This window comes from Podarcis liolepis (assembly GCF_965112155.1).
Source record: "Podarcis liolepis genome assembly, chromosome: 4".
In the NCBI taxonomy this organism is placed as follows: Eukaryota; Metazoa; Chordata; class Lepidosauria; order Squamata; family Lacertidae; genus Podarcis; species Podarcis liolepis.
In genome coordinates this window covers 48,988,079-49,104,990 of record NC_139558.1, presented here as the reverse complement: position 1 = coordinate 49,104,990, position 116,912 = coordinate 48,988,079, and the positions used below count along the sequence as shown (strand labels likewise).

Genomic DNA, 116,912 nt, shown 5'->3' with positions numbered 1-116,912 from the left:
GACCAGCAGAGCACAGCACTACTGCTTGAAAGGTTTACACCAATATAGTTACATGTTAGTGCTGGAGAAGGTGCAGTCACCAGTAGCTTAATGGTAGAGCATCTGCTTTGCATGCAGAAGTCCCCAGGTTCAATCCCTGGCGTCTCCAGGAAAGACTGGAAATCCTGGAGAGCATTTGCTAGCAAGTGACAACACTGAGCTAAATACCGTATTTTTTGCTCTATAAGACTCACTTTTTCCTTCCTAAAAAGTAAGGGGAAATGTGTGTGCGTCTTATGGAGCGAATGCAGGCTGCGCAGCTATCCCAGAAGCCAGAACAGCAAGAGGGATTGCTGCTTTCACTGCACAGCGATCCCTCTTGCTGTTCTGGCTTCTGAGATTCAGAATTTGTTTGTTTTGTTTTCCTCCTCCAAAAACTAGGTGCGTCTTGTGGTCTAGTGCATCTTATAGAGGGAAAAATACGGTAGATCAATGGTCTGACTCAGTATAAGGCAGCTTCCTATGTTGCCCCCAAATGTGTTTTTATTCACTTGTTTTTTGTCACCCTGAGCACCTTGGAGTGGGTGGGCGGGATACAAATTTAATAAATAAACTGTTGGGTCATCTGCTTGCTGCAGGAGCCTGGGATATGCTTTACCTCAGCTGTGTTCGTAAGAGTTTAGAATGGAATTGGTTTATTCAGAAAAAGGAGGCAAACTGGAAGCATCCGGGAAACAAGTATCTAAAGAGTTACATTGATTGCTTCATGATAAATGTCCTGTCTCTATAAGCCAAGTTTACCTTAGCTCAGGGAATGTGATCCAATCAGACCAACATTACAAAAAAGTGCCCCCTCTCAATGAGGGCGGTCCTATTAGTCAAGAGTCTACATTTATCTACACTGGCTAAAGGATTGCATATGCATTTGGGCTCCACAAAGGAAAGGAAGAAGAGTATCCTGACAAGGCAGGAATCCACCACACCCTGCCAAGTAGTATCCTGGCTACACTAGTCCATAGGAAAAGGCATGGGGGCACATATTCAGTCTGAAACAGGTTTTGAAGCTTTTGTTTAAAGAGGTATATAAACTCTGGGCTTCAAAGCCCATGTTGTTCTATTGCAGCAGTTCCATCCCGACTATGGTCTGTCCCATTAGCAGCTGTGGAACTGTAGTCCTGGCACTGGGTGGAGAATGCCTCAGGTTGTTTGTTGTGGCTTGTGGCTGAGGTTTCTGGTTGGGGTGGCTGAGGTTTCTGTGCAATAAATACAATCGCCTGTGTGTGAGGTAATTAATAATAATAAAAAGGCTGGATTCAGCAAGAGTCATAAAATTACACAGCAGAGTCATAAAATTACAAAATTGTGCAGCACAGTGAAGCATGAGGAGCACAGGTTGCAGACACTTTAAATATCCCATTTAGTCTGCTTACAGTGCTTCCCTTCTCCATTCCTCTTGCAATGAACAGACCATAGCATTCATAAATTTAAATGCTTTGCTTAAAAGCTCCAGCAAAAAGCAGCAGCAAGAAGAACATAGGCAGAAATATTGGGTTTGCAAAATACGGAAAAATTCTTCTGAACACATGGTCTTAACTTGAATCAGTCGAGCCAAGACATATTGCCTGGTTGGCGCCACATGGTGGAACAGAATGAAGAAAGGTTCACTTCCTCCTTCACTAAATATGAGGGGTGTGACTTAATTGAGTCTAGCAATACAGTTCAGTGATCTTAACCCCTTCATGCATTAATTAGCCCTAAGCTTGCTAGTGATATTTGACTGCAATTTCCCAGAGTTTCTGGGTTGTGGAGTATCCTGGGGTCAGGATACACAGGCGGCGTCCATTTTAGGTGCATCCAACTGATGCACAATTGCCAATGTGCAGGTCCTTTTTGGCCCAGAAGAAGGCGGGATGGGGGGAGACAGGGGCAAGGAGCCTCTCCTTGGCAAATGCATGTTCCTCTCACAGTCATCAGTTATGCATGATTCTGATGAGTGCATATCCTCCAATATTTCTCTGATGGAAATAGGGACATCCAGTGTGGTGTAGTGGTTAAGAGCGGTAGTCTCGTAATCTGGTGAACCGGGTTCGATTCCCCGCTCCTCCACATGCAGCTGCTGGGTGACCTTGGGCTCATCACACTTCTTTGAAGTCTCTCAGCCCCACTCACCTCACAGAGTGTTTGTTGTGGGGGAGGAAGGGAAAGGAGAATGTTAGCCACTTTGAGACTCCTTAGGGTAGTGATAAAGTGGGGTATCAAATCCAAACTCTTCTTCTTCAGTGCTATTTTTCTAGAAAAACAGGTGCTGAAATTCACCTCAGGAATCGAAGGTTTGTTTATGATTAATATAGTATTGTAAATCCTCCAATATTCCTTAAAGAGCCTAGAAATTTCAACAGGATCCCTATGGGGGGTGTCTATCTGCACATATCAAATGAATCATGGCGGCAACACAGCATGAAAGGCCAGTCTTTCCTCCCAAAATGACTATCAAGGTCTCATCATGGATACAGATGGGTACCTGCATCAAAAGTGCCATGTGTGTGGCTCTTTGTGTACAAATCCCAGAAGGGTAGCAGAAACAACAACAAAAAGTCCTATGGCACATTAAAGATTAACAAAGAACTTGAAGGTGCCACAAGATCCTTTGTTGTATTTGCATACTGTGCCCTTTCTCACACAACTGTCTATAGGATGCATTCAGATCATTTTTCTGCCATGTGTGCGTGGAGTTTTGTTTTGCTTTTTAAGGTGTTTAGGTGTTGCAAACTCCCTCTTCCTCTTAGCAGCTGAAGTTTCGGTCTCTGGTGAAGTCACTGATAATCCCAATAGTTCTCCAAGTGCCTACAAGAGCACATAGCAAAAACAAAGCAGCAGACACCAGATTAATGTCGCATAAGAAGAAGCGGGGGCGGGGGGGGGCGCATTCCACTGGGAAAACTCACAAGATTCCTGCTTCCAACAGACAGGTATTAGTTCTTCTTTTTCATCTCCCAATAAATGTGGTGTTATAAGAAGTAACCTTTATGAAAGGAGAGAAGCCCTTCACGTTCCTTGGTCTTTAAACTGCCAGTGCATTGCAGCCCTCGCTTAAACCTCCAGGGAAGGTGCTATGAAATCAATGCTGTCATTAAAGTGTTTGGGAGGTCCAGAAGGAAATAAAGAAGGGAAAAACAAGGGAACTTAAAAACAAACCCTAAGGATGAATTGGGTAAACGCTATATTTGGAACATTTGCTGAGATTTCCATAAGGTTGCCATGGAATATGCATGCATTAAAAATGCATCTTAAAAGAACAGATCTCTTTGGCAAATGCATGCATTGCTCTTATAGCTTCCCTTGCAGTTTTAGTTTATAAATTTTAAAATATGCCACCCCAATGAGATCATTTTTTTTAGCCACTTTGTCTTCTCCAGTACCTACTTTAAAAATGGCTTTTTGGCTACCACCCAATGATTTCTCTGCTTTCCTTTCACCCAGCTGAATCTTCTTACATTTTTTTTAAAAGAGGAAATGTATACAGTACATCTGAATATTTTGCATACTTTCCCATGCATTTAGAAAATGATGGTATAGCACTATTTTAACCAAAATGAAAAAATTCTAACACTTCCTTTCCCTCCCACAAATAATTTTAGTTTGCATTTGTTTGATGTAGAATTATGATCCTAAATTAGAATGGTCTATGCACCCATGTAGCATTGTAAAAACCGTCAATGAAGAGTTGTAAGAGGGGAAGTCCAGCCAGATGGGCGGGGTATAACTATCAAGTTGTTATTATTATTATTATTATTATTATTATTATTATTATTATTATTATTATTGCCAATGCAAGTCCTACTCAGAGTAGACCCACTGAAATTTATAGGCATGTTAGTCATGCTCATTGATTTCAATGGATTTACTCTGAGTAGGACCCTATTGCATTACAGGATGTCCTTGTGCAGGTTTCTAGTAGTGGGATCTGTTAGTTGAATCTGTCTCATACTTTATGCATTTTGACATTGATTGACATAACAATTGACCTGGCATGTTTCTGTTAGAGAAAAAATAAAAACAAGCAGAAATTATTGTATAACTTCTGCATACAAAGAACCTGGGTAGCTGCCTTATCCTGAGTCAAAACACTGTTCCATCAAGCTCAGCAGAGTCTCAAATTACTTGCAGAAGCTCTTCTGACATCAACCCCAAACATTCTTACTCTCTCAGGCATTTGGAGAGAACCAGCGAGACTTTTAAAAAAAATTGCAGGGTTTTATACTGTTCTGTGCTTCTTTAAAATATACTTTTAATTGTTGGTTTAACTGACATGTATTTTTGCAACTGATGTTAATTTTATGATGTTCTGGAAACTACCCAGGGATTACTGTGATTATTTATTTATCTATGCATACACCACACTTTTATTAAGCCTGTGAACAACTTACATTATTGCAGGATCAATAAAACATCAGTAAGAAAATATCAATAAAAAGTGCTGGACAATCTACACATCTAGATAATAGAATACATGGTACCAGGGATCTTTATGCAAAGACATCTCATTTCCCACTGGAAGCTGAAATGGAGGGGTTCCTGGGGCCTTTTTTTGGAAAGTCCCTCCTTGTTCAAGGAGGCTACTGACAGGACAGGCAGGGGTCAAGAAGGGAAATCTGTTGAAATGGTATGTGGCAGAGCTGGCCCAGCTATAGGGCAGGATGAGACCACTGCTTCGGGCAGCAGATGCCTCCGTGGGTGCCCCACCATTGGCACTGATTTTGGTCCAGTAGCAGATGCAGCAGCGGCAGGAGTAGGTAGATGGTGGCGGCAGGGCAAAGCAGCCCCTTCCGTTTTGCCAACAAGCTGCCCTGGTATGTGATATTGTTCCTTTCTTGGCAAACCTTCATAAAGGAACTCCTGACAGCCACTGCCAGGAGGCTGTTATGTACATGCTGGATAGATCATTCCTGGAAGGGACACAAGGCATACAATTGGCCTCTGTATTGTTGGTGCATGTTGTTCTCCTCTGAATTGCCTGCAATCAATTGCAGAGATGCAAAGAACTGCAAGCTCTCAGGAGAGATCAAATGCCATTTGATAAGTTGCAAGGGATTTGGCGACATCTTGACGCCAGGTGATAAATTTGTATGTTACTAGAACTGCAAGCTCCTTGGCCCTGGCTTCGCAAGTTCTCCCTTCTTCCTGTTCTCATGATGGCAATTCAGCCATGGCATACGTAATATTAGCAGGGCTGCTGCCATGGTAGACCTATCAGAAGCACAAATCTGCTCTGAACATGGTCCGAGCTCATTTCCAAGGCCACACCTACACAGCAGCAGAACCAAGACTTCGTGTTTCTTTCTCTGTGCTGCCTTGCTGTTCTCTTATCTCATTTCATTTCACTGCCCTGCGTGTTTGTGTGAGTGAACACCACTGGACACACTGCGAGTCTCTTGTTTGTAAAAAAATAAAATAAAAAATAAATGTTGTTGTTGTTACTACAATTATACCATTTTTGTTTGATGACTGGGAGATTGAGAATTCAAGTAATTTTTTAAAATGCTAATCTGTCAATTCTACAACAACTAACCCTCATGAACAGCTGATGGACGTCACAGGGTAATTATGCTGAGAGGAAAGGAGAGATGTGCTGGGACGTATATTTCTTTTTGACCAGTATGAGCTGGAAACTTGGTAATACAGGTGCATAGTAGGAAGTTGGTTTAAAGGCTGATGCTCTGAAACAAGAATGTCATATAAAAATACTGTATTGGCCTGAATATAAGCCTCACTTTCCCCCAAATTCCGAGCGTGAAACGTTAAAGTGCAGCTTATATTCGCAACCTTACTAAAATTGGCTTGGAGCAGGCTCGTTCCCAGATGTTGCTTGGTTTCGGCTGGACCGGCTCCCAAGATGGCAGTGTGGCGAGGGGGTCCCTGAGAGGGAGTCAGAAGGCGGCGAGGAGCAGGGAGGGAGGGAGGAGCGTGGATGAGAGAGCGAGAAGGTCTGCTAGGAGGAGGAACAGGAGATGCAGCCGGTCTGCTGCGACTGGCACTAGCCCACCGAGGTGCCTGGCTTTAGCCCACCGAGGGGCATGTGAGTCCCAACTGCCGCTGCCACTCTCTGCCCGTACCACCTGAGAAGGGGTGTGTGCTCATACTTATAGCTTGATTGGACCTAGGGACATTTATTGTGTATGTGTACAAACTGCCATTGGGCGGATAGATTGCAGAACTCGATTGTAGTGATTGTAAGGTGTGCAAATGATAGTGACCAAATCACAAACTCCATGATTAGGTGTGATATAGCTCACCAAAAATCTGCCACAGAGCCTAGGTTCCTGTGTTTTTTGTGAAACCTAGACTGGAGCTGTTCTAGGGAACTGGAACACGTAAGACACTGAGCCTGGATCAAGACACATCAAAGAAGCATTTCATAAAAGTATTCTAAACTTTGTATGAGAAATCGGGTTGGCAAAAACAGAACTCCACAGCGCCACCTGGTGTCACAGTGTTAGACAGCATATAAAGCGCTTTTACTTTGCCAATGTAGCCGAGTCCTGATTCCCGCCCCGCCCCCCGCCTTAGCAATACAATAATAATTATTTGTTGCTGTTAAATCAACTTTCATCTTTTTTTTCTTTTTTCCCCTTGGCATTTTGGTAAAAAAAAGTGATTCCATGTGATTTGCCCCCCCCCCCCGCCTGCCTTCAAAAGCCGTCCGCGATAGCGGGAAGCGCTTCCCTGCTATCCCGGACTGCTTTTAAAATGCTGGTGGTGGGGAGCAAAGCCTTTCGGCCCCCGCCGGCCTTCCTGGACCTCTTCTGAAGGCCGGAGGGGGGGAAAGGCTTTGCTCCCCACCACCAGCATTTAAAAGAGGTCCCCGGAGATTTCCCTATGGGCTTTCTTCTTGCGAAGCAAGCCCATAGGGAAATTCGTCTTGCGAAGCGCCTCCAAAACAGAAAACCCTTTCGTCTTGCGGGTTTTCCGTCTTGCAAGGCATTTGTCTTGCGGGGTACCACTGTATCACATAGCTGACTAAGGGTTTAGGCTGAAGTTATTAAATACAAACAAATTCTATGTTGGGGAGGCAAGCACACTCTTGTACATGCTCATGCTATTTATTCATTTCTGAGGCTCATGATTCTTAATTGTGTCTCCTCCTATACAACTTAAAATACTTAGGTTGTGTCACATTTTGATTGGGCACAATATTGGCAGCACATTTTCCTTCTCAGTAATACAACTGGCAAGAGCCTTGTCTTATACCTTTTAAAAAAACAAAACCAGCCCACCAGAATATGGCTCATTGTATGATACTGAGTACACAACTCTGACACACTTTTAATCAAAGAGGTAGCCAGCTAGCCATGGCTTACACCAGAAATAAGACAGCAGTCCAGCAGCAGTTTAAAGCTAGCAAGTGTAACAATATGCTTTTGTGGGTTACTAAGAATGACGCATCTAGTGAAGTGGAGTCTAGCCCAAGACAGTTCATGCCACGGTATTTTTAAGAGACTAGTACTGTTTGTTTTGTTATAATGTTCAAGCAGCACTATGATCTGCTTGACAATGTCATCGTGAGGATAAGAAGATTGTAAAACACATTGGTTAACTTAAAATGCTGTTACAAAAAGTAGAATGGTGCAGGTAATGGTTCAGATAATGGTTCAGAGCCTACATGCAGGCAAGCCTGTCCTATCACACAGCCACATATTGGATTGCCAAAGGCCAACATGTAAGGTCCAATGTCTGTAAACATGACCAGATTCTATTCATCTTTTGTTCTTTAGGCTGCTGTGAGCGCATGTCAGGACACTAATACAGTGGTGCCTCGCAAGACGAAAATAATTCGTTCCGCGAGTCTTTTCGTCTTGCGATGTTTTTCGTCTTGCGAAGCACAGTCCGTCGCAACTGCGCCTCTTCAAGCGGCTTTAAAAAAAAAGCGCAAGACGTTTTCATCTTGTGAAGCAAGCCCATAGGGAAATTCGTCTAGCGAAGCAACGCAAAACCGAAAAACCCTTTCGTCTAGCAAGTTTTCCGTCTTGCGAGGCGTTCGTCTTGCAGGGCACCACTGTACAGTCGTACCTTGTTTTGCGGCCGGGATCCGTTCCAGAGCCCCGGCTGCTAGCTGAAAAGGACGCAGGGCAAAATGCCACATCTGTGCATGGAACGGTTTGTGCTTCCATGCATGCGCAAGCAACAAACCTAGAAGTAACCCATTCCGGTACTTCCGGGTTTAACGTGGACGTTCACCAGAATGGACGCTAGACAAGGCGGACGGTCATGGAGGTATTACTGTACCCATTAAAAATCTCCACTCCTGCAAATGGTGGTCTAAGAACAAGGCACTCCCCCACGACACACGGGTAAGCATGGAAGGGGAGACCATGCCTCAAAGTATGGCACCTGCACTTACTCCAACTCCCCCAAGGAAAGAAAGACGTGGAAAGCACTCAAGGCCACAGAGTATCTCCCACCAGAATAGGGACAAAATGTGCATTGGCTTAACATCACTACCTTATCTGCGAGGCCGCAGGAGTATTCCTTGTACAAGGGGATATAGGGTAAATCTGTACTGTGCAAAAACAGAGGCCCTGGTGGCCGCTATAACCCCACTGCAAACAAACTTCCGCTACATCCCAGGGAAAGCAACGAGGAGCACAATAGCAGACTCGTCTTTGGGTATTGCCACTGCTGGCCAAACAGTAAGGACTCTCATGCATGCAGGATATGAACCAGGGCATAAGGAACAGAACTGAAACTACAGAGCAACTCCCTACTGTAGAAAAGATGAGCAACGTTGCAAATGGCTACCTTGTGTTCTACAACTGGTGCAGTTGGAATGGAGACCCTGGGAGCTTTTCATTGGGAGATGAAGGACAAAGATGAGATATGCAGACTGTAAGAATCCCTAGGTGATATGACACTCTTCCCCATATTCACTCACGTAACAGCGCCACCTGCCCGCAATGAGCATCTAGTCATCACTGTTCTCATGTTTCTCTTGTCGCTCCACAAGCATCCAGGCAGCTGTTCTCTACCTTTTTCCCTGCCAAGGACTCAAGGCAGCTTACAGATAAAAATGGTGGCCCTGCAAAAACAAATTAGACATGAGCTTGCAGTATCTCCAAATCTGGGAGAGTTGTGTACTGCCATTAACCAAATGAAAAACAAAAAAGTCTTCGAACTTGATGGGATACCTGCCAAAGTCTTCAAAGTGAACAGAATTGAACTTACTACACACAAGCTCATCTGAAAAATATGGGCGAGAGAAGAGATCCCAGCAGACTTTAGGGATGCCAAAATTATCAATCTTTTTTTTAAAAAAAGGTGATAGAATGTATCATGCAAATATTGAGGCATCTCTTTATTAACAAATTATTGAAGGATCTTAGCAAACCTTCTCCTAACTATATCTGAGGGCACCCTTCCTGAATCCCAAAATGGTTTTTGAACTTCTAGGAGGGGACAGAGGGTATGATTTTCACTGCTCGGCAGTTTCAAGAAAAATGCAGAGAGCAAGCCCAACCCCTGTATATGGTGTTTATTGACCTAAGGCCTTCGACACTGTAAATCATAATGGAATGTCCTCTCCCTTGAAAACGTCCTCAAGGAATGTCCTCGCCTTGAAAAATACACACAAGAGACTGCAGGTGGGTGGTGGAACCAAAAGGGTTAATACCTAAGAGGGTCTGTAGAGCTGGAAGCATCTTTCAGATATTTGGGGCCTATGTTGTTTAGGGTTTATAATAAAATTGCATGTTAAAGTTGCATGCTTTGGCAGACTTGCCAAAACAAAAACGTCTGTTGCAGGTGCTGAAAACAACATGGTGATGGCACTTGCCTAATATTAATTGGCAGGGCGTTTCAGAGTGTAGGTGCAGAATGGTTATTATGTGGCACGTAGAAGTGCCAGCTGCACAGATCGAAGCCGTCAAATGGGCGTAGATGGGGTAAGGCGATCCTTCAAGCAAACTGGTCCCAAGCTGTTGAAGGCTTTATATACTAATAATAACACCTTGAATTTGACCTAGTAACAAACCAGCAGCCAGTACAGATCTCTGAGCAGAGGTGTAATATGCTGACAGGGTCTCACTCCTGTTACCAGTCGTGCAGCATTCTGCACTAACTGCAGTTTCCAGACCAAGCACAAGGGAAGCCTTACATAGAGTTCATTGACGAAATCAAATCTTTAACGGTGCCTGGACTACTACTGTACTGTGGTCAAGTCCAGCAATGGCTGTAGCTGTTGTACCAGCCAAACTGACAAAAGACATTTCTAGTTCTTACATTCAGACATTACTGAAATATTTGTCACTGCAGATTTGCTTCAAGTATCTGTCATATCATGAGAAACCATCAACCTGCCTGTATAAGGCCCACTGTTAGAATCACATCCATAACTTGAAGTTGCACTACTTTCTTGCTTTTTCCAAAGCCTCTAGTTAATGGATTAGTTACCTTTTTACCCAGGCCCTTAGAATAATTTGTTTTCCTGGCGGGTGGTATTTTTATTCTTTTCTCCCTTCAGTCCCACAGCTCCAACGCATACACCAATGTGGCTTAATCTGTAGCAGCAGAGTTGTCAGGGGTTTAGGAGCAGAGGCAAGGGCAAGGGAGGAAACAGAGAGCGAAGGGGAGGAGGCAGAAGAAAAGATGAGTGATGACGACGACCCGAGATCTCCTAGTCTTTCCAGTGAATCAGAGGATTCACAGAAAGGAGCACCAGTGGCCAGGGCAAGGGGGGAGTCTAGGGGGGCACCCCAGGAAGATAGAGCCAGAGGGGACTCAGGGGGGAGCAGCTGGAAATCGGGACCAACGTCACCGCCAGGGAGCAGGGAAGAGGATGGGAGCCAGGGGGGAAGCGCTGGCAGCTCACCACAGGAGGGAGGGCATGAGTCAGGAGTGGCCACACCTCCATCGGGGAGCGAAGAAACGGTTAAGAGGAAAGTGGAAGGTTGGGCGCGCGCGCCAAGTTCAAATGCAGAGGAAGGCGGCGCAGTAAGCAGCCCCGAAAGGGAGCCAGGTCCTAAAGCCCGGCGCAAGGAGGCAGGAGGGTCCGGGTCAGCGTCAGAAGAATCCCGGAAGGAAGAAACCCCGGGGGGTAGAGGGACCCAGAGGAGGACAGTCAGGCGGAAAAGGTGGAGCAAGGCTAGGATATTAAGTTGGTGCACACGGGGCGGAGACTCAGACGGAGCTTCGCCGATCTAGCTACTAGACGTAGAGTTGCGCGCAGCAGCGTGAGAATGGAAACTGTAATTCAATAAAGACTTTTACTTAATGATCGCTGGCTAGCGTGATCCTCTGTGAGCTAGGATCTTCAAGCAGCTCTGACAAGAGTGATAGACTCTGTTGCAAGCTCTGTGTGTATTATTGTCAGCTGTGCCTCCAGTGACAAAAGCTGGTTCCCAAAGCGTCTGCAGACTGTATGCTTGCTCCTTCAAGGGGAGTACAACCGTCTCCAGGACAGGCAACTGGCTAATTTCTCAGACACGGGTGTTACATATGTAAAAGACAATCAGAAACTGGAGGTGTACAGTGGTTGTGTACACACTCCCATTTACTCCCATGTGCTCCTGTTGCTGGTTTGGGAAGTGGTGTACACACATACCAGCTTCAATCCAAATAAAGAAACAGAACAACCTAGTTGTATTTTAAGCCAATAACATGCCTTGCATCCAAACAAAGCATTGAATTGGATATTAGTTTAGATGCTGCTTTTTAAAAAGGCAACAATATCTGAAATGGTTCATATAGTTTCCATTGGATCTAAAAAAGAATTCAGTACATATCAGAAGTCTGCTACCTGCCAATGCAATTCATCCAATAAAAAGGTATTATTAGAATGAAGCACAAAGACTCCTTTGTAAATGAATGACAGTTTTATTATGCACACAGCTAAAAACAAAAGTAGAGAGGTCCCCTCACACTTTAAAACTTTTTGGTTAACCTAAACTGTTCATCACCATCTGTAAAAGAGTAGATTGGGATAAAAACTTGTGTTATTTGGCTGTTATTATGCATGTATTGCCTAAACACCAGCTTCTGGGCTAGGATATTTCATTATTTATCTGCAAACTGTTGTTGTATGCTGAAATAATTTAATAAAAATAAAAAACACTATAAAAAGGTATTATTTGGAACATTTTGGATATTGCCTGTCCTAGGGATCAACAGACAGTATTTCTCCAAAATTGGAAACTAACAAGGGATGTTGTAGACCTTGGGTCTGAGTTGAAAGGTGTCAGCAGAGCAGCTTCTTAGTTTAAAAATGGGGTTCTTTACCTATGTTTCAGGGGATCTGCACCCAAAAAATACTTTTTTCTCCCAATGCTGTAAATAAATTTTGTATGCATATTTTGTGTTTAGTGTTTGTGCATATATGTGTTTGTGTATATTTTTTCTGGGGAGGGGGGTCCATAGCTTTCATCAAGTTCTCAGAAGAGCCCATGACCCAAACATGGTTAAGAGCCACTGGTTTAAAAGAAACATGGCAGCATTACCTAATCTCAGCAAGCAAGGATATTTTAGTTTGCCTGAATGAAAGCCTCCCAATTCTCTAATGGCCTAACCCCGACTCGTTTTTCAGGATGGCTCCGATGCCTTCCAACATGCCTCCTGCCAAGCAGGAAATCAGCAAATGTGAAGCTTTTCTCGCCCATTGTATCTGCGCTGACAGCTTCACCTGCCGAACTGCTGCTTGTCGTGACGCAGCTTTTAAATGCCAACACAGCCCCGGCGGGCGGGGAGGGGAGAGTGAGAGAGAGAAAGGGGAAAAAGCCCTGACAAGAGCACAAGCTCCATTGCCGCTGAAAGGAAGGCGGCGCGCGTTACATAACCTGGTGCGGCCGCGCAAAGGGAGCAGCAGTGCAGCTGGAATCAAGCCGGCGCTTTATCCGCTGCAGGGACAGCGCAGATTCGAAAGGGAGGGCGACAAATTTCAGGGGCAATCTTATTAAGCCAACTTGCTGCGGAAGGAGCCCAGTGGATTTTTTTTTAAAAGACAATTTTCAAGTCAATTACAAAACAGCAAGAACCGCCTATGAATCATAACATACCAGAAAGTGGGGTGGGGGCGTTAAGTCCCATTTAACTTATTGCGATTTTCTTCGGGGTAAATATACACGGGGGATGTTTCGCCGACAGCCCGCCATTTCCAGGGCACGGGCAGCAGCAGCGGCTCTCCAACGCCTTTCCCACGAACTCTCGTCATGGGTGACGGAAAGGAGAAGCGGTAGCGGCGGGCGCTTCGCTGCCATTTTGCGCATCCTTGCGCTTTTTTATGGCAGGGGAGACGGAGAAGCCGCATCCTGCACTGAACCGAACGGGGAGGCTCGGAGCGCGTCACGTGCCCCAGAGCCTTTTCCGCGGAGTTCAAGTACCCGGATGCCGGAACTACATTACCCGTCAGGCCCCTGACGCCTCTACGCCTGCCGCTCGCCGTCCAGGCCGGAAGGACTTGGTGGCGCCGTGACCTCCGGAGCTTCCTTCTTTCCGAGCCAAGCCCCGGCTGAGGTAAGACACGAAACTGGCCTCGGGAGCGTATCCGTGTCCATCGGGGCCGCGGCGGCACCCCGCCGGCCATCTATGGCCGGCATCGACCTCCGCTTCCCATGGCCGGTTTCGCGGCGGGGAACATTTCGCGCTTCTTTTCGTGCGGCTCCCATGAACGATTCGCTTCCCGCTGCCGGGCGAGCCTGGATTTTCCTTTGGCTGCCGAGGCCACGAGCAGCGGAGGATGGGCTCCGACGGGAGACCGAGCTCGAGGGGAACAGGCGGAGGGGGATATTTCTGTCCTCGTGATTTTGTGTTTTAAAAAATGTCTGTAACGGCAGCCATTCAGGGCGATCTCTCAGAACAGAATAGAATAACACAGAGGATTCTTAAGATATATGAAACTCCTGCTGTCACAAATATTTTTCTTCTACTCCGTTTTAGTCAAAGGCCCTGTTGCATTTTTTAAATAAGCTAACTTTCATATTGCAAGTCTTTAAGCTTGAGGTCCATATACCAAGAATAACTTTGTGCAGAAAGCAGTACTGTATGAGTTGCAAACATTATCATTGAAAAACTTTCAAAAGAACATAAAAACACTGGGGTATGTGTTTGTGTGTGTTTAACCTGTACTGTGCTGTGTGAGACCATGACTATAGAGGAGAAAGTAATTTCCCATACAAAAAAGCTGCATCTCAAACTTTGGCATTTGAGAGGGCTTTGAGAAACCATAAATAGTGCATTAGATTGATAGGAACGCTGTGTGTGAGATCTAGAAATACAGTTAAAATACTTGTGATATAGAAAACAAGCACACTAGATACTGAAAGTGTTTTAAACTGAAAGATGGGTGGGATAGAGACCCATACTGTACTAAAGAATCTACACTAGAGACAGCTGCATTTTCTAAATAAGCATCCTAATAACTATTTATTTTCAGGTTCACAATGGGCCGTGTAATCAGAGGTCAAAGAAAAGGTGCGGGGTCAGTGTTCAGAGCCCATGTGAAGCACAGGAAAGGCGCAGCAAAGCTGAGAGCTGTAGACTTTGCTGAAAGGCATGGCTATATCAAAGGCATTGTAAAGGCAAGTACCAAGTTGTTTGGATGATCTGTTTCTATTCTTGTAACTTACGTTTTAAGAAATCATAATCCCTTTTTCCCTAATAAGAGTAGTTATTAGCAGTTTATACAGTCAAGAGAACTAGTGCAGCCAGTATTATTTTGTTATGCATACTTTTGTGAAATTCTAAAGTACAAAATTTCTGAAACGATTTGATGTTTTTAAGATTGACACAGTATGTATTAATACGATGCATGTTTATATTTGTATTTTATCATTTTGATGAATCTGGTAGTATGTTGAATGTGGGTTATGTAAATATTAACATCTACATGAAACCACTGTCAGCAGTATGCAAATCATACTGTCTTGTTTCCATTTAATAATACCATGGAGGCTATTGAAGTCAGTGTCTGGAGGCAGTCTAGGGGGCAGTGAGAACAAACAAGTTGAGGTTGAGACCCAGACAAGACTTGAGGTACTGACTGTTGGTAAGGAAATAAACTGCATCATGACATGGTTTATAACTTACCTTGGATGGGGAATTCTGCAGTGGCCCCCATATCTCCAAAACTCAGTCAGTAACCTGTGCTCTGACAGGCTCCAACATTGCAGGTCTTAAGAAAAATCCTAAAGTCACACTATATTTTCTTAACGGTTTTGTTGTGCTGATGGTTGATAACAATAGAAAAATGAGATGGTAGGGAAGAAGGTAAGTGCATACCAATAAGGTAGTTCTGAAAAATATTTAAGCTTGCTTGAGAGCAAGACAACAATAGGCTTCCATTTAAAAGGCAATGGCAGAGTTGAAAAGCACTGAGGCTAAGGGACAAAACTTCTGATTGATTTAGGGGAGGATTGCCTTTATTCCAACTTTGCTTAACCTCAGCCATTCCCAAATGGAAAATATGTGGAAATGAGGCAGCTCATAAGTTATTACCTAGTAGGGCTAAGCTGTTATCTCAAATGCCTGGCCTTTTGATCTGGAAAGTGCATGTAATTCACTGAGTATATTGGCAGTGTTGCTAACTATCTGAAATTATAAGATTCTTAAACTGTATTTATATTTCAATAGGATATAATTCACGATCCTGGTCGAGGAGCTCCTCTTGCCAAGGTTGTTTTCCGTGATCCGTACAGGTTTAAGAAACGCACAGAATTGTTCATTGCAGCCGAGGGCATTCATACTGGGCAGTTTGTTTACTGTGGCAAGAAAGGTGAGTAAAGACAATAAACAGTTGTGCATATTTTTGGAAATAGTTAGGTAACTTGAAAATGTAGATTTCAAGAGAGGTGGCACATTAGAGTGATACTGCAGCTCTAAAAAATGTTTTTCATGTGTACAAATCTTTTAGCTCAGCTCAACATTGGCAATGTCCTGCCCGTTGGTACTATGCCAGAAGGCACTATTGTCTGCTGTCTTGAAGAGAAGCCAGGTGATCGTGGTAAACTGGCCCGTGCTTCTGGGAACTATGCCACAGTTATCTCCCACAATCCTGAAACCAAAAAAACCAGAGTGAAGCTGCCTTCTGGGTCCAAGAAGGTGATCTCCTCTGCAAACAGAGCAGTTGTTGGTAAGTGTTGCCTTATATATATGCTAGGTTTTATGCCTTATAAGCTGAAGTGTTTGTAGTTTAAGGACACTGCAGTACTTGCAGAATCTGGATTGTAGAGGTGTTCTGGCGCTTCCAACTAATAACACTTCGAAAAAGGGCTTAACATGGAGGAGGTTTTCTGCAAAACTCAACCGAATTGGCTATTTACTACAACAGCAATCCATGATATCACCATTTTACTAACTTTCTTATACTAATTTAAGGCCTGTAGTGAAAGAGAAGAACATGACCATGACTGATTATTTGGAGCTTAAGATTTTCCAACTGTCTAGTCAAGCAAATTCATTGGGGAGTCTTTTATGTTCTTTATTGAATAATTGTGACTTTGAGTTGGCAGCTGGGTGTCTTAAAAGAGAATTTTTTAAAGCATATATTATTTTGCATTGAGTCTGACCTCTTTAGTCTCTGTTGACAGCAGAAGGGCATTGTTGATAGACAAATGGGCATATTGCATTGCAAGAATGAGAAGGTGATTAAGCCCCTGACATTGTTGCATTCTTATTGGTGTCTTGGTATTTGTCACTATAGCTGCTTGTAAGCACTTAAGAAATTAGAATCCAGTCTTTAAAAATGACATTGCACAAAATGTGTTCTGTGTCATTATTTAATACTGTGTTGCCACAGCAGTGGTCACCAACCTCTTATTTTTTTCCCTCTTTTTTTGCCCTGGGCACATTTGGAATTTAAAAAAAAAAGGTTTACTGCAAATTATCCAAATATACAATAATGAAGAAATATACAGAAACGGGAAAGTGTATAACTAATAACAATCATAACAGCATAAATATAATACAGCTACAGGTAATCACATAATATTCCACTTTTAGCTTTTCTTTGTGGATTACACAAATTTGGAATTTTGAGAGTGCCATGGACATTACTTCCTCTGGTCGCTTTTTTCCTGCCCACCCAAAAAGCGAACATAGACAAACTTCCACTTTTCCAGGTGGTCTGGATAAAATCATTCAGCAGAATTAAAACAGATCCTCTTGAATCTGCATGGTTTTACATGGTCTCCCCCCCCCCCCAAGCATTGTCAAATTTTAGCTTAAAAAGGTAGACTTCACAGAATCATTGCTTGCCAGCACCGGGAAATCATTGATCCATTGCATGAATCATGATTTTTACATAGTACGACAACAAAATCACAGAATACATCTGTGATCTGGTTATGTGTGGATAGATAATGGTTTTGATGGAGTCCCTATAAACAATGGGGTTCTGTGTTTTGAATCCATGTTTCTGCACCATGGTGACACTAGAAAGTACTAGATGTGACGTTCATTCAATGGAGACTGATGCAGTATGTGATAATATGGTGGTAAGAGAACCTGTAGGAAAAACTTTTAATTTCAAGACATTTACATTTACTCAGGTTTCTTAATTCATTGTCTTCGGACTTCACTTTTCAGTCTTATTTTTCTTCCTCCAGGCTAGATTGCTTCACTTTCCCTACTTACCCTCACAAGTCACTCTGCTTCTGATCAGGGGCCAACCTGAGCCTTAGAATGCACATAGTGCTGAAAGAGTGAGTGGGAAAGGTCCTACCACTTCTTCCTTTAGCCTTGATGTGGGAGGTGGTGGCTGTGTTCTGAGATCTATGGGTATAAGACAGTATACAAATAATAATTGCCACCCCTGCCACCTTATAACAGAGTCTAAGAGACTTGTGGGCAGCCTCAAGGGCACACATTAGCATCCTCAGTGCTGCAGTCTTATTTAGAAGTCTGATCACAGTACTAAATATGGAAGGTTCAAATATTTTTACCAAAGTGAACTGTGAGACAATATGAAAGCATTTCCCAGAAGCAAAGCAAATGGAAAGTTTCGAATGAAATAATTTGGTAAACATTGTCTATTGCTACTATTAGTGCTGAGCACTTGGAAGGCCTACAAAGAGCATAACTAACCATGTTTAATGGGAACAGTTAAAGCGCTAATACTGTTTTTGGAAAATAATAACAGGGGAAATCTCTTGCAAAAAATCTTCCAGGTATTGTTGCTGGTGGTGGTCGTATTGACAAACCTATCTTGAAAGCTGGACGGGCTTACCACAAATACAAGGCAAAGAGAAACTGCTGGCCACGTGTCCGTGGTGTAGCTATGAACGTAAGTCTTTCTTGCACCTGCTTCCTCTGGTTACTTAACCTGCTACCTTGATACACTGATGGTGGTTCGCAGTTTTAAGAAGTAATCTATTTTAGTGACATTAGACAAGGAAAATGGAATGGAGAGGGAGAAGAAATGTGATCAGACCTGGCTAGTGACTGCTTCATAGTATGGAGAATACAGTTCCACAAGGATAGGAACCAACAGGTAGCTGGTTCCAACAAAGATAGGGGATTGGACTGGTTCCTCCTGCAGATGAAGCCAGATAAAATGGCTGCTAATGGAGATAGTGCTAATATGCCCTAAGTGTCCATCCACGTTTTCTTTACAACCAATACATTAATGAAGCAAGCTAAGTTTTAAGGCTTGTAATTCAATATATATATCTGTAGTGGTGCTGTCCCCATAACAAATGTTTAAAAAAATCAGCATTCAGTTCAAAGGTAAAACAAGCTAAGTTGTTAAATCAAAGCAGAATGTAACACCTTCACTTTGTAGCATTTCCTGAAGGTCATCAAATCACGCCTTTTATCTAAGCAAACTATGCAGATGGAGCTTAGTGATAAACTTTGTTGCTGGTATCTCTCTCCCCCCCTTTTTTTTTTGTATTGGAAATAATTTCCTGCCTTATTTTTTACTCTGGTTGCTGCTTTTCTTTCATAGCCTGTTGAACATCCCTTTGGTGGTGGTAACCATCAGCACATTGGTAAGCCTTCAACCATCCGGAGAGATGCTCCAGCTGGTCGCAAGGTTGGTCTCATTGCGGCCCGTCGTACTGGCAGACTGCGTGGAACAAAGACCGTGCAGGAGAAGGAGAACTAAATACTCAGTTCAATATATTCATAAAGAAATAAATGCCACCTTTTGTTCAAAACTGGTACAATGTGTGTGAGAGGCATTTTCTTTTTAGTTTTAACAGTTTGTCTAAACATTTTATAGATGTGTAAATGGTCCTGAAATTTTAATCACCTTACAAAGGAACTGTTTTAGATTGTGTATGAAGTTGTCCAGATAGCTCAAGTATCTGGTATACCAGTTTGAGAACAGGAAGCAGGACTTTGGGCCTTTCGTCTGATCCAGCAGGTCTTTGTGCTCTTTCATCAAGCTTCAGGAAGGCAAGATCTCAAACTTGGTTCTTAGTACACAATGCAACATTCTTCCACTTTGTTATATAGCAAAGACATGTCAAATGGGAGTAGAAAGAGTGTGATATGCTTAGATTAATGGCAAAATAGAATCCTTTAAACAGTTCTATAATGCTGAACAAAATGTTAGGTATGTTTAAGGCACTTATAATCTGCTTGTGTAATAGGACCTTCCTCTCCCCTTTACTCCCTGGCACACTATAAATTTCTCCAGAGGGTTGGGGGTACACACAAGTGGAAGAAGTCCTGTTCCATGAGCAGAACGGTTTGCAGTGTTGTATACAAAAGCCCAGTTTTGTCTTAAAGAAGCCTGTTTAATAAGGACCAAAACTATGCAGCTGCACCCAAGGGTCTTTTGGCAAACTTGGGAGGAGGGTGTCTCTCCCTCCAAAAGCCGTTTGACATGGTCAGCTGTTCAAGGAAAGAGGGATAGTCAAAGCAGCCCATATCCAAATAGTGGAGAGATGTTTTGATGGTACATCAGTTTCCCTAGAATGTCATTTTGGGCTGCTTGGAACATGGCTCAAAGGACTGCATCCAGAGTTAAGGCTACTGCTTATACAATATATTTTCCAGCTTCCCCACCTTTTTTCTTGTGACAGCTCTCACAGCAGCAGCACAACATGAGAAAGATTGCTACAGCAGGTGCAAGTAGAAGTTCCTGCTTTCCATTTAATGGAAAGACTGAAGTGAACTCCTGTTCTGTAGTCTGCTTTGCCCCATACCATGTAAATAGCATAAGGATTTACCGGTGCCCTAAGTACATTGTGCAAATATAGAGAAAACAAGTTTCAATGTTTAGTAGATGCAATAGTTTTCAGAGGACCACAGATAGTAAAAGCGACGCTGTGGGAGCATACATTTTCTAGACACTTAACAGACTTCTTGCTTTGCATGATGTTATCACGAGCATGCTGTATTTTGCTGATAAACGAGGTGGAGGGAAGACGGCTTTCACAAAAGGAAGTTGAAGCACGTAAGAAATATACACAAGTGCTGCTAACTGGAAAACAGAAATTGGAATATTTTTGAAGCTGAGCTAATGACATGTACTCTTAATGATGTCACAGGCAGCAGTTTTCTCATTTCCTTTCAAGAACTATATAGCGTAACAAACCTTTAGAATACACGTAGAGAGCACACTATCTGAAAATAACAGGCTGCTGTCTTACGTATGTGTGGAGCAAAGCTGTGTGAGCACAAATTGCTTTAAAGAGCAACCCAGTAAGTCTCAGAAGCAGATGTGGCTTTTCCTAGATGTACAGCAATTGGAAAACTACTGCTTGCATTTGTAAGTGCATGGCTACCCGGGGGGGGGGGGGAGCTGTGGTCTGCTGACCTATAATTTACACATCCTTTACCACTGGATCTGTTGGTTGGGGTTGAATTAAGTTGTAAGTCCACTGCAACCCTTTAGAAAAACAGTGATGTAACTCTTAGTGAAGAAAAATCTCTTGAAAGGAATCATTGAGCTAAGAATGAGGATTGCTTAATTAGAAGTAAACTAGCAATGCAGAAAAAGTCAACACGTTGACTATATAGTTTGAAAACTGCTGCTAGGTGCAGCTAGAGACTAAAGCCTATCAGTTACTTGTGATTTTAGTATTGTCCAATATTCAATATACACCTAATACATGTATGTAAATAAAAATTAAAATATTTTTGGGGATGTCCTGCTGACAGCCTGAAAGCTGTAGAGCTCTCAAAAATGTTAGTCTTGGCCAGACTTATAACCCATGAAACAATTATAAACTCGTAACTCTATGAAAAGGTAGGTAGCATGCAGTAATAGATTACAGATTAACAATACCGGTACAACCTAGAAGAATATAATGATTTTCACCATATGTAGGACACTTGAGACAGCCTACAGGTGTACAGTGGTACCTCGGGTTAAGAACTTAATTCGTTCTGGAGGTCTGTTCTTAACCTGAGGTACCACTTTAGCTAATGGGGCCTCCCGCTGCACGATTTCTGTTCTCATCCTGAAGCAAAGTTCTTAACTCGAGGTACTATTTCTGGGTTAGCAGAGTCTGTAACCCGAGGTACCACTGTATGATTGTTCGCTGCAACAAGTAGGCTATAGTCAAACTGTTCTTGTGTTAGAATAGCAGCGCAGAGTGGTATACCGGTCATGCATGTTGCTACAAGGGTCCAGTGACATGTTGCTCTGTCCAGCATATGAACATTGGAGAGAAAACTAAAATTACAGGGACCAAAATTATTTCACAGAATTAACCAACCAGGAAAAATCCTGAAAGATAGTAACAAAGTAACTTATTTCTAAAACATTGCTTTCCAATAAAAAGGGCTACTTTCAGTCATGAGGCACAAAGCATTCTAGAGGAGAAAGTTAAAAAACTGTTTCTACTACTCTCCTTAGTGTGATAGTACATGCAATCTTTCATTTATATTGAAGTATAGAGTTGAAGGGACGCGGGTGGCACTGTGGTCTAAACCACAGAGCCTAGGGCTTGCCGATCAGTAGGTTGGTGGTTCAAATCCCTGTGACGGGGTGAGCTCCTGTTGTTCAGTCCCAGCTCCTGCCCATCTAGCAGTTCGAAAGCACATCAAAGTGCAAGTAGATAAATAGGTACCGCTCCAGCGGGTAGGTAAACACCATTTCTGTGCGCTGCTCTGGTTTGCCAGAAGCGGTTTAGTCATGCTGGCCATATGACCCGGAAGCTATCTGCGGACAAATGCCGGCTCCCTTGGCCTAGAGAGTGAGATGAGTGTGTAACCCCAGAGTTGTCTGCGACTGGACCTAACAGTCAGGGGTACCTTTACCTGTACACTTGAAAGCACACTTTGAAGTAAACCACAATAAATTGAAACCAAATTTCCAGCATTCCTGTAGATCAGTGAAAAGCATAAAGCTCAACTGCATTAAAGTAGCTAGACATCAATGTACATAATAAATAAACTTTCCCCTTAAACATAAGACTAATCTTGCAAGTTAGTACTGTACTAGTTTCAGAAAGTGCTGAACTAGAAACCATCTACAGTATGTCTTGCAAACCAATACTTCTGTATAAAAAAAGCAGTTACAGAGAGTTTCTAAGTTTTCATATTCCCCATAGATCTATGTTGAATTTAAAATTATGAATTTCTGGAAACTTTAAATTTAGTTCAAATGCAAAATAGTAGTTGACGCTCGTGGTGACGTAAAGTGTAATTTGAATATACTTGCAGGGGGCGGGTGATGGTGAAGCAGAGATATACTAAAAGCTATTAAGTATTTCAGAATAGGCTTACACATTGAAATAGCTGCTCCACCAACACAATGTACAGTTTTTGTAAGTTTGTAACATGCAAGAAAGTCAGTATTAGTCTAGTAAAAGGCCTGTCACACTTAACTAAATTTCCCCTCGACTGTCTTTCCCCCTAATGCTTGCTTGTGGTAATGGCGACTCTCAATTGTAATAGATAGGTAGCCGTGTTGGTCTGCCATAGTCAAAATAAAAAATTCCTTCCAGTAGCACCTTAAAGACCAACTATTTTACTTAGTTGGTCTTTAAGGTGCTACTGGAAGGAATTTTTTATCTCAATTGTAATTAATGCTTAGAAATACTCAAAATACAATTGAATGTGGGCTGCAGCGGAATCAAAGTAACATGGCCAAAATAAATGCAATATTAGAAATGAAAAATGTGTCTGTAGCAGTTATATCCAAAAATAGAATTCCTATAGAGGTGGCTACAGAATTGTGGGTTAAGCTTAGCTCATTTATCTCTAGACAGAGAAAAATACTTCCCATAGCTGGAACAATTTTCTCAGTCCTAATAGGACTAACAGGAAACTCATGGTGAATTGGCCATGTAAGTTTTGACACTAGTCACACTCAGAATAAGACTCATGGAAATCAATGGACAAAGTGCACTGATTTCAACAGATCTACCCCAAGCATGATTTACAGAGAAATCCAAGCCCCTGATCTGCTATAGTGGAAGGAGTTTGGGTGGTGCAAAGGTATCCCTCTGCCCAGCCGCGCAGGCAAGAACCCCCTTGCACCACCCAGCAGCCTCTCCCGTTGGTAGTCAGCAGGAAGCCCTGAAATGGGGTGTTGTGGGGGGAAAGCCAGCACTGGATCTACTGGATGGCATTGACTCATTTTAGGTCTTTGTTGCACTGAGAGCTAGTGCAGCGAAGGGGCATTTTCCCTCCACTCTGGCTGGGACAAGTTCTGGGGCTGTGCTGTTCCATCAAGCCTTGCCATTGCTGGCCAGAGCATATGGTTGCGCACTAAGCTGGATATTAGCCTATGAAGGGCCAGTGCGTTAAGTGACAGAAGTCTTAACAGATGAAACAAGGATTATCAAAATTGTTAAATTGGGGGGGGGGGGAAGTATATGCTAACTTTTCCTCTTCCCAACTAGACTCTTTCTGCCTTGATCACTAAGGTCAACATAATACAGGAATCAGCATTTGGTTCTGAAAGGTGCTGCCAGCCTACAGTTACCACCCTAAGAGGTAAAGTATCTCTGGAAGAAATGCCATTTGTGGCAACAGAACTAGCTAGCAGCCACTTAATGGGGTAGGAATTGAAACTTAACCCGCTTACTCCTGTGTGAAACTGATCTCGCCCAGGGGAATTAATTGCTGAGCAAGGACCTAAAATGTAAGATAGCAAGAGCCCTGCTGCATGAGACCAAAGGCCTATCTAGCGCAGGTTCCCATTTCTCTGTGGTCAACCAGATGCCTTTGGGATGCCGACAATTAGGTCATGAATGCAACAGCACTCTCCTGCTCTTCCCAGCATCCAATCTTCATAGGAATACCAGCTCTGTGTGCTCATACCACCATTAAAGCACATTCTAAGCACATGGTTTCTCAAAGGGTTTGGAGCACTGTAGTTTACCCCACAGTTACAATTTCCAGCAACCCTTAACAAACTACAGTGCCCAGAATTCTTTAAGAGGGGAAAGGTACTTTAAAAATATAGTGCGGACAGAACCCCAGGTCCTTGAAGTAACATATATTAGTCATTATTAGGAGATACGGGTGGACATTACCCATCTTAAATCAGGTTCCAAAATTATGAGGGAGAAAAACTTTGCTATGTATTTCCTTCACACTAAGCATAAATTTATAGAACTCTTATGATCCCTGCTTATGTGACTTTCTTTGAAAATGTTTAGTTCAAAACATTCTTAGTTTTTAAGTCACCTAAACAATCTTCTATGCTGAAAACTAGAAGTTAATTTGTGAGATTCATACATTGAAGAAAGAAAAAATTAATAATTATGTACCGAGCAAGAAAGCATGTCCAATAACAAAATAAAAGTACATAATGAGGTGGCAAGTATGGGTAGAGGAATCAAATGTGGAGTAACACACACAGAACCTTTAGCACTGACGGGAACTTGTTTTGAGGAATTGAGGTGCAGCAGGAATTAAGCTGATAAACTAGGAAGCTTACACCAAGGAACAACCAATGCAATGGGAGACACTTCAACAGAAAAACGTAATTTTTTAACAGCTGTTCAAAGTAGTAAGTAGCAAAATATAGGTACGCCAGCCAATTTGATCCAATAATTAGCACAATACAATTCTGCAAATATATCAATTTCTTAGAGGAGGCAGCACCAGTTAGATATGAGAAAGTTTCATATATAATCTTGGCAGATAAGAGATAAACCTTTGGCTGGCTTATCACATATGCTGCTTAATAAACTCCATAATCACTTCCAAAAAAATGCTTGACACAACTAACAAACAATAGAAATCCCACACATTAAAACATTATGCTCTACGTGTGAACAAGTCAGTTCTTGTGCTTGAGCAAATATACTTCGTTTCAGTCATGGGGATCACTGTTGGCTGTATAGCTGCTTGCCCAATGCCCAGACAGGAGTAACCCCAGGCATTTCTGCTGCCTATCTGTAACTGATTGATGTGCCAATAATTTTGTTCACACCAATGTATTTGCAAGGCAGGGAATGTGTTGAGCAAACGTGTGAAGTTGATACAAAAACTGCTAATTGGAAGGTTAACACTTTGAATTAAGACAGAATAGTGCATTGCTGATGGTCAGTATCATATATTGACAAGACGCATAGGAACACCACATTCCAAAAAGAATTATTTCTCTGAAGGATAATAGCTAACTTTTGTATATAACTTTCAAGCATTCAAAGTGCTTCAAACATAATCTAGCTGTAATCCTTACAACACTGAGCCAAATCAGTTTTATTATCCAACCCAGTACAAAATTAGGGGGACCTGAGGTTGAGAGTAGTTTGCCTAAGGGAACCTAGGGCAAAGGCAGATTTAGGGGAGCACAACTGGTTTGGCTTCATTGGGTGTGGAGCTTTAGGGGCCCCACAGGGGACTCCGCAACTATGATTTAGAATGGAGTGCAAGAGGCAGTTGCGTGCGCTGAATTTTGGCATCACACATGGCACTGCTGAAATTCTGAGACCCAAAAGTCTGCCTAGTGAGTATATGGCAGAGGTGAATTTACAACTAGGAACATCCTGATTTGTAGTTAAAATCTCTTAAGCCACTGCAGTATTCTAGCACTATTTAAGCACCATCTTTTTAACTCACCCTGTGATTTACCTGAGTGTTCCTGCTTCTGCAGTATTTGCAGTTAAGCATGCTGGAATTCACTATGGTTTAAAGCCACAGCAGTACAGAATTTATGCCACAAGTGGATTTTGATAATCTGAGCAAAATCATGCAATTCATTAAGTCAAACTGTCTTCATAGGCCAGCACAGATGATATGCCGCAAAAAGCTTCAGGTAATCTACTACTTCTGCTGTAATGAGGTTCTTTCACAGTTAACACAGATAAAGCCCAGCTGCAGTTCTACAATATAGCAAGTAAATCCTTTGGAATTTAGTATTTCATTGGACATCGGATAGCAAGCTACTCACAATGAGAAGACAGGAGAGGGAACAATGTTTGCACAAGCATCTAGTCACAAAGAATTATTTTTCTTCCTGCTCATGCTGCATGCAGTTCTCAAAATTGAAGACAGAGAGAATTCTAGACACTAGTCAAGCTCCTCTTATATGCTTTGTGTAAAATAAATTGAAGGTGCATATGGGTTTCATTTTAACTATCAATGGTTTAACACAATAAAAGGCTTCCCTGTCCATTTAGGGCTTTCAACGAATAAGGACTCAAGCAATAATAGTCTCCTACTAGCCACAAGAAAATGGTAGAGACAAAAGATGAGTTCACACACGTTTATAGTGAATCATAGAATCATAGAGTTGGAAGAGACCACAAGGGCCATCGAGTCCAACCCCCTGCCAAGCAGTGTGTGTGATTAACACATGGCAGCTTATTTCCACATGTGTGAATGGGCTTCCCTGAAAAGGACTGGGCTGGATCCTAAGAATTGCTCATGGAAGGAAAACAACAAAAGGGGATTGTCCTTCTCCCTACACTGTCCAACACCCTTTTCTGAGGGTTTCTTGAGGGGTGGGCTATGGCACAGTGGGATGGGGAGATTGTCCCAACTCAGACAGCAGAACCTTGTGCAAGTGCATCTTTGCTGAAGACGCTTCAAAATCTTGGCCAATTCTCCCCTTTCCCCTAGCTCCCAAGGTCATAACCCACCCAGGATTTTCAACCCTCAGAAAAGGTGATTTGGAGATTTAGGAGGGAGAGCAGGGAGGTTCTTTTCTGCCCATTTCCTTTAATGAGTGGTTCCTAAGATCTACTAATCTACTGTAAATGAGGTGATGCATCCACAGTCATGATGAGCCGCTACTATGCCAGCCACAATATTCTGTTATCTTCCATAATCTCCATTCAATAAGAGTGCTTGTTTTTCCCCACAATTGTTTTTCTCTATAACCTTCTCTAGCATCCTACATTTTCCTTTTTGGGAAGATTTTTTTTAAAAAAATACATACTACCATAGCTTGCTTAACAGAGAAAGAAAAACAAATGTAAATGTTTAGCCATATAACATTTGCTAGTGTTACCAGCATGTTTATGAATAATACAGAGCTTTTTTTGGGGGGGGGGAATTCTCTTGGTACAACTTATGAAAATTGTCCCAGGAAAGCTGCACTGAAATGCAAGGGAGGTATGAAGGAAACACTTAGGAAACATCCTTATAGAAAAGATGGACACCACAACAAATTAATATTTTGCATTCAGTTCAAAATGGAATTGCACTTTGCGATAATACCACTGTGGTGATGAACATTCGCTTCTATACAAATGTGTAGCTAAAGGAACAACAGCATACTTATTCTACTCCCATCTCTTTCCTTTCCTTTGTAATTTAGTAATGACATCAATTAATGACACCCAGAGTTTAATACACTGCCTGGAAAAGGTTTGCTAGTTACAACTTAAATCCAACTGGGAAGCAAATTTATTCATTACATTTGTGTTTCTAAAGCTAATTCTTTAAAATTAATGGTCCTTTTAAAAAGACATAACATGGCTTAAGAATCATGAGGTTTAAAATTCCATTTTGGATTCTTTTTATTTCTCTTTTGCTTTTTGAATCTTCAGTGGACACTGCAGACATACTTTTGTTTCCACAACCACTAAAATCTATTAGTTTTTAAATGAAAACTGAGGCTCCCATTACTTTCAGCATTCAAAAGCTCTCCCAAAGTGACAATATGTAATGAAGACCCAGCAAGTTGGTAGCCATGCATACCTCCGTAACTAGAGTGATTTAGCAGCGCTAACACAAAAACAGAACGTTAAGGTTTCCTCACTGAAGTCAGTGGCAAAAATTCATTTGCACAAAGAACTGCTTCTGGTAAAGCAAAGGAAGCTATTTACACAAACACAGTCTGATACAAACACACTAAAAGCTTTTCCTACGGGTGATCAGTTTCTATATATTTAATGTCAAATGATTAGGAAAAATGTAGGATTACTGTTGGATGGATTGCTTTTATGGAAGACAGGGATTTCCCATTAGCTGTTACAAACAAAAATTAGGATTCAATAATTAGCAGAAGAGTAAAATTAAACCTTTAGGCACTTTGAGGACTTGTTTTAATGTGTGCCATTCATATTGAGGTATTACATTACAGCTTTAAAGTGACTGCTGCCAAAACTCTGACAGAAGCATGCATTAATTATTATTCAGAACATTTTCACTTAAAATGAATAAATGAGACGTTTTGCCAAGAAGGAAGAAAATGATTTTTCAGGTTTCTGCTACACATTAATTTTAAAGAGGCAATAGTCTCAGGAGTCTCTCTTCCAGGGGGAAAAGATAACCCGCAATACCTCCTAAGTAGTTGTCTGAAAACTATCTCCAGGAGGGTTTTGTCATAGCCTTGTGAAAGTAAGTTTAAAAAAGAAAGAAAAAGAAAAAGTATTTTCACAATCACTTGACACTAATCATTTTTCCAAGGCCAAAGTAACAAGTTCCATGTTCCTGTATAGAAAGATAGTCTTTGAAAAAACATTTTTAACAATAATTACTGGTCTAAGGAAATATGAACTGTTGCAGCTCTAATACAAAACAGGCTAATATTTTGATTTAAGTCAACACTAAACATACCCACGTACATGGGGAATGTTTCACTCAAACGTTGTCAACCAATCCAATTAACTGCTGTTAGAAACATAACAATTAACATGAATACTAGAGAAAATCTGGAAGGGTAAAGTGATCGCTGCTACATAGAATATTTAAAAATGGTTTAAGACTATCTTATTACACTAAATGCAAAAGAACGCACTTGTGAGTTTCTCACTTTGTTCAACTATAAATCCTCAGTTTGATAAGCAGCATTTTTGTATTAACTCAATTGTATAAAATACCTTCAAGCTTGTGCTCATTAAATATATATGTATATATAAAACATACAAAAAGTACAAGATAGTCACATTAAGAAACTATTACAGTTTTCCTTTTTTATTCTTGTCAAGGGTCAAATTTCTGTTCACCAATTCTCAATGCGACTTTAGTTCCAGAATTCGGTATAGTGCACAGAATTCAACTACCTGTGCAGTCTGTTTAAAAAAAAAAAACCACACACACACCACAGGACAAAAATGGTCTTCTTAAATCAAATTCTATTTGTGAATTCAGCAAAATAATTTCTATAAAATAAAACAGCAAATATTTAAATAGTATAGGGTGGGCTGTATCTGTTTTGCAGGGGTATTTGGTTTTTCGACAGATTCCAAAATAATTACACACATTCAAGTTACCAATTTTAATTTAAATACAGTATTTACTGATGTCTTCCTTGAAGTCCTTAAACAAATGTTTACTCTGGAATAGAGATACCTCAGTTTTGTATTTGACTAACCAGTAGTTTGTTTGTTTTTTTAATAATCAATCTCTGCTTCTAAGGTTTCGATTTCTCTTATCATGGACAAAGAGCTAAGATTCAATTCTTGTTTTCAAGTAGAATTGTGAACGAGCAGAAAACCAGCAAGTTAACTTGGTGCAGTGGCACTCACAAGTATTGTGTGATTTTGTTGACTTCCACTTCACTGCAATGCAGTAGAAAGGAAAGTGTTAGAAGTTTATCAAATAAGCTCTACCAAAGAAACAAAACAAGCACACCAAATACAGTCTATTATGCTCCAGGCATCCTGGCATAGCAAAAATTTGCATATTTGTTTTAAATCTTTTAATTTCCTATTACTGAAAACTAAGTGTTCTTTTATCCCACCCAGAGACAAAACTGTCAAACATCAGATGTGAGGAACATATGTGCAACTGAAAACCACCTGTTTGTCACATTGCCCAACCCTCCCCTCCCTGTTTTATATTCTAGGTGGCAGAAGAATAGGCTCTGAACAACACAGTTGTCACTCTGGGACAACTGTAATTTTTCTTTCCTCACTGGCTACACTAACCTGGTGTGAAGCCATGCTAAATGTTACAGCTTAACTATAGCTTCAAAGTGATTAACCTAATACCAGAATGAAAAAGGCAATGAAAAAAGACCTAGAAACAATGTTACATCACCAATTTTCCACATCAACCAAATAATTAAAAGGTTACCAGTCATTACGTTGCTCATAGTAAAATTGACTCCAGTGGCAAAGAATTAACATGAAACTATTTTTCTGGTTGACATGGAGAGGCTTACTTTTTTGGGGAAAGAAGTTGATCCAACTGCCATTAGGCAGGCAACACTGGTTGTAGAGCGCAGCGGATATATCAAGAAATTAATTGTTGTAGATCTGTGAGTCTCATCAAGACAAAAAAATGTTTCTTGCTTAAGAATTAACAGTCAAACATTAATATACTATATACACCTTTGCCATTTACACATTAGCATCAGGCCATTTATTACAAAACACTATACACTTTCCACTGCAGGCAGGTTATATATTGACAGCAAATTTCTGCAGATAAGACAGTGAATAGACTCTTCACTCCATGTTGATTAGGAATAGTTTTTCTAAATATTAGCCAGACACAGAGAAAAGTTGGACTGTAAGGCCTGGGTGCACAGTCTTGATGGGGCAAGTTAATTATGTGCATTTCCACTATTCTTTCGTCTGAGGCGGTGAAACCTCTTCACTGCCTTCATAATTTTCTTGTGCTCGTTGGCCAGTTCGCTGAGGGTTGTTCATATGATGTGCTGCTGGGCCAGTATATGGTTGTCCATGCACATGGTTATTCTGGAAGAGACAAAACACATGTTAAGAATAACTTCTATATTTCCCCAAAGAAGTAGCTCAGGGAACTGGGCAAGCAATAATTTATATTTTTAAATTACAACTAGAGAGCTACTCACACTTACCGCCAACTAAAAATAGAACAGATAAATTTGCACTGAAATTGAAAGGTCAAGGTTACAGTTAATTAATTCCAACTTCATGCAAAAGCTGAAGCTTTATGTGAAGGTCCTCATAACAAATCTTCAGAAATGGAATGGTGGGGAGGAAAGTTTTAATTAGTACACAGAAACAGGAAGTGATAATTGTGAATGGCCTTTCTTCCAAAGGGACAGTATATTTCTTGTGTCAAACTTAATAAAATGACTTGAGGTGATCATCATCAAATATGTTTGTTTTAACTGTTAACACACCTAAACTGGCAGATGTAAAACATTCGTGTACCTTTGTGTAATGTGAAGTTGGGTCAACTATGAAGCTAAAATTGGACTTAAAATATAGCCATTGTGCATGTTAGCAGGTGAAAAAAGCCAGCTCTTGTGAGAAAGTGAAGACACCACACACTAACAAATAAGGGAGCTGGTGGTTAAACGTGTTTCAACTTTGAGGAGATTGGGTCTATATCACTTACCAACTGCTCTGCTGAACACATCGATAAAGAAAGCAAGATGAAGGAAAATGAGCAGGAAAGGAAATTAACAGATTAAGGATATAGAATTAATTATTTAGGAAAGGAAAGGGAACAAATACTGGTTATGTATGAGTTACGAAGGTAATGCAAGATAATTACAATTTTAGCTTTCTGGAGTTAGCACTACATTTACAAAGGCATTTAACTTTTAAGAGATGTACATACATGCAACTTAAGGTCACATGGTGTTATACATGAACTATAGCAGGGCAGAATCAGACTTCAATGCTGGTTCAGAAACTTCTATTAGCAGATCACTGGGTGCAAAACGTAAGTGAAATTTTAGGCATTTTACAATGTATAGGTTGTTTTCTAAAGTGGCCTTCAAAGCATCAATGGACATGTCATATTGGGGGAATTTAGTTTTTCTCTGGATGCACCTGTGAGTTGATTCAAGTTGGCTTGCTGGCTCACAGAGAAAAAAGTTAGATAATTGTTCCCATATAATAGTTGTCTGTGAGGGCATTCACAAGATACTTAAAACAAAAAACCTGCCTGCACATTACACTTTGCTGGAAGAGCCTGTCTACCTGAATCACATTCTATGATGTTCTTGTGAAACAGTTATCCTTGTCCTAAAAGGAATAAAACTGGCAATATGTTTTTTAAAAGCTGAGGCAAAAAGTTCAAAGGATACCAAAATGAATTGACATGTTTTAAAGATAATTCTCTGCTTACCTGTTGATACTGGGAACCAGGCGAATGGGGATACAATGGAGCATCTTCTGGTGGAGAGGACTCATGCTCATCAGGGGCATCTGGGTCATCTGGTTCCTAAAAATGAAAATTGTCCATTAAAACAAAAAATAAAACTACTTTTCACATTTAAATTCCTTGCCCTTATTTTTGTATGGCAATTGATTGGACCCAGAGAAATTCCTGCAGAATGTGTGGGTGGAAGCTGATTACCCTGCCGCTTCCATCACATAACTGCCCACTATCCCAGCCTCTTTTAAGGGTTTGGGCAACCCTGATATATGGTTGGCTATGACATGGAGCATAAGGGAGGAACTCCAAAATAAAAATCTGGGCAGATTCTCCCACCCCAAATGAATCAGAATACCCAGACACTTGGAAGAAGCTCCTTTTGAGAAGGAACAAGAAAGAAATTCAGCTTCTGCCAACCCCTTCTGCAGGCACCTCTCTAAATCCTATACTATGTAACAGCTATCAGAAGTAGATGCTGCTATATTAAGAACTACAGGTTTGGAGGCTGTGGACAGAGGAGTGCTCAGTCTCCCTTGCCTCTCACAGTGATAACTGGGGGCACTTGGTACAGTGGAGGACTTAACTCCTGCCTACTTATGAGTTCCAAAGTCTCACTAAGCTAGAAACAACTCATAAATCTTATAGTGCCAGCTAGCATTTCAACTATGTAACTAACATATATTTCTATCAGGAATTTTATGAAACAAGTTGTTTGTCTTCCAAAGAATGCCAAAGCAACGTTAGTTGTAAATTCACTCCTTACCTCCTCTGGGCACAGCTCACAAGCTTTTGCAAGGGTCATTCTTGCACTGTGTGATCTCTCTAGGAAGTAGCCATTTGATGTTTCATTACTCTGGACCGGAGGAGACCAATTGTTATATGTATATTGTGGATTGCCAGTGTATGGCCTACGTTCAAGCTCATCTCCAAGCCACTCTACTGCCCAGGTCCACTTTCTCTTCAAATCTCCATTACTCTGAAAAGATGAAAAAAAGGCCATTCAATATTTTAAAATTACTTCTAAACACACCTCAGTCCAATGCAGCTTTTTAAACGGGGTGTATAGTTTCCCATTCATTACTCTTGATTTTTGTAAAACAAAAAACCAAAGCAAACAAAAAATACTCCAGTAAGGTCCCTGCGGTTCTATTTTGTCATGGATGCTTTAGTTGAGATACCTCTGTTGCAGGGCGTTCGACTCGATAATCCCTTCCAATCCTACAATTCTGTTCTAATTTTATTTCTATGAGGGAATAGACATTTGCTCTTGGTGGTGTTTTCCCCAATTTATTTGGATAAAATATACAAGACCATGGCTTTATCTTAGTGACTCTGCAGAAAGAGTTCTGTTATAACTAACCTTGGCTCAGCCCTGTCCCTCTTTTCGTAGCATTAGAAAAATAGAGAAAGTAATTTTTTCTTGAGATAAAAGTAATTACCTGTAAAATCTGGTAGGCTACTGGACAGTTGCTGAAAAGAGCTACCATACACTTTATACACTGGTAAGCCCTTTTCTGATAATGATTCTTAGAGCGTTGAATGGTATCAAATAGCCCATCCCGGTCATCTGGAATTCCTTTAAGTGCATTGTGAATCCTAAGAGAATCCCAAACACAGCAAAAAGTCAGAATTTCACACAGACTATAAACATGCATGTAAATGTCAGCATCATAAATTAAAATGTTGCACAAGCTTAGACCCAGCAGATCCAGATAACCAGTGTCTGTACTTGCAAAACTGTGGGCGTAAGACACAATCTTAGGAGAGGCACGTCCCCTCTACTCATAACAAGATGGAATGTCTCTCTCCTAGGATCTTGCCGTATCATTACAGAGTACCAGTAGTTGTGAAGCACTGTCAGTGATATTTTTAATTTTTTTCTTCACACCCTCTTCTAAAAGGGTGACATCTAAATATGCAGAATGTGTTCATTTTCTCACTTGGTAATCACTATTATGGCCTGTACCAGATTTTTTTTAGGGCCCATGCAAAGTGACCTCAGGTCTCTTCTGCCTAAGCTTTCCTGAACCCAGCTGCTGTTTCTCTACCATAAACTCCCTCCACTTCCCTGCAGAAATAAAATTAAAAATCCTTTTGAGCTATAGCCTGAATGATTTTTATAGCAGATTGATTCACACAAAATAAAACAGTCAACCAATTTAATAAGGCTCAGTGTTTATATAGCAGTTTTCCCAAGTACTCAAAACAGTTCCCCCTCATCTCAGTAGTCCTTCTTGTCTTCTTCCTGGTAAAGTATGCCGCCATGATCAACGTCCACCCAGAAACCTATGTCCCCAATCTGGAAAGATGTGTGGATCCAGAATTGGCTCCCCCAGTCACTTATGGACTCACTGTTAAGACTGTGTTCATGGAAGACAATCTTACTCGGCTACGAGTGATCGCCAAAGAAGGTACACCAGTATTATCACCCCCATGTAACAGATGGGAAGCAGAGAAGAGAATAATGCTTTATCCAGAACCACCTAGTGCATTCTCAGAGAAGATAGCTGAACCAAGGAATTAACAGCTTAACAGTTTTAACAACTAAACTCCTCTGTAAAATTTAATTTAAAGTAACAATTGCACAAAAACCTTGCTAGCTAATTTATCATATACATCATACATATCAATCTCTCTCTCTCTCTCTCTCTATATATATATATAGAGGTATAGGTATATAGAGTGCATGGCCATTTGGCAGTCCCCATATGCTTTGTTAACAGTCACTTTGGATATGGCTTAAGGTACTTTATTGTTTCCAGTAGGCAACTAAAATATGCTATGTCTCCATGAAGCAATCACCAAGACTTTCACACAGAAGCACCACATTATTAATGCAAAAAATGCAGAACCCAAAAACCCAAGTGCTAACCTGTGAGTCTGCCAAGAGTCCTCAATTAGCAAGATTTGCAGAAGGAGATCCAAGTACGGTCGAAGTTCATATGTGTATGAATATGCAACCTTTAAAAAGTGGAATTTGAGGAAAATATTAACATGCACTTAATGATTATTTAAGTGTGTAGTACAGGAGAATTCATGCTATGAATAACTGGATGGGTACAGTATTATATTATGAAAGAGCTTTCGTTTCAATGCCGCAAGCCAAGGAAATATTTCTGTTAAATTAGGCTTTATCATTGAAAGAGCATTCATTTTCTCTGGTGGTGACTTTTTTTAAAGTAACCACTACTTGTTGCAACTCTAAAGACTAACAGGATGAAAATCAAGGGACAATGACATCTGCACATCAACCTCTTGAATAAAACACACCTTTCCTGACATTTTAATCATTTTTTACCTGCCAAAGTAGTTCACTAAGGACTGTAGATGAAAACTGAGGATTCTCCCAACAGCAGAAGCGAAGTAGTTTGATGGTCTCTTCTGAGTTACTGCAGTCTTCAATTATTTTTTTCACATAACTAGTTCGCACAAACAAGATGTCTGCCACATTCTGCTGAAGTGCCATTATAGGCTGTGATAAATTAGTATCACCATAAGGGTTGCTAAGTGGAGGATTACCTAAAAAGAAATTTGATATATTATTTTTTATTTGAACTACAGAAACCAACAAGGTACTATTTAATGTCATCTTTTTAATTACTTCACAGAACATGTGAAGTACATTACAGACATATGTGAAATGTCTCTTGTTCGATTATGAAAATCGCTATTTTGTAAGTATTCACCTAGGCCAAGTCTGACAGAAGCAGATTAAACTTCTGATGTAACAGTTATGATCACTGTAAAGCATTGTGGCTGGTTTTGTAAAACATGGGGTTTGGTAGTATTCCTTAGTGAAAAATCAAAGCCTGTACAATTAAACAAGGCTTTTCTAAGACTTCCCTTGGAATAGGCTTAACTTGCACTAGCAAAATATGGAATAGTTGTGTCACATCTAGACACATTTAAGAGAACCAACCGTTGCACATACAGTTGGTTCCTCAACTTACATGGAAGGTTACATTCCAGGGATCACGATCACGCCTAAACTAAAAATCAAGTACAGTCAAAACACATTGGGTACAATGGCAGGTGGGACTGCCGAAGTCTTTTCTCCTGGATGCCAGTCTCCTTTCTAATTTCTTTTCTTTAAAAAATGCCAAGCATGGAAAGCTGAACGAGCACAACTTAAACGTGTGTAAGTTGTGAGCTTACTGTATTTTAATGATTTGAAACTTTTCCAAATCTTTAAGTAAACACAGGCCAGCGTAACAGACAAAAGATTAGTGAGATGCCATGATGAATAATAAACTGCCACACACATTTAATCACAAATATATTCTGTTTAAATGCTCCAGAGTTAACAGTACCATTGATAGAAGACTGCATACGTGATGACACATTGCAACAGCGGATTAACTGGGACACCACAGTATAGAGTTTGCCTAGTTCAGCATACTGGTATTTGATTGGAGGACCTGGGCCTTCATCCAGTGCCACAAGCATAAATGTCGCAGGTACATTTAGTTTTAAAAGCTGTGTTTTTTCTGCTACACCTAAAGGGAAGTTGGAAAAAGAGGAAGAATAATGAAAACATACTTAGCTACATTTAAGCTACTGAACTGAATCATATAAACAAAAAATGTTCAGATAACTGTTCACACTGGGAAATCCATAAATGGGCATTTACTGTGAATACAATACTCCATGCCTTCAACAATCCAGCCAGAATCACTCAAAACCTTTCTGATTCAACAAGATTAAGAACGCATCAATTGTCTGCTGAGGAATAGCTCTGGGGAGAAAACCAACCAACACTCTTTTCCCTTGCAGCTGTGGGGTCACGGAAAAATTGGTAGTGGTGGGTGGCTGTCTTCCAGAGAAGACTGTCCTGCATTAAGGGATCCCCAGAGCACAGACTGAAAACCACTGATTTAAGCTATTAATAACAATTTGTGCCGCACCATTAAGCATTCAATGGGCAAGACTCAAGACTATTAAGTAAGTGCACTGACAGAACAACATGGACAAAGCCTTTAGGGTGAAACATCACATTACCTAAGTTGGCATACATCACAAACAAGTTGAAATATTGCTGCAAATGGCGCCCGTGCTCTGACACTTCCCTTCGAAGAAGATTCAGTACTGCTCTCAGCAAATGGTCACTCAAACTTAAATTGTCATAGGCCTACAAAACAACACAAAGGTTGATATTATTATTATTATTGTTGTTGTTGTTGTTGTTGTTGTTGTTGTTAAACATGTAAAGCTGCTTCACTACAGCCTATTAAAAGACCAGCTGAACGTAAATTCTCAAACCAGAATGAAATGCAACTTTTATTGTTTAATTATCAGAACTAATGATATCAAATTCCTGAACTATTCACTGTATCAAATTTCTGTGATTAAAATGTTTTATCCTATACTGAATAATAGAGGAATGTATCACACATTACTTAGCAGATTAAGCTGGGAGAGGCAGGGGTACTAAATATGAGACCAATTCAAACAGTAACCTTCAGGAAGGTAGTCAAGAACTTAGGAGAAAGACCAAATAAATAAATAATTCTGAAACCAGGGATGGGAAATTGTTTTGAGTCCAAGGGTTGCAACTTCCTCACCACCAAACCTCCAAGGGTCTGGCTTCTCTCACCCTGCCCCTTGCTGCAAGGTATAGCTGGCTTCTCTTACAGTTCCCAATGGAACGGCTGCTTCTTGAGTGCTTGGGTGTCTAAAGATAGCCGAGCACAGGTGATTATCACCGAATACTCTTGGAGTGACAGTTTACTTGGGAATTACAATAAAAGCGACATGTAGTGCCTCAAAGCAAGGAGCAATTAAATTTTGCAGAAGTGGTGGAGGAAGCCAGGAGGAGAAGCAGTGAGCAATGGTGTTTCCTCGCCCAAGCAGCAACACTTCTGTGGCCACAAAACGTGTTGGGGGTTTGCAGGTCACATAAAAAGCCTTTGTGGGTCAACAGTTCCCCACCCTGTGCTAAATGGAGATTATACAAAAATTCTATTATATCAATTTATATTTAGACTATATAGAATTTAACAGCTCTCTACTATTGTATTCTGATTGTAGAAAAAGCATACCTGACTAGAAGGTCCAGGTGAAGCAAAAGGTGAAGGACATGGTCCATCTTGCAATGAAAAATGTGCAATAAATACTATAAGTTTTGCAAATGCTCCCCTCACTTCAGCACTAGGGCATTCCAAAAGGTATTCGGAGAAGCGATTTGAAACATTGAAAAGGACATTGTGCGCAAACCAAAAACGTACATTCTTGCTATGACGAAGGAGAATGCACAAAGCATCATACCTGGAAAAAAATAAATTAACAGCATCACATACCCAGAAAACAGACTTGTGTATAAAGGTGGACACTTCAACTCTAGCACTGCATGTTAGTAGTAGGAGCTTTGTTAACCATGATTAATATGAACCAGGATTCCTTATTAACCCAAGTTTTAACCAAATTAAAAACAACTAGAAACAGTGGTTTTGAGGCTCAGTTTCAATGCACTGTTATTTCACATTCTGAATGATTAAATTGTACCATATAATCAGTACAATAAAACTTATGACAGTCAAATTCTTCTTAAAGGCAAATATACCAGTCACTGGCAGGACCACGGACAATTTTCTTTGTGTGAAATCCTGTGGTAAAGAGAAACCTAGCAGCAAGCTGAACACCAATCATGGTTATTTCTTCTGCTTCAGGCAACAGATGATCCTGACCTAAAGAAAAACAGAAGACAAAATGTTAAGACATTTATTTGAAAGTGATACAACAGATTATTCTGAGTTGTTTGTCAACCTGACTCTCAATATAAATCTTAAATTATTAGAAAATTATTATATTTTATGTAAACCTCTCAGAGATTTCTTTTTATATTAAGTGGTATATAAATTTTATTTTTTAAAAACCAGGAAAGATATTTAAGAGAATTCAGTACTCAAGTTGTCAGCCAGCATTGCTAAACATTTTTTCTTGTGATCTATAAAACGGTTGGACTTACAGACCACAGCACTTCAGTTAGACACCAGTATCTTTTTTGTTGCATTTATCGGCCAAATACGTTTTTTAAGCAAATGTAAATAATGCTTAATACCAAGGAAACAGCAACCTTGTCTTTTCTATCACTCTTACATATTAGAAAATGCCTGAGGAATAATAGTCTTTTATCCAAATTTGTAATGTTTAAAATGATACACAAAAATATGAGAAATGTTAAAAGCTATGTACTTTCACTACCTCTTGTCAAAATATATTATAAATATCCAAACACTAACCTGGAGGAGGATTTAGATAGACACTGTTGCAAGTCAGTAATTTCTTTATGAACTGGAAATATTCTAGGCTGTACTGCATTCGGTTATGCATGAACTGGACATTTTGCTTCCGTACACTTCGCTCAATGGCAGATGGCATTTTAATTTGATGGGGTTTAGTGGTCATTGTAAGTTCTGAAATATATTTTATTAGTTCATTGTCTCTGTCTACTGTGTCCATGCGTTCATAAAAGAGAATGTAAGCATTCCACCACCTCTTCTGACGTCTGTAAGACATGCGCTTCATCATATGGTCAAATACTTCTCCCATGTACTCTCCACCAAAACACTGATTTTTCATTTCTTCATCATCATCCATTTTGCATTCTGTTACGTCACCATCATCAAATTTATACCACCTGTTTTTCTCACCATCTCCACCATTTCTCTGAATTATGTAAGAGTAGTAATGTCCACCACTGGCTTGACCACTGTGCACCAATACACCAACAAGTCTGTATTTAGTACTTCCAGAATGTTCATTTTCAGACTGCTCATTCTGTATCAGCTGATTTTCAGGATTTACATCATCCCCTTCTAGTTTAGCTACTCCTGCCACTGTATAAGGTTCCATGTCCAACTCTCGCGGAAATTCAAAATAGTCATTGAACTTGATTGCACATTCCCTTTCCCAGTCATAGTCAAATCGTTTTAGTTGGATGGCAAGAACTGGGGGCAACTTTTTAATTAGCAAGCGTTTAACTGTATCAACCTAAGGGATAAAAGATTCACATGTTAATGTATTCTATCTGTGTAAATTATCAATGCCAACTACAAATGCAAGTGAAAAATATTGCCACAATTCTTTGTCAAAGTGCTATAATATACCAAGTATATATCAATATATTATGCATTGCATATCACAGACAAATTTGATATAATACTGAAAAGATTCGTTTGCAGCTTTAACAGTCCTTCCTGAATTGTGGTTATAAGTATGTAACTGTAACTCTCAGTTCTCCTACACAATGAAGCCATTTAAAATGTTTCAGGCATGGCCAAACTTGGTCCTCCAGCTGTTTTGGGACTACACCTCCCATTATCCCTAGTTTGGCCATGCCTGCATTAGGTCTTCCCAAATTAAATAAATAGTTGACACGTTCATATGAATTTTCAAAGTTTTTTTTTATAAAAAGAGAAAAAGAAAAAAGAAAAATGCTGTATTTCAGCTACCTTCTTGTTGCATTTTTCACAATGATATGCATTTGCACCTTCCAGTAAGTCTCCCTTGACGTACTGTTCCAAAGAGTCAAGCAGGTTTTGGTGATTTCTTATATCTACATTCAGCGTTGTAAAAGATTCTTCACATTCGTACCTATTAATTGTTGGCAGATTAGGTTAAGTTATGCTGACACAGTATGAATTCAAGAAAATATTTTCATCCTGAAGCAATGTTTTGAAAACAGTACCAAAAATGTGTATTTTAAGTCTACAAAACGCTCAAGAAATCTGTTCCATAGAGGTTATAAATAGGCTTATGACATTTTTTTCTCAACTGTCTCAGAACAACTTTATCAGTCCTGAAAAATAGCAATAGACACGAGTGGATGATGACCAGCACCAAGACTTCCTATTAGTACCCACAACTGTAATGTGTGAACAAGCCAAGCAGCAAGTCAGTCTCTGAATCTGGACTTAACCTTTGGTAGGGAGTATTGTACATCTTAATCTGAAAATGTAAAATATCATAAAGTCTAGTATTTTGAATACACTTAAGGAACATTTAGGGCACTTCACTATTATTTAACATTTACACAGCATCAGCTTTCAAAAAAGCATTTTGAAATTTTACTCTAGATATAGTACTGTATTTATTTTGATCATATTACAAATTCATTCTCCAGTTGCCTTTTGTAACCAAAACAGTCCATGTACAATCCATGTACAATAGGGAGATATTACAGGCTCTAAAAATGACTTTAGGACAAAACTCTTTAAGGGGCGGGGACGACGACCCAAATTAATAAGGTCTAATAAGATCACAAACTATGAGCATCTTGGGGTGGGTGGTGGGTGGGTACGAAATGAAATATCCTGGATAAAGGCATGTCTGGCTGGCACCAGAAGAGGAGTGCTCCATATTGCACCATTTTGTTGCAAGTCCATCTTGTCAAACCAAATGACAAATTACAAACGTTAAGTGTGGACTCACAAAAGCATGTTGCCTTGAGTGTCAGCAGCCATACCCATAGAGTTGCCTAGGCTTCTCTGGGGATGTCAGCACAAACCAGGCTATACTCAGATATGTAACTGATATGTAACATCTGGTGACTGCCGTCTTAATTACATCAGAAAATGTGTGTCTTGCTATCATAGAGCTGACTCTGAATTTTTTTTTGAAACTTTGGTTGATAACTTTCCTCAACATGGCTCAGAACGTTACATCAGCTGTATTTAGAGTAACTTGCTAATATGAACCACTCCCAAATGGTCTCTGTACTTTTCCATAAATGGGAGACTTGTAGCATATTTTTAGTGGATGAGCATTATTACTTTGATTTTATGAAAATGAGATGATAGAGAAGAAACACTTACCTATGTGGGCAGCCTTGACAGATCTTCTGATCAGCAAAGGAGCCTCCCAAAACTTTACTTAACATTGCTGGGTGACCCAAGGCTTTTAAAGCTTCATCTAGGCTATCCACCAAGGAGTTAAAAAATTCTAAAGCATCATGCTGTTCACGTAGGTTTACAGGCTCACCCCAGAGTCTAGGATGGAAGAGATTCTCATAATAAAAGCACACAGATTTTCTAACAGCAAAATCAAGTAGCATGAAAAAATTAAAGTAGTTTTACATCACTATTATATAAATTTATCTTCATATAAGCTGAGCATTACAATTAGCTAGCAATCCTCATAAGTGCTGCACAGCTCTTAAAATATGTAACCTAGTACTCTGGCTTACTCGGGGTGGCACTCAGCATACACAGATAGCAGACTGGCGGTGCCCATTTGGGAAACCACAAATTGAACTCCGATAGACAAATCACTTTGCACTGCCTTCCCCTTATTGAGGTGAGGGAGGGGCAATGTGAAAAGTATTCTCAAAACTGGATGAACTCTGAAACCGGGGGGGGGGGGGGGGAATGACCTGGCTCTAGTTCAGATATAAAAAGACTAAATGTTCAGCGTGTTAGAGATATGAGCCTTAAGGCCCTGGAACCATTACTGTTTACCTGGGCCTGAAACTTGGGCTCTTAGTCGAGTGCTCCAGCCACCTCCTCCACCAGTAGACCACTCTCATGAGTGGGGCTTGCTCATATAGAAATGTATAAGCCTAAGTTCCATTTCACACTGAAGACTTTTGCCTATTGCAGAGCAGGGTAAATATGGCTTGTTCTTGCCATATTTACACCCTACACAGAGGAACACAGGAAGCTGCTTTATACTGAGTCAGTCCACTGGTCCATCTAACATACTTGTCTACACTGACTGGCAGCAGCTCTCCCGGGTTTCAGGCTAAGGTCTCTCCCAGCTGTACCTGGAGATGCCAGGGATCAAACCTGGGGCCTGCATACAAAGCAGGTGCTCTTACCCCTCAGCTATGGCCCTTCCACTCAGCCCATGTCTGAACTAGCCCAATATTTTCATCTATACAGTGATTTTGGGGTTTCCTGACCTTGCCTTCTGCATGATTAAAAAGATACACATCACACTGTCACTTAAGGAGTATATATTAAATTCCACTGCATTTCATTAAACATATACTGTTTCTATCATAAGACTTCACATAAACACAGTTCAACGTAAGTTAATTTCCTATTTACCTGAATTGCTTCCAAAACCCTCTGGGTACATAGTACTGTAACCTAGAAGCTGCTAAGTGACCAAAGATGACCTGGAGATGTCTTAATACGCCTATGTTGTATTCTTTTCTGTCTTCTGTTTTACTTAAGCTTGGTTTATCTTCATACTGATGTGGATAGCCAAATACTTCATCCCGTGGGTCAACATTGCTCTTTTAAAAAAGTAATGTAATATAAATGGTAAGCATGAAAAAATAAATAGAAATTAATATGCCTTATGAACAAAACCTAGTAATGTCTGCTAGAAAAATAATAGTAGTAGCTCAGATTAAATGCAAGTACATATGAAACCCTATGAAGGTTCTAATCTCAACTAAAGCAGTTCAGTTCTAAAGTCCAGGTGAGCAACCTAAAGATTCTCATAAGTAAGCAACAGGATTGTTCAGCTTGCGATTTATACAGATATGGAAACAGACACCAGTCTTTTCCAATTACTTTTTTCAGTAAGTCCAAAACACCATGACTTTGCCATGCATAGGAAGCTCCTCCTACCCTTGTGAGAGGCTTTTCAAAGGACTAGAAAGCCATCTTGCACCCACTTACTTCCACCTATGTATGTGGACATCTATACTCATGTACAAAAACAAGACTCATGAGAGGTTTGGTTTTTTTTACTCTTTTTTCAGATTAAATACAATCAAGGTGATTTATTGTCATTGTACTTTTATCCCATTACCCATTATAATTGACCCTTATTACTAAATCTCATATACCGAAAAGGGGGAAATGTTACTTTAATTAATAACCATCACCAAAGAGTTACTGTTATTTCTTATTGACAACAATAAGTGTCTTATGGCACTTTAAAGACTAACAAAAAGCTTCTGCCGTAATCAATATGCTAGTCTTTAAGGCGTTGTAAGACTATTTTTGCTTAAGAAAACTAGCACATCAATTCTTCAAAAATTGCTACATTTTATTGAAATTACGCTTTCTACAGCTATCAATATAAAAGAAAATTGCAGATTAAGTACTAAAAAAGCTAAATAAAATGTACCACTAACACTATTAAAGAATAGTTCCAAAAATAAATTGAACTACTCTGAATATGACCTTACTTGGGTGTCACCCAATGGGTTGAGATCTTTATGTTTAATTAAACAATAAAAAGCAGCATGGGACTACCAACTTTTGATTGCTTATTTATAGCAGTATTAATTGTTTTGATACTGGGCATTCTATTGTGTTGCACCAGTTTGGAATTGTTCTCCGGTTTTCACAAATAGTATCACATTATGGTCTCCCCCCCCCCCAGTGGCCATAAATTCCCTTTTCTTTCTCTTTAAGTCATTATCAATTCTGAGTATGCGTAAAGTTGAATATCTCCCATTATAACTAGATATACAGTATAGAGCTATCGGAGGAGGGAAAGTCTTAAACTACATTAACATTTGTCAAGAACAATATAGTGTTACCTCGTTGTCTTGCTTCTCATCTCCAGACATATCATCATCTACGTCACTTCCTGTGCCTTCAATTGCAAGGATTCCATTCCGGATGGCAGGAATCATGTACAGCTGCTGAATGACAGAATTCATGTAGCAAGTGGCACCTGCATTTTTTAGCCCTACAAATCCCTTTGGTGGTCGTGGTCCAACAGGTGGAAGATACTCCCATTCTGTTAGTGCTTCACAAGCTAGGAGAAATCAATTGTATTAGAAAATTAGCTCAGCTTCTGAATAAAACTATACACTTCTGAACAGCCATTAACTTAATACCCTAGTACGGAATAAGTTCATTTCAAAGCCTGTTCCATTGATCAATGAGACTTACTAAGTATATATTCTTATTCCAGTCCTTGGCACACAAAATCTCAGATTTGATATTTGCATTTAATCAAAATGAAGCCTACAATAAAAAGCAGCTAAAAATTGAGTACCCCTTAAATCAGGGATAGTCAACATGGTGCCCACCAAGTGTTTTGGACACTACACTGCCTACTCCTGTTTTAAATAATTATACTATTTAGAGATCACTAGCATTCTTGAGAGATTTGTAAATCTATTAGCTTGCTTATACTAGTCCTGTAAACAAATGGAACAGGATTCAAAGATCTATGGTGGGTTTTTGCACCAATGGGAACACCTCCTTCAATGTATTTTCCCTGCCCCCCCAAAAAAACACACACACAACAACCTTAGACCACTGGGTGCCTCTGAAGCAGCCTCAGATGTCAGTAATATCCTTTATTGAAATGGAAAATCCTACTACAAATGTCTATGTCTATACAGGAACTGCTTCAATATGCAAAGCATGCATCCCAACCATAGATACTATTCTCTATGCATTTCATCTTAGTAATTATAATTAATATATCTGGCAAGTACTGCAAGGAAAAGACAAATGATTATATCCAATGTCAATTAGAATACTCAATGACATTAATGGACTTGTTACTTGTCACTGATTTCAAATGGGTCTACATCACTGGATATCAAACAAAATACCATTTTGGAAGAGCAAAAAGTATATGCAATTATTTGATTTCCAATAATGTCTAAAGCCTGACAAATATTTAAATCAATATAAGCTTCATATTAAATAGAGCATAAAATCTATGAAAAGTACTTACTAGTTATTGCGGTGCCTATATAATACATTTCAGTCAAAGTATCTACTATTTGTTTGAGATTTCGGACACAGCCCACTGCAAGTGCTACTAGCAACTCAAATCCAGCATTAATGGTAGCTGGCGAACTACAGACTGGTATGGCCTGCTCAGCGGGCAATTCTCCATTCCTCATGTACTGTAAGTAAACATTTGAGGCTGGAAAGATGAAATCATCTATTAACTCCTGAAAAACAAAAAAGGGAAAGCGAAAAAAATCAAGTTATCCATAATTTTATTGCCTTTTATATACTGCTTTTAATTCAAAACAGCAAACTGGTCAACACATAAACAATTAAAATACACAATGAGAAATACATTAAAAAATTACAAACACATCTCATAACTTCAAACAACAGCAAGATAATACAATCCAATAGATTATTCCACAACTCAAAAAGATTCAAAATCCAGTAAGAAAGCCTGAGTGAAGAGTTTATGTGCTGTCAAAGTGTTTACTGATGATGCTAAGACACACCTCCAGAGGAAGGTGAGAAGGCCCTTGGCTGGGTCTCACTCAGCAGCAGCAGTCAGAAAAGGGCCCCCTCCAAAGATCTTAATGGCCTGTCTAACACATACAGCAAAATGTGTTCTATCACACAGGCAATACCTGAACCAGAATTACCTACCACCCCAAAATGTCTCATGACTTTAAACCTTTGGGGGTCAACTGCTAGAAGGAACAGAAGCCTGAACAAGGATTCCAAGGCAAAAAGGAAACCTAGCAGCATTTTCTTGAGTCTAAGAAACATCCCGCTTGCCCTCAATAATACCCAATACACCCAATCCTAGCCCTTCCAATACTTTAGCCATGCTCCAGCATGATCAAAATTCATAGGAAATGTTTTTAAAAACCCACAATGGGTAGCACACTGAATTGAGCCAATCTATTACTGTATGGTAATACTAAATCATGCAACTCTGTCTGCCCTGGGCAATACCTCAATGAAGTCCTTGCTCACGTTAAACTGAGAAATTCTGCATTCCAGCTTTATCTCACAGTATAATCCATCATTCACTTTTGCCTTTGATTTGTTAAAAAGTGGGGTTCTCACAAGATTATCAGCAGCAATTTTATGATGGACTGAATTCGTACATTTCTATAAAAACTATTTCCTGCTCTCCTAAAAATTATTCAGATTTAATTAAATCTATATGTTTGTTTACAAGTTCCTCCTTACCAAGCTACTTCATTATGATTTTAGTTTTTTCCAGATAGCAATTACTTACTTTAATGAGATTAGCACCTCCTTTTTCACATCCAATATGGTACTTTTTTTCAGGAGTTTGAAATGCCAATAATTCCTTTGTTACTCCAAGGTGACCTTCTAAGATCGTCTCTTCTACACCTGTTTCTCCTGTTCTTTTCACTTCATCCTAACAAAAGAAAAGAAAAAGAAAGAAAAAACGCTGTGTCACGAGTTCTGGGAACTCACTTTAAAATGAAAATATATACTGCTACAACTCATTACAAATATGCTCTCACCTTTCTGTCATATAAGCATGGCAGCTAAAACATAAATGTTAACAGATAAAACGATCAGTAAAATGAATAAAACTAACAACAAAACTTACCCTAATCCTTTTCAGCCAGTCTATTTCATTATTAAGCAGAACTTCAGCATTGGGCACATTAATATTACTATTGTATGCATAATTAAGAAGATGTCTTAATAGAGTAAAGTAGTCCCCTGAATGCTTAGCACGTTCTCGTGCAGTACTCTGTAAGAGAAAGAGGTCATGAATAAATTCGAAAAGGTAATTTACATTAACAGCAACACAGAATGTTTCTTAAAGCAAGAGTGGCGACCTCTTTATCCCTTCTCCATCACTTGACATGTAAGGAAGAGGTGGGTCTTGCAAGCAAAGACAACATGGAGACTTCTCCAGCACACTGCCTTTACTTGACATTGGGGAGGAGACTTGCAAAAACCTTTGCAGATCTATCTCTCCCCCCCCCCCCACCTTTCCCTTTTAAATACCTTATATTGCATGGATCTAGCTCCCATCTCTACTCTTCGCTCGTTAGCTGATGTGGAGATTAAATCCTAATGTCTAGGCGGTGTGATCCTCTTGTCTGCTGGGACCAGGATCGCACAACCAATGCAATATTGAATCCTGCCCTTCCACCTATCTGCTGACATTGCTAGTGATGACGGCTGATGAGTGGGTGGCCATGATTTGCGGGGGGAAATCTGTTGGGCCAAATGGACCGCCTGGAAGCCCAAGATTAACTTGTGGGTTAATCTTCCCCACCCCCGATGTAGTTCAGAATCCTGTTCTCACAGTTGGCCTATCCAACCAAATGGCCTATGCAAAGTCCCCAAGCATGACCTGAGTGCATACTGCTCTGATAGTATGAATCTGTCAAATCCCCTTTTAAAACCATCCAAGTTGGTGGTCATCATAGTTTACCTATGCTCTCCCTAACTAATGACCATGTGGGAGCCGATGGGAGTTGCAGTCCAACAATACCTGTAGTATCACAGGTTAGCCATCTGTCAAACAGTCCAAAAATGTAGGAGATTATAAATGTAATTGGAGATTTAAAGAAATTAACAAAACCAATGGGTTGCATCCAAAAGCAAGATTAATGTCAGTTGCCTCAACCCAAGTTTCAGCAATTCCGCCTCTCACTGTGCCCCACCAACGCACTCCAGACCTTTCATGAAGGTCCACCAACCCCCAGAGGGACTTTTGGTGGCACAGAGGGGGAAAATGACCTACTGCAAAAGCAACCTTCTTTCTACATCAATTGGCTGCAACTCAAAGGGCTCCAATTCAAACCACCTTGAATGTTTTCATGTGTATACCAATTTGTGGGCCTGGTTTCAAAGCTAGGAACAGCTCCAGTTGATTGTAGAATTAATCATCACATTGGTATCAGTGATAAAATGCTTGAGGCTCATAACACTGAATGTGGGGCTCAGAAGGAAAAGCAAATGCAATACATAATACTATCTTAATTTCTGTATTTCAAGTATTATCTGTTAACTGCACTGAGCTATTGGAAAGTATCTATAAAAATCTATTGCAGGAAATTCTTATAGACATTAGTGTAAGTAACAATGTGGAGTTTTTAATGCCTTACCCCTAAAACAGTGAACAACAGAGTTATAAAGAAAAGCAGAGGTCTCTGTCCCATACAACATCTGGTAGCCATTAGGAAGAACTGTTCCTGTGCCATCTGACGAACAGTTCTGGAAAAAAAATAATACAAATTAATACAGATACTTTGTAAACAAGAGAAATCTTATTTGAGATTTGCTGGACAGTTTCCCTGAATGTTCATCAGGAGTGTCATTGCTTTCCCAGTTCCTAGGATTCAGGGAAGAGGAATTTAATTTGAAATGTACATTATGAAGGTGCTGTCAGGTTCCAAAGAGACCACTGGAGATGCGGGTCTTCCAAGTAGCAGTGGGCATGCAGACTTGCAGGTGTAGAAGGGTGACAAGTGAAGCTGTGTTTTGTGAAGGCACCTGAACCAAAAGGACCAAATGCAATGGCACTTATAAGTTATTTAGTTGACAGAAAACAAAAACAAGAGCCTGAACACCAGATCCATAAAGGATAGGAGATCACCTGTCCTTTTTGATGAATGTTAAATATGGAATCTGTGATAGCCCACAAACTGGTTCTGATAGTTTAGAATCAAGGATGTCCATCACATCTGTAACATTTTGGGGAATGATAAATATAGATATTTGAGAATCGTTCTTTAAGAGATAAGACATAGCCAGTTGTGGGCACACTTCATCTGAAATGTTGAGAGTTTATGACATCATAATTGTTGCTGCTCTCCTTTGGCTTCTAGCTGAAAATCTGGATACATTAGGTGGGATTGACCTAACCAGTCCTATCAGTGAAAGCTCTGTGCAATCACATTTGCTTGTACAGAAGGGCTTTTGCCTCTTCACCATACCACAGTTATAGTGATAGCCATTATGATCTAGAGATATATAAATCAAATCACAGCCCAGCAAGTGTACTTTGAATTGGGCATCTACAGTCACCTGCTGCCACCTGGAGTCAGCAATTGTGAGATGAAAAAAACCACTTACTTGCTGTGACAGTGCAACAACAAGTCAATGATAAATGTCTGCCAAGCTTTTTCTTTGCTAAGTGCATCCAGCGCTGTTGGAATCAAGGCAAAACAAAGGGTCATCACTTCGAGTGCTTCACAGCAAACTTGTTCATCTTCTGCATCTGGTTCATTGCCTGCATTTGTCTGTAAAATTAATCAGAAATAAGTAGCATAAAATAGGAATGGAAGAAGAACTAATGATATTCTTAACTGCTCCCTTCAGATACAAACCAATACTGAGGATAAACATCTACTTACTACAAGCTACAGCCTGAGTAAGGTCTACAACTGAAACAGGGATTAATAATTATAATAATGCGGTCTGTTATCTTATTTATAGCCACACATACAAACATGAATTCTGACACAATGTTGAAATTATGTGAAAGGGGAAAGGCATTAGTGAAAAGTCAGGGGGAATATAGCAATAAATAAAAAATATTTTTTAAATTTATATCCCCAGCCACTCTGGGCAGCTTACAACATATATAAAAATGTAACAAAACATCAAAAATGAAAAAACAAAACAGAATATCCTATAAAAGCAACAAACAAACCAATAAATCAACAGAAAAGAAGAAGACCCAAATTAAAATAACTGCCAACACCAACCCGAAAAAAACAAAACAGAGGAACCAAAATTAGAACTGTTTAAATCATTTTAGTCAGTTGCCCCAACCCAAGAATTCTCCATCCACATGAGACTGTAAAAAGGCACTGAGACTGCTACGAAGTTATGCTTCAATGAGGTAACACTGAAGTGCTTTCTTAAAAGCTATAAAGGCATTCTCTCAATAAAAGTGCCAGCAAAGTAACTACCAACAATTTAACTCGGAAATCTATTACATGAAAATTATTTAAAATTATATAAAAATGCTTAAAATTTCTAAACAGGCCACTTGAAGTCTGGATTTCCTAGAATAGCCCTTATCAAAGATCAGTTTGAGAGAAAAGGTTGCTTAGGATTTCTTACCTTCTCATAAATTTTACTAATATCCTCATTTGAACTGAAAACCAGCTGTACTGATCCACATCCTGAGGCCCAAACTATTTTCTGCACTGCTCTAATAACACAAATATCAGGGATATATTTTGAAGCCTAAAAATAGAAAGATAGCATCAAATATAACTGTTCCAAATCTTTTCCCTTCAGACAGGGAGAAAGAAGCATAGAGAGCAAGAGTAAAAAAAGCAAACAATTAATACATTTCCCACAAATCTGAATCCACGAGAGTCTGTATTCTTGCACTGGAGGCTGAAGCTCATACCAAGTCCATCTGGCCCTGTACTGTCAACTTGGGAAGTGGTTCTCCAGGGTCTCTAGCCAAAGTCTCTCTCATCACCTACTACCATATATTTTTAAAACGGCACTGAGATTTCTGGATGCAAAGTATGTGCTCCTCTCAAAAGGGACAGTATCCTGGCACAGGGATTCGAATCGGCAACTACAGAACCAGGAAGCGTTAAGGTGTGACCAGATGCCACCAAGGAAGCGCCTTCTATTTTGTCAGGTTGCACCCTAGAGACAGGCTTCCATTAAGGATATATAAGCAACTGCTGAGGAAAGTACAGATTCTCCTCTCCCACTCCCCAAGTCACTGCCTTAAGCCTAAATCAGGAACTGAGGGAATAGTGAAAATTATACTAACCTCATCAGATATTTGCTGTGCAAGGCGTATTGCTACATTTCTTAGCATGCACTCTGAGGTTGGGTTGGGAATGTTCTGTAGAGCAGTTTGCAACACCACTGCTTGATCATGAGTTGCTTGGTTGATCTGGAACAATTTATTTTCAATATTTTAAAGAAAGAACATACTATCTTCAACTGTAAAAATTTAACACGGTGGAGAAAAAATATATTTCCATAGCCATTTACAAATTAAGCAATACTAGTCAGTATCAGACTTTAAATATTTGCTGGTTATCAGATCACAATAAAGCATTTACGATTTTGCTTTAAGAACAAAGTTAACGTTACCTGTGACATTGGGCTTGTGCCCTCTACAACTGGCTGACAAGCTTCCGCCACGGCTCTCACATGGCCATAGCCAATTGCAGTTAGCAATAGTTTTGCTATTTTTAGAGCATTTAGGTAGGCACCCCTTCTTGTTTCCATATCTGCATTTGGCAGGAAGTTATTTCTGGTCAGCATACTCAGCACAAGAGGTAAGCCACCACTTTTTAAGAAGTTGTACTGGAAGTCAGTGGCATCTTCTCCCAGAGGTAAATTGGCAGGCATTAACAAGGCATAAACTACCTGCAAGGGGGAAAGAAGTGGGAGAAAGAAAACGGGAAAAATAATTCAGCAAACTTTTAAACTAAGTATACTAAAATGCAAGATGAGAGGGTGGTTTTTGCATATTTGCTTCCTTTACATTTTGTGATGAAGCTCTTTTCTCCATGAGCAACCTTCCCCACAATCCAGTCCTATGGGAAGGCCTTGCAGTACAGTCATACCTCGTGTTGCGTTATGTTCATGTTGTGTCTTTTCGGCTTGAGAACACGGCAAACCCAGAAGTGTATATATCCAGGTTTCGCCGCATGTGCATACGCAGAAATGCTCTATCGCGCTCTGCGCAGAAGTGCCACTCTAGTTGCAGACTTTTCGGGGTGCAAATGGCACCCCTGAACAGATCGTGTCCGCAACTAGAGGTAGCACTGTACTCTGCAATTTGGGTGTGATCCCTGAATTCAGTGTAAAAATAATACTAGAAGGAAAATTTCAAGTATCAAAATATTAAAAATGAGATATTACAAACCTCTGTAAGATATAGCACTTGTGATGCAGAAGGGCCAAAGAAAAGAGAATCCAGGGATGGACTAAGGCTGCTGTCTCCGAGTTTTGCATGGTCTAAACAAATAGCTCTTAGTTTTTCTACAGTAGTGTTATCTGGAATAAAAGCACAATTTAAAGATGTTTCTTCCCACAGAGAATACAATATAGATTTCTGAAACACTTTTGGAAAGTGTAATACATTGAAACTGCAAAGGAATAGATAGCACTGCAGAACATGGAAAATTTTTGTCTTTTTTTCTTTGAAAATCACATTTTGCTTCAGTCCCAAGACAAATGCTGCAAACTGGAGAAATAGCATGCACTAGAAATTTTCCATGACCACCTCTTTCAGCATGTGTCTTCAAAGAACCCCAAAAACAGTTTGAGGAAAAGCAGCTTGATACTTGCTTTTGAACTTTCTGGAGTGGAAATGGCAACAGTGTGTGCACTATTGCTCTGACTACTGCTTTTAAACACACTCACACAGATGAATCCCCACACTGATTCTGAACATGGAGAGTTAAACATGCAGTTTGATTGTTTTGTACAGGTAGCTTCTAAGATGCTCTACATTTCACTTTCTATAAATAGAAAATACACTGAAAATAAATCTTACCTGGTGGCATCAATTTCATAAGGATCCGTGCACCATCTCTAAGAGGTGGCATATTTAGGCTACAGCCTAGGTCTGCAACTTGCCAAAGAAACGAGATATATCTAGGATGCAGTGACATGATCTAAAATAAAAGTAAAAACCTGTCATGAGATACCAGCTCCTAATATCAGATAATAAATTTCAGTCTATAATTTTGAGTGTGTGTCTGTTCTTTACTTACAACTCCAGGCAAGCAACTTTCAACTTCTGGGTTTGGACCATCACTATAGTGATTGCCATGGTTGCCTGGAGAACCAGTTGAGGAATCAGATGAGCTATCAGGGCTTGAAGGCATATTGGAACTTATCTGTGTAAGCTTGGCTGTAATTAGCTGGGGGGTGGGGAGTAACAGAAAGTGATAAAATGGAGAGATTGTACAAAACTGTTAAAACGGTTACTTTCTAATAGCAAACTTGACTGAATATATCAAACTGTTAATACTATAGCTACTCACAAAACATGCCATTATTTCAAATTACATTTATGCATTCATTTAACTTTCAACAGAGAACTTTCAAAAATAAGTAAGCTGATCAATATATGATATTTACAGTACTTACTGTTTTATCTTTGAGATTTAATTGTCCAATTAATTTTCTATCATCTGCCGGATCTACTAGCTCGCCTCCAATAAATAACTCTACTTTTGTATGTGCACTGTTGGCTTTAATACGACTGAGAATGCAACGTCTAACTGAACCAATCGTGTCATTTGTATGGGACCAAACATCCAAGTCTTCCACTTGCCGGCCTTGATTTGGAAAACGAACTACCAGAGAGATGTGTTTACCACGAAAAGCTCTGAGAACAAAGATAAAGATAAAGATAATACCACTTAAAACAATCAAAAATCTTTAAAAGCGTTTACTACTGCCAGAGAGAACTATAGAACTAAATTTATATTGGGGCAATGCCTTTAATAGGCCAGCCAAAATGTCACATTAGAACAATACCTAATAATTGTCCCAATAGCGGTATTTTGCTGACATAGTTGACTTTACTCGTTAAGATTTATTTTATTTTCAAAAGAGTACAACACTCCAATAAAACTGGAATTCAGAAAATTTTGCTTACTTTTTAATAATTCTTCTACTTGTTTGCTAGACTAAAGGGGAATAAATCTGAAAAGGTTATCTACAGCATATAATGAATGGATTATCTTTTGCCTTTATGTATTTGGCAAGGAAATCAGAAATATAAGATTTATGATTCTACAAATATACTGTACTAATATATTACACAGGCTATGTTATTTAAAAGTTTTTACACAATATGAGATGCATAGCAGAATCCTAACACCACAGTTACTTGGAAAATTACTTAATATTGCATCCTAATTTACCAGAGTTTTGAAATTTCCACAAACCTTGACATTGGTAGAATTGTTCGTTCTTCGTGGTAATCACTGTCACATTCATTTATATATTCTCTTAAAACGGTCAACACTCGCACCATTCTTATCGCTTCTTGCCTTGCACAATTAATACTGTCTTTATCGCCATCCAAAACACACAAAGTATCATAGGATGCTTTCAAACGATCAAAGCAGGACTGAATGAAGTCTTCATGGATTACTACCTACAGAAATGCCAAGAGATAACTATATCTCAACAAAACAATATAAAAGGTCACAAGAGAGACAAATTAATCCTACATCTGTAATTTGCATGGATGACACTCCTGAGCAGAAGATTCCAGCAACACTAGTATTTTTAACAGGCTTCAGTGTGCCAACAGAATTTTTGGAATGATGAAAATACATGGCAATTAACAACTTAAAAGCCATTAGTTAGTATGAATTCCTATCTGAATGAAGAGCCAGCTAAAGAAGAAATGTATGTTCTCAAAGATTTACTTTTGTAAAATAGTCCTCAAGCAAAGCATACTAAGGAAGGAGACTTTCATCAATGAAAATGGTAGATGCTACCTATTTTTAAAAAACAACAACAGTTTTTTCCATAATTTTACCTGATTTACTTGCAATCTCGGACCAAGATTGGTATAGATTTCCTTTAGTAGATCTATTGCTCGACTGGCAATGTCATCACTTCCTTGAATTACAACCTAAGACAGAAATATAAAGCATATACCACTTTAACTTAAGCATTATGGCCTATGAGAATAAAATCTCTAAATGCAATCTTGACAAAAATATGTATATAAAATCTACTGCAAATGGTCTTATGACCCATTCTTGGCTTCGATACAACACACAGTAATATTATTTCATTTATGAACTATTTTCCATGAGGCATCCCAAAGTGATTTACAATTTTTTTAAAAGTCATTAGATTCATCTAACATATGACAACATCATACACACATAAAATAAATTTTCCCACCCTAGCCCATGAGATGAAGTTAAAGCAATACATCAGAAATAACGTCCAAAGAATATAATAAGTCCTATCCCAGACAACCATTTACATAGAAAGCAATATACAATTTATACTAATCAAAAAGTTTTATAATGTGAAGGGAGTCGGATGTTTTCAGTTTTAGCCACATATAATAACAAAGCTGTACCAATCAGTTGCAAAATAATTTTATGGTTCAAACCTTGGGCCAATTTTATTTTATTAGTCTATTTTCCCCCAAATGCTATTTGCCATACATTATTGTACCAGTCTGTCAAAGAAATGCCCTCCGAGTTCTTCCAGTATCTCATTACAAGCCTGGCCAATAGTAAGGCCAATAGTAAAAAATAACTTATCGGGGGTTTTAACTGTAAATTAGTGTTGCCTCCCATTAAAAGATTGAGCAGTGCCAGCTCTGAACATTTAGAGGTTTACTTGACCAGCAATTGTGATTTGAAATAGAACATATATAAAAACAAAACAACTGTATATATATAAACAAATGTAAATGACAACTATAAATAAAAACTTAAAACAGTAGCACCTACATAAAATCAATTCAAATACAAAATAAATACCAATTGGAATAAAGATTTTAGAAGGTTTGTAGAAAAAAAGGAATGTATTTGGAAGGTGCTGAAATGATAATGGAGAATGTGCCTATTTGATATGCAATGTGAAGGTTTTCAAAGTGTAGGTGGCCCAATTTTTACATTGTGTGGAACAGACCTCCTAGCAGGATGCTCTCTCCTGCAGAATGGGTATGTAGCAGATGAGGTGATCTTTTAGATACCCTGGTCCATAGTGTATATGGGCTTTGAACACCAATACCAGCACCTGGAACCTAATCTGGTAGCTTACTGGCAGCCTGTTCAATTCTTTCAGCAGTGGTGTCATATAATGATATTCCACCACAGTCCAACTGCTGCATAGCTGCAGTTACTGGGTCAGTCTCAAGGGCAGCCCCAAATAGAATGCATTGCAGTAATCCAATCTGGAGGTTACCAACATATGGATGACAGTGGTTGGGCTGCAATGATCCAGAAACAGATGCAGCTATCTTTCCAACTGAAGCTGGTGTACTGCACTCCTAGCTCCCGAGGTCACCTAGGCTTCTAGTGACAGAGATGGGTCCAGCAGCATCTCCACACTAAGAACCTCCTTCAGGAGGATACAACCCATCCAAAGCAGGCAATCGACCAATTATCCAGACTAGGAAATTGCTCATTCACAGCACCTCTGTATCACCAGGATTCAGAGCCATAAACGCACCACCAAGCGCAGGCACCAGTCCAGGGCTTGTAAGGCTTCTTCCAATTCCAATTTTACAGAGAAATTGAGCTGGGTATCATCAATGTTTTCTGGACACCTCCTCTGGAACTATATTAACAGTGATACCAAGTTCTGCACAAATATGAGCAACCATACCCTGCAAGTGCCTTGCAGCATTGTCAAAGCACATCTCCAAGAACTGTACCTTAGGACTAGATTTCAATAGCCCATTCACCCCTCAGGATGGCTACTTGAGGATGCAATAGTGGCACAGAAGCAAGCTTTCTTAGCTTCCATCACCAGCATACAGTAGGTATTATTATGTGCATTCACCTGTGCTCAGTCATTTTTCATTTATAAAACTCGCTATATTCCCTGGAGTTCCCTTGAAAGCCAGGGCACCATTGGGATCTATAGCACCAAAGGACACATAGAAGTGTTTGTGTCAATGACACTTTCCATTGTGAGACCAGGGACTTGGCAGGAGCACTAGATAATGCCATATGGAAAATCCCCCAAGTCCAGGGGCAAAGCTGCTGATTAAGTACTCCAGTCCTGCAGGCTAAAGGCAAATGGTTGCTCCATAACAGGGTAATGCAAACATACCCCTACCCCGCCCTACAATACCAATCCATCTACCAGTCATCCTTTTGTAAATAAAGATAAAGGCTATGTCCTGTTATTTGGCAGGTCAATTCTGTACTGAGGCAGCCCCTTGGTTGCCATGGCAGCCATAATGTCCCAAGTCAGCATGGATTTTGAAATCACAAAGTCTGGGAATTTTCCAACCCTACACCCAAGACTACTTCTGCCAGTTTGGGTAGTGAGACAGCTGGACTAATTGAACAGAGGAAGAAAATGAGAGCAAACTACATAATTGGCAGCTTTCCTGACACTGATTGCCATTCCTACAGAGAGAGCACTCCTTTTACAGTGTGACAGCAACGAACTACCAAAGCCACAGTTGCAACCTGATACTCCACATATATAATGATGACTTCAGGAAGCATTGTGTAGCTGCATGGACATAGCAGACTTCTGCAGCAGCACTAGAAAGAATAAGTATCTGTGGCAACCTCATATCCAACATCAAATGAGTTTTTCACCAAGCCATGTGCCGATTTTGCACTTTGTACAAATCACAGCGTATCAAAATAGGCAATGCGTAGCTGAAGTACACAGTAGAACTCACATGTAATAACAGTTGCAGAACTTTTATTTTAATGGCCTAGCCATACAAACCAACTTTTTTGTCAAATTACTATAAACTACAACTTGAGTGGCGACGCGGGTGGTGCTGTGGGTAAAACCTCAGCGCCTAGGGCTTGCCGATCGCATGGTCAGCGGTTCGAATCCCCGTGGCAGGGTGAGCTCCCATCTTTCGGTCCCAGCTCCTGCCCACCTAGCAGTTCGAAAGCACCCTTAAGTGCAAGTAGATAAATAGGTACCGCTTTACAGTGGGAAGGTAAACGGCGTTTCCGTGTGCTGCACTGGTGCCAGCGCGCCAGAGCAGCTTCGTCACCCTGGCCACGTGACCTGGAAGTGTCTCCGGACAGCGCTGGCCCCCGGCCTCTTAAGTGAGATGGGCGCACAACCATAGAGTCGGACACGACTGGCCCGTACGGGCAGGGGTACCTTTACCTTTACAACTTGAGTAAGTTAGATGTACTTTTGCACTTACCCTCCAAAGGTAATCTAATCCTATTAACTCCAAGTCATCCATCATATAGGCTCGTCTCTTTGCAACTAGCTTCCCTTCTCGACAGTTCACAGCTTTGAAGAAACGTTCAAAACATTTCATTCCATTTTCTGTTAAGAGTGAAGGGTCCAACTGAAGAACATTGTTTTCAAAGAAGTCTTTATTTATGTCAGGGTCTAAATCCGGTTCATCTCCCATGAGTTTAGAATACCATTTAAAACAGGCTTCACGATCACACAGGTAGACTGCATTTTCAGCTAAACACTTCCATATTTGTTTTGCCTGAGGAGCACAGAGCCATAGTTGACCATCCTTCAGTAAAAATCTAGAATGAAACAGAGAGAAACAAGAAGTCATTAAAATTAGAAATGTCGCTCTAATTCTATGAATTAACACTTGAAACTCAGTAGCTGATGCTGTTTTCAACTGTTCTCCAATGTATTCATACATTCTGGAATATTCCTCAATCACAGAAAAGAGAACAATCTACTGTATTTTTCGCTCTATAGGACTCACTTTTTCCCCTCAAAAAATGAAGGGGAAATGTGTGTGCGTCCTATGGAGCGAATGCAGGCTTCAGGAAGCTATCCGCAAGCCTTCGGAGTGCTGCGGGAATGCCCGCGGGCTCCGAAGGCTTGCGGATAGCAGCCTGGAGCCCGAAGCCCGGGGAGCGCAGCACTGCGCACCCCAGGCTTCAGGCACCTATCCGCAAGCCTTCGGAGCCCAGCGGGAATGCCCGCAGGCTCCAAAGGCTTGCAGATAGCAGCCTGCAGCCCGGGGAGCGCAGTGCCAACTCCCACTGCGCTCCCTGGGCTTCAAGCAGCTATCCGCAAACCTTCGGAGTGCTCGCCCAGCCTGCAAGCTCCGGGAGCGGCGGCAAGGCTGCGCAACCTTGCCTCTGCTCCCGGACCTGTTCTGGGGGCTGGGGGCAGGGGAAGCTCGGGCTTCCCCCGCCCCAGCCCCGCGGCTAAAAACAAAGCCACACACAGATTCTCCCGGCTGGAGAGGTTGTGTGTAGCTAAAGAGGAAGCCAAGACAGCCAGCGGGATGAATCCCGCTGGCTGTCTTGGCTTCTTTGCTCTTTGGGGCTGGGGGGGGGATTCTTTATTCCCCACCCCCCCAAAAAACCTAGGTGCGCCCTATGGTCTGGTGTGCCCTATGGAGCAAAAAATACGGTATCCGGATTAAATAATATGCATATTATAAACTTGACATTTCACACAACTACTCTGTACACAAATGTCAGTCACATACTGACATGTATAAGCAGGTAAAAGATGTTAGAATCCCAACTATAAAAGAAAATTTGAGTTAAGCAAACAGATTGCCTTTGTATCATGCCTAGATAAATAGGTATTATGTACTTTTTTGGACTAGTTGGCTGGCTCAATTTCATTGAACATCCTTCAGTCCTACAAAAAAATCCCAGCTATTGATTTCCTGTAGATGCATCTGTCTCAGTACTATAAGCAGAAAAATGCTTCAATAACTATCCAAAGCAGAATAGAGCAGTAAAGAAAATTGTGTACAAATTGCATAGAGAAAATTGTGTGAATTTCACACAGAGCCTAACTACTGTGTCCAAAGAACAATTCTTCTATCCAGTGATCACACATGGATAAATAAAGGTATCCTTCCCCCATTAATCCCAGCTGATACGTTTCACACCTAGAAGGAACATGAGCAGTACCAGCCATAATCAGAACGTTTACCATTCCTCTCATGGTGTTATCTACTGTGAATATTTAGGGGGGAAATGCTTTGTTATGCTTTTGATTACAACTGTATCTTCTTCAGAAGTGTAAAATAAAACATCCACCATCATAGTTAAGAATACGTGTGCTCTGATCTTAGTAGATTATTCTGGGCTTATCTCACCTAATATTCAAGGCTTTTTTCTTTTAGCCAAGTGGTGTGTGTGTGTGTGTGTGTGTGTGTGTGTGTGTGTGTGTAAGCAGTAAGTATAGGGCTGTCAGAGTAAACTTAAGTGAGGAACCTTGTCTGTGGAATGGCCACTTGGCTAGAAATATTCATTCTCTATATTTTCAAATCGTAAGAACATTAGAACTTGTACATGAGTTATCTCTTTCCTTGACCGAGGTACTGCATGCCTTTTTCTAATCCCTTGCATATGGAAAGGTTTCTAGTGTTATCACATATCATTGCTGTCCTACCATCAGAAAACCTGCTCCTTCAAACATGTTTTGATGAAACAAGGGATATGTCTGCATCAGCTGTATCAGACTAAAAAGTGTACCAGTACACTCTCTGCCCCTATTCTTCTGGGGGCAGCAGAGCAATTAAGCAGTAACTCAACTAGTTAGAATAAAGATCATCAGTGCTTGCGCTAGGAGCAATAGAGAGCTGGTATGTGGATAAATGAAAGCAGCCAGGGAGCCTTCATCTGTGACATGGGAATGAGACAAATAAAGGGATTGTGCATTCTAGCTGGTAAGACCTGGAACTAAAGACCATGCAAGAGGAACTTGTTTCTAGCCATGTGCCTTACTGCGACCTTGTCTAGAAATAGATTCAGCCACAAGACAAATATCATTTTGTAGATCAGCTGTTCTCAACAGCAAAAAGGGGCATTCATTTTTTGCTTTTTGAACAGCATAGATTGCTACTTTTACACCCAATGTAAAGCAAGTATCACTAAAACCAACCGTAGGAAGTTCAGACGTTCTTGGACTTCTTGCACATGACTGTATCTACTCCCAGGTCTTACAGTTTGTGGATCGTATTCTCCATGCTCTGAAAATTTAATACAAAATATTATAATACTTTTTTTTTAATCCAACAGCAAAACCTTTTCTATTTTTGTTTAAAGGACGTGCCATTATGTCCAAGAAAGTGCTTAGGATTGCATACATTATAAAGTTTCATATCCAGTCTTATCTATTAAAAGAGTATTTAAAATTAGTGATTGCTTTTCTATTTGAAAGGTATATGCAAAGTTTACATTCCAACAACAAAATTACTTTGGAAAATTATTAGAAACTACCCAATATTAGATACCATATTTGCAGCAAATGTTGAAATTAACTTTTCCAGAAGTAGTTAAGCAAAATGTGGGAGATATAAATTTCAATCACAGCACATTTTATAGCTATTGTAAAAATACACAAATGTACACGATATTGGCAGCATTGACAATAAAATAATTCTGCCCCTCCCCACGTATTTGCTTAAATATGTACAGTTGGGTCTGGAAAAATACCTAAAGTAGAATCTAGGTGGAAGGTGACTTTCCCACTTCCTTCAGCATATAAAGAGGAAATAAATAGCAATATATCTCATAGTGTAGTTCTAGACAAAATTAAATTTAACTCACCTTTAGCATACTGTCTCATGCTTTCCATATAGGCTGAAAGATTTTCTGCAACTAAAGTTACTAGAGCATGATTGTGCTGAAGTTGATTGATTAAGTCATGGCGATAAAACACATGGGGGCTTCGCTGAGTTTGACTGCAGTTTAAACACACATCAAAGTGTTACAAGTCCTGTTACTGAGAGTTTCAAACAATCCATTCCAAATGGCTACCATATTGCAAAACTATGAACACTCCCTCCCAAAGCTCCTAATCCGCTTAGATATGAGAGGGGTTTGGGGACTTGAGCAGAACAATTAGTTCTCCCCAGTTCTGTCTCTTTTATTTTCAATGAATGCATTAAAATTCTGTATCTCAACTTCTCTCAACCATAGCAATGACATACTCATGCAGACTGCCAAGCTTCAGATTGCCCTTTAAGTCTTTATTCCCCCTACCCCAAGACAAGAGCTTCCCACAGAAAACACCGGAAAAAAATCCAGTATTTTAGTATAATTGTGATTGGGCAACAGTGCCCTCACCCCAAGGTAACAGCAAAGACATGAGTTCTTGTCTTCAACATTCAGTGTGAAACAAGTTCCATCTTCAGACAACTGAGTGAGTTACTCCCAATTTTCTGGCTTCTATAGGCTTCAGCTTTACGAATGCCATAAGCCAATTTAACTGAAAGGAATGACCAGTGAGAACCAGGGGGAAATAATCTGATCGTCAGGCAGGAGAGAGAAAATTGAGGAGACTGCGCTTGCCTCCCAGAGTTCTTTGCTCTCCTGCCTCCGTCATGTGATTAGAAAAGTTACCCAACCCATCCATCTGGGTCATCAGCAACCATCTCAAATGGAATTGCATCCATTATGTATTAATATTTCCCATTATATTTCAGCAATACTAATGGATTATGTGAACTGTGTACCCTTTTTTCTAGCCCAACACATTAAAGAAATGAAAAGTTTATATTAAAGTCTCACCTCAAGTTTTGTGGTGCTTCACCAAACAAACTACAAATTTCCCTAATTTGTTTCAATGCAGGAATGACCCATTTATCATTTGTGCGAAGCTCTTCTATAAAACGATCTATCCATTGTATTTTTTGTGTATCTCGATCCTTAAAAAACAAATATTTTTATTTTAGCTTGCAACAATTAAGTAATTTTAAAGTGGTTTATCCATTTCTGGCTCCCTGTTTTAAATACTTTGGAACTGAATCATTAGGTTAGAAAACAGCCTACTAGAGAAGTTAACCAACAAACTCAAAAGAGAACAGGTAGAAGCAAAGGAGGGCACCTTCAGCCCAATATGGGTCTCCTTCATCACATACACAGCACAAAAGGACAATGACCAACCCTCCCCTGCAACATCTAATATCATTTGTTTTTATCCCTTTGGTGTCTGCTGCCCTGGTATCCTTTTGAGAGTAGGGCTGGGTACAAATTTAATACATAAATAATATGGACACCATGGCAAGCTCTCGTTAACACTAATCAAAAGGGAGGAAGACAAAGTGAAGCTGAAAGGGAGGGAGAACATATGCCAGCCCATAACTTGCTCATAATCCTCTAAGCCATGGTTAGGAGTAGCATCTGAAACGAGCTTTTTTATATCTACCCTCTTCCTTTATTTTTGTGAAAATAATACAACAGTCTTAATGCCACTATAGTATCAAATCCCAGTGTTAATACCAATGGGACTATGGATTATTGGGACATACATGAATTAACCTTGTGTTCACAAGTTCCCTTCATCATATGCTCTAATTTCAATAAGTTCCATCACCAAAAACAATTTCTTGTTACATCTGAACTGCCAAACTATGATTTTCATAACCCCTCTAAACCAGGGATGCAATCCTAGTCTGAAAGAATTCAACAGCAAGGTCACCATTTCATATTTAACAGCAAACTAGGAGAGAGAAAGGTAGGAATACACAAGCATAATGTCAGCCAACCCAAAGATAATGACTACCAAACAGAATATATTTACCTGAGAACAACTATAATCTAAGATTTTAATGTGGGCACTGAGAGCCTGGTCCATGATATCAACTGGAACATCATCACTATGTGCTAAATTCCATAGAAGGTTCAGTACTTTGTGCGCCATCACACCATCTTTATCATCTTCTGCAAGACGACGAATTAACTCAAGTAGCTTTTCACGCTGCTTTTTGCTTGCATTTGTCCAACTTGCCTAGAAAATAAAGGGACACCACCAGAATATTTTAATGTGGCCTGAAAATCAAAGGTATGTGAATTGAAATACTAAAAGTGTTAAAATTAAGTTATATTGTCAAAATGCAAATTAAGATATGATAGTAATTCTACTGTTCTTTCCAGTAACACCAATTAGAATGTCAGCACTGAGTAGCTTACCAAAACTGAAAGAACTAAGCTATTTTTAGATCATTTTCAAATACTTCACTTGAATGGATTTGTAATCAGTAATAATATTAATTGTTCAGTGACTGCATTTCACAGTAATAGGAAATAATAGGAAGTCAAACAGAAAGGCCTCTTCTTCCATTCAAAATATATCCATGGCCCTGCTTCAGCAGAAGAGCAGAAGCCAAGCAAAATTTACTTCGTTACCCAAGATTGTTAAGAATTGCCCGACTGAATCAGGACAAAGTCCCATCAACACCAGCATCAACTTCTAAGTGGCCAAACAGACTATGAGAAGTTCACACACAGTAGATGAGCACAATCTGCACTTGTGAATACCAGCAACAGGTATTCAAAAGCGTACTGTGCAACAATGGATGCCTCCATGGCTAGCAGCTATTGATGGCCTCATCCTCCATGAATTTGCCTACTCTTTTAAAATCATCCAAATTGGTGGTCATCTCTACACCTTCTAGGAGTGAATTCTGTTGTTTATGCCTTAAGTCAGTGTTTCCCAACCTTTTTTGGGCAAAGGCACACTTGTTTCATGAAAAAAATCTCGAGGCACACCACCAAGCCAGATGGGGAAAGGTCACTTTTTACTTATGTAAAAAAAAATTAAAAAAATAGTAACAGCATAGAAGGTAATGGTTATCTCTTTGATGTCTGATGGGAGGGCATTCCACAGGGCGGGCGCCACTACCGAGAAGGCCCTCTGCCTGGTTCCCTGTAACCTCACTTTTCACAGTGAGGGAATTGCCAGAAGGCCCTTGGCACTGGATCTCAGTGTCTGGGCTGAACGATGGTGGCGGAGACGCTACTTCAGGTATACTGGACCGAAACCGCTTAGGGCTTTAAAGGTCAGCACCAACACTTTGAATTGTGCTCGGAAAGGTACTGGGAGCCAATGTAGGTCTTTCAAGACTGTCGTTACGTGGTCTCGGCGGCAGGTAGCAGCGCTCACAGCTTACGGACTGCACCGTGTAACAGGTGTCTGGCCCAGCAGCCTAAGGCGGACAAGCCACTGAAACAGGCATTCAGAATCCATTCATTTCATAAAACAGAGGGCTCAATCTCTGTGTTTGTGTATGTGTGTGTTTCTGTTTTGCCCAAGGGTCTGGGGGTGGGAGAGAGCTCTTTAGCATGATGCTTTTAAAACAATTAAATTATCAACAAACAAACCTGATGATACGAATAGCAACGTCAGGTGCTATTGGGGGGGGGGAGAAGGGGGCCTACTCGGAAGTAAATACTGCGTCCAGGCGCAATTAGCGCTGATTTAAGGTGCACCAAGACTGCCTAAAAACCTCACCAAAGATATGCAACAAAGCGCTTCGTTGCAGAGGGGAGAGTTTGTGCACCGTGGAGGCTGGAGGGCTTCTATTCTACATGCGGGGGTTGGGGGGGCGAGGAAAATGTGCTCCGTGGGGGGGCGGGGAAGGCAAGAAAAGGAGCTGAGCTCTAACTATAGGCTCCCACGCTTGAGCAGTCCCGACTTGGTGGGGCGGACCACCCTCTCTCCTGGAGGAGGAGGAGATTTCCATCCACGGCGTGGCCTCCCGCGCTCCTGAACGGGAAATCTCTGCAGCCCAAGACTCTCCGCGAGGCAGCTCCTCCCTTCCTGCCTTGAGCCGCCGCCAGCCGCGCCCCCCTCCCCAGTTATCTGCTGCCTGCCAAGCCCCGCCCCTCTTCATTGTCCTCCCCTTCTGTTTATTCCCCTTCCTCCATCCCTCGCTTTTTTCCCTCTCTTTCCTTTTTTTAAAAAAATATTTTCTCTTCCCCTTCTTTTTTTCCACCCTTTCTTTTTTCTCTTTCTCCCCCCCCCTCCCCGCCCTCCTGGGTTAAAGGATTTGAGCAATGGGTCTGGAGGTGGAGCTCGTCGGAGGATTAGCCCGACTCGCCCGCCTCCCTCCCATGGCACACTAGGCAACGTCCGGCGGCACACTAGTGTGCCGCGGAACACCGGTTGGGAAACACTGCCTTAAGTGAAATAATACTTCATTTTGCCCATCTAGAATCACTGGATTTTGCCCATCATTAGCTTCACTGGATGGCCCTGGATTCTACTATTATGAGAGGGTGAAAAAGAAGCATTGGTCATGAGTGTGAAGGGGATATCTGTGTGCACATAAATCTGCTGTCCTTACAGGACTTCAGCACCACCTGGTGGTTGATGGCGAAACTGCTGCTCAAACAAAGACTTCCTTTGTTGCATTCTCCCACGAGCCCTCAATTTTACTATAAGTCCAAACATCCCAGAGGACTGGACAGAAAATACGGTTTCTTGACCCCCTTCATCCTTTGAAAATTCATCTTCCACCCACTAAAACATGCACACTAAGAACTGAGAGGCTGCTTTTCCACATGACGAAACATTTGCTCCTCCCAATTTGATGAAGTACAAAAAACTCAGGCCTCTGGAGGAGCTTAGCCTATCCCCAAGTTCAGTGATAGTAAAGCACTGAAGGAATAGTAAAGTTCCTTCATTACCAGGAACTCCCACTGTTGACCCTGAGGCTGTCCCTTGCTCCAATTAATAACAGCAGATTAATATGTATGCTTACCTTGAAACAATCAAATAGGTGGTCAAGTTGTTCAGGAGAGAAATCCCAGGCCAGTTTTGCAAGGAGGTCATGTACATTCTTCACAATGGCTTCATGTTTTCCTGCCTTGATAAGAAAGAGTTAACACCATTTACTGCTATCTCTACAAAAGACAGGATTGTCTTTATTTTTCTGAGACTTGAATTTCTATTACAGCCATTTCCCCACATGGTATCCTACAAAGTGGAATTGACCTGCACTTACAGTGACCTTAGAACAATTCTTGTAAAACTAGCACTGTTCTCATTTTTCTATGGCAGGTTGGAAAAGATAGCTTATATAATACCTCAGACTTTAAACTGCACTTATCTCTTGCTCTCTTGACTTTTTCAATTCCTATTCTTTGAAACCCTTTTGGCTTTTTATTTACAAAATCGATACTCTATATAAAGAGGCTAGATGATCAGTTTACAGATCATCATTACATTTCCCAAAGAAAGGTACAGCCAATAGTTGATACTCCTTCATATTTCTAACGCACATTTGCTTTTGAACATTTAAGCTAATAAAAATTGGGTTTTTTAATTTACACTTTAGAATTGCAACTGACTTAGAGCAACAGCAACACTAGGCTTAAATCTTCCTGTTCCAAAACATTAATAGAACTTAACTAGCCAAGTTTGAAAAAGGAGGCAATTAGAACTATGACCGCAATGTCAGCTCAATCTACTAGACCCATTTAACTTAATAATAATAATATTTATATGGCATTCTCAGTGTGCATGGCACTTCACAGAGCAACAAGATGATAAATTCCTGCTCCAAGGAGCTTACCATACTCAAAACAGAGAAAGGAAAGGCAGGATAAATAAAATATGCAATTTTTTCAGTTATATGTGTTTATGCCATAGGGAATGGAAACAGGGGTTGATCAAAAGGCAAAACCTACAATGATTAACTTCTTAAATTTGATGACCCAAGAAAAAAGAGCACACCAATAATTCATCAGGCTTCCTGTGCCACATTTAGTTTCCTTCTTTTGGTAGCACAGCATATGTGAACTAACCAAAAGTTTGTGTCCACCACAGAAGAACATAACATAATAAACTATGGTATTTGCAGACAGACTGACGAATTATACTTTAACATCTGTATCACAAAATATAAGCAACTCCAACTCATGCATGATAAGTAGTTCAACATAAATTGCTCTCACTCAAGGTGACAGTTGTTTAGTCCCTACCTGTGCAGCCCAAATGTTGTCAAGGTCTTGCAAGGTGAGGGCCTTTTCTTTGATGACAAAACGAAGAATTTTCTCTAATTTTTCTACATACTGAGGTTGATGTAGACTATCCCTTAACACAATCGATAAGATATTATTCTGTTGAATCCACTCCTAAATTTAAGAAGGTAAAGAAAATTTCAGATGACAGCAAGCAGCACATTATAAACATGCCCAAAAAATGAAAGTCAAACTTATTTTTGTAACAATATGGAACAGGGGGTCCAACTCTGACCACCAGAGATTATCTTATTCATAAGCAATGTGAATAAGATAAATGTGGAATACTGGCAATTTCACATTTTACACTATTCAGGCGCAATATACAATATAGGCATGTAAGCAGATACCAAAAGTAATGCCAAGAACCAGCTATTTGGCAGAAGCATCAAAAGCCATTTCACAGAAGTGTCAAAAGGGAGATGCTTGTTACACCAGGGGTGGCTAACCAATGGCCCTCCAGATGTTGAACTACAATTCCCATCAACCCTTAGCCATTGGCCATGCTGGCACCAGTTGATGGGAGTTAGAGTACACCTGGTTACCTATCTGAGTTAAACAACAGGCAAACAGAGCAACTTCCAGAAGGGCTGATAGTACAACTCACAATATCTGTTCATTTTCTCATTTTCCCAGTGCTTCCCTTCCATTTCTGCACCTTGTCCTAACCATTTCCAGCCGCTATAACATGATGTTGGGGGACCACAGCTCTCAACCACTCCTGATCATTGGTCATACTGGCTGGGGGCTGATGGGATGTGGGAGTCCAAGAACATCTGGAAGGCCTACCCCAAACTCATAATATTGCAGTATTAAAATTAAAACTTCCACTATCAACCCCACTAAATTTGAGCATAGAGTAGAAAGTACACAGGGCATACTGAGAGAAGTCTTAACTCTACTGAGCTATTTATGACATGGCTTTTTCAGTAGTTGCCTTAAGGATGTGGAATCCTTCACTTTTTCACACTTGTGGTGTTCCAGATGCTGTTGGATAATAGGTCCCATAATCCTTAACCATTTCCCATGCTGGCTGAGGAAAGGTGAAGTCTAACTATATTTGAAGGGCCACAGGTTCCCCACCCTTGGTTTATATACCTTGCTGGAAATGGTTTTGTTACGCAAAGTCTTTGGTTCTTGAATTTTTACCATATACTGAGCTTTTTAGTGGGTCGTTTTGAGTTTGGTTTTATCAAATAGTGTATGGTTGTATTTTGATTGTTTGTTACATACATTTTAATGTCTTGTTGTTTTTAATCTCATAAGCTACTTTGTGTCCATAGACAACAAAACAAGGTAAAAGAATAAAATCAAAATCAAAGTTAAGGAAAACATCTCCTGGAAAGAAAGGCAGACAATTGCTTTGAACGGATACAATGATATAATTCAAATAACTTACTGCCATTCTTTCTGCTGTAAGCCATTCCTCCTCTTCGGGATTGCCATGCCGATGAGTGTAATATGACACACTAGATATCACCTTGTTAACTTCATTTAGTGCATTCATTTTTCCATTAAACGATGAAATTTGCAACAACCTGTGGAGAAATGTATGTATAAGAGAAGCAGAATCGGATACCAAACATAGAAAACACTGTAGTCATAAAATAAAATAAAAGGCCTTACCTAAGTATCATTTTTAATCTAAATATTTCTAGGTTTTTTACAGTTTCCTCTTGCCCTGGAACTCTTGAGGCTAAGTTCTTTAGAGATTTGATTATCATTGACAAAGCATCATTTTTGGCTTCATTCTTGGCTTCTTTTTTCAGTTCATCATCAGTTAAGTTTTCTAAAAACTGTGGAACCATTTCTATAATTGGAAGGAAGTATTTCTTCACTGTATGCAGTGTTAGAAACTCATAGCACTGTCCAAATGGTCTGGAGAGAGAAGAAACAGTATAAAAGGCTTAAAGTAGTATTAAGGAGAACCAGTATTTACTAAAAAAAATTACAAACCAGCAAATTAATGATTACCAGCCAAAATATTTCCCTCCCCACATTTTGCCATCCCATTAGCAGATGATGAATGTTGTCGTTTCCAGGTATTTTTGAGGGGCAATATGTGAACTGGATACCCCAAACCACCACTAACACTGGAGCTCCTCCTGGTGGCCACCATGTCCCCTCTACCCACTGAAGCAATGCTTTATGGCAGGCTGCCTCAAACTCGGCCCTCCAGATGTTTTTGGTCTACAGCTCCCATGATCCCTAGCTAGCAGGACCAGTGGTCAGGGATGATGGGAACTGTAGTCTCAAAACATCTGGAGGGCTGAGTTTGAGGAAGCCTACTTTATGGTAACAAAGTGTCAAACTGACAGAGGGTACTGTGGGAAAATTAGTGCCCCTCTCCCCACTTGGACTCCCATTCTGCCCCAGAAGCCCCTGCCAGAATGACATCTCATGACATTGTTTCAAGGGCCTTTGTGAGTGTAAACAGTAGACGTCAATAACTGAAAAAAGATATTGCTGTGTCTCAACATCATTAATTTCATCCCAGATCTTGACCACTTCCATACTATTCAAGATAAATGTTCTCTACAAAGAGCTGAACTGCTAGCAAAATGGCTCTGGCTGAGTTTGTGTGTATCTCTCTTCCAAGAGGACTGGGGGTAAGGTTCCTAAGGTCCTTATACATACAATTCTGCAAAATACACAGATGCAACTCCCTACTATATATGTAATATCCTCTTGCCCCAACTCATTACAATCCAGATGTGCCAAATTTTTCACACAAGAAACAATAAAGGGTGTAGAAAGTTCAAATGGAGTGGTGGTTCTCCACAAGGAACAGACGTAGCTCACCAAAGTTCCAGCATTCTATTCCAACAGCAAACTGCTACTGGGGAAACTCTGAAACCTCACAACAAACCTTGGCTTTCATCAGTCTCATTGCCGTAATTTCCCATACATTATGGTTCCTAATTAAGGTTACTTGCCCAAAAGCTGAGCTTGCTAGATCAAAGCAAAGAAGAAAAATTAAGGTCTTCTGAAAGTGTGTAAGGTTCAAAGCTAATCTGTATGGTAATTAAGGTAGTTTTATAAATCTTTGCTCCTAGACTGCAAACCCTAAATGACAAAATATTTATTTTTGAACAAATTGGCTCAAGGGATACTGTTATTCAGTTGATACATAGAAAAAGGACTCACTTGATGAGAGCTGCAATAATCTGAACATTCAATGCTGATCCGCTCATAAAACGATCGTGTAAGATCTGAAACCCATTCAACGTGCCAAACTTGTTGATGAGATCTACTAGCCAACCCTGCAAAACAATTTTTCCTGCTTTACATGTCATTCTACCAACACATATTTACATTGCAAAGAACAAGTCCTACTTTTGGTCACAATTAGAAGTAAATATATTCCTTTAACCACGATTATCCTCTCGTGTACTGTTAATCATTTCAAAATATTTTGCAAGTTGTGATAATACCAGCAATTCAGTATTCTACTATTATAAAAGACAGGTATTTCTGAACAAGAGAGCTTTTATGCACAGTAATCTGTTATCTTCCGACAGAAATTAATACAAAATTTCCTTTTAGGTTAGAAACCAGAAGCGAATAGATTAATGGGGTGTGGGGGACAGTTTTAGTATATGGAGATCATCATAACAGGCCTCAGCCAAAAGCTATACAGTGGCACCTCTGGTTACGTACTTAATTCGTTCCGGAGGTCCGTTCTTAACCTGAAACTGTTCTTAACCTGAAGCACCACTCTAGCTAATGGGGCCTCCTGCTGCCGCCGCACTGCTGCTGCGCGATTTCTGTTCTCATCCTGAAGCAAGGTTCTTAACCCAAGGTAATATTTCTGGGTTAGCGGAGTCTGTAACCTGAAACGTATGTAACCCGAGGTACCACTGTATTGACCTCCTTTTGAAGTTCCAGTCATGTGAACTGAGACTTCCCAACACCTTGAGGCTCCAAGAGAGTTAGCCTTGAAACTAACATACCAATTTATACACTACAACGAAGTTAGCAACTTTCACAAATTTTAACTCCAACTTTTTTGGCTGTGATTTGATACATTTGCAACTACAGTCGTACCTTGGTTTTCAAACAACTTAGTTGTTGGACATTTTGTCTCGCAAACCCAGAAGTGACTGTTCCGATTTGCAAACCATTATTAGAAGCCGAACATCCAATGGGGCTTCCACAGCTTCTGATTGGCTGCAGGAGTTTCCTGCAGTCAATCAGAAGCCGCGCTTTGGTTTTCAAACATTTTGGAAGTCCAACGGACTTTCGGAATGGATTCCGTTCGACTTCCAAGGTACGACTGTATATTAAGGCTAATGATACTTGGTTTACAAATCCTGGTTAAGACAGAAGCATGTTTAGCATTAGCCAAGGTTTCACAGCAGATCTAATAAATAACCATGGTGAAATCTGACAGAAAATAGTGAAGAGCATTCATTTTAAGATGAATATTTAAGATGATACCTAGTTCTGATTTGTGCCTAAGCACAATGCAGGCTATAACACGTGTTTATGTGTCTACTGCTTTTATGACTTGATTAAGAATGCACTAGGAAACAGGGAGAGTATAGTTTCTGCTTCAGCTGGTTCTTACTTTTCCAACTTAGCAAAAAACCGAAGAGGCAAACCAATACCCTAGAAAACAACTGTCCAGAAATGTCTTAAGTGAGAATGATCACTGCTGCTTCAAAATTTCAAATCAACATACCTTTGGTGACCGCGGGTCTGGAGGACGAGCATAAAGTTCATCTTCAGCCAGCTGAACTCCAGCAGGAACAGTTTCAGAGGGACGTGTACCATTGTAAAGATGGAATTTGCAATGAGGATTTAAGGCCATTGCAAGAAGTTCAAGAAGAGGAAACCAATCTTGGGCCAGCTTTGCCACACAGAGTTCAACTAGGCGGTGAGTGTTGTTAATGATACATCTCTATTAAGAAAAAAATACTTTATATAAACTCTGCTTGATAGTGAAATTCCTTATCAGAGTAAAGAAAATTCTATAAACCCTTGTTGCATGAAATTATTTATTTCAAACCGTACAAATTTAAGCTACAGGAATTATACAGTAAAAGTAACGCAACAGTTTTCACAAGTGTCACAAGTAATTAACCAGTTTTTACCATACTGAAGCTGTTGACATAATGGATACATGAATGGGTAGCTAAAACAAACTTACATGAATCTCAAATTTCCAGCCACTCACTGCCTCATCTGTAAGGATTTTTGTGAAAGAGATTGTTAACCCATCTCGAAAAAATCGCTGACATGCTTCACTTTTAACATCAAGGCCTGTGTAAAAAGAGATCATCAAAGAATTAAGTTACTTGGTGTCATACACTGACTACTAAATTACCAACAGTAAAACATTCGGAAAATGCTTCAAAAGAAAGCTGTTTAATACATTTAATACTTATTATACTTTAACTATACTGCATAAAACGTGAGTTAAATTTTCTTAACAACACTGCATAGACACTATATCCATGCAACGGTTTAACTACTGTTGATTATTTTTCTATGCATGTTCCTAGCCTTCAAGGTTGCAGGAAACACTACACTGCAGACATTAAATGCCCAGAAGCTAGGAAGTCCCTATCAAGAATATTGCAATAGCTAAAAGAAGTAGGGTTATCATTTTTAATATCCTTATTATTTATTTCCTCTCAACCTTGCTTCTGTGCAACTCCCTCTACCAGTCAGCCCCCAGCCAGCCTGCCCTTCTCTAACTTGCAATGGATCTGAAGGCAATTTAGACCTGAAACTGACTCCCAACATTGATTCTATTAGCTGAGCACTTTCTCCTGTGCTAATTCTTTAGAAATGCATCAAATCTTCCATCTGTAGTAACACAAATGATTTAAACTAAAACCTGTAAAAATCCAATTATCTTTTTATAATCTGTACAATTCCTATAAGATGGGTCACTATCATCATCTTCCCAAAGGTAGACAAGAACAAGCCGCTTGCCCAATACTGCCTACTGAGTTTAAATTTCAACCCATGGACTTTCCAAGTCATAGCTCACTCTCAGCCACTATGTTACAAGACTTCTTCAACTACTGAAATGCTGCTTAGATATACAAATGAAAGTTCTCCACCAACCCAAAAGAAAACATACTTTGAAATTGACCTGTTTACTCATTTAATTGAACACTATGGGCGTTCCCCTAGTTGCACGGGGTTTGTGTTCCAGGCCCCTGTGCACATAAGCGAAAATCACGTAAGTGCAGAGAACCTTCTAAAAAGCCTCTAAATGCCCGTTTTTTCCAGCTCTCCAGCTCTCTCTTCCCACAACTCTCTCTTCAACTAGAGTTGAAGTACTAGGGCCAGCTGGAGGATGCACAGAAAAGCAGTGGCTGCTGCACTACTGCACACATCAGCTGCTAAGCCTAGCAGCCTAAAAAAAGCTTTGCTGCGCCTCCAGTCTCTTTGGGGATTCCTCTGTTCCCAATGAAGTCCTCTTCAGGCACCAGGAAGGGTCCCTTGCGAGCCATAAGGACTCTCCAGCTCTCCCATTTCCTGGTTTGAATCTATTTATTTCTTTATCTCTCTTGTATACACAGTCAAGTAGTTAGTAAAGCTAGCAATTCTAAATAAGGGATACCACTTTAGGTCACTGAGGTGATATACCCATTGTTCTTAAAAGTTTAATTTTTCAACTTACCTTTTTTACTAAGCTCAATAGCAGCTTCTAGAAGAACTTCTAACTCCCCTTTAGGCAATACAGGAACAACCCATCGAGGTCTAAGAAAACATTAGAATATAAAATTTCAATTTGACATGAAATCTAACTTTTCCCTTCAATGTTTTTCATCTGGAAAAGATAAAATAATCTGAGCCACAAATTAACACACAGCCTGAAAAATATATATAAATACCTGTTAATCATGTCATCCAACTTGGCCAGGTCAGTGTGTGGAAATGCAGGCTCCTCATCTTCAAGCTGTGGTGGAGCATCACCCTGACCCTGTTCATCAGGGGGTGTGGCTGGGGAATTCTCATTTGAAGAATCAGGGGAAGAAGTCTGAATTAGAAAATACATAGTTAAGTAAACCACTCAAATACTGAAATTCTTGCAATAATTTTTAAAATTACGGAGTCATCATACAGTTTAATCAAGTTTTAATGTATCCTTCTAATAACATTCAAAGGGTAGGCCTCTTTCCCCCTAACCTTTCAAGGGTAAATGTATCTCTTTCTTCATCATCTTTATGCTGCACTGGACAGTTATTTCGCGCTTTCATTTTAATCATATTTGTACTATGTGTTTTTAGTTTTCAACATACAATTCTGCAATTTCCTTTCCCCTATGTACTAAATTTAATAGCTTTTCTAAATCACAACCCCCTCCAAAATCAAAACAGAAGCTTTGATATGGTCCTCCTGCTTCTAGGTCATAATTCTAACTCAGTAGCTGCCATGAGTGGTGGGGTAGAGCTGCAGACACAACCTCCTGACACCAGCATCACTGCTACTTGACAGGGCAGGACAGCAGCAAGTTCGGACCAGTGCAGGGAGCACTGGTGAGATCACACTGGTCTATCATACACTACTGCAAATGTAATGAGTTCAACGCCTCTGTGCAATGTAATGCACAAATAACACAAGCAACACCCACAGCAGCCTGAAACCTATAAAACTCAAGTCTCAATCAGGTGCCCTCTGAGTCCTCCTGTAGGGAAAGCACTTTACATTCCAAGCATGATGAAGAAAAAAGCCACTTTCCACCAAGTTCTATTCTCAGGGATAGCAAACACAGTGCCCTCCAGAGGTTTTGGACTACAGCTCTTATCAGCCTAGCTAGCATGGTCAATGGAAGCCCAAAACATCTGGAGAGAAGAATGCTGACTACCCATGCTCTATTTGCTACTGAGAACAGCACCAGTGAAAATCTATTCCAGTTGCCTGTTTCCTTGGCAATATTTACAATATTTTAATGTGAGCCAAGTATGTTCTAAAGTTCTCAACTGAGCTGTAGGCTGCTCTTACAAAAGGAGAAAAAGCACATCAGCCAGCAACACTTTGACAATCTTCTCCTCATTGGAGACAACACATTCACAACATTGTGCAAACACCAATCGTGGAATTCAACATTAAGCTTTTCCAATTGTTCCATCTGTCTAAGCATTTCAGCTTACTAGGCAGAATGATACCTATCCCCTTTCCCTGTGCTGCTCTGGCACTTCTCCTGACCCTCCCAGAGTTAATTTCAGGGGTGCAGGGAGGCACATGGGTAAGGGGAGAGGGGACAGACCCATTGTGCAAACTGAAGTTCTTGCACTGACAGGGCTCGTTAGAACTGCACCTCTAGCTTTCAGTGCTGCACTACATTTGGTAGCAACGTCTCCTTGATGACCATCCACAAATCTATCTTGCTTGGATGAGAAACATCTTACATCTTGCACTGACTGCCAATATGCTGAGAACAATGAAAGAACAGCAAAAGCAAGTTTGGATCAACACTCTTGGGATACAATGATCAAAAGAAAGTTGGGGGGAGAGATTACTTCAACTGGAGGATGTGAGTTGGTGCAAGATCTCCAAGAAACTAATGTGATTATGTTCATGCAGCAAGAATACAAGAGCTCTGAACTACTCACACTCCTGTTATCACTGTGCATAAAGGAAGCATGTGTGAGCATGTAACACTATCATCAGAACAGGCCTCAAATAAAACCAGTTTTGTTCACCATATGTGCAAAAAATAAAATCTCAAGTGCAACAAGCAAAACCATTTTTTTGCAGCAATTTCTGAGAAATCCCAATCTAATCACTGGATCTTTTCAGAATGGTTTTAAACAACTATATTTTCCTGAGCCGGATGAACAGAGTATATACCCAAACAACAATTTGTTTAATAAAAGCAGTAATTTAAGAAATAGCCTCTAGTATATGCAATTAATACATACAAGCTGTCACTTATCTGCTTACTTGTAACAACTTAAGAACACATTTAAACATTTGTGTGCAAACAGGCATGGAAGAGTTTGTGTATTCTCTCTCATTTACTATGCTTATTTGCTACAAATAGTTGTGTGGGTGGCAGGCAGCTTTTGTGAATTTGCAAAGCTACTGTAAACATCAGCAGTCCACCTGCTATAAGTGAAGTTAACTGTACAAAACCTAGTGCTTCCAAAAGCAGCCATGGAAATAAAGCTTAATAACTATTACAATTCACTTCAACAATGATTCCCTTAGCAATTGTAATTTTATTCTACTATAGAATGTGACATTTCACTCATTTGGCAAGAAAAACAGGAGTTTTTTTATGCAGTGGAATAGCAGTTCAGAGACCTCAGAAGTCTAGCATTACTGTGAGGATGATCCTTGCCTTCTCCACAGCCCCAAGATTGGAAAGAAAGCTTGGGGGTTGTTTTATGCTTCAAAGTGCAGTGGCAACCTGGCACACCCCAGTGCAGCCAGGTGCTGACACTTCTTCTTAGTGCATCTCAGAAGGCAACTGTTCGAATAACCAGTCCCAGCCATTTCTTCCCTTCTAAACTGGATCCAGACCTGGGAACAGTAATCATACCTGAGCTTCTGAGGGACTCAGAGACCTAGAACAAGAGTAGGGAATCCCCACTCCCCTTTCCAAGCTGAAGAAGATGAAATGGGCTTGTTTTTGCAGAAAAGATCACACTAACTCCCTGTGTATCTCCAAGCTCAGAACTATGGGGTGACTGTACCCAACCTCATGCTGTATTACAGAGGGTACTACACAAGATCAGGACCAAAAAATGTTTAATTAACAAGGCCAGCCAAAATATGTGGAATCTTGATTTAGAGTATCTAAATTTTTAAGACAAATATTCAAAGAGACTCTCACCATGCAAGGGATTTGTAAACAGGAAGTGCCCAGACCAACTTTACTGTAATTTATTTAATGTGGAAAGTAGAACTGAAGTGTATTGTTGCAAGATTAAGGTCAATTAGTGCTATCAATTGCAACTTTTGCTCAAAAATATCTAAATTTTGATTACTAATATGAATATCCACCATACCTGATTCTGCTGGAGAGGAGGCTGGGACTGTCCATCAGGAGCCTGGCCCTGGCTGTCGTTCCCTCCTACTGGAGAGCCACGGGTCGTGGCTGTCATACTCGAAACAGGGCAGATTTTTGCAATTTTGTCTGCTTATGTAGTTGTTGAGAGAGAAAAACTTATAGTCCGCTTAATAATGTTGAAGTACCAGCATATGTCTGTTTTAAAAAGCTCCAACTCAAGAACAAGCCATCTTGCAGAGACCATTGCATAACCTGAAAGAGATACATTCAAACATTTAATTTTGTTTTAAACTTTTTTGAACATGCAAATACAAACAGCCCCATTTAAAGAACTTCCTGCCCCACACATAAATCTAACTCAGAATTACAAATGGCCTAAGCCAGTGGTTCCCAATTGGGAGTCTGTGGACCCCAGGGAGTCCATGCAACCCACTCAGGGGAGCTATGGCACCATTCACATAACAAAAAATACCAGAGATAATATCAACATTTTAAAATGTAAGGGGGTCCATGGCTTGGCTTTTGAAAAACAGGGGGTCCTCAGTACTTAGCTAATTAGAAACCACTGGCCTAAGCCATTTAGTAAGCCTTTGAGAGCCAAACTATGAGGGCAATAGAGTTTAAGCAATAAAGTAGTTACTGTGACCCAATTATTTTCTTATACTGCCAGACTTATCTGACCAGTCGCTTATCTCTTCCCTCAGAATAGCAAGTCTTCTTCAGGCATGAAGAAAATACAGTTCCAACAATAGCAGTTTATGCGGCAAAAAGGGCATTCTGCTACAAGATTGTACAAGAGTACATTTGAAAAAACTATGCCATGGTCAGTGCTGGACCAGTTGTGGTTATGAGTTCATCCTTAATTCACCCTCACCCTTTTTGAAATAAATCTATCTCAAATGATACAGAAAATCACCTACATAAAAACTTATTCCCAGCATTTTGGCAGTACAGTAATAGCTTACATTCAATCATGCTTAGAATTCTCTTAAATTTACCATAGGTATTCTGACTACTAGTTAGATTGTTAAAAAGGTACAAAGAGTTGATCTCAGTATCTCTTCAGTGACGGCAACTCCTATCTCTCAGAACCTGAGCATTTTCTAGACTAGGAGTGGCGAACCTGTTGCCCTCCAAATACTGGACAACTACTAACATTTCTGATTACTGGCCATGCTTGCTGGAGTGGATGAGCTGGGCGTCTACAAGAACATCTAAAGGGACACAAGTTCCTCATTCTTGCTACAGATGTGCTTCAAGACTGCCCTGTTCTGGCATTCTCATTTTTAAGGTGGCATATGGCAATTAGATATACAGTGGTTACAAACACCTCGGGTTACAGACTCCGCTAACCCGGAAATAGTATATTGGGTTAAGAACTTTACCTCAGGATGAGAACAGAAATCACACAGCGACGGCAATGGGAGGCCCCTTTAGCTAAAGTGGTACCTCAGGTTAAGAACGGTTTCAGGTTAAGAACGGACCTCCAGAACGAATTAAGTTCGTAACCACAGGTACCACTGTAGCCTGTAACACACTGGTGAGTGATAACCACAAAAACCAATCAAATTAGAATACTAAATAGAATATACACATTTCAGACAAGGAGGAATAGCATTAATGCTGCATCAAGATGAATTCGGTAAATTAATCTAAAAACTGGCTTTTAACTACAATTTAAATCAAATAAATATTGAATTTTCTTTTTTGAAAAGTATTTATTTATCCCCTGGTTGAAGCATCATGTTCACTTGCTTACTGGCAACTCCATTATTTCTGGTAGGCTTTTAATGCCTGGAATTGGTATGCACAATCTGTGAAGCCACATCTAAATAGACAATAGTTTTATTTAAAGGGTGAAAGGAATTACTTTTAAACAGCACAGTCCAGTAGTTTAAGAATGCTATGGGTTACAACTAAACACACATCTACTCAACTGGCATAAAATATTAATTCAGCTGTCTCACAAGAATGTTCCAGTAAAAAAAAAAAATGAATTAAGAGTCACCGTTCTAACCACTAAAGCTATGTGTAACAAATATTCCAAGCAATCAGGCTCAGCTCAACACCTTGTATCCTTGAGCAGCTGCTAGGCCTCCACTGAGCAGCTACATATTGCCATTTCCCACAATGTTCTGAGATACCATGCACCTCCAGAGCATGTTGGAAAATTTTAAAATGGCAGTGCTTAGCTACCCAGTTCTGCGGTCAGGTACACTTACAGCAGGGAAGACCAACACAGGAAAAGGCCCACTAAAATTTGGAGTCAGCCAAGCCTACAAACACTTTGAAATCAGTTAAAGCCACATACTACAGTCATACCTCGAGTTGAAGTAGCTTCAGGATGAACATTTCCGGGTTGCACTCCGCGGCAACCCGGAAGTAATGAAGTGCGTTACTTCCGGGTTTCGCCGCTCGCACAGACGCTCAAAATGACATCACACGCATGCATGGAAGCGGCGAATCGCGACCCGCGCAGACGCGGGTTGCATTCGCTCCAGGATGCGAACGGGGCTCCGGAACGGATCCCGTTCGCATCCAGAAGTACCACTGTACATATGTATTAATCCAAGTACTCTATAGTTCTGAACTCAATCATCCACAATTACTATAGAACAAAGTTCAAGAATTGGAGAATCTACCACTTCACCTTCTTTCAATCACCATAACTATACAAAAATAGAATGAGTAAAAAGTTTCATGGTGTAACTAATCTGTGTTAAAACAGTTTGCAGCTTGCCTTCTTGCCTACTGTGAGCTGCAACTGCTTCCAGGAGAGCAGTGCAGTGACAGAGTGCATCACTGTTTTTTCCTCCTCCAGTCACCTCCGTTTTATTTAAAAATGCATTCTCATTTTTCAAAAACATCCACAAGCAGATCCAAGCCACAGTGACATGAGACCTTTCTTTTTTCTTTTTGCTATTTTTTTCCAGTAAGATATAATGAACTAAAACACTGTATTACAGTGTGGTACACCGGTTTGACAGCCACAGACAGGAAGTCCCTACAGAGGGTGGTGAATACAGCACATGATATCATTGGCTGTCCCTGGAGTTCGCTAGATGACATCGCGGAAGACCGCTGCCTCAAGAGAGCAAGGAAAATTCTTAGGGACGACTCACACCCTGGCCAGCACCTCTTTAATCTCCTACCTTCGGGCAGGAGATACAGAAGTATAGTCAGCTGCACCAACAGGTTAAAGAACAGTTTTTATCAGTGGGCTGTCGGGCTGCTGAATGGAAAAAAATAGTGGTGCAACTGACTTCCGACAAGCACACAGAGCGCAAACAAAACTGAGTATGTGGGGGGAAGAGGGGGGCTTGTTTAATTTCACTGCACACAGGTGGTGTAGCGACAATAAAGGTTTCTTTATTTAAAAGAATAAAACAGATTTCTACCTCCACATGGAAACACCACCCAGTTGTAAAGGATCCTGGTGCTTGCTACAACAAACACACACCAGGTTAACACTTAGAACACTGTTAATGTTAAAAGGTGTAAACTGGAGGAATGCTTTCCCCTCCACTTCCTGACAGACAACTGATTTAGCATCTGTGCCCCTCACTTGTGAATTCAAATGAAGGGTGGGAGATCTCTTGGAGAAATGAGATCTTTGGTTTAAAGCAATTTTAAGAGACAGCAGGGTCTGTGCAGACCTTTGTGGCAGGCCTGTTCAAACTAAAATGGTTTGGGGGACTTCTCAGAAAAGCTTATAATCTTGTAAATCTGCTAGTCTGTAAAAAGAGATAATTCCAATGGGTTTCCTCTTTATCACTATGACAACCACTTCCCTTCTTCTATAAAGGAAAGGAAATGAGCACCGTGGTGGGAAGAACAGGGAACAACAACTTCCTCTACTGCTGCCACTAACCTGCGTTACATGATTTTGAGCACATGCACATTATTACGAGTCACTTAAAAACACAGAATAATTACTGTGTTCTGATCTCATAAACAAACTCTGTTCGCAAGTTCCAACTCTATCATCTTGCATTTAGGATTTAAAAAGAATACTTTTAGAGTGATTCCTGTGTCAGTCTTGGGAAATGGGTTAAACAAAGAAGTGATTTAGTTATGCAATCTCTTTTATTTACACAGGCCCAGTTTCGACTACTTCATTCCACTAGTAGAACCCAGTGCAAGGACTCTTGCTAAAGCAATGTGGCTTCCCCCTTTCCCCAGCTCCCAAATCTGCTCTGGAATAACCCTCTTGGGAGAACTGTGCAGGATGGAGGAGGGTAATCATTCTATCAGGCAAGCAGAAATGCTTGCACTGACTGAATGGATCTCATTACAGGTAGGCAGCCATGCTGGTTTGCCATAGTCAAAACAAAATTTAAAAAATAAAGATAAATTATTAATTTTTTGAAAATCCTTCCAGTAGCACCTTAGAGACCAACTAAGTTAGTTATTGGTATGAGCTTTCATGTGCATGCACACTTCTTCAGTTACACTGAAACAGAAGTCACCAGATCCTTATATATAGTGAGAGGGTGTATGGATCTCCTTAGCCATTCGTTGAATCTTACCCAGTGAGCTTTCAAGGCAATTACTTAGACAATATATGGCTAGTAGTAATAGTGTAGAGCAATAGTGGCCAAACTTGGCCCTCCATTTGTTTTTGGACTACAACTCCCATCATCCCTAGCTAACAGGACCAGTGGTCAGGGATGATGGGAATAGTAGTCCCAAAACAGCTTGAGGGCCAAGTCTGGCCACCACTGGTGTAGAGTGAGCTAATGTCAGCCACACAGCTGATTCACATCTCAAGCAAAATTCACATCTCAAGCAATTTTAACTTAGCACACATTGTTTAATTCCCTATTTGCTTATTTTTAAAAGTTAGGGGCATCAATCCAGAGGTGCACAAACTCTGGATCCAAGCCCACTGCATTTCTCTCATATACAAATTATTGCTACAACAATGGTCTTGGTATACATAGATAGAAGGAATGTTTTGCTCCAAAATAAATTCTGCATAGACAGTGTTTTCCCAAACTGATTGCTCTAAAACTCAAGACAAGCCAAACAGCTGAAATCCAACCACATACCTTTGATTGACTTTTCAGAATTCATAAAGTCTTCATAAACTTTTTAAGAGGCCTAGTGCATGCAACACCACCTTCCACCCAAACTAATAAAGTATTTTGAATACCTGATTATTGCCTCATCAAACTCAGATACAATCCACTTTCCATTAAAATTAATCACAAAAAATCCATTGACAGACATAGCAAGTCTGCAACCACTGATATGAAAAACTATCTGACTAAATCTGTTTTAAATAAACATACCATTATATAAATATTTCATTAGGTTTGCATAGGGTATTCTGGTCAGTAAAAAGAAAAAGCAGCAGCAGCACATATGTATGGAAGATTATTTAGGTGTTTTGGGAGAGACTGTCACGAAAATATCCTAAGTCCTTACTGGACACGGTTTAGACACAATGTTACTGATGCTTTAGCAATGCCACTTGGTTTTTCTAGGCAAATAAACCAGAAAATACCCCAAGCATTCCTGAAATCCTAAAACATCTCACAAACTTCAAATTAATAGAGTACTGCCAGTTCAATAATTAAATTCTGGGAAGTGACCTTTCATATCAAAAAGGAGTTTCAAATAAATCCATGTCGTCTTTATACTACTGCTGTCAGCATCAAAAAGAATGGTTGTATGTAACATTAAAGTGCCGTATTTTTTGCCCCATAACACTCACTTTTTTCCTCCTAAAAAGTAAGGGGAAATGTCTGTGCGTGTTATGGAGGGAATGCCTACGGGTGGCATGCCTACGGATTTTCCTCCTCTAAAAACTACATGCGTGTTATGGTCGGGTGCGTGTTATAGAGCGAAAAATACGGTAAGTTGTGTTTTAGGGCTTTCCAACTCCCCGTACCCTGCAGAAAGCCTCTCCCAAAGCAAGCTGTTGTTTTCCCATTTCTTTTGCAATACATACACAAGGTCAGAGGTTCCCCCAATACTCTGTAGAGGCTTTTTGAGGAGTGTGGGGTGTTGGGAGTCGAAATGAGGAGTCGAAAAGCCCCATTGTACAGTAAGACTTCCATTCCCATAATGTTGGATACAACCCACTGTATTTATTCCTTGACAAGTACATATCAGCAGAGTTGCAGCACTGTAATTTATAGGTACTATCACTAACTCTCTGCATAAAGCAGCAAATAGATTTATGTAAAGTTGTCCAAACTTTCTCATGTATAGAGACAAGAAACAGATGTTCTTTCAGAATGTCAGCTCTCCAAAAACATATACTCTCAATACGAACATGTCTGGGCTATCAAACAGCATATTTCATTTTCTATCAAAAAAAAAATTATGAAAGTACAAATTATACAGTTTCTGAAAAATCAAACTGTTGTCTGTATCATTAAAGCTGACACAATGCCAATGAATACAGAAGGCATTCACAAGGAAAATCTCCAGATGTGCAATATTAAAACCTAATTTAACTCTTTTAAATATTTAAATTTAATCTAACTCTTTTGCACTCTTTACGTTAACATTTGGTAATCAACCAATTGTTTGAGCAAACAATCATTCAAGGAAAGTGCCCTGAGAGCTACTTTATTGAAAATTTCAAGAAAGATAGCAGAATGTAATGGAATATGTGATTTTAATTTTCCAAAGCTTGAGGCTGAATTTCAGGCATTTCTAATGGTAACATACTGCAGTATTTTAGTGTTTGCACACTAAAAGTAAATACAATTAAATATTAATCTTAAATCCTAAAAAGTGGTAACACAGCTTCCATGTTATGGAAATTTCTACAGCAAGAAGACAAATTGGGGTCACTAAGAATAGATCATTCATTGTGTTCTGACATGTTGCATGGCTTTTGCATCACTGTTAGCAAGTTAGTTTAAAACCACTATTTCTACTTACTGTGAGTTAATATTTTGCCAAGATGTAGAAAGTTTACTGTTTCATAGAAGAAATTACACATTACATATAATGGAAATAAGCCTTCAATTCTTGTCTAGCTACTTACTGAACACTGAGCAGTATCAATTCACCATATCCATGTGCAGGTCACAACTCAGGGTACTTTGCACTGTGTTTTCTGGACCATTCTGAAGACTTCTGAATATTAGGACACAAGTCTTGCTGCCCCACACTAATGCAGGCCAGTGTTAGCAACTGAGATATGAAAGCTAAGAGCTAAATGGCACCTTAAACTTAGGTTATGGGCGCAACAATAGAATGTTTAGGTGCACTTTTAATGAATGAACTGCAGATAAAATCTTATATTCATTTTTCACATGATTTAGTCCTCATCTGAGGACTGCAAAAATCAAAGCCATGCTTCCCCTGCCCACCCTTCTGCAGTTTTAACATGAAATCATAGCGCAAATGAAATTCCTTGTCACAAAACACATCTAGAGAAATGGGAGTTTCAAACGCAGCTGCAGGCTATAACTCCCTCAGTGCATTTTGGTTATGTATCAGAGTAGCTTAGTAAAACAAAAGGGTCCAGGTACATTAGCTACCTCTGCCCTACCATAAAGCAGAAAGGACAGAAATACAAAAATTTGAAAGGCAAATAACTCTATAAAAATTTGGCTTCCTTTAATATAACAGATTTGTTCATTAATTCATAAAAACCTTTAACACTGCAAAAATTACACTGTTAGGAAGTACAAGTTACCACATTAACACTACACATTAACAAAAGCTGTAGATTATTTGAAGTTTTCCATTGCCATGCAAACAAAAGATTTTATTTGAATGCAAACATAAATAAAACACATGCTGAATGCAGTGTTCGAAACTCCCATAGTTCTAGGCACATTTTGCAACAGAGAATTTCATTAGTGAAAACAGTTTCTGAGCTCTGGGCGCAGTACTACGCCTAAGATTCCAGATTAAAACTGCAGAGTGGAAGGAAAAGAGGACCTTTGTCTGCCTCCCCACCTCCAGCTACACTCTGAAGACGGGAGAAGAGACCCTCTTAAGAATATTAGGGGGGTGGACAGGTGAAGGACTAGACCATGTAAAAATGAACATAATATTTTAGTTGCAGTTCATTCATTTTCAGCTTTGTATTCTTGTTATAAAGAATCACACCTAGACGTTCCATTGTGCTTAAGGTGCCTTTAGCCCCTAGCTTTCATATCTCTGTTTCTAACACTGGCTGAATGTGTGAATTCTCATAAAGTTATTAATCTGTTCATGTGCAATGTTTATTACTACCATAGATCATTGGCAAGTTAACTCCCTATCCACCTTACAAGATGTCAGGGGCAAGCTCCTACTTAACAAATTCTGCACATTATTCATGGTGACCCGGACAATTTTGGAACTCCCCAACCATTTGTTTTTTAAAAAAGCACAGCTAATTTATTATATTTAAGATTTTTATTGGCCTAACAGTTAAAGACTCTGAGGTTGCGTCGCCAGAAATGTTAAGGATGGCTGAAAGTATTGCTTTTATTATATTTGTGGCCGTATTATCAATGCTTCTATTGTAAGCTACCAAGAATTTGACTGAAACTGGACAAACACTTATTTTCCAAAGTTAGGACCACATGTGACACCTCTCAAACTCATTATTTTCTCTAGTCTCCACCACTCTTCCAGTTAGCAAATGTGAGAAACTTCTCTACTGCCTTTAAACCAACAGCACCCATCTCAGCATAGGAGAAGTCACTCAGAATATTTTTCTACAAATACCCAAGCCACCTGGTTCTCTGGCAAAGATGCCTATCAGCACACAAATTACTGCCCCAATTTCTTCCTGAATATTGAGAACAAACGTAAGGGCTTTTGAATGTTATCCTGCTGAATTTCATAAAGTATATTCTCCAACACTGTACCACAAACATCATTGTGATGGCAATCTTCAACGCAAATAAGCCTAGATATTATTGTGAACTTTTAGAACCATTTTGGTTGAAACGTATACAAATATTGTAAAAGAAGTTTTTAAAATAAAACTTACAACATAAGCCCTCCCTCTCTCAAGGAGAAAAGGAATCGGATGTTCTTTCTCTAAACTTTGGAGCAGCAGGATACTCTGCTATCCCCAAACTTGAGATTAGCCTTCCCACAATAAGCATTTATTAACATTGTAGTATGGATTTAGGGGCGTTGCTGTTGAACTACCATGTAATCTTTCCTCAATCAGTATCAACTCTCCTGGGATTTATGCCCATTAGTTATAGAGTCCTGCCTTCCGGGGCACCAGAAAACAAGTACTGTACGTATTCACCATTTTCTATCAGACAGCCTTCAGAAAGTTAAAGCATACTATCATTTCCTCTTCTCAATATTCTCTCCTCCAGGCTGAAAATATCCACTTCCTTAAACTTTTCTTATAAGGACTGTTTTCCATACCACTATCTTTCACTGCTCTCTTTTGAACCCATTTAAATTTGCCTAGATCATTCTTAAATTAAGTCACCCAGGGTTGGTCACAATGTACCAGATGAAGGCTGACTAGTGCAAAATAAAATGGAAATTAGTATTTCTGTTGACATGGAAACTTTCTGTTGACTATGATTCTATAAATGCCCCAAACTACATCAACCTTTCTTGCAGCTGCATCATGATACTGACTAAATTTTAGTCAGAAACCAACTACATTTTCACATGCCCAATTGCTAACCCATAAAACACTTTATTGCTATACCTGTAAATCGCGGGGGGGGGGGGGGGAGAGTTGGCCTACAGCCATAACTTTGCATTTGTTTCTGTTGAATTTCATTTTTCTTAGGTTTGGCCCAGTTTTTCATGCTATAAAGGTCATTTTGATCCTCCACTCCCCCCCCCCCATCTTCTGAGATGTTTACTATTGCTCCAGAGCCCTCAAACACCCCACTCAAAACAAGTTGCTCACAGTTCCCCTTTTGGAAGAAAACTGGGGGGGGGGGGAGTTCAGCAGATTCACATTTTCCTTGTCAGCCATTCATCATCCTTACTGAGCTGTTGTTCTATAATTTCTCTCCTCTTCCTTTGAATATACCTTTAAAAGTTGTTTTTGTTCTTTTAGCATTCCCCAAAAGCACCAGCTTATTTCAAGCTTTAGTTTTCTTGACACCACCCCTACAACTTTGGGCCACTTATTTGTACTCACCCTTGCTTACCCTTCCTTCCACTTCTTTGTATATGTCCCTTTTATCTTCAGCTCCTTCCTAACCCTTTCTTCCAGCTACACTAGTTCCTTAACATCTCTCTCATTTCTCTTCTCTCCCCCCCCCCCCCGGAATTGTTTGCAATTGTGCTGTTAGTGCAGTGTTTCCCAAACTTTTTTGGGCAACGGCACACCTGTTTACTGAAAAAAAATCTCGCGGCACACCACCATTAAAGCCCCGCCCCGTGACGTCAGCGCGCAGCGTCACGCCGGGAGGGACGCACGAAAGTGAAAGTTTTTTCCCTCCCCCTTGCCGGGGAACCTCCAAGCTTTGGGGGTGGGAGGAGGCAGCAGAGCGAGGGACTGAGGGACGGCGGCAACTGAGGCGGCGGCGGCTGTTGTGGTGGTGGCGGGCGGAGGAGGGGGCGGCAGCGGGGCTTGAGGAGCCGTCGCCGGGAGTTGCTGCTGCTGTTGTTGCTGCTGCTGCCCGGACATGCCGGCCTCCTCCTCCTCCGCTGTCTCGCGCTCCTCCCTTTTGCACGCGCTGCCCCGCCGCTCGGCACCACCACCGCGGAGCCGCCCCCGGCTCGACGCGGATCCTCGCCGCCGCCGCCTCTCACCGCCCGACTCGCCCGCCTCCCTCCCACGGCACACCAGCCAATGTCTCACGGCACAGTAGTGTGCCGCGGAACACCGGTTGGGAAACACTGTGTTAGTGACCCCATCTTCAGGAATTCTTACCCACATTAGTCTGCTTTCCCCATTGGCATATCCAGCCATGGAATTCTACCCAGTGTTAGAAACTCAGATATATAAGCTAGGCACCAAATGGCACCTTAAACCTAGGTTATGGTTGCCACAACAGAATATCTATTTGTCGGGGGTTTGACTAGATGACCCTTGGGATCCCTTCCAGTGCTACCATTCTAGGATCTCAACTATACTACTTGACTGTAGCTTGCTCTTACTTGTCCTAGTATGCAATAAGGAGAAACACACAGTGGAAAAAGAATTAACTATAGACTAAGGCAGAGGTTTTTAAACTGTGGTCACCAACCTGGCACCCAGAAATCTCCAGGTAGTCACAACTGGACCAGCACTAGTAGTGAAACGCACCTGGGGAATTTTGAACACTGCTCCTACCTAGCATTTTCTTGAACTTATTGAAATTTGTTTTCCTATAATCCAAAGATACCCGAGGATGCTCACTTTTGGCTTTAAATAATTTCATGAAATTCTACATTACAAGGTCACTTTTCATTAACCAACTCTTCCCTATTGGTTACGATCAAGTCAAGTATAACTGACTCCCTCATTACTAGACATTGCCTCAGTTTCTTCTGTACTGGCACTGATTGAGTAGCGCATGTCCAAAAGATGCATGACATCCTACCCCACAAGTCACTAAAAGGGTGGGGTAGGACGCGCTTATACACACTGCTGAGGCACATAGGGGCTGGGAATGGAACCCCCACGAGAAATGGTTGTTGACTGTACCTTTAATGCTTCACTGCATGCTTACCTTCGGGTTACTGAATGGTGGCACAAGCTCAACTTACAGTATTTACCTCAAACAGGTAAATATTAGGGATCGATAATTAACCAACATAATCGCAAACTTCCAAAATGGAAGAGCCATATGTCTATTTCATTGCATGCAACTGCCCTCCTGGCAGAACTTATTCCTCTGTCCACAACATCTATTAAACACACTACTGCTGTTTCAGATGACCTGTTGGTCCTTCTCTTTCTAGAATCTGATTAGCCCTCAAGCCAGACAACTGCTACCCTCCTCCCTTCCCCACTCTGGTTTACAACCAATGATTCTTAGTCATGGACACAAAGCCTGCTTCTTGTAATGTTTCTGGTACACTTTCTTGAACTGCTTTGAACATATATCTGGCACTGTTCATTTCCATCATGAGACATACAAGAAACCATATACTGAATGCCATGTACACTTCTAGTAGCTTCATACCCAATAGCTAGAAACCATAGGTAACAAAGATAACCAACCTAGTCCCTATTATAATGAAACCAAAGTACACATACAGGAATCGCCCCATTTACACGTGATTGACTCACACACTACCATGTATACACAAAGTACTAGGAAATAAATAAACCTGGAAATGTCAGGAGAGAGCTGGAGAAGAGACCCTCCCCAGGTCCCAAAGAGGATGTAAAGTGAGGAAGCCCCAAAAAGACTACAGGCACAGTGGGGCTTTGCTTAGGATGCTCAGCCTCTCAGTCTAACAGCTAGTGTGTGCAGTAGCAGCAGCCACTTTTCTGCAAGTCCTCCGGCCTCCAAGCTTCAATTCTAGTTGTGGATATTTTTAGATACAGTACTTTTGATATGGATTGAAGAGAGCGCAGCAGAGAGGGCATTTAAAGGGTGTTTAGAGGGTGGTCCCCATTTTCTGTTATGAGCATGGGGGCCTGGAACATAAACCCCATCTAAGTGGGGGTGATACCTGTAACTGAATAATTCACGTGTTTTTACCCTTGCTTATCCATCTCTGTTCCCTCTTTCCTCCATGTCACTGCAAGCCCCTTGGTAAAAGGATAATTGGTTGATTGATTAGAGTGGGGCAACAAGTTCCATACTGAAAAATATAAAATGTTAGATTGCAGTTCTAAGTTCAACCAATAGTTAACTTGTTTCAGAAACAACACAACCCAAGCAACAAGTAGTATGTGAGCTACTAGTTCTGAGCCAGCAGTGACTTTCCAAGCACAAAATGGAAAGCTGTGCTTGCCAATCAAAGCAGTCTACAACTCTTTTATACTTTACTTTTGGCCTCAGCAGTGCTATTTTCCAAGCAAATCATTTGCAGAGCTGCAGCTACTGGCCCAAACCAGTGTTGAATGACTTCTGACCCATCAGATATTCCTTTACAAAAGGAAAAGTAATTCCAGGGGCTTGTATGGTAACAGTTCACAAACTCTGGATTAGGATCCAGCCATTATTTGCACTAACCACCAAACTTTTCCCTGCCCCAAGTCCTCTACACTTTGGCAGAGCACTAAGGGAAGGGAGAAGAGTCAGAGCAGTATACTGTTTGATCATCCCACAACCAGTCTGACTTTAGATACAGGCAGACTCCCATTTACATGGCAGTAACATTCCGAGGCACTGTGCATATCAGTGAAATTGTGTATAATTGAAACCTATTTTAAAAGCCTGCAAACACTCATTTGGGCCTTTTAGTGACATCTTTTTGAAGTTTCCAGGTCACTTCAAGGTTCGGCAGATGAGCGTATAGCCGTATACACTGTCACACACATATTGAATGGGGGGGGCTGCCAGTATACCATCCACAATACAGTGGATAGGACATATTTACAAGGGCTTCTGAGAATTTAGCTAGCAAAATATTTAAAGTACTTGTTGCAGCGACCAAGTTAAACCCACAAGTGGATAGGATTAGTTTGTTAATATTTCATGAAGTTTTATCAAATATCTAGAACTTAGGACCAGGCAAGAACTGGAACCACAGAAACATGCATTTGTAGGCTTAGAAAGTACATTTAAGTTATAGTAGCGTCATTTTTTATGTTGAGGCAAGAATATCCACACACAAGACATTCTCAATACATTAATTCATCCAAAGAATGGAGCACTTAGTACTTTACTTCATCAATTTACTATCACTCAAGAAGGCAAGTGATGCTACAAAGAATTGTAAAAAGGCCTGCACTGTTACCCATTCAGCCAGAGCGGCAAATGTAACAAGACCTTTTCATCAAGCCCCCACAAAGGGGAAATAAATCTTAGCATTGTTTGCACCAGGTAACTTGCCTGCTATGACTGCAGGACATGAAAGGCTAGAAATCCAAACAAAAGCATGCAATATTGCAAATGAAGAAATTGGGGAGAAATTTCATCACAACTAAGATTTTAAGGGAACTAGCTGGTATTTAAAATGCACAGTTCTTGCACAAGTTCTTTCCAAGAAATGAATGTATTTTGGATTTTAGATGAACGGCTACAGAATGTATGCACATACAAAAATGTTTTAAGTTAAGGAAAATAAATTCATACATATCATTTCTGAATTGGCAGAAGTCTTGTTACCAGTGCAGAAAAGTGCCCATTGCACAGGTGCAGTAACTTCTTGTGTAATGACATCACTGTAATTCAGTCATGAAAGGCTCTGCAGAAAGGCTGTCAGAGTGGGGTGATGGCAGAAGATCATGAAAGTAAGGGTAATTAGCATTACCATATGTGCACGAAAACCTTCATTTCCCCCTCTTTCAGTGATATAAAGACACAATCACAGCTGTAATGGAAATAAATATTAACACCAACTGCCAAGGCCCATAAATGTAACAGCTCCAATAGAACATAGGCACACAAAATAACAATATGATACCATTTACTGACACTCCTATAACTACAAATCGCAATGTAAAAGTAGATAAAGAACTACAAGCAGACTGCATACTGGACAAAAGACAAATAGAGTAAACATCAGACTGCAGAAGGGCACAGGACAGCAATCAGTTTGCATCAACACGAATACTTGTGAATCAACCACCCTTTGCAGAAAAGCTATAGAACTGGGTTGGTTAAAAAAAAGAATACAGAAAAAGCAGCATAAGCCACAGGATGTAAACAACTTGACGTTGTTTGATAGTCCAAGTGTTGGACTATGGTAGCAGTATTATTGTAGTTAAACGTTTTAACTTCTACACTTTACAATTTTCAGCATTTTTACAAAATGGTAAGTGACCCTATTTCTAAGGAGACACTTTTTTATCCCAATCTCATGACAAAGCAACCCAACCTACTTGGCGGGGGAACCATGTTATTTTCTGTTCTCTTGCCCCAAGACCTATCTAATGCACATACTGACATCCTGCTTAAACTGCAGTATTAAATTCATATACTTGAAAGTAAGCTTCATTAAATTTAAAGACTTGCTTCCAAGTATATTTTGGATCCACGTGTTAATTAGGCAAGCAGAGTCCCACTGACCTCAACTGGACTTGGAACTGTAAGCATGCAAGCTGAGCATACATTGAAAATAATAAAAGACAAAATATTTGAATAGTTAAACTTGTATGTAAGTTCTCTCTCAGGTATGCTTTTCTTAATAAAAAGAAGAAAATTTAAAAATACACTGAAATTTCATAGACACATACTTCCTGCTGGAACATAACAATTGACCAGCTTGACAAACAAGAGTTCTAAAGACATAAAAATACAAATGAGAACAAAACCGCAAGTATTCCCTGTAAAAGTTGTATATACTAGGTTTACAACAAAAATACCAAAGTTTTCAACTTCTTTGAAAGTCAATATAAGAGAACAAATATTCAAGACATGATACTTTAAACAGCCATTTCAATAATAGCTTTAAAAATGTCACTTTAGAAAACCTTTTCACTAAAGTGTTACCAGATGTCTTAAATGACTTTTGTCCTACCTAGTCAATAAACGACCTGTTACTCTTCAGAAACTGTTATGAAACCTACTACCATCCCACAAAAGAGTGCATATTCTTGACTATTATCACAGATAGCTATTTCTTACTCCAGATACTAGCATTTATAATATTGATCTTGTAACAATTCCAGCATTTTGAAACAACTATGAGTCATGATAATATAGGATCCTATTATTTCCCCAAGGAAATGTATCCCATCTTTTCATTTCACAATGAAGTACTCAAAGCAGATAAAGGTGACATTGTAATGTGAATATATCATAATGTTTATGATTATGCTCCTACAAGCAAAGAATTTAGTTGTTTTCCCATGACTGGTCCTCTAAGATGCTGGCCCTCTGTAATAGGAAAACATTATTAGAAGGGTAAATTCAGAGAGACATTGAACAGGCTGCAAGTGAAGCAAAGACAAAGAGTAACACAGAAGGTATTTGTATGTTTCTGCCTTAAAACCTATTTATGAAAAGCATAGGGGGGGAACCAAGTAAGTTTAAAAGATGAAGGAACTTATTGCAATCTTTTAAGTATGCTTTTATAGTACAGCCAAAACATTATTTGGAAGAAACATCAATTGATTTTAAATGGATATACATCCAAAGAAGTATGTGTAGCACTTTAAGTTGGAAGTCTCAATTCAAAATCAATGGCATTTGCTTCCAAGTAAAAATGTTTAGGGTAAGTGTGAGTAATTTTTTCAATCAACACATGAAAAAATTATCTTGCAACTTATTCCACATTATAGTAATATAATTTTGTTCAAAACAATTCATAAATTTCAGTTATATGTCACCTTTAGCTCCAGATGTGATGGAAAATATTTTTTCATATTCTAATACCTAGTTGAACCTAATTTTCAAAATAATTTTCTTAACCACTTTAGGAGATTTCAAAGAGCAGAATGAGAAAGCATTTCATAAATAACTTCAGAAATTATTAAAGCTGATTGCTGCTATTAGTAATTGTTATTCAGTGATTCCTTATGTTTTAAAAGGACTGTGTAATGTTTATGGATTTTGTGTTTTTTATCTATCTCCTTTCTTGTAAACCACCCTGTGACTTTTGTGCAAATCAACCAAATAAAATCTGCATTTTCTAAGTTTTATCCACAATTTCCTGAAGTGATGTACATATTATTAAAACTCTAAGTCCAGAACTCACTTAAAACCCATTCTTCCAAACATTTCTTCTTAGCTATAAATGATAAAAGCTAAATACAACATAATTAGAAGACATTTGCAAGCATAAGTTGAAGCACAATTCATACAAAAACCTGATGAACTTAAATGATATTGGGGCCATGTCTTCACACAGTAGTGACAACTGTATTGAACCCCCCCCCCCCACTTTTAAGTCTGTGTTGAAGTCCATTCAAATATTATTTGTATCAACATCATATGTTAAATATACGGTGCAAAATTAGGATGCTGAAAGAACAGCACACTACTGCATGTCTTTTAAGACTGCAATCCTAAGCAGTTACCTGGGAGTAGGTGCCACTGAACTCAGTAAGGCTTGCTTCTAAGGAAGCATGCATAGGACTGTTGTGCGAGTCAAGTTTGAGGTGTCTTGAAAATCCTTTGTTGTTGTTTAGTCATGTCCGACTCTTCATGACCCCTTGGATTCTTTACTGCATATGTCACCCAATCCTCTGCATGCTTATTCAGAAGTCCCACTGAATTCAATGGGGCTTAAGTCACAATTGTATATAGATTTGTAACTCTCCAGTCCCTTTTCTATGTACATTAGGACACATTTTGTACATGGTCTGAAAATAACTACCCCAATAACATTAAAACTAAATTCATCAAGTAAATTTGCTGTGACTGCACACCTCTCCATTAAAATCAATTGGAGCCCAGATGCTAATTATATCAAGGTAAAATTGCAGCCTAAAAATGCTTAAGCATCTCACAAAGCAAGCCTGTGTTCAAAAAGGCACTATGTCGATTATTCATACAACGTATCTAGGAGATATGTTCCCGAGTTTAGAAAAAGGTCTTTAAAAAAAGGACAAACAAGATAATGTGAATTATAACGCATACTTTGCACAATAACTAAAATGTAAGGAGTTATAAACCACCAGGACTACACAAAGAACCAGAATATAATCTTCTGGAACCTAACGGAGAAAGGGTGTTGAATTCTGAGGGCTTATCCGGCAACACGACGGCCTTACTGGAAACCAGGAGTGCAGCCATGACACAGCCCACCTGCGCCCATGACAATAATGTTTACAAGGAATGCGAATGCGCTGGGCCTGGCGGTTTGAGACAGGATTTAGAAAGAAAGAGCTTGAGCAGGGCCTTATTTCCTGGCGTAGCCCAGGCCTACACGATTCCAATCACTCCACCTCAGTAATGGCGTTTGGCGTGAAGTGAAACGAGACTCAAAAGGAACTAAACGCCGGGCGAAGCCGTGCCGGGAGCCCCTTCCCTCCGCCGTCCCTCCTTCGCCCCGTTCCCCCGGCTACTTGAGAAAGGGGGTCAGGCGAGAAGCCGGCCAGCTCTGCGGGGCCGTGTTTCCCCCTCCCAGGGACTGCGGATACCGGGCGTGCGCGCCCCATTCTCCCGCAAGGCCCAGGACAGGCCGGGCAGAGAGAATGAGGAGTCGTCAGCCATTTTCCCTTCTCACTCCAAAACACACCGACACACGCACGGGCAGGCATTTCCCAACCCCCCCAGACACGCTGACACACACAGCGAGGCGCCCCCACCCCGGAGGTTCAGCCCCCTTGTTTTCCCCACAGCGTGGCCCCCCTTCCTCCCAGCCCCCCACCCCGCCGCCGGCCATGGCAGCCCCAGCGCCTTCCCCAGCTCGCTCACCCCCACACAGCGTCCCCTGTTTCCGCTGCTGCTCCTCGCGCTAGTGCCGAGGCCCGCTCCGCTCCCGGGCGCCGCCGCCGCTGGCTCTGCTGGCGATGAGAGGAGGAGGAGGAGGCTGCAGCGGGTGTGGCTGAAGAGTTTCTCATCCCAGGCGGCTGCAGCCGCAGCAACCAGCGGGGCTGTGTCTCATGCCGGGCAGGAGTCGAGTCGCTGCCGTTACTACTGCTCCCAGGGAGCCGCCCGACACGCCGCGACCCGGGCCGAGTCTCCTTTCTCTTCCCTTTTAGTTTTGCGTCACCAGCTGTTCGGTGGGGCCGCCGCTTCCCGGCGACGGCCGCAGTGCTGGGCGCCCAGAGGCAAGGCCCGAGCCCGCTGCGCTCTGCCTCGGCCAGGAAGCTCCGGCTGGGCTGGGCCTGCGGGGCTCCGTCGCTCCCAGTCCGGAGGAGCCGATATGCGCCTAGTGCCTCGGAGGAGGGCAGGGGAGCAGGAGGAGCGGGGAGGGGGCGACGAGACGGGGCTCCTCTCTTCGGCGAGGCAACGGAGGAGAGCCCGGCTGCGGAAGAGGAGGGGGCGGAGAGCAGCGGCGACGCGAGGCACAGGCGCGGCGGAGACGGTGTGTCTGTGTCCCGGGCAATATGGCGGCTCTAGCAGGGTTCGGCCAGCAGCAGCAGCGGCGGCGCAGACTCCGACTCAACGCAGCGGCGCCGGCCCCGCCACCCAAACAGCGTCCGCGGCGGCGAGCGTGACCCCCTCCCTTTCCTGCGTGTCAGGCAGTCCGTCACTCCCACTTGCCCCCCTTCCGTGTTCCCGAGGCTGAGCAGGCACCAGTTTACGCCTTGCCTTGTATGGGCGGAGAGCAGCGGGGACGGCGGTCGCTGCTGCTGAGGGGGCGATGTGTGTGAGGGGGGGGCTTTCTCCCTGGTGGGGGGGAGGGGGCGGAGCGGCGCCCGCGTCGGTGAGGGCCGGGCGCTGACGGCGGCCGAGCGGGGCCTGGCTTAAGCTGGGCCAGGCCGCGCTCACTGAGGCGGGGGCAACTAGCACGGCCGTTTCATTTCGGTTGGGCTCGGTTTTGGCTCCATTGTGACCCGCGGTGCGAAGAGCGCCGCCGCGGAGAGCCCGGATAATGACGTCACCTTTTCGTGCTTGGAGGGGGGGAGGAAGAAACAGAATTGACCCTCCCCTTCCTCTCCCCTCCCCTTCCCCTCCGTCCCAGGGGCCAGCCAAAGGCTGACGCGTGGGTGGGGCGGCAAGAGAAAGAGGGAGAAAGAAAGAGAAGAGAAGCTCCGGCCGGGCTGCTGAAGAGAGGGGGAAATGGGATTCAGTTACAGCGGCTGCAAACCTGGGGAAACTGAGCAAGAGCCCTTTAAAGGCCTCGGGGCGTTATCGGCTGGAGCGTCCTCTCACTGCGCGGGCTGGAGAGACAGGCGTTGCGCATCATCATCATCACCGCCAGAGGAAATTATTCTGCACATCTCCGTCGTCTGGACAAAACCACCGGAAACAGCTCTGAAGAGAGCAGAAGTAGTGCTGGGTGTAAAGGAGCCGAGAGGAGTGCTGTTTCTGTGTTCTGCCAGATTGAGAGGACTCGTCCCTCTTTGTTACTATTATTTTAAAATAATAATAAGCAGTGGGACGTCTGCCTCATCTTGGCAAGATGCATAAACGTCTCCTGATTACATTTGTACCCAACACTTTTAAATTTCACAGACTCCTTACGTTCTTAGACCTGGCAAAAATATGTTACATATAGTGGCTCACGTTTCATTGCTAACCTTACTGTTTTGGCTTTACCTCACACCCATTGCGCTTTCTGTCATATTTTTATTCTGTAGTTTATGATGTTATTTTGTTATCTTCCTGGACATGAGTTGGAATTAAAAACATCTTGCTAGTTGGAATGCACGTGCAGGGATTCCATTCAGTGATTTTATTTAATATTCAAGTAAACAGAAGCTGGAATAACTTTTTCAGACTAATACCTAAACCATAGTAAGATGTGAATCAATAACTGCAAGCAAGAAGTGCCTGCTAAGAATTGCACTTGGAGTCCATACTCCCCTGTGTCTGCCGGAGGGTAGAGTCCCACCAGCAGGAATACCCCATTTGATTTTATATATATATATAGATATATATATATAGCAGTGGGACGCGGGTGGCGCTGTGGGTTAAACCACAGAGCCTAGGACTTGCTGATTAGAAGGTCGGACCGCTCCGGCGGGAAGGTAAACGGCGTTTCTGTGCGCTGCTCTGGTTTGCCAGAAGCGGCTTAGTCATGCTGGCCACATGACCCGGAAGCTGTACACTGGCTCCCTTGGCCAATAAAGTGAGATGAGCGCTGCAACCCCAGAGTCGGTCACGACTGGACCTAATGGTCAGGGATCCCTTTACCTTTACCTTTATATATATAGCTCAAAATCTTGTTTCAATGTCTTCCCTCTCCTCCCACCTAAGGATTTGTTTTGCAACAAAAGATTGGCAGTGGAAGGTTCATGACTTAGAGCAGGACAGGTGAGGGCAGGCCTAGAGAACCTGTAGCCCTCCAAATGTCATTGGACTCTCAACTTATATCCCTAACTGTTGGCCATGATAGCTAGGGCTGATGGGAGTTGCAGTGCAACAATATCTGGAAGCCTACAGGTTTCACACTGGCTCTAATTAAGGATTTTGCTATACAGTATATAATCATTTTTTAATTGGTCACAATACAGCAATAATTCAAGCATATTTAATTTCGTTGAAACTAGTGAGAAAAAGCATTATGAATTGTGTTAGGCCATGGCCTTTGTGATTTTTATAGCATCCTATGTGAAACAGCTTTTTTGCTTTATTTCCCCACATTCATGAGTTTTAATACCTGGCGAGGGCTAGACTGGTGCAGTGGGTTCTGTTGACCCTGGGTGGCAAAAAAAGGAACGCAATGCCACTGCCAGCAGCCACAGCACCACTAGCTAGTCTGGTGTAATTATGTCATAAAATAGTCACAACCCTACACTCCCAGCAGCAAAGTAGAAAGAAAAACAATACCAAAAGAAATGAGATAAATTAGCAACATTAACAGGCAGTCCCCACAGCCTCCACAAGTCCAACATCACCCACCAATCACTGATGACTACCAAATACAGTGGTGCCTCGCAAGACGAAATTAATTTGTTCTGCGAGTTTTGTCGTCTTGCGATTTTTTTCGTCTTGCGAAGCACGGTGTCGGGAAAGTTTTGGAAAAGCTTCAAAAATCACCAAAGTCTTTTAAAACCTCAAAAAAGGCTACCACACCGCGTTCTATGAGTTGCTCCTCGAAGTCAAGTCGCAACTGTATTAACGGTGTTAAGAAAAAGGAAACAAACTTGCAAGATGTTTCCGTCTTACGAAGCAAGCCCATAGGGAAAATCGTCTTGCGAAGCAGCTCAAAAAACAAAAAACCCTTTCGTCTAGCGAGTTTTTTGTCTTGTGAGGCATTCGTCTTGCGAGGTACCACTGTAGTATCTATGCATGGAAGACACCAAACACAGGGATGCCATGATGATGTGTTGTTACAGCATCCATTCTGCATCTCCAGTGCATGATGGATGAACACACTGCAAATAATTGCTCATTCAGGAGCCTCCATGGCTCATTGTTTGGAGGATAGCTGTTAACACAGCCACAAGCTCCGGTTTTTCACTTAGGGGCTTGAATCCCATCAAAAAAGTCAGTAGCAGCCTTCAAGTATCTCATTTGATGGGAAAAGTCAGGGCAATGGGTGCCATTCTCGTAGTAGTGGTAGTATTAGTACAGTGGTACCTCGGGTTAAGTACTTAATTCGTTCCGGAGGTCCGTTCTTAACCTGAAACTGTTCTTAACCTGAAGCACCACTTTAGCTAATGGGGCCTCCTGCTGCCGCTGCGCCACCGGAGCACGATTTCTGTTCTCACCCTGAAGCAAAGTTCTTAACCTGAAGCACTATTTCTGGGTTAGCGGAGTCTGTAACCTGAAGCGTATGTAACCCGAGGTACCACTGTAATTAATTAATAATAAATCGCAACGATTCCTATAGTCCAGAGGATAGAAGGACAACACATTGAACCTGTAGGCAACAGGCCTTCTCCTAAAGGGCTCAGACCCCACAGCAGTGAAGATGATTCTGCACTCAATGTATTTGTGTTGATGTCTGTAAAGTAGGGTTGCCATCTTTCAAAAAGTGAAAATCTGGACACAAAAGTTGGGTTGTCACATGTCTGGATTTCCCCGGACATTTCAGTTGGAACACATAAACAAGGAAGAATGCACTACAGTAGCAACCTTACAGTAGACAATACTTGCTAGTAGCTCTGTGAGAAGGCGCAATGCAATCGGAAGCAAGAGGGTGGTTTGATTCAAACTCATGAAAAATGTAAATGTGATCTTCACAAGGCCAAATGTATCTTTTGAGTGACTTGCTGGCAATCACATGGGAAAAAGCAGAAGCAATAGGAATAGAACCTGGCTTCCTTCCAGAAAAAAAGACTCTTAACTACACAGTCGCAAGCACAGAAGATGTTCCTTATGGGGTTTCTGTGCATTGCGGTCCTTTTGCCAAAGTTCCAACTTGTAGGTTCTTAATTTGATAAATACAGATACAGAATAATGTAGCCTCATGCTATGTGGTATTGTCCCATGAGCTATGTTCCCTTGCTGGGCCTTCTTTACCCTTGTTAGGATTGGCCAAAGTTAGTCAGAATCCTATCTTCTTATGTGGCTGATGGGGGAGATCTCCAGATGTAGCATACGCTAGTACAGAAGCATTGCTACACCCTGTGTAAAATGACTATGCCGGATTAACTCTTTTGCCAGCAAAAGGAGATTTATAAACAACCCTCTCCTTGTCCAGTGGGAGTAATTTGTTATGATCCTGCTGTAATTTACTTGAATAGGTTTGAGAGTTTAAATGCCACACTCCAGGGCAAAACACTTTTCACTAAACACTTTCATGAGAATAACTTAATAGGCCTCAAACCTTCCACCCAGTACACTCAATGAACATGTTCCAACTATAGTTAAAAATACAAATCCAAGGAATGTAGTAGCTCTGTGTTTGCACTGGGTTATTTTTTATTGTTTTGAATCATGGGTAGAGCTTAGCAAAATGCCTTTTTTAACCGCCTGCCTGACACTTCTTACCTGTTTGGTCCAAGCTTCATTTTTTAGTCATACCAACATATTTCTCATTTTGACGTTTTTTATTTTTACTTTACGTAAAGAGCAAAGCCAAACCAAATGTAAGTAAAAATTGCAGATGCAAGATAATGGTTGAGGCCTCACATTCAGCTAGAAGCAATTTTTTGTCCCTGAGGAATATGATTTACAATAGGTTCTTTCATGATGATTATACAATGCTGCCTGCTGTCCAGTATGATCCAGAGTAAATACAATGCATCTCATTCTAATCTGAAATGCATTTTTCCCCTGTTACAATAATTGTGCATAGGAGGCACACCATGTGTGCTGGCAGATCCCTAGTACCAAATTGTCATGTAATTTGCCACTCAGTAACTAGTCTAGCTGTGGAATCTAGAGGACCTTGGAACAAATATTTTATATTAGTGTCTGACAAACTCAGAGTCTCCCTAATCATATGACGTGATGTCAGAGGCAAAAAGTATGGAATGCTGACCAGATGTTTGCTGCTTCTGACCCAAATTCAGAAAGAGCAAATACACACGAGTTGACAAAGATCAAGTAAGGAACTCCTGCAGAGGCTGACATTCTGTGCTCATCCACATTGTCGTTTAATGTGGATAATAAGCTTCCTGCACCTCCACTAATCCTCTGTTGTCCATATGATGTTCTCTTCCAAACCACCATCTTCCCACACTATCCTCTCCCACAGTCAGGATTTTCTCATATGAGGGATACTGCAAAAAGGAGAGGAAATGAGAATATCCGGACTGAGGAGGGGGAAAGTGTGAGAAGGGAGTTATTTGGTGGAGATAATCAGATTGATAATAATGGAAAATTAATGAAGGTACAAGACACTGCAGATTAAATGATAGTATCCATACTGTGGGTAATGCTGAACAAATTTAAAACACAAAGATACTTTGTTTCAGTGATGGAGATGATTAACTGCTAAAACAGACTGCCCAGGGAAGTTTGTGCATTTACCATCGCATGGCACCTTCAGCTCATGATTGCAAGACACCTTCTGAATAAATTCGCTTTTGTCAAACATCAAATTTTTGTTTCAGGTGGATCAAGCACCTTTTAATCCATCTTGATCCCTCTTGCTGATACTTAGCCTACACTAAATATTGTTGTGGAATTAGCAGTCCCTGCTTGTTTCCTCCTGTTGCATTCTTATAATGTCTTCCTCCGTTTATATACTGTAAATAAACAGATATCTGCAAAGTCACCCTCGGTCCTCACTCCTCCCAAGGGAAGTGCCAAACCTAAACAAAACTTTCCACTTTTCAATATAAATGAAGTATGAAGAGCTATTAGATGAGCTTGTGTTTTGAACATATTGTTACAAATTTATGGGTGGGTGCAGACTCCCTATAATCCTAGATGTAGTAAAGCGGTAGAATTTAGCTGATTTGAGGAGTATTAAGGGAAGATGTCAGGCCAGGGGAAAATAGAGGCTGAACCTATTCTCCTGTTCAGGAGATCGCACTAAGGAGAACTAAGTACTGGGCTATTAAGAAAAATTTGACCATGCAGATACTGTCCTTTCCCTGGCTGAGAACTGGACAGAACAGAAGAAGCGAAAGGGGGAGGTTTTCAGGGTAACAGGGGGCATTATGTCACTACAGAAGTTTAAAACAGAGGTTTGGGAGCAGGGGTTTTCGGGAAGAAGGAGCAGGAAGTGGGCAGAACTCCATGCGGGGACCGAAGGGCAGCAGAAATGCTGGCTGGCTATAGCAGACTACTACAGAGAGACATGGGGGTGGCACTTAGGATGCCTCGGGATGTAATGCTGCACTGCTGAGAAGGACAAGCCCCTCTTGGGATGTAAATCCTATGAATTACTTCTCCAACAAAACCTAGGTTGTAAATATCTGTAAAATAAACCATATTTCTCAAATACACTGGTCTCTGCTGTGCCTCATCTCCCCCAAGGAAACATAAATCCTGATTAAGTGCACAGACCCCTGGATTCTCTGCTACCACTTGGCGGAGATTGGGGTGGCCTGTAACAATATTTTAAATTAAACGGTTGCTAAACATAAGCAGTTTTATAAAAAAGACACCTACCCTATTGATTAAATTTTAGTAGGGTTGCCACCTTTATCTGTTAGTTTACCACGTACACGTTTTGAAGGATACAATAGATGCATCAGGGGAAAACAATAACACAGTGGCAAACCCATAGCAATATGTGTTGAGGTCCAAAACCTAGCAAGATGGTTCAAAAATTATTAAAATATGCTTGACAATGCTCACACTTTCTAAAAAAAGAAAAGAAAAAGAACCACCCAGTTTCTAGAGCAGGGTTTGGGAGCCTGTGGTCAGGAGCACCTACATGAATTTTTACAGGGTAGGCAGGCAAACAAACAAAGCAAAATGTAGTTAGCTTCAGCGAGTAGATGTCACAGCTGGTAGAACTGGTGATGGAGCAGTGGTGAGGTTGGGGTAGACCTGGCCTCTGATAAACTTGTATTCCAGGCCCACCTTTCCATTGCTGTCTATCTATGGCAGGGGTAGGGCCACATTCCCAAATTAAGAGCCTTCTGGGGGCCACATGCCAGTGGTGACTGAGGCCAGAAGCATTGGAGATAGTTCTTACCTTTATAAGTGGGCTACATTCGAAGCACACAACAGTAAGGTGTTTCTCTTATACAATACAGCTTTCCATTCATCAAACAAGCATAATAAGGCCAGTGTTGAAGATGCTGGGACATTTTGCTTTGTAATCCTAGAGATTTCTTCAAAAACTCACACACACATACCAGAACATTTGAATCTCCATGCAGTCTCACCAGATATGATGGTAGGTGTGTTAGATATCAGCCATACAAAAGCTTTAAAGACAGTTCCCTGGTTTGTGACTTAAAGAGTCCACAACCCATCAGCTGGTCCTCGGTGTCTACCTAAATCTGCAATGTCATTTCCCATTCTCATTGCTTGAGCTTCAAACCTATCAGAGGATACCATGCCTTTACCTGCTCCATCAGAGGTCAAAAACCATTTATCAAAGCTAGTTAGGTCCTGTCAGGGAACTGCCATCAGTACTGGAGGGGGAGCGCAAAAGCCAGAGGGATTCCAGAGAGCGTCCAGGGATCGGGAGAAGCAGCCCATCTTCTGGGGAAAAGAATCAGCGTAGCACCAGTGGAGAAGGGGGCAGGTGGGGGAAGTGGTGAGGTGGTCCCATGACTCCTTGCCTGGAACCAGTGGGGAGAGTAGGGGTCCTCCGTTGCCCACGCCCTCCCTGCGCAGAAGGCTTTCGCGCAGAGAGGGTAGGCGGAGACTAGGCGTCAAAGAGCTTCTTTGCTGGAAGAAGTTTAAGAAACGCCCACTCACGGATTCTGCCAGCGATTGAGTCAGCCACGGGTGAGTGGCTGTCCGGACAGAGGAGGTTCACTTTGGCAGCCCAGCCAGGTGTTTGCACCCAGCCAGGGAGATAGGCACCTGCTTACGCACGAGCAACCCCTTAGAACCATTACAGGTCCCTTGTTGCTTATGCACACACACACCCCCGCTGACGAATGAGTAGAGTTGCTGCTTGCTCAAAGAGCCACAACAGTGTATGTACCCTAAACTTCCTTTCGATTACCTTTATAGAGATAGAGATGAACACCAATAAAAATCAGTTGCAAAATATTCAGCTGTTTGTACACTGCATATATTGCTTATGTTCTGAAACATTGGGGTTGGCTCTCATTTTTCTCACACAAAGGCATGTACTGTAAGCAGAAGAAGAGATGAACATAGCATAACGGAACTTTCCTAGTACAAGAAAGAAACTTGGATAGAAAGTGTGATGTGATCCTTTAGGACTCCACTGAAGCACCTATAGAGTGTCTATACAATCTGATAAATAGAGTTGGTGTGAGAATTAAATGCATGAGAGGAAAGAGTTATGGAAATGCAGTCAATAAATGTCACAAGAGGGATGTGCTGAAGACTAAACTCCCCTTCCATAGGCAAGCCAAAAACACAGTTGTATTTGCTTGATGAGTATCTGACTTAAGGGTGAGCAGAAAAGAAACTTAGAAGCTACCTACTTTGATGCACACATCATGGGTATTTCCATTTTAATTGCACATATTTTAAAATACTAATCCCACTCATGCTTTAAGCTGTACTATTTTGGGATAAATTGTTTCCTACTGCCAAGAGGAACCCCCCTTTTTTTGGTGGAAATCCAGAAATGCACATAGGAATTGAAATGGTTTTGTGGGTTTTGTTTTTGTTCTAATAGCAACATTTGGAAGGCTCCCATCCAAAAATCAGGCTGTGCTGAGAACCATCTTTATTGAGAAAATGCCTCGTAATGTTCCCTCCATTCTTGGAAACAAAGCTTCTTTTTAGATTAAGACTGCAAAAACTGGTCACAGTACATTGCCTCAGGAATCTTGCTGGATGTTTTTCTCAATCACAGATGTTAATGAAGGGATTGTGGGAGTCTCAAGCAAAGGATCTATATAATGATCCTGAAGACTGCTCCTATTCAGTAGCTCCCATTTCGTTTCACTGCTCTGTAGTGACTCATGTTTCTGAATGCTTAGCTCACAGGGAAAATACAGCTGGAGCAAGACAGCTCTCCACAGAGTTACATGCTTGCAGCTCTGTGACAGTCCAAAGGCTTATTGTACTTGGAACACTGAGAAATAACTTATACAGTGTGGAAAATTATTTTGCTCTGCAGAGCTGGCCACGTTCTACATACTTGTGAGGCCTTGTCTGCATACTTGGGAGGCCCTGGGCAAGTTATTCACTCTCAGGGTGAAATTAGATTTGATGAAAACCACTACCACCCTCAGAATGTGGGGAATGGAGGTGGGTCTCTTGAACGGTAAAATGAGCACATACAAAAGGTCTGCCTCACTCACTTCCGACCCATTTGCTCTAGGGCCAATGTTCTCTCCTTCTAGCTCTAATGCCAGAAGTGAATCAGGCACAAATAAAAGTTTGAAGAGAGGAAAGGCATGGGAGAGCTCAGTGTTCAGCACCCCTCACCACATGCTGTCCTTTTCTGTTTGAAGTAAAACCACACATCTACCTTCAAATCACATGGTTCTCCCCCAAACAATCCTAGGAACTGTAGTTTTCACCTCATGGAGCTATAATTCCCAGTGCCCTTAATAAACTATGGTTCCCAGGATTCCATGGGAGGGGGTCATATATTCTAATTGCGCTTTAAATGTATAGGGTGGGTGTGAAGTATATGTGGAATGGGAAGCCATGTAAGAGGAAAACACTTGCCCGTCCCTGTCACATCTGGTTTGGCCCTCAGATGCGCAAAATAGTTGCGTTGGCAACTGTTCAAAAATCAACTTACCAGAAATTTCCAATAAATTAAGGGATGGCGACAATTAAAAGCATATATATCATCAATACCTTAGGCATTTAGGCCAGTGCTATTTTTATAGAAAAAGAGGTACCGGAACTCACCATGACTGCCTTCCTCATTCTGTTAGAATGGCAATGGTGACTACCTGAGAGGTGCTGAAACTGAGTTCTGGTGAGTTCCTGCTGAAAAAAAGCCCCGATTTAGGGTATATTTCATATACCTTATTTTGAGGGACAGATGTAGGCTACTCACTCATTTGCCACTCACATTATTACCATCTCATGATAGGGAAAATAGGATCAACCTGGCTGCCCCCCATTACATCCCCTACCAGCCAATTCCTGTGGGGCTGCTGTCCTGAAGTGAGGAGCCTGCTCTATGCAACTGGACTTCCCATACAATTTAGAAACCTGCACAATCACATTTCTCCACATCACAAAGAACCTACATGCCTAGAGGAGACTGGAAGCTCCAGCAGATGGAGGGCAGGAGAATGGACTGGTAGAGGATGCAACAGCAAGGCCAATGAGTGTGGATCAGAGGTGCCGTCTTCTGAAACACATTGGGGTGGCCCGGCACAACATCTTGACATTGTTCTGTGCCCAATTCTAACAATGGCCTCCCCTAAAAAAAGCATGGGGGGTGACACAGTGCCTCAGCCCCCTGAAGCCAGCGCATGGGTATGTGTGTGAGACAGAGAGAGAGAGAGAGAGAGAGAGAGAGAGGTTTATAGGTTATATGCAACTAAACAAATAATTTGAATAACCCAATGAATGAGTCAGTCCATCCCACAACTGTGACATGTTCTCCACTTCCTCAAGGGGTGAACAATTCAAGGGGAACTTTAGTATCCTTTGGAGAGAACACTCCTATAACAGGCAGCAATCCCACTTATTCTGCATCAGATTTCCAGTGAGAGCTATTGCACCCAAAGGTACTTTGTCCCCCCCAAATCACAATTCCCTCTTCTCTCTCTCTCTCTCTCTCTCTCTCTCTCTCTCTCCACCCCACCCCCATTAATTCAACCTGCAAACTGGATCCAGACTGTTTCTGTTGAACGAGTGTCGCCTTCCCAAACTTTGATGACTGCTGCATTTCAAAGCTCCACTCTCAAAAACTCTTAATATTCTTTTATTAAATCTTTGGCCCCTTTTAAGGAACACTTTATGAAAAACCAAAGTGATAGATGCATTAACAGCAAAAGTCAAATTCTTAACAATATACATAAAATTGCTACCCTCAGGTATGAAAGGAAAAAAGGAGAATAGCATATCCCTTTGGTATATAATATGTATGCTTTGGAAGGCATTTGGTTACCATAGTAATATGAATTATACAAATATCTCTTAGAGGTAAATTTGCTTTGTGGTAAGATATTATGCACTAGTCATTTAGTGGTGAATGTGATGGGTTCTTTCAACCTCAGGTTTTTTCAGTTCTGAAAGAAGCAGTTCATATCTCAGTGCCACCTTCTATCAAATAAATTATATTTTACCTATTTACTTTAACACAAATTTCCTTTAAAACAATAAATAAATTACAATATTTTCCCATTGTGGCTGTATAGATGTTTGATGCAAATATAAACAAAAGAAATTGTCTAAATATCTTTTCATGCATCAGCATGTAAAATAACAAATTTTCCATGCTCTCCTAATTTTAATTTTATGTCTAAAATGTATACATAGATGCTTGCAGAAAGGATTGGTCTGCGCTTGAAATGAACACACTTTAAATTCAAACATTTATCAATTTTTAAGAACTCTTATTACTTAAAGTGCGTGAATTATAATGTTTTTAAAATAAAATGAAACAGTTCTGTATTTACACCAAATGACGAATCATGTAGGGAAGGAAACAGTAGGAGGAAATCTGCAGTATTTACAAAAAAAAGAACAACTTTTACCAGTGCTTTTTTCTGGGGGGATGCAGGGGTACCCCTAAACATTTTGTGAATCTAAGTTTCGCCTCATTGAGGGGCAGTATTTCAATATGAGTAGGAAAATGAGAGTACCCCTAAACATTTTTTTTAAGCAGTGACTTTTACAAAAATGATTACAAAAGGTTAGTAAAAGTGTCCATAGTTGACAAGCTCACTCTGGAGTTCAGAGCAAATGCAGGACATTTTGCTATTGTGTTGCAGCCATTTCAGTACAGAAGCTGCAATTCTATTCTATTTTGTTGGGATAAAGGTATGTAAGTGCTGCAAATGGAGGTGCCTAGAAGTCCACAATAGAATTACTGCAGGTATCTTTCAGACACTTGAATTATTTGTGCCCACAGGAAAAGAGCGGAAGAGAGTGTTGAGTGTGTGAGATGAATGAGTCACAAGAAAATCACTAGCTCTGTGAAACCTGAGCAAGTAAAAATGGTTGATAAAAAGCTGATCAGGTGGCAAATCAGTTTAGATCTCAATTCCTTCATCTGTTGCAGAAAATATACTGCAGCAGAATGCAATTGTTGGCTCCATTTGTTGTCTACCTTATTCAGAGCCTTGTATGATTTAGCACCCAAAGGTACCATTTTCAGTCGCTTCTAGAAATTTCTGCAAAAAATAGTGCTTTTTTTCTGTGGGGACGCATACCCCTAAACATTTTGTGAATCTAGGTTTGGCTTCATTGAGGGGCAGTATTTCAATATGAGTAGGAAAATGAGAGTACCCCTAAACGTTTTTTTAGAAAAAAAATCACTGAAAAAATGTATGTGATTAAAAGCAGCTCTTAATGTTGCTAAGTTTTGAACCCGACCACATACATGCCTGATTACCAGCCTGTGATCACCCTTATGAAAGGAAGGGGCATCTCTACAGATCTGGGTCTCCAACTGCAACCATGGTATAATATTGTTATCAATACAGAGTGTTATGTACTGAGTTGAATAGGATCCAAACTGCAGCAGTCTGATTGGTCCTAGGACAATGCAGCAGTATGATTGGTTGGCAGGAACCACCCAATTCTGCTCCAGATAGAAGTGAATCCACAACCTGATTGGCTTACAGTAGAATTCCGGGATTAGCCAATCATGTGCAGCCCACTGTGTAAATAATGTATATAAAGCAGATACTGTGAGGGGACTTTCATTCATTCCTCCTCACCACTATGAGCTGAATAAAGAGCATGAAATCACTTTGCGACTCCGAGTATATTTCACAGGGGATGGCCATTTTGCACATGTCCTTTGAACTCACAACTGTGCACACGATCCAGGAGAGGCCCCTAATGGGGGTGGGGAAAAGAAGGCTTATGCGTGCTCTCCTGACTTGTGCAATGACACGGAAAGCAACCTCCACACAAATTGGGGGGTTGCCTGTATTTTAGATTACAATGCTTTTAGTTTATGCTTCACTTTCAGCAGTTTTGAATTAGATAAATGCTGTAAATAAGTGTATAAACGAGTTGCCTCCCCCCAACTGCAAATTGGAGGAAAAAGATTAAAAACCTGGTGCCCCTCAAAATGCTAGGAACAGAAGTGTCAGTAAAATGTGAGTGTGAAGGAACCCAGAGCAGTCTTTAACCTGTAAAGTCAAGGACCTGAATATTCTAGGATATTCATGTTAAGAGAAATCTATTGGTTGCAGGGTGGGGAAGCAAAAATTAATTTCAGCATGGCTCTGCAACTTTGCGAGTATATTGCATTTGAAGGTGTTAAAAGCATTTCAAGCATATTATCTAAGTTATCTTTACACAAACACTGTAAAGTAGCCATTTTTTAATAATTGTCTCTAAATTAATGCTGTTTGGGTTATTATCTTTGTAGTTAGTCCAATAGTTCAAAAAATATACTTGGCAGTGTAGTGCTCCAAAAGGGTGGGAATAAAGATGAAAAAGTGAGCCTACAACAATCCTGGCATGTCGGCCACTGTTATCACAGACTGCAAACATTGCAGAGATCTCAAAGGCTGCTTAGCAGATAAGAGGAAGTGAACAAAGTCTGTGGCTGCAAATCAAGTGTTATGTCAGTTGCATTCTCTCTGTCACACAATCTCATACACACAGAGAGACATGTAGCGCCCAAACATGTGGAAACATGCAGCAATATGCCAAGGAAAAACACATGCAATAGCATATCATACACAACAGCATGGCATGTGCATTTCATATGGTGCAGCACATAAAACAAACATGCAGTGTAGTGTATTTGGCAATGCATGCACCAGCACTTTCCCCATATTAGAAAGTTGCACATTTTATTTTTTAATAGGCAAAGGCTTCATAGGGAATTTGTGTCTTCTATATTTTGTTAGATTCAACCACCAGCCCCAATCAGCATGGGGGTTCTAGTCCAACAACATCACTACTTTAACAGCTGGCTGACTGGCAGGCATCAACAGCCGAAGCTCTTTCTATTACAAGATCTCCATATTCACATCTCCTCTCTATAACCCAGTTAAGCCAATGTAATTCATTTATAAGACTAACATAGCAGAATCTGAAAACCGCCCTGTAATGCTCAGATAAAGGGCAGTATAGATATAATCATCATCAACTGCCTTCATTATTCACAGATAAGCATGCTTATTTGGCAATATGTTCTACTGAAATCAATGCATCTTAGTACCAAGTAAATGCTATTAGGCCTTAGGTGCCAAACAATTTAAATCCAAGTGCATCGGCTTCTCTAGACTATGGGCTCGTCTAAGGGGGTGAATTTGGTCAGCAGCAGTTAAATCTTATCAGTTTCCTTTCTAGCTTGGCCAAGGTCACAAGACAGAGTATTTACAGCACAATCTGTCTCCTGCTACTGGATATATCAGAATTACTCTCCTCTCCCTGGTGTTTCCCCCAATGCATACAGAATGGACTCTAGCATATAGCCTAACCCCCAGATCACCTTTGCAACTCACAGCGTCATAAATAACACACAATCATTGCACTTACCCAAGATGAACCATTAAATATTTAAATACAGGCACTCCTCCTAGGACATAGACATTACTTCCAAAATACCTTGTTTATAACAACTATTATAGTACCTTCTTATGTGGTTAATTAGAAACATGTTCGAGATAGGAAGTTAAATCAAACTTACAGTGTGTAGGGACTTATACAATTTAAAGTGAAAATTCAGTAGTGTGCAGACTTCCTTATACAGTGGTATTCAGGTTAAGTACTTAATTTGTTCCGGAGATCTGTTCTTAACCTGAAACTGTTCTTAACCTGAAGCACCACTTTAGCTAATGGGGCCTCCCGCTGCTGCCGCGCCGCCGGAGCCTGATTTCTGTTCTTATCCTGAAGCAAAGTTTTTAACCTGAAGCACTATTTCTGGGTTAGCGGAGTCTGTAACCTGAAGCGTCTGTAACCTGAAGCGTATGTAGCCCGAGGTACCACTGTACTGCTATAATGTGTAGAACTGCTTATCACATGGGAACTCCTGATGGAGTGGATTGCTTCCATACTACTTAATGGGCTGATTTAGGCCAGTATAGGTGAAGATGGAGAGAGGCTTACAGTGCAGTAAAGGTTGTTTCTCCAAGCTGTCTTTCAAGTCTTGTGAACCCCCTGAACTTTTATTCAGGGAATTTGTCATCTGTGCATGAGCAACAGATGTAGGAAATGTACATACTTCAGCTTAACCATGGCTTACAAATGGCCATAGCTTTTCAAATAAGATAGAAATTGATTTGAGGGAAAGCACATCTATCAGAAATATTTCTCAAGAAACTGCATTATGTTTATGGATTGTGGCTAATGTCATGTCTACTTGGCTTCAAACATCAGTGGTGAGAGTGCACTGGAGCTGGAATAAATGGTAATGTGTACACAATCAAAGTCAGTTTGTTCTGCTGGAAGTTGAATAAGATTTCTGGTCTCTTATCACCTTGTATAAGGTATGCGTCCTTCAAGATTTGGTGTTTTAAACATTGCCATTTTCTATTGTTGTCCTGTCACTTTGGGACTAAAGCTGTATGCATGGAGTAAGTGTTCAGCATCTTGGTGAACTAGATTAAATGGTTGGACAGGTTGGTTTTCTATGCAGTTTTTTTCCTTGTTCTGTGGACAGTGGAACTATTTGTTCCATTGTTATTGTGTTAAATAGATTACATATAAATTTAGTTCTATGTGGACAATTGCTGTAGTATATTGTTTGGTGTGAATGTGGTTTCAGTTGAAGAAAGTTTGTTTAATTCAGATCTTTGCGAGTTTTATTCCTACTAACCTCTTTAGGACCCAGACAGGTGGAGGTCATATTAGCACCTGCACCAGATGCTCCTGCAAGCCCAAAAACACCCTGCATCCTCATCTACATGAGAATCATTTTTGTTTATTACAGCATCACCATTTAGAAGTGGCCCCAAGTTTGGCAATGTGGCCTCTTCCATAATGAACTAAGAAAAGCAGGATATTATTGTCCTTTTTGGTAAGAAGTTTTATTGACTTTCTGTGTAAAAAGGAAATTCTTTTCTGCAATCTACTCCTCACAAAGCCGAGCTCTTCCTTAATCCAGAAAACAAGGTTTTATAAGTAGTTTCTGATATTAACAATATGTGTCAATATGTGTTAGTCAGAGGCAGGAAGTATACCCCCACCATGTTTATAGCACAATAAAAGTGTAGTTGTTTCTTAGGATCCAGCTCTTTCTCCTTGAATGAAACATTTTTGTTTGGGGGCTATGGCATTATCTCAGCACTCAGACTACAATATTTTGTTTTTAACTATTCTGTCCTCCTCTGCAGGTCTTCATAAGCTTGGTAGCAATTGTTGGTTAGGCCATTAAAAAGTAATGCTGGAACATGAGTCACCTCTATCAGCCCTGGCAGGAGCTGAAAACTGGTTTTGTCTGTAAAGATGGAGACCTGAAGTTTATGCTAGTTAAAAATGGAAGAAGAAATCTATTATTGCCTGTAGTTTACTCCCATATTCTCTGGTCAAAAACCACCTTGCAGCATGGTTAACTGCTCCTGCCACCACTGCCCCCGTTCCATTATATGTAGACTGCCTATTGTAATGTTATCCTTGAGCCATAATGTGCACGACTCTTTCTAGACTCTGGTGAAGGGAGCGTTTGAAATGATTGGATAAGAAGTATTATACTGTTTATATAGCACCAGCAGCTGCCAGCAAATGATAATGTTATTCTGAGGGGGACATTTTCTTTTTCAAACTGCCATTTCAAATATAATTGCATCTGAATTTCTCAGTATTTTCAACAGGCACCAATAGGTAACTAATTTACTGCTAATGTAAAGAATGCTCTATTGTACATACAACAATCACTTAACAATTGGCAAACCAATAGTTTGTGACAGCAAACTGAATATACTAGGAATAATACAGTCACTAATGGGCCCAAATGTGTGACATTCTTTGATATTAAAATGTTTATAAATAATTCTAAATTGCATTGCACAAACTATGTAGGGAGACACTTTTAGTAATAAATGATTGTTACAGTGGGAAGCATAAGGTTATCTCTCTCTAGATACAGATAGATATAATGGTATGTTGAACTAACACTTAGAATTGCTAGAAATTTTTCTGACTTCTTGCATCTGCAGATTTATATTAAACCTTTAATATAATTTTACAAATGAAGGTGATATTGAGGTAGAAGTTTCTAAGTAGTAAGTTCCCTTCTTGGCTTAAAACCCTTAGTCAATCTTGTATATTAATCTTGAATATTTTCTGTTTATATTATTTTACTTACTTTTAGAAAGCAACTACAGGAATTAGCACAGGGTTGGGGAACCTGTGGTCCTCCAGATATTGTTAGATTCCCTCTTTCCTGATCATTGGTCATTTTGGCTAGGTCTGATGGGAGCTGGAGCCAAGAGTCTCATAGAGACAGTATAGAGAGTGGGGTTGAATGTTGAGGAAAAGTGGGAGGAGATCAGAGCTGAAGGAGGTCAGCCTGTAAGAAGGTTCTAGTGGGCAGGGGATAGGAATCTAGGACCCCAGGAGGAGTCTGAACTTAGGGTCCTAGGGCTTAGGACATAGAGCTCTGGATCCAAGAGAAAGAACAAGTGGATTGTCAGAACAGCCCACCTGTTGAGGTGTCTCAGGGACCTTTCTCTGTTAGTGAAGAGTTTGTCACCAATCTGAAATAGGGCTGTTGTTTTGTGACCTATCTGAAACTGTCAATTAATATGATGATGATAAATATTTTACTCGTGGTTGGTTTTGTTTTAAACTGTATTGCTTTTGCCATTGTAACACATCCTGGGATCCTATAATAAACGGTGGATAAGAAATCTAATACATATAATAATAATGCAGATGAAAAAAGTAAGATTTAAAACATGTACTTGGATCCAGTTTTTGAAGGATTACCAGTTCCCAAATGAACCTGCCCGATTGTTATTTTCAGAAGCCCTTTTCTGTGTACCCCCTGCCACCTGAGCTGAGGTGCAGGAAAAAGCAGCTACTCAGTGATATTGCCTCAGTGTGGAATGCTTCATGCTGGCCCACTGCCCTGGTACCACGTTTGATAAGGCTGGATAATGAGCTGCCTAAGGCAACTTCCGAACTCCACGGCTGATGAGAGATTTCCATTTCACACTTGCTATTACACCACACCAACTCACTACAAGCAATTCTAAATCATATTCCACAATAAAAAAATACTATGGAAGGTGTTAATTTATGAAAATATTTCTGCTTTTGAAGGGGTCTAGTTGTTGCTGCAAGATGACATGGCTTGTTTTATGCTGGAACAAGCCCATTAAACTGATAGAAATACTCAGGAGTAAAATGGAAGTGATCAGCTGGAGCCTGGCATCCTAAAGAGTACCAGTATATATGATTCTTTTTCCTGACAAAGCGTCTTTAACTGTTGCATGATTTGCAGGAGCAGCTTCTCTTCCTGTCAGCATGAAGAATTTCAGCCTGTTCTGAAAACTGTTGAAGGTACAAGAACTGTCAGGAGAAAAAAGGGAGGAGCCGCAACCTCTTCTTGAGCCAGGAATTCGCGCAGCACAGCCCGCTTTAGGCCTCTGTGACTCTGCGGCGCCTCCCCCTCTGGCGAGGGCTTCAGACAGACGAAGGCCGGTAACGCCAGGCCGCCCCATTGCTTTCCATAGAGCCTATACTATCGAGATTGAAGAGTAAAGTCCTGATTCAGATGCCTGAAGAAGGAAGTTCCGGTTCCTGTTGGCGCTGTTTTCTCCCTGGAGAGGAAATGAGAGTTGCCAAAAGAAAATTAGAGTTTCTTCCGTCTCGTAAAATAGTAATAATAATAATAATAGCAAAAACGGGAGCTTATGTTCTTGCTATTCAAGTTTCATTTCGGGTGGGAAATGAAGTCGTAGAAGCCATAGTTTTAAGCATAAAGCAGTGTCATTATTTTCATTATTACTCAGAAGCTCCATAAAATTCAATGGGGCTTCATCCCAATTTAGTGGATAAGGAATTGCAGCTAAATGCACAATGCAGCTCCGTGCAAGTCAAGGCTTACTCGTGAAGCAGTGCTGGGTGTGCGCTGGGTGATAGATCGGTTTAGTTAATGTTTATAACTCACTTTCCTATTAGGATAACAGCGAAAGTCGCCTACATTAAAATAACTCAGTATGACGCAACATAAAAATAAAACCGCACGTTTAATTATTTGTTTAAACAGGCGACGATTTAAATCAATTAAATTGAACACTGTAACTTTAGAGTGTTTTGCATAGGATGGATACCATTTCTGAATGGAAAGCGTAAAACGACCTCGGTGATCTTCAGCCTGCAATAAAGACCT

At 40.7% G+C, this 116,912-nt stretch overlaps 2 protein-coding genes and 1 long non-coding RNA gene across 4 annotated transcripts; 1 reads left to right on the top strand and 2 right to left on the bottom strand.

The window, feature by feature from the left end:
• Positions 1-1,260: 1,260 nt before the first annotated feature.
• Positions 1,261-13,157, bottom strand: LOC310704691. Its single transcript, XR_014524953.1, has 5 exons — positions 13,020-13,157; positions 8,624-9,052; positions 8,047-8,593; positions 7,059-7,791; positions 1,261-6,458 (listed from the first exon to the last, which is right to left on the bottom strand). It is a non-coding gene; the product is annotated as an uncharacterized lncRNA (long non-coding RNA).
• Positions 12,324-19,124, top strand: RPL8 (ribosomal protein L8). Its single transcript, XM_083498475.1, has 6 exons — positions 12,324-13,476; positions 14,396-14,540; positions 15,592-15,733; positions 15,872-16,090; positions 18,126-18,241; positions 18,905-19,124. The coding sequence occupies exons 2-6, from the start codon at positions 14,403-14,405 to the stop codon at positions 19,061-19,063; spliced, it is 774 nt and encodes a 257-aa protein (XP_083354601.1). The 5' UTR covers positions 12,324-13,476; positions 14,396-14,402; the 3' UTR covers positions 19,064-19,124.
• Positions 19,125-29,206: 10,082 nt separating this feature from the next.
• USP9X (ubiquitin specific peptidase 9 X-linked) lies at positions 29,207-97,903 on the bottom strand. 2 transcript variants are annotated; one of them, XM_083498406.1, is made up of 46 exons: positions 97,463-97,890; positions 96,773-96,852; positions 78,409-78,662; positions 75,286-75,431; positions 75,072-75,151; positions 73,584-73,696; positions 73,116-73,334; positions 71,579-71,694; positions 70,058-70,309; positions 69,831-69,969; positions 68,393-68,545; positions 67,171-67,275; positions 64,209-64,415; positions 63,197-63,333; positions 62,234-62,367; positions 61,566-61,653; positions 58,882-59,224; positions 55,540-55,635; positions 54,938-55,149; positions 54,132-54,372; positions 53,753-53,902; positions 53,533-53,653; positions 52,900-53,030; positions 52,119-52,397; positions 51,790-51,915; positions 51,114-51,239; positions 50,118-50,284; positions 49,148-49,256; positions 47,632-47,778; positions 47,287-47,433; positions 46,021-46,243; positions 44,864-45,084; positions 43,410-43,600; positions 42,177-42,350; positions 40,815-40,956; positions 39,603-40,353; positions 38,924-39,047; positions 38,403-38,628; positions 37,363-37,492; positions 36,675-36,860; positions 35,663-35,883; positions 35,237-35,325; positions 33,804-33,960; positions 33,128-33,340; positions 32,335-32,430; positions 29,207-30,968 (listed from the first exon to the last, which is right to left on the bottom strand). In XM_083498406.1, the coding sequence occupies exons 3-46, from the start codon at positions 78,502-78,504 to the stop codon at positions 30,834-30,836; spliced, it is 7,659 nt and encodes a 2,552-aa protein (XP_083354532.1). In that variant the 5' UTR covers positions 78,505-78,662; positions 96,773-96,852; positions 97,463-97,890; the 3' UTR covers positions 29,207-30,833. The 2 variants fall into 2 exon arrangements, with proteins under 2 accessions (XP_083354532.1, XP_083354531.1); XM_083498405.1 differs by having other exon boundaries at positions 96,773-97,903.
• Positions 97,904-116,912: the final 19,009 nt, after the last annotated feature.

What these genes read in the sequence shown, in the direction of transcription:
- RPL8 (XM_083498475.1), top strand. Translation starts at nt 14,403, where the DNA reads ATGGGCCGTGTAATCAGAGGTCAAAGAAAAGGTGCGGGGTCAGTGTTC. An exon ending in TGTTTACTGTGGCAAGAAAG is followed by an intron (nt 15,734 to 15,871) that starts GTGAGTAAAGAC and finishes CAAATCTTTTAG; the next exon opens with CTCAGCTCAACATTGGCAAT. An exon ending in TGCAAACAGAGCAGTTGTTG is followed by an intron (nt 16,091 to 18,125) that starts GTAAGTGTTGCC and finishes AAAATCTTCCAG; the next exon opens with GTATTGTTGCTGGTGGTGGT.
- USP9X (XM_083498405.1), bottom strand. Translation starts at nt 78,504, where the DNA reads ATGACAGCCACGACCCGTGGCTCTCCAGTAGGAGGGAACGACAGCCAG. An exon ending in GCACAAGCCCAATGTCACAG is followed by an intron (nt 51,916 to 52,118) that starts GTAACGTTAACT and finishes AAATTGTTCCAG; the next exon opens with ATCAACCAAGCAACTCATGA. An exon ending in GTGAAAAATGCAACAAGAAG is followed by an intron (nt 40,354 to 40,814) that starts GTAGCTGAAATA and finishes TTTATCCCTTAG; the next exon opens with GTTGATACAGTTAAACGCTT.